General features: G+C 41.0%; 3 protein-coding genes across 3 annotated transcripts; 1 reads left to right on the top strand and 2 right to left on the bottom strand.

The window, feature by feature from the left end:
* Positions 1-23187: 23187 nt before the first annotated feature.
* On the bottom strand, positions 23188-31516 carry KIAA0408 (KIAA0408 ortholog). Its single transcript, XM_039568591.1, has 5 exons — positions 31382-31516; positions 28310-28651; positions 27884-27963; positions 25306-26680; positions 23188-23223 (listed from the first exon to the last, which is right to left on the bottom strand). The coding sequence occupies exons 1-5, from the start codon at positions 31514-31516 to the stop codon at positions 23188-23190; spliced, it is 1968 nt and encodes a 655-aa protein (XP_039424525.1).
* A 4078-nt stretch (positions 31517-35594) lies between these two features.
* On the bottom strand, positions 35595-79604 carry SOGA3 (SOGA family member 3). Its single transcript, XM_039568590.1, is given in 12 exon segments — positions 35595-35672; positions 42415-42750; positions 43131-43145; positions 44052-45227; positions 45836-45907; positions 66617-66775; positions 70145-70369; positions 70704-70913; positions 70915-71654; positions 73831-73959; positions 74662-74825; positions 79600-79604. Coding segments are annotated over 11 exon segments (3006 nt in total). The 3' UTR covers positions 35595-35672; positions 42415-42639.
* An 11494-nt stretch (positions 79605-91098) lies between these two features.
* Positions 91099-105040, top strand: C3H6orf58 (chromosome 3 C6orf58 homolog). The gene is made up of 6 exons (XM_010402017.2): positions 91099-91495; positions 95737-95823; positions 99787-99971; positions 101043-101176; positions 102060-102298; positions 104601-105040. The coding sequence occupies exons 1-6, from the start codon at positions 91174-91176 to the stop codon at positions 104726-104728; spliced, it is 1095 nt and encodes a 364-aa protein (XP_010400319.1). The 5' UTR covers positions 91099-91173; the 3' UTR covers positions 104729-105040.
* The last annotated feature ends 408 nt before the right edge of the window (positions 105041-105448 follow it).

The raw sequence follows: 105448 nt of genomic DNA, 5'->3' as shown, positions 1-105448 counted from the left end.
TATGGGGTGGAAGCACACGTGGCACGGACTGATGCCAGTGGCAGAGCTCCTACAGTCCATCAGGCTGACTTGCCTCTGCGCTGCAACCATGGCTGCACCCTCCTGCCACCCTCCTTCTCCCCTCTGGGCTTCAGCTGAGAGCCTGCAGGGACAGCAGCTGCAGGAATGAGCCAAAAAAACCCACCAGCATTGCCACGTGCATCTCTTTTTGTGTGCAGCCTTTCCTTCCCTGTGTGAGGAATGGGGCAAGCTGTGAACTGAATAGATGGAATTCAAACACTCAGTTTAAGGAGCATATGAGAGATTAAAAGCAGCATCACACTGTCAGGTAACACACGACAGCAACACAGCTGATGGAAAAACTTCCCCCCGCCCCGGTCTCAGCCTTGCTGTCACAGCACTGCTTGCATGCAATAAAGCCTCTGCTCCGTGAATTTGGCAGTATTGGTGGACGCAGAATTGGATGCTTTAGGGGCTGAATTCCCTTTCCTTGGTTCAGCCTGTGAGGCAGGAGAAGCCAAGCCAGTTGGAAGTGGCTGGAAACCAGCTCCTTTCCAGCTGGCCCGTGCCTGGCAGGGGCCTCTGGTCACCCAGGCAGGGTGGGGAGACATTGCCCCCGTTCCAGGAGAGTCTCCTCCTCCCCTTAGCTCTCACTCTGGGAGTGCAGCCCATCCAGCAGCACTGCAATACCAGGCTGGCTAAATCCACTGGAGAAACTGCATCTTGGCTCCCTACCTGCTACCCAGTGATGCACAGCACAGGCGTGCATGTACAGCATCCAAGCACTACTCCATCCATCAGCAGGCAGTACTACAAACACAGCTTGCTTAATTCCATATTACACTTACTACACTTATCCTCCCCAGAGACAGTTAATAAACAAAAAATATTAGAATGATCTTTTAAAAATAGTTCTCCTTTAAGAGCATGTGGTTGTAATTACTGCCTTTATGGACAAGACTACTCTTTTTCTTTCCTTCCATCTCTGTGAAATAGGAAATGTGCCAGTTTTCAAGCATTCTGCTTCATTACTATTGGAAGGAAGTTTCCAAAAATCAGAGTTTGTTTAACACAGGTTCCTGAGTCTGTCCTGAGAGTCACCCTCAAAAGCTGGGCTGGAACAGCTCTACATAAACCGAAGTTTCTAGAAGTCCTGGGCAGTTCCTTGCTTCTTCACTTTCCTTCTTTATTTATCCTATTACTCTAATGTCCTGCATGTATCCTTTCCCTTTTTCTTCTTCTGATTGTTCTTACGCAAAGTCCAGCCTCCCTCCACCTTCTCCCCATTACCTTTTCTCTTTTGCCCACAACTTTCCTGCCAGTCCTCATGCTGTCCCTCCTGCTGGTCTTCTCCCCAGGTACCTCTGTCACCTCGGACAATTCCTTACCTTTCCCAGCACCTGATTTCCCTTCTGGGTGTCTGAAATAGTCCCCTTTCTTTATTTCCCCTCTTCTGTCCCCCTTTCCATGGTTTCCCATGTAACCATCTTTTCCCCTTCCTACCCTCTTCCTTACCGTGTCCCCCAGCTCTCCATCCCTCTGCTCAGCTGCCCTCCAACATCCCACTCTATGGCCTTTTATCTTCCTGGGTCCTTTCCTTGTGGAGCTCCCCCTCTCACTCCCCATTGCCTCCATCCACCACCTTCAGCCCTCTCTTGTCCCTTCTTTGGTTGCTGCCAGAGCTGGGGTCCCCACCCAGCAGTGCTCCATCACTCTCCCCCTGCATTAGCTCAGGCTTTGATGGGGCTGGCACCAATGTGGCACAGGATGTGAGATCTGTGAGATCTGAGTGGCTTCCAGGGGGGCTGTCGCTGTGCTGGAGTGTTGACACTCACTTTCCACCCCCACCCTGACATGGGGAATTTGCTGTCAGAGCCAACAGGCACAAGGCAGCACAGGCTCCAGATCTACCACGAGAGGTTTGTTTGTAATGGAAATAATCCTGATGGATTAAGGGAAGCTGCCTCTTCCAAAAAACACACAAGATTTCGATATTATATGGGGAGAAGTGGCCAAAGTAACATGACCCACAAAATACCTTTGAACTTTTGAGGTTTTGGCCCAATGGCAGTGGGCACAGTGTTGCATTCAGCCACCAAAGCAGTCGCTCTTGCATGGCTAAAACCACTCCTGCTACTACTGCTAGGGGTAACCACAGAGCCCTGCCTGCTACCACAGAATTTTGGAGTGCAATGCAAATAACTGATGAGTTATCAGAACACTGAGGACAGATGTATGCTTTCATTATTCTGTCACACACAAGGATTCCAATCAGGCATAGTATGTATTTCCAGTGCCACTCACCACCTTCATTCCCATATCACTTTTTTACAAGAAAGATAGTCTAGCAGGTTGGCGTGAGGCTTGATAGTGTAGGAGAGGGGAACACTGGGAAGGCACTGGAAAACACAGAAAATAAAAATGCATTTTTTGTAGCAGTATTTTTGGTTCAGCGATTTGGGGATTACTTTTTTAATTATTATTTTTGGATGCATGAAGACTGAAAAATCCTGAAAATGCAAATGTCTGCATTTAGGATATTTCTGTGTTCAAGAACTCAACCATTTTTTAGGGGAAATCTGATCTGATAAAATGCAAGGCTTGTATCTATCACCTTTGGTGAAACCACACTGTCACATGGCTGTCACATGAGTAGCCACGTGTACACACACTGTCAGAGTGCTCTGCTCAGATAATGCACTCCATGAAGTTAATTTCTAGTATTTGGAGGGCCAGAGCTGATCATTAATTCATACATTTATGTCTTTCTAGAAGAGAGTAGGAAAAATTGAAAGTAAATGGAAAATATTGGAAGAGTAAACATACATGCTTCTAAATTTCCGATATTATTTTCTTTATTGACATAGTTTATTATCAAAAACTATTGGCTCTAGCTGGTTTGAATTTCTGGGAAGTTCTCTGGCCTCTGACTGACCATTACTGGCAATCTCAAGTCTGTGCACGTACTGACATTCCAAGTGTGCACACAGTTTTGCTCCAGTTCAAAACAGCTTCAAGAGACTGGGCAACCAGTCAGGGCCAAGGCAGTAGCAAATGAATGGGCATGCAGGGAGAGGGGTATGCAGGGCTGCACATGTAAATAGTGAGGGGAGCAACATGAAATGACACATCCCTGGTAGACAAAAGCAGAATGGAAAGAAAGAAAGCATAGCATAAAGAGAAAATTATTTGACCAGGCATGTACAAATGAAAAAGAAAACCAGGATATAAAAACTTGAAGAGCAGAAAAATACACAAATACAAATACAAGTATTAACCACAGGGATGCCCAGAGCAGACTTGCAGGACTGAGCCTCGTGTAGATCATGAACATGCTTGTTGTGTCGGAACGAATTGCGGCCTTTTAGATGAGAGGGAGAGAGGTCTGCTCCCCCTCCCACCACAAGGTTCTGATGCAGGGGTTAAACATCAGGAAATCAACCTCTGGAAGATCTATCTTCAAGAGTGCACAAGTCCTGACAGTTTTGACTGTCTCTACAAGACTGCTTGAGAGACACGACTGCAAAACAGAGATGTGGTGGGCACTTCTCCTGACTCAACGGGAGCAGACACCAGCTGCCATTAGCAAAACCTCATGAAAACAAGAGGAGCAACCAGTGAAGGCTGCACAGCATGTTGTGGTGCTGAAGTCTGCTGAGTCACAAGCTTTGGATGAGCATATGAGCTAAAGACAAATGTATGTTGATAGCAAAAACAAAAGAGAAAGGATCATGGGTCTTCCTGGGAGGCACAGAAACTGGGCAAAGAGCTCGCTGGCGTGGCAGGCCACAAGACTAATGCTTCTTTCTATTTCAGTCTAAAAGAACAGTCCAGAAAAACAGTCTCCTTGAAACAAACCTTTGAATGCTGGTCTAAGTCTGACCTGTATGAACCAGTCTGGGATTTCATGTGCACAGATCTGATTTCACACTGTCACCAAAAGGGACAAGACTGGCCCTGCTGCACTTGTCCAAAGCGTCCCTTGCACTGTCACCAGCAGAAGTAGAGACCATGGCAAACTGAGTCAGGCTGAACATGAGTCATTTTTTTTCCTCTGGGTCAGTTTTCAGCTGCACCTTTTCCTGGATCCTGCCTGCCAGGAGGGAACACAAGCACTAGCCCTAGGAATGCACGGCTGGGAGTAAAGTCCCCTTTGGCAGCAGCACAGGCTGCACTCTGAGTCAGCAGCACCATCTGATACTGGTGGTATCGCAGGGCAATGTGAGTCCGAGGCACCTTGGGATGTGTGTGCCTGAGCTGAGCATGTGCCTGTGTATGTGTGCCCATGCCCATGGGTAGGTCCTTTCTCGCAGGCGCAGCAGAGCTGTCCTCACAAGCATGGAAACTGGCACACACGTGACTTTTGTCCTGACTTGGCAACATTCCCCCATCTTGCTGCCTTTAGTGCATTTTTTTCCTTTCAATGGTCCAGCCCTGGAGACCACCCTGAGCTCTTCATGGGATATGTTTGGCAGCTACCAGGTTTTGCATGCCAGCTGGATTATATTTTATATATCAGCAGCCATGCCTGGAGCAGCGCCTGATCTTTTGGCTTCCTTTTGTGGTGATCTCCTCTTTCGTTCAATGCCTGCGTGCTCTGATGCCCAGCAGCAGGACAGAAATCCCTCAGGGATTTTTGTTCTCCCTTTCCACACGAATTCAGGCACAAGAAGGAGGTTCTTGGGGAGCACCTTATGAACAATTCAGCTTTTGTTGGACAATGTCCTCTGTGTCAAGCACTGGGGCAGCAGATTCTACTGGGTTTGACAGCTTTGGTTGGTCTGAGGTAACAGCCATGAAGACAACCCAGCCCTGGCCCATAAAAACTCAATGGCATCTCTCATCATGCCTTGGAGATAATGTATATCCTTTGGCCAGTGGCCCTGTCAAAGCTTGTGGGTTTGCACTGATCCTGCCCTTGCTGTACAGCAATTTGGGTGTGCTATCCATCATGACCTTGTGCTGCTATAGACCCCCTATGGATACAATATAGTGTTTAAGATCAAACTCATATCGCACACCACATGGTCCAAAGGACAGTGCCTACATTTTCACAAGATACTTCTAGCATCAAACCATTCCCTGCAGACACAGATTACGCTAATCTTTCAGATGGGTCTTCTGGCTGCTCAACTTAACTTCAAGGACCACATGTAGTGGTGAGGAGTGGGATCCACATATTCTCCTGAGGCCCACAGGAATCTGATATGAGATAATCCATCATTCTTTGCCCATTCCTTCACCCCCTCCTGCACTTTACCCTGTACATTGGGAACAATATGCATTCTTTCCTCTAGATATTTAATTTGCTTACTTACACTCTGGAGATACGTGAGACAACAACTAGAAGCTTATGGGGGACCACTGCCACTGAAAGTGTGGGATGAAAGTTTTGCAGGGAAGAGGCAGGAGCACTGCTGCACTGCTCCATGGTCTGCTCCCAGACACCATTGAGGCTGCAGGGGACTCAGGCAGACAAACATGTCACTGAGAAATGCATCTGCCTTTGGCACCTTTTACCCACAGCAGCAAATGTGAAACACCTTGAAGTAGACATAAATTCTGTTTCAACTTGATTGGTGCTTTTACTGTCTGTTTTGCTCAAAATGACAGCCAGGACTAAAATATCCAAGTTAATATATCATAGCAATAGAATTTCCTGTTGTGTCATACCATGAAGGACAAATGAAAGATCTAGTCTTGAAAAAAACATTTAGTACCTTCAGAAGACTCTCAAAACAGCCTTCAGTGTCTATTCATAGCAGGTCCTCATTGCTTTGTGGTGCCCAGAGGTCTGGGGTCTGCTCTAGCTGAAGGATGCACAGTCTGGAGCAAACTGTATTTGTTCATAGCTAGTAAACAGCAGCATTTATTGTAGGTCTTCCACTGCTGTTTGCTACCCACTTTTAAGTACTACTCACTTTCTCTGCCAGAAAACTACACAATTACTACCAGCAATCACTACTAGCAATCAGAATAAGTGACACTCCTAAAATAATTTCCACTGAAATAGAGACCCCTCCAGGGTGAATTGCTCCAACACACTATGGATGTGCTAGGCTGCAACCAGGGACAAAAGAAGGACTCCATTGGAGTATAGGAATTCCTAAGGATTGTCGTGTTTCCAGTAACTTGCTTCTTTTTTTTGTTTTCCGCATTTTCTGTGGAACGTTGCCTTTGCTATCACCTTTTCCATCCTTTGGCTCCAGTTCAGTGAACTAGTTGGGCAGGAATTTAACTTCACGCAGTTAATCATATGCTCATGTGCTTTGCCCAGGTGGGACCTTGGTTGTTAACTACCTGCTTCCTGTCAGGAAGGAGGGCTTTGTATGACAGTAACCTCACCCTTGGGGCTGTGGGAAGTTACGCCAAACTTTAGACCAAAGGGACTTGTTCAAGAGCACTACAATTGCTATTTTTCCAGGGAATGCATCATGCTGCCACAGTATCAGTCTTGGCCTGTATAAACCTCATTCTTCAGATGGCCACTTTCTGCACCCCTGCAGAAAGCAGACTTTAAATCAGAGGCTTCCTGTGGTCCTGCACTATTACCACCCTGCAGAAACAGCTCTGAAGGCAGCAGTCTCAAAGTTGAACCCTCCATGGCACTCAAAGCAAGGGGTAGGAAGAGTATTTTGCTAGCACAGTAGTTTCTCTCTAGCTGTGCGTGCAGCTGCATTGCGTTAGCCTAAAGGTACTTTCCTGCTTATGTGCCTGTTAGCTTGCACCTCATTCAGTTGGCTACAATTTAAAGTGAATTGGGTCTGGCAGAGCACAAGCCTTGTTTTCCACTGCAAGCCTCCTTAAGAAAGGCTCTCCTGGGACTGCAGATTCCTGGAGGGAGTGGAAGAAAAGCTGCAGAGCTGGGCACAGAGCCACTTTTGCAGGGATAAAATACTGACATAGTGCCATCTGCCCTGTAAAGTTTTTGGCAGTGTAAACATACATACCACGTCTTCAACGTGTAGCACACCCCATAGAGAGAAAGCTAACCTCCCTTGCTAAATCACACCCATTTCCCCCCGGATTTCACTCTATCTGTGTAGATTCTTACAGGAATACTAAATATTATATTGTCTGGCTGACTTTACCCCCTGTCACTTTTGACAGGCTCAAGTTAGGGGGCTAACTGGAATGCATGTTTAATGCTTTGTTCACGATTATGCAGTGAGGATGGAAAAGCTGTAACGACTGTTCCATGATGCAGGGCCTATAAATAGAGTGCAAGCAAAAGGATGCTCTCTAACGCATTATGTTCTAATCAATAACAACAAGCTGACTCCAATTATATTTTATTGTCTCTGAGAAAAGTATTTACATGGCATAACAGCTGTGAGTCACAGCAGTGGTTTTGTTAGGAGTCAGATTCACTTAGAAATATTTGAGGCTAATGGCTATTGTTTTCTGCCCTCAGGCACTGCACCATTGACTGCTCTTGCTTCAGTTAATATTTAATCCCTTCACTGAACTTGCACCACTTACCTGTAAGTGTCCTTCACAAGAGTGCTCTCTAAGGCGGTAGGAACAAAAAGGTTCATATCCTAGCTGGATGCAAACCCCAACAAGCTTATGAATTCTTTGTATGGAGAAAGTGTAAAGATCCCAAGTACATATGATCCTTCAAGTTCTTTTAACCTAAGTAAATGAGAGAGAGAATAAAAGTGAAGAAAGAAAGAAAGATGACAAAGTGACTTGTCCAAAGTTGCAGAGCAGATGAATGGTAGAGAGGGGAGAACAACCCAAAATCCCTAAGCCCTGTATTGTTAGGTCTGGCTGTAGGCCTTGGATTTCATTTTTTGTTTTCTCCATGGTCTGAGCTGTTTTGCATTACTTTGTGTCTATAGGATACTAGCAACTGCTACATAGAGAATTACTAGAGACACCCAGGTCATGTGTGACACATGGGAATTAACCAGCAATTCAGTAGTGTGGCAGAGATCTCATGTCCATGTGAGTTTGAGGAAAACCTTCACAAATCAATCAGCAGACTTCAGATACTCAGAACATGAAGAAATAAAATCCAAATACCGTGTACTTAATGAGAACTGGACCTGGGAGAAGCACATATTTTCAACTTTCAGCCATTTTTCCTCTTCAGGAATGAGAAACACTGAGAAAAGATGCTTTATCTCTGTTTCCTAATAGATATAAAAAACATAACAAAAGCTTTACAAAAAACCAAACCAAACCAAAAATATTCAATTTTGTGCTGCAATATGGTAAGTACAATGGTAATTATTATAATTTGATGCATCTATTTTTCATAGTGCATTTACATCCCTGGTTTCTCCAGAGCACTTAATGCTTTCTGACAGCCAGTGAGGATAACTTCTTGAAAGGTGAAAAGCCAGGAGGCAGAACACCTTTGGTGCTCCAGGAGAGCATTCACATCTATATGGAGGTTGCCTACAGCAACTAATAGTATCAAGTTCCTTTTGTCTCACAAAAGCAAAAATTTTAAGAAACTTGCTTGTGCTTGCTTGCTTTTTTTAAAAAAACTGCCAGAGAAACATGACAAGAGATAGACTGAGATTCAGTGAGAGAAAGAGGTAGCAGTCAATAGCAAAATATAAGGTAGCCCCATTTATCTCTTGGACACAGTTATTCTTTGGTGGGAGAAAACACACTGCACTTAGTGAGTTACAGACATCAGAAACCAGGATCTGGAAATACCCATCAGCCTGACCCAGTCAGGGTGGATCCCAAAATAGCTTTGCCTTTGAGAAAGGTGAGTTTGGCTTGCTCTTGTCTGTGCCTCTTGGCTGTTGAGATTATGGACTCTGACTGTGTCCTGGGAAGTTGCTAATGTCTGAAATCTGATTTCCACGGAAACTGTGCATTATGGGGATGTACATTTTGCCAAAAGTTGGGGTTTTTTCCCTTTTGTAATGGCTTTGTATTACTCAAGTAGTCCAAGCAAGCATGAGGTACCAAGTTACACTTGTGTGTGGATTGCCCAGTGGCTATTCTGACACAAAATGTGAATTCACATTACCAAATCACTGCTTGCCCAAAGCTTTGCAGATGTAACATTTTACATAGCATCAGGTGTACTTGATTCTCATGCTCAGTTGGTCACATCTTCCTCCTCCATTTCTGACAAAGCTATCCAGTTTCACAGGCCATACTGAGACCCACAGAGACAGAATGAGCACTGCTGTGGAAATAGAATCACCAGGGTAAATATGTAAACATGCAATGTTAGGAGGTGGTCAGACCTGATACTTCCAATACCAGACCATACTTAGTACCTCTGCTATGACCTAGGCATGCAGAAATGAGTCATTGTTGACCTTGAACTTGGTGAACCTATGAGCTCACAGGTAGCAGTAAAAAGTTTCTTAATATTTGCACAGTCACAAGAAATGTAAGGTGCAGGATGCCTCTTGGTGTGATAAATTGCACTAGAGCATTTGAATCTTCAGTAGTTACACTTATTTTGATTATAACAATCCCAATGATAGTTTCTATCTGACTCGGACTGCAATAGAAACTTTCAGCACAAGGATAAACCCTTTCTCACCCATTCTTATGGATAGGCTCTATCTCATTGCTTTAATGCTGCATACTTTTCATGACCACAAGTTCTGATTAATGTATGTTTATATGTGTCTGACACAATGCAGTCCAAATCTCCCCTGATGCCTCCAAAAAGTACTCAACTACATTTATTTCTCACATTAAAATGCACGTCTCTTAATATTTTGATGTTTTTAAACAATTACCCAGCATATGATTACACTCCTACTTTATTTCATCTACCCTATTTTAGAGGGCATCTTTTTTGGAACCCTACCTTGGCAGAATATGAAATACACTCTGGTAATCTAAGAGAACAGTTCACTTCCCGAAACAATTTTATCCACTTAAACACTTCTTAAATAAATCCAGGGATCAGGAGCACTAAACAGGATAAAGGTCTAAGCAATCAGATTCCGTGTACTGCATTTGCATTCTTTAATTATCATTGTCTTTAAAGGGAGAGAGGGTCATATTTTACTAGAAAAGCTGGAAACCTTGATGGAACTGTATCATACTAATTTCCTCACAGTTTGGAGACTGCTCCTGAGCAGCTCTGCAAGTCCAGCCAGTGAAGTTCTTACAAGCAGGACTTTTACATATATGTTTCAAGTGCAGCTTTCAGCTATTTTTTTCCTGATAGTGTTGTGCTCTTTGTTTGACCCTAAGGAACTGCTAGTATTTCCACTAGTCATTGGCAAAACTCCCATAGACTTCAATGCAAGTTAAATTTGTCTGCAGAAAGAAACATGTCATTTAGTCTGTGGTTTGGTCTCATATTAGCATGTGCTGGCCACTGCTATGCAAAACAAAATAACAAGTTTCTAAAAGGAAAGTTTATTCTTTTGCATGTGTGTTTTCTAACCACATAAGTAACAAGCAAACATGGTAATTTCACTGCCTACAAATGAATGTCTGGAGCTTCTTGAAAATCATCTTTCAGAGGGACCACGTTAACCTGCAGGGCTCACTGAGACCCAGGTGTTAATTCCATGACTAAGCTGTGTCAAAGTGACGCAAAGACAACTGCAAAGTGACATTGGATGTCTTACCATCTCTCAGGTCAGCGAGTGCCCCAGTTCCACTTTGTTGTGTGGATGTGCCCCAGGGCATCTGTAATCCATGTTAGGAATTAACTTGGTGTTGGCATAGGGTACCACAAAAAAACCCTCTGCCCAATCTGCAGCAGTGATGACAACAGCTGATTTATGTCAGATTACAAAAAGAAGGTGATGGAGAACAGTATGAAATATGCTCTGTGTCATTTTGATAATTCAGGGAGAATTTCTTATGCAAAACACATTTTTAATCAGATTTTGAGAGAACAGAATTAGAGACAAATCCAAAGCATAGTTAGAGGCAAAGCAAAATTCCCCTTAATGGATACTTGAAAAGTCTGGGATATAAAATATTTGGGAATAAAAAATTTTGAATAAAAAGAAACAAGACTAAAAACATATAAAATTATGCAGACAGAAGTCAATCAGGAAGACAATGAAGGCAGCTTCCTGAAAGGAAGTTTTTAACCTGTTTTTTTTTCCCAAATGAAAGAAAAGCAAGTAAAAAAAATGTATATTTTCACCACATACACGGCTAACCTATTTTGCCATTAAAGCAGACTCCCCTTAATGCAGAAAGGCAAGTTAAATGTATTTACAGCTTAAAGCAGAGTCCTGTCCAGAGTTGTAACAGAACAAGTATGCAGGGCTCAAACCCCAGTCTTGGGGATGTAGCTATAATGGAGGGTGTGAGAGGTGTAGGTTCAATTTCCTTCTCTACCATGTAATCTGAGTTTGGCCAGGGAGGGATGAAAGACAATAGCTGGGCATAGTTTCAGATGCTGAAACTTGGTTTGGAGACCAGAATCCCACACAAATTCTCTGGAATTACACAGTTCAATGCCTTTAAAACGTCAGTCTCTCTGTGCCTCTGCTCTCCAGCTACAAAGTAGGAACAGTGTCACTGCACTCCAAACAGAGCACGTGAAAGAGACAACCCATCAATGTGCACAGATACATACTCGTGTGACTGAGAATCAGGGAAATGTTATCTCCAGAATGAATTATCTCATGTTCCTACTTCCAGGGGTTATTTTTGTTACTTAGTTGTGTTGTTTTCCTTTGGTTTTTTCCCCTCCCTCCCACAAAGTACATGAAGCTGCTGAGTGCTGCCAAGGTCTAGCTGGGCTTGTACTGCAGCTGCAGCCCTACTCCTGGAGGAGTTTAGTCAGATGCCAGAGTGTCAGGAGGGCAGAAGCAGTGCTTGATGACTTTTGCCTGCAGCTCAGCTTTCTTCTCTTTTGCCTGTATTCTTTAAACTTCAGTAATCGAACCTGTTCTTTTTCTCCAACACGGGCCTTCACTGGCAAAGCATCAGACGGAGTAGCAAAAGTGACCTCAGAGTGAATATAAGAACCAACTATTGTCAACAATGTGTGATTCTTTTACTTCCATACACTGATACAGTGCTGAAATGACAAGTCCCAGTGTGCAATAGCACAACTTTATCAAAATGCAATATTGGTTGCCTAGCAATTAAAAACATTAGCAACAAAATATCTATACTTATGGCTATAGAAGCAAACATTATCTGATCTGGTATTGCTGCCCACTCTAAATAGTGTTTGATATAACCAGTACAGAAAAATTCAGAAGTCAGGAGGTTCAGAGCACAAAAAACTACTAGATTCACAACAGAGGAGACACAAAAGGGATGCAGCACTTTTTGACTGTGTCCTGCAGTATGTACTGATATATAAATCACACAACAAATATCAGAAGATGCAGTTTGGCACTATGTCCGACCATGCTCGAATAATCAGGTCAGTCTTATTTGTTACTGTTCCAATCTCTTCTACAAATACTAGCTTCCTTGTTTTATTCTGATTCATGCAGGCCCCACAACCATCTGCAATTTGGCAGCTTCTACTGAGTCAGAAAATGTCAGCAGGAGAGGGGGGGTTGATTAAAGAGAAGAGACAGAAAATTTTCCAGCCCTCTGCTTGCCTGCCTTTCTAACTGTTCTCTGTGTGAGCTCTGTTGGCAACACCTACAATTCCTTTCTTTCATTAGAACATCTGATTGTGCTAACAGGGGCTGCCCAGCACTTGATTAAAGATGTGTTCTTAACCAAGAACAGTGCAATTAAATGTGAGAGTTGTATGGATCCAAGACCTTAATCAGGGGCAGGAGAATAAAGTATTGCAGATTTGGAACCTGATGCATGGAATCTGTTAAATCATACTGACAGTCACAGACTGGTCCAGCTTGGAATCCAATAGGCCTTATATGGTAAATTCAGCAATATTTTAATAACTATGCACTAGCTTGATAGTAAGTTCCTTTCATGACAGTGCAAGTGCAGTTCTTTTCATGTGCTGTTACAGCCGGCCTTTGGGACACTCTCCTTTTTCCCAGAACTAGGACTAACACTCAGGAAATTTTGCCAAAATGTAATTGGGTGATATTTGTTAATCAAAGAAAAGAATTCTCTTTGCATTTGTTCAGGTCCTTCTTTCATGGCTCAACTCTCACAAATTTAGTGATGCTAGCTAAAAAATTGATCTTAAACACACAGGGCATGATCCAAGAGAGAAAAGGCTTCTAATGATCTCAGCGGATTTTGGGTTTGTTACTATTCCTTCTGGGACGAAAAGAAGTTGCTGTTGTCTCTCTGCTGTGTCTGCAGAGTGACTAACATAACCTAAAAAGAACAGTCAGCTAAAGAAGGCATTCTTATAACCATTATTTTGCACAAGAGGAACACAAGCTGAGGGCTGCAGAACCATGCAAGCGCCTCACTCACTCCAGCAGAAATAAGCAAGGACTAGGTCCCTATTTGAGAATCTCACCCAGTGGTTTGAGGAAGATCAGCTAAGGCAGGTCCTGGTAGATCAAGAAACTGACCACAGGTCCCCAGAGTCACAGTCCCATGATCCATCTTGATACTGTTTCTGTTCTCTGGATTAAGCCAGAAAACTTACTGTAACATGCAGTGGTTAGACCAGACATATATGTACAAGGATGTACCTCAGGAGGGAATACATCCATTTTGAAAAAAACCTCTTAAGATTGAAAATACAGATTTATAGAACTATTTGCCCAATTGCTACACAGTTTGAAATGTAGAATAAGCTTGACAGAGTTATCAAAGTACTTGAGATAATGACCAAATCTCAAAAAAATTCTTTCCTCGCTAATCTATGAAAGCAAATACTGACTGTTCCCAACCAATAAGTTACTCCCTGTGAAATGAGCCTAGGCAGAACGAAAGGTACCTCCTCAGTCTTCAATGACATCTGTGGTTAATACAATGTAGTCCTAACATTTCATGTTGGGGAGGGAGAAGAGAGAGGCCTAAGAATCTGAGGTCCCACATGGAGAAGCAGGATGCAAAGCTCAGGTCTCGTCTTCTCAGCACCTGAGCCAAACACCTGCCACTGGCCCTTCGGTAGCCTGGTACAGATCACTGGGGACTGGTTTCTGACCTCACTTGGCTGTTACAAACCAACCTGTTGCAGTGGGCACCCAGGAACACCGCATATGTTGTGTCAGGCCAGACATGCATTATCAGTTTTGACCAACTTTGCTTGGGCAATGGCGACAGAAAGTCTTCTACACCACAACAAGGGCACATTAATGGCACAGTAACATCTTTGGACTAGAGCACTGTGGTGGGTTGACATCAGTCTGATTGTTTGGCTTGTAAGGTTAGTGCAAGTTTCACCCTTTCCTTCTTCAAAGGGCAGTAGAAAAGAGCATGGCACATCTTACATTGCTACAGCTGTGTCTGCTCCAATCTTGTGCTTCACTTCCTTCCTCCCACTTACCCCCAGAAAGTCAAGAGTTCCCTGCTATTTCTTTTTCTGCTTCATTTTCCTGCACTTCAAAACCGGGATTGTTAATGCTTGCTCCACAGGACTGCAGAAAACACTAGAAGATAAACAAGTACCAGTGCAATGCTTAAACACCTCCTATCTAGCATGCTCTCACACTGTAAGCTGCTTGTGGAGAGAAGAGTGGTCTTCCCAGCCCCCAGATTTATTACTGAGCTGGATCACAACTGCTTATTCTACCTCCCAACAAAGTGTAGTGATCAGTACTAATGTGATAGCATTAAAGAATGCTGCAGATCAAAGCCTGTCTGAAGTGATGGAGATGGTGAATAGCCCCTCCTCTAGATCCAACTCAAAAATAAAAGCTGTGTGTGTAATGAAAACCAAATTGTCTGTGTCTCTGCCAAAGAAATAAGAAAACCAAGAGTGGCATTTCCTTACTCCAGGCCTGCGGCAGCTGGCCTTTCCTGTAATATGGAAAGTCAGTGGTGGGTAATATCATTGTCATAAAAAACAGTTTTAGTCAGCAGTGAGTGGGTGTGTACACAAAGGATTTCAGAAAGAGAAGTGTGGCTGTTGGGCTTTTCACAGTGTTTAGGACAAGAAACGTTGTGAACTTCCCCCTTCAACGACCCTAAACTTGCTGTGGGTGCCAAGAAGACCTTTCTTCCTCCTACCTTTCTTGGTTAGTAGCAGCAGCAAGCAGTTCTGGAGCAAAGATGATAGCTAATGACATCAGTATCCACTTATGGCACAAGAGCTTATTTCAATTCAACTCTGACACTTGTTGCTCTTACAGGAAAGTCAGTGCAAACCTGGGAATCCAGCTATGAACACAGGGAAGTTCATCTGTACGGGAAGAAGAGACCACTCCTTTTTTATATCCATCTAGGGCAATAAGTCATCAGCGTTGAAGCCTATGCAGCAAAGCTGGTATCTGATTCCTTGTTTTAGTAGAGGTCTCCCACATGTGGCTGGAGCTTGGACTTTTTTCTGTGGGTTTTGTTTTTTGTGTTTTTGTTGTAGTTTCCCCTGTGGGTTCATAGCTTTTACACAGTTGGTCTTACAGGCTAATGATCACCAGTGTGAAATATTAGCAGGAAATTTTGAGTTGCATGAAGTGCTGTGAGAATCATTACAGTCTCTGTACACTGATAATACTTATACATGCATGTAAAATTTGAAGTTCCTCTTTTCAGGCATTTCAATGTCATACTCTGGGGGAGGCATTGGGACTGGCAGATTAATCTGAGATTTGATTTTGGATTTTAGAGAGGTCCAAATAGCAACTAAACTAAACCAAAAGTCTGAATTTAAAGACTCAGTTCCTCTCTGACTTTCAACATATTCCTGTCAGACACAGTTTATATTTGACCCCTGTGTGTCAAGTGAATGAACTGAATCCAGTCTTCCTGAACTGGGGGGAATCTTCACTGTTAATCAAAGTCCTTTTTTCTACAGCCTCTCTCCAAATCACAGGACAATGTAGGTAGGGAAAAATTTGAATATACTCACACTGGTCCTGTAAAGACAGATGCAAACCTACAATGTTTGACCAAAATAGCATGAGAAAGGATTAGGACTGCTTTAGCTGAAAGGAATGATAAATTACTTGGTTCAAGTTCCTACCCTAAAATGTCTCAACACCTCCTTTCATTCGGATTTTGGTTGGGATCCCAAGCCCAGCATAACACCCCTGCTTGTTCCATTTTAGATAAGACTGACTGTAACCATGTATAGGCCTGATCTTGTTTCCATACAGAGCAAAAACAAAAAGGAAGCATAAAAAAAAAAATTGATCAGTGCATATATCCATGTGATGTGTACATATCTGTGTGTATAGAGACATAAAAGGAAAGCAGGCACTCTCAGTTAGTGAGCTTTGATTTTCTCTAATGTTTCATGCATGATGACAGAGATGATGATTCCAGCATTACATGAGCCTGGTTCTCCTAGACATATCTAAATGTATACATCCTATGAGACAGCAGTCTACACCAAAATACATGCAGTCTGGCACTAAATGGCATTCTAGGAAAAACAGAGGATCTAACTCATAACTCATATGCGGCTGTGCAAGCAGCGTAATGCTACTTAAATCACCAGACCACTGCTATCTTCATTTCTGAATGTTGCAAATTACTTTCATCATCCACTTTCCACTCACTACAGGAGAAAGAAGTTGGAGCCAAGCTTAAGGTGACAGTTCACTTCTAAAAACCTTGGTGGGCTGACTGCAGATCACTTTGGCAGGAGATTTTTAAACAGTTTTAAATTTGTCTTGGCCCTCTGTACATCTAGTTCAGCTTTTGGCCAACTTCCAATAGTAAATGAGGAATTCTTCACTTTCTGTCCCAACTGCTGTGAAATTTTGCTGTAAAATGAATTAAAATTGCAGAATCCATCCAAGAGGTGGTTAAAAGGAATACAGACTCCTGCGCAGAAAAGGAAAAAGCTTTTTCCACACTACAGTAGGAAAAAAGACCCACAAAATTATTCAGCCCCAAAGTGGCTGATGCAGTTCCTGTTGCAGAAAGATGACAAAAGGCATCTTTCTCTGTTTCCTCACATCTGATCTGTAGAAACATCATGTGTTTTGCAGGTCTGGAGGGCTGCAGAAGAGAAGCTGGAAAGTGAAAAGAAGCCTCCACACAGCTATTTTTACCAGGCCTATTTCTCTTCTCTTTAGGTGGTTGAATGGTCACCTTCTGATGGAAGGAGAGGGAAGGAAAGAGTAAAACTACAGAGAGGAGAAATGGAAGATCTTTGTATGGAAAATACTGTTTAATCTTAAGGTGTCAAAGTCTCACCCATGTACAGGGAGACCAGTACAGCTATTTTTCAGTGCCTAAGCTTGAGAATTTTTCTTATTATGGCTATTTTCACTTCTTTTCTTTCTTTTTTTCCCCCTCAGTACAAGAGGCAAAATCAGGATCAGAGCTGTAAGGTAGGCTTGTAATAGTTTGAAGGAAAAGATGACATGCATAAGCACATTTCTTTCATTAAAAGATTTGATTGCATTTACTTACATGAAATTGGGCTTTCAGAAACTGCTGGATCCCATTAAGTCCCATGCTATTTTTATGTGAAAATTTCAGTACCATTCTTTGGAAGGAGTCTGTTTATATACAATATTAGACATCATTTTTCTATATGTACCATGTGTCTGACTGTGGTGTTCATATATGCAGTAAATAGTGTCTTACAGCAAAAACCAGCTGCACTGGACACTGTGAGACTTCCTGGAGGAAAAGTTCCTAAGAGGTGTGTGTGCGTGTGTGTGTACACAAAGACGTAAGAGTGTATGAACCAGTTTGTGAACTGGCTTGTTCACATCTCACCATCTTACCTCCTTTGGTAGCCAGCTACTTCTCTACGTAGATATTTTGACTTCAGAGGAACTCCTATGAGACTTCTTACCAGCAACAGCATGGGTAGGTCAACAGTCCTCAGCTGAATTTGGAAGAAAAAAAATCCCAAACTCCCAAAACAATCAGAATATCTTTGTGGAAACTAGAAAGATCCTGCAAAGAAACAAGCAGGACATAGGTACGCACATATCTGGCTGTGGTGGCCTTCCAACAACATCTTAAGCAGCTCTACATCATATATGGTACAGAACAGCTGACCTGCTGCAGATATCTTGTGATACAGAAGTAAAATTCAGTATGATTTTCTGTGTCACCATGCCAACTGGCAGTGTCATGTTTGCAGAGTTCACATATGAGTGCAATTTTCTTCAATGACAGTCCTTTCCTACTGTGAATATGATTTAGAAATTATTCTAGCTGCAGTAAACTCATTTAGGGAAATTTCAGGGCACTGGCAAAAGATTATGCAGGCACATCTGCCGCAGGCAGTGGCCCCCCTCCAGGTGGAGGAGCAACCAAAATCAGACTCCTCAGCATTACAATCCCTGTGACACATTAGCAGGTTAGTAGAAGTCTATGCATCCACTGAGACCTAATAGTAAAGAACCTCTGGCTTTAATGAGTTGACTAGTCAAGGGATTTAATTCACCCAGTAATATCAGCCAGCATAGCTTGCTTACTCATATTACATACATTAGACACACTTGTGCAGGGCCTGCTCTCTTCCCACCATTCATTTTGAGATTGCATCTACTCTGTAGTAAAGGGAAAAATTATCTCATGCAATACAGCAGTATATTTTGGGCTCACAGATAATCTGATTTTAAAATATAACATATATGGACTCCCCTACAGTGTCATTTTTCAGTGAATCTTGGCCATACACACATACAAACATGCACCACTAGGAGGAATCAAACTCCAGACCCTTTAACAGAAACAGAGCTGACAGCAGGTACTAGAGAAAAGGCATTAACAACATGTTCACTTTGATCATGTTGACGGTTCAATCTCTCTTATCCCATGGAAATTCTGGTACAATTCTTTGTACAGTAACAGTTAGCAAGGCACCCTTAGGTTTGAGCTGCCATGGCCACACAGCAACTGGATCAACTGGACACATCAGAAACTCATCTCTGCTGATGCAAGAACTTTGCCAACAGAAAAGGTCTGAAGGAGAGGGGTAGAACCAAACTGCAAAAGCAGATGAATTGTCATTTCAAAAAAACAAAAGCACAAGTTTTGTGTAATGTATGCCATTAACAATGGATGAAGAAAGTGCATTTTCAGTGATGCAAAACAATAGGTCAAGATCTAATATATTTGTGAATGGCAATAGTAATACCAGTACATTTTAGAACAGCCTGTCCAAAAAATATTTTGGCTGCAGTACAGAGAGAAAGTCCTATGGTATGACATATACATACAGACCAACAGCAGTAAACTGCATAAAAGTACACACTGCAAATCAAAGAGGGGTGGAAAGGCCAGAGGCAACAAGGGGCTTTTAGTGCATTTAGAGCACATCCCAGTTTAAAGAGCAGGTACACAACTAAAGACATCATTACAAATGAGTACAGTAGAGAATATCAGCAGTATAATGGCTAGAGTTGTATATTACAGATTTCAAAGCCAATTAAATTCTTTGCATAGCAGCACTGTGAGAATTGCATAAGTTCTTGGGCCTGCCTTCTGGATTGCTGTAGATCTTTGCTAAAATGCTGTTGAAGACATTTGGATACAAAATCCCTATTTAAAAAACCAATTTTTTAAATAGACGTCTGGAGAAATAAGTTGGTATTCTGAATGCTCTGGAGAATCCTATTATGCTGATTGCCAATCCTTTCCTATATATAACAGCCAACTCTCTTACAGTGTGTGTAATAGTGAAAGGCAATTGTGTTGTTGCTAGAGAACAAAAAATTCATTCCTTCAGCAACATTTTAAAGATTCCTAAGTCTGTCACTTACACTGTAAAGGCAAAAGACCTAACGGAAATGTACTCTCAGTCTGAGGAATGATACGCAGAGGTTTTAAAGGGAATTTTTTTCCTCTACTCCTGCCTCCAGCAGAGGGTCTGAGTCAGGCCAGTTTTCTAGTCTCCAGGTGGCCAGCTCTGTTGCATATGCAGGTAAGATCTAAGTGATTCTTTTCTATATGTGTCTACCCTGCCCCACTCCTCCTTAAAAGGGTGTGGTAAGATTATGGCTCCATCTCCCAGCATAAGGGAGAATGATGCTTTCTGTCAACTACCAGCCAGCTGATTCCTAGTGGCATCCCCATGTCAATGGGCAGCTGGCTCTGTCTCTCCAGGGAATTACTAAGACCCATAAACATGCAATAGAGACTAATTCAGAGTGCAAGTAAGAACAACGTGTATGTGCATTAAGACTTGAGACAGACTATGGAGGAGCAAAATTATTAAAACCTATTTTAGAAACAGGTTTACAAAATTCACTGCTTCCATAAGTGACATTAGGATTAATAGGAAGGTCAAATTATGCTTAGATCATTTGTGCTTCTTGCACAGGTGTGTGTATATGTACAGATTTCCTTGTCAGAAACAACACAGGGGAACCTGAAAGCCCAACAGAGATTTTTTTCTGTACAGCTGATAAGTGAATAAAGCCATTATTTATGGTTCAATAACCACAGTTATGGGAACTAGAAAAATCACCACAGTCCACTGGCCCTGTTACAAGTGCAGTTGAAGAGAATATGTAAACAGTGACAGTGGCAATTTTCTAAAGTTAGTATTTCCAACTAGCCACCTGCAGACCAAAGTCACCAGTTTTGATACTTTTTGATACTGACATCAGAACCAATGTCTGTAATTAGACGGACACAGAAAATCTTGACAAAATGGACTCATCCTTGACCTATTAGTTTATTTCAAAAACCTTCTGTTCATTTGACTTACATACATCAGGGAATGTTGTTGGTATTTGATCCTTTCTCTGTGATTCAACAATGTGGTCTATGTTAAAGGCAACCAAAGAAACTGAAGGGAACTAAAGAAACACCTTCACTGACTAATCAAGGGAAATGCTTTTGTAGTTACATACTTCAAACAAAAGTGCACCACAATTTTTCAGAACAAAACTGCTTAACTTCACCATAAAGGTAATTTAAAGAAGTGTTTTTGCAGTCAACAGTGACTGAAGTTAAGAACCATATTTTTTACAATTCTCACCTATTACCCTTCCCTCAGCATTAGGCATTCAAAGCTGGTCAGCTACTTAGGCATTTAAAAGGTCAATTTGCAAGGTATTTTGGTTTGCTAATTTCTACAGTTAGATAGAATATTAAGCCATGTTCCAAATTTACCATGAATCATGTCTAATTTTCTAGTTCTGAGGAAGCTAATGGAGTACAATCTCTAAATTAGGGCAAGCAGTCAAATTTATAGAACTCTGGATTTTTCACTTGAGCACACAGATTTTTGTCTCTATCTGAAATGTATAAATTTTCTTCAAGATTTTCTGTCCTTGTATCTTTTCCAGCAATAATTTTGCAATAATATCTGAGTAAGTTTTGATGAATTGTTGATTTGCTTGAAGTCTTCATGTGTTGTGGGATAGACCTAGAAAGGACCAGAAATCTAGATAGAGCAAATTACTCTGAGTGTGTTTTTTGCCAAGCAGACAGCCATAATTGCATGATAAATTGGGATTTATGGCTCTAATGCCTGCCTACTCCAATATTGGCAAGCCTGAACTGTTACCAATACTACCATACAGGCTATTGCTCAGAACACATGTCCTCCTGTTTTCTTTCTCTTCAAAATCAAAGAAGAAATGCAGAAGAAAGAAGAATAAGGTCCTAAAAGGTAGGAAAAAGGTGTGAATTCTCAACATGACTGGAGTAGAACAACAGATCACTACCAAATTAAGCACATTAAATTTTCCCTATATTGCCACATATACAATTCACTAGGACGAAAGCCTACACTCTCTCTGAAATCCTTTTTACATTCACAAAAGAAGATGTGCACATTAATGGATCCCAGGATGATTTTTGAAATTCCTTTCAACACACTATGTTTCTCCAGAAGAAGAAGAAGAAAAGTTGCCAGACAAGATCAGGCTGATGTTGAAGAAGTGCCTCTTTACTCCTTTTGACCTAGACATGCTGTTTAAAGGTAACATTTATCATCATTACTGCACTGTGCATCCAGCAACAGCCTAACAAAAGGTGCAAAAATTCCAGGATGAAGGACACTGTCTTTCTGAAAGTTCAGAGCCTGGATAGCATCCATACTTCTTTCACGCTGTGGGAAGAAACAAGCCAGGCTCTGTGCATGTCATTCAGATGGCAAATAATACCAAGTCAAGTGATTGCAACACCAGAGTTGCAACGCCATGTGTCAGAATTTCAGGCACCACTGTGATCATACCTCAATGCAATATTTCCGTACTAGATGCAGCTTTTTGCCAGAGTGCAAGTAAACTTCATAACTGACTGCCACAAGTCAGTCCAGGAGCAGGGAATTTTCAAGTGGCTCAGGCACTCTAGTCTAGGAGAAGAGTAAAAAAGGAGTGTGGATGCAGCACTGGGAACAACGGCGCTTGTTCTCCTGCCTTGAGTGAAAGTAAACAAGTCCACTGTTACCTGACTTTGCCAAACCTCAAAGTATAATGCTAGAAGGAAAAATAAGTTTTACAGAATTGAGCATATACAACCCTTTTCTTCCCTTCATAAATTGTATGTTACAGTAGTTGAATTTACCCAAGTGTTTACAGTATGCTATATATATAATGGCACATTTAAGCTTTGTAAAGGGTTTGGAACATTTCAGAAATGTCTCTGGTGCTGAAAAAGGCTAATGTATTACAAATAATATAATATTTTAATTCAGAAAAAATATGTTTGGGAATTTTGACCTAGCATAAGGGTTGGGAAACTGAACAAGGATGCTATGAAGCATGACTGACAAATCAGTCAAGCTAGTCTGCTTCAGATACATATTGTGCAAGGCATTATCACTGCGATCAGTCACAAAAAATGCATATTTAGTTTTTTTACATTAAATACTACACCTGTGAACCTATGTAAAAGATATACAAAATATAAATGTCATCAGGACTGTATATTTCAAACTTCTTAAAATAAACACAAAGTATATATATATATGTGGGCATATAGGTTGTAATTTCAATGTCAACACTAGCACAGTTTGTCTCTTCTAAATACAGGCCTGTATACTTCCTAGTCCAACACATGCACCTACAAACACATGATCATGCATACAGCTTTACGTTCTGCGGTTTGCAGAAGAGTCAGAATATACAGCACTATACATTGTTTCAACTCAAAATTGATTGGCAAATTAAGAAAGATGCTGTTCAAAAGAAATTCCTTGTGAACTATTTGAAAAAACCAAAAAGACCCAGAGAAAACCAGGGATATAGCTATTTCGTTTCAATAAAAACACTGAAGACCATGGTGATGATGACCTAAGATTCAGAACGTTTTGTCCGGCATGTGGTGGGGGTCACTCTTGGACAAAACACAACAGTGTGGAACTGGTTGCTATGACACATACCAAACACAGTTATAGTGAGGCATAGAGCTTTCACACCGCCATCCAACCCAGCTCTGGGTTCAGACTACTGAGGTCTCTGACCGAAAGGAGACAGAGTTGTATACCGTTCTTCTCACAGCGGGAGGTGCTGACGGGGATCTGGATGCCCATCTGGAAGGTAGGCGTCGATTTGCTGGCCGAGCGGGACGGGAGAAGCCCTTCTCACTTGAACATTTAGCTGGCACACATATCTAGAACACAAAGGCAATTCCTTGCTTTAACAAGTCACAGCTTTTGTGGAATGCAGCGGGAATGCAGGAAGACATTTGCGGTGACCTCAGAACAGGTGGTTGGAAGCTATTAAAAGGAGTGCAGCAATGCACAGAATGCAAAAGAACAGCTATTTCTATGTACAGGGATTCTCACATCAGTTGTGGTTTAAAATACGTGAAGACAAGTGTCAGACACAAGTAAAGGTATGAAATGATAGTGCAAGACAAAACTGACATTTGCCTCTTATCTCTTAGTTTCTGGAAGTTTTTCTGTCAGTGAATGCTGTGAACTATTCCAAGTGTAGAACTCAGAATACCATCTGATATTACTGGAGTATGATTTACATACTTTTCAGGCATTTTTTGGTAGATCCTATTTCAGGAAACTCTGTTTCCATTAGTTCAGTGTGAAGCTGTTTAACTTGGTAACTAATTCAAAATGGTTATGTCTAATACAGTGTCATGTCTACCTGCAGAGACATAAATGCAGAGAAAACCCAACTGATTTTGACCATAGCTATATTGATGTAAATTGGAAATAATGAAAATAAACCCAGTACCTCATGCCACATGTACTTCTTTACATCTCTGTGACATTAATTCTGCTGGACTTAAATGGTAGATCCTGATCAGGCAGTATTCTACACCTAGTTTCTACAGATAGAAATGACAATATAAAATGTGAGCCTGTGGAAAAAGTCATTATTCCTTTCCTCCATATTCATTGATGAAAATTTGTTTGCCTGTCGAAAGTTTATTGGATGAAAAAGAAATCAGAAGCTTCATGGCGTTTTTCTTTCTGTGCTGAAGTAAAGATGTGCCTGTTAAGCAAGACATTGCATCACTGCAAGGCTGTCAGAAAGACATGCAGAAGAAAATCTGCATGGTCAGATTCTCAGCTGCTTCAATCCATATAGCTCCACTGAAGTCTGTGAATTTGTGACAGTTTAAGGCATACCAGCTGACAGCCTGAACCCATTTAAGTTTCTCAGCTCAAAACACACCTGCCTTATCTTTTTTGAGATTCCCAGAGGCATGTCTCTTTGTGCTTTTTGTGGACTTTTACAGAACCTGCAACTTACAGTGTGTTTTTCAAACCATCTGTTCGCTTTTTTATTAAGAAAGAATGTTGGCAAAGGCAGTATTTCTAAACTTCTGAAAATAAACTTCAGCCAAATATAAATTAATTAGTCATGCCAAGCTCTTCTGTTTCTGTGAGCCTATGCTTGAATATATAGGAGAATCTGGAACTGAGACATGAGTAAGAGAAGGTTACTTTATTAATGGAAACTTTATGGAGTCACAATACCCCTTGTCATAGGCAGTTCCAAGGAAATCCTGAACCAAAGAGCACCGTGGATACTGAAGAATGCTACCTAAGACGTCTAGGGTTTGGGGCATGGCCAAGTTTGCTTAAGTCCTATGGGAAGTCTTATGACATAACACATCGGCTAAAGGAAGGAGAGAGGGTGTTAAAACCTGATTGAAGTTCTCACTAGTTCAATCCTAGCATAACTGCTCTGCAGTAAAAAACTAGCTTTACAGAACAGCAGCAGGGATCAGAATCTGGCACATGCCTTCACTGCTCATTCTTACTTACATGCTCCTGCCTTCCCACACCTCTATAATCTTCAGAGGCAATGCTCCCGATTCATCCAAATCCTGGCCTAACATATCTATTTTTACATAACTATTTACAATGTAATGTTAGTCTGCCCCATGTTAGAGTCTGAGGCTTGTTATGAAACAGAATTGTTTTGTTTTTGCCATTCTCATGAACCTTACCTCTGGTAACTTCTGTCTCTCTTTTCCTTGCTTGAGTTGCTGCCCAATATGCCTGGCTGAATTCCTCGGAAAGTCTTGCTTTTCTTGCTCAATCTGGAGCATTTCTAAATACTGACTCAGTGTCTCACAACCCCCATTGGTGATTTCAGAATTTGCCTGTGCCCACTTATCTTTGCAGCATTTTGCACTACACGGAGAAGTCGCTGTTGATTTTTCATAGGTTTTCAAAAGCTTTTCAACAACACCATAGTTCGACCTTGAGTCAGCTGAACGCGGGCGACCGGATAAATTACTTGGTCTCCAGTCATGCTCCTGAAGCATGTGCCTATAACCACTAGTATTTGGAAGTCCATTCAAGTGTTTTTGCTGCCCTGCTGTCCTGACAGCTTTGCTGGAGTTGCTAGTTTCTTGCTCCTTTGCTGGAGAGAGTTTGGGATTTGAAACACAAGATGTATTTACAGCTTCTGCCCTGCTAGTAGCAGAGTCACACAGTGGACCACAGGGCTTGTGATCTTCTGATGCTGCTTGAGGCACCTGATTTTGTTGCAGAGCACTGTTACCTTTATCTGTGTGAAAGACAGTCCGATTAAACTCATCAATCTTTGCTGCTAGCATTTCATTTCTTTGGTTCTTTCCCAAAGTATACCTGGTGTCTTCCAAAAGATCATTGTGCAAGGTAGCAGGGCCATAAAAGTCATTGCTGTAAAAAGGGCTGCTGTGAGACTTGGTGTTTTGTTTCTGGTGCATCTTGTTGCTTTGGACCATATTTCCATCTGAACAACTCTTTTGGGCTGACAGTGGGGAAGACTCATTTTTATTGTCTTTTCCAAGCTTGCCCATATCAAATGCCCACGTGTTGTGGCAGAAACTTGTTGGAACATTGCAGTCATTTTCGGTTACAGGTATTGCAGCAGTTACCATCACAGGGACTTTCACAGACTGCCCTTCATTTGCACAGGCTGCTGCAGCTTTTTTCTTGTTTACAGGTGAAGGATTCCTCAGTTTCCCTCCATTCCAACAATCCGGAGCCTTGCAATTGCTTTTGATGCCTGGATCTCTTATTGGTGCTTCTGAAAGCTGTACAACTGCAGAAAGTGAGTTTGTTAGGTGCCGAGAAGTGCTCCGTGGAGGAACTGGTGGAGCTTCTTTCTTTTGCCAAGGTCTGAAATCTTTTCCTATGTCACCAGTAAGACCACTGTAAGAAATGTCTTTCAAAGCCTTGGTGGACCTCATCAGATTCTTCCTATTATTATGTTCCTCTGTTTCAAAAGCAGCTGAAGTCTGTGATTCATTGCTGGACACATGGTTCATCTCAGGCAGAATAACTGTGTTTTGGGTTTCCTCAAATTCCCCCAGGAAAGGAAGTGACTTCATTCTGGAAATAACAGAAGAGGTGTTTTAGGGATGAGCAATAAGGAACCATCCAGAGAACCTCAGCATGGATTAATTCTCCCCAGGAGCAGGTGTTTTAACACTGGCTACTTAAAAAGGTTTGGGAGCAGTTTTGTTGCAGCTGTTACACCCAGAATAATCGAAACACACGTGAAAAATTTGAGGAAAGGTCAACAAAGGAATTTGTATTCCTTTGCCACTAAAATTCTTCTTCTGAGTTTTTTAGATGGCTGTTTTCTTATCTATGCTACAGTAAGGACAGCAGGATCTTGTTCTAATGACTCTTGAGTCTGCCTGACTATGAGCTGAATGAAGAAAGCTGTAGGACACAGTGTATCCCTTGTTTAGGTTTCATAACCCTACACATGAGATCTGTCTTTTGAGATCTCTTAAAAAAGCACCTTTAGAAGTTATGCATCAGCTATCAATCTATTTGCTTTAAAGATACAAACAGCAGCCCAGCTAAAATAATAAATTAGTGACAGACGTTCAACTGATCACATGGTAGAGTGTGAGAAATCCCTCTGATCTTTGGGAGCATCTGAGAAGATCTGAGAATTTCTGCACAACTCAAGAGACAGTCTGTTTTTTGCTAGAGAAGACCCTGAACATTGAATTTTTAACACGATGGAATGTTCACTGGACATACTTTTCAGGGTCTGTCTTGCCATCTTTCTATTAGTACAGATGTATGGCTGTTCTTCCCTCTCTTGCCTTCTTTGTATTCTTGGATCATCAGTTCCTGACACATCCCCCATGCTTAAGGCTAGATTTGGGCTTTAAGTAAGAAACTTCCCAGCATGACAAACCCATACAGTGGTTGTATAAACCCATACATATGTTGTATAAAACTACATGGAAATGGGGCCAGAGCAGACAGAAATATCTGTTCACTTTCCCAATCCTCTGTACAGCACTTAGAAAAAATACAATTTCATCTCATACAAATAATAATCTGGATTTGTAGGTTCTGTAGATAAAATCCATTTTACTAGTAAAACATGCCTTTGTATCCTATTTCAGCATATTTCATTTGAATGTTTTATGTTGAGCACTGAAACCCTAGGAGGGTAGGAACTGCCCAACTACTAATAAATCCATCAGCAAACATGCCTTCAAAGGGAAAAACATAAGAAGCATTATTCATTTTCTTCCTCTAAAATGAGAAGTCCAAACATGTTTTTACCTTCTGTGATTGGACTTCTTTCGAATTTCCTCTTGATAGCTGCATAATTCTTCACTGACTCTGGCAAGTTCTTTAAGAGCCTTTATAAATATAAAAAACAGTCCTTTAATATATACATTTTAAATGGTATCTCCAGAATTAGTTTGAAACTTGTGGTCATTTGCATTTATGATTCAGAGCAGAGGGAAGTAGTACAAGAAAAGATACAAAAATGCCCCCACCTTGTGAACAGAGGTAAAGAGCATACTGTTAACACATTTAAACAGTGAGAAGACACTCACTGATAGCAAACCTAGGAGGAAGTAGAGACAGTGACTTGTGGAAAGACAAAATCAGGGAGATCAGTTCTTTAGCTTAACCTGGCAGGCCAAAGTCCTCAGTGTTTTACTCCCCCTTGTAACTGAAACATGATCATACTTCACTTACTACATTGAGATCACCAATATAATTCTTGGTATTTTTCTCGGAAGTTTTAATGCTGAGGCTGTTTTCAGGTTCCTTGTGGTTCTCAAAGGCCAGATTGTCCATTAACAGGGTATTGTTTCTGCTCTTGTCTCTGGGTTCTTTCCATTCGTGTCCTGTTATACCAAGCAAACTCCCTTTCCCCATTCTGTCATTTGCCACATTGTGTTGATGGTTCAGCTCCACTGTGTCATTCTCTTGCAAAGTAGGGGAATGCATGGACAGCTGCAGCATCTTGCTCTGAATGGCCTTGCTATCATGGACGGTCATATTGCTCTCCCTTCTAAGTTTCACCTCCTGGTAAAGCTGAAAAGACAATAGAAATTCTATTAAATCATGGTATTGTAACGAACTGTATGGCAAAGCCCCCATATTTATCTTCTGTTTTAAATGATGCTTCTCTCAGTAGCACTGATTAGAAAGATTCTATACACATGTTAGTAGAAAAATGCTGAGTCACCTAGTGTGATAGTTCACACCATGATTTCCACAGGATAAGGAAAGGGCTGCTACCATTCTCAAACTCTCTGCCATAGTTTTAATGTATGGCTTCCACCCATGGCTGGGACTGGAAGCGATCTCATGAGATAACTGGCCCTGCCTTGAGCCAAAAGCTGGATGGTTGTTTTACAAGTAATATCAACACACTGTGGTGGACACAACTGTGATGTGATGGATAGGGAATGTGGGGGAATGTGAGGGAGAAAGAGTGTTCTGGCTATGTTACAGCCTATCAAAGTATGTTATTTGAAGGAGGGGAAGTGAATTCTCATCAAATACAGTACCATCTGCAGTAGAGCAGACTCTTTCAGTTCTCAGATAAGTGGAATTCTTCCCTATGACTGGAGTGATAGGTCAGTACTGCAGAATGGTATTATTTGGCAATGTCCTGCGACCCTCTTTTTCATGCTATCTGCTGAGGTCCAGTGGCTTCATTAGTAAATGAAGAGGTGTTAATTCTGGTCACCCAGCACATTCCAACCAGGAACTGTGGTAAATTATAAATTAGAAACAATAGCAACATCATAAAAATCTCTTCTGCTTACAGTGTAATTTCCAGTGCCAAGAATCCCACTGCTCTTTATAAACATTCATTCTTAACTTGCTCTCACGAAGAAAGCACACAGGCACCTCTGAACAGCCATCTGCCTGCCCTCTCAGAGTGCACAAGGCCATCACAACAGCTTTTGGAAGGACAGTGGAAAAGAATAACAACATGAAGGACATATGGCCATTTCATGGGTAGTGCTGTGGCTTAGAAGTATTCTCACGTTCAGAGACTTAACACTTGACCTCATCCTGGGTTTTCAAATTTCACTCCCAAAGACCAGCTGCTCATGGAAACTGAGGGCTGAACTTTGCCATTTCCAAGAAATAAGAGCCTCATACAGATTCAGCTTACCAGTAAGAAGGAAAGATACCACTCCATAACTCTAATATCAACTCCTAAACCCCACAATTCTTCCTGAAGGAATTAAGTTACGTTTGGTGGGCTAGAGAAAACTACCAAAGTAAAATTCAAGCTAAGGGAACACAAGTATTATTGAGGAAATCCTTCTACAGATAATGGCATTTGAAAGGTATCTATCTCTCCTTTTCTCCAGCCATGTGGCTTTTGGAGAAGAAATGTCAGGCATCTGAAATCAGCAGCATCTATAGACACAGCTTAAGAGGGGACCTTAGGATTCCAGTGATCTTGGGGTATCATCTGCAGTTTTGTTTGGCCCTGCAGTAGCCAGCAAATTGCTTCATTCACTTCCCCTCAGCCCCATTCCATTCTTTATCTCTTTTTCTGCCTCTGTCATGCTTTCCTAATCTCTGTGCTAATAAAGAATATGATGAAAACAGTCCTTGCTGACATTGTCAGATCTACTAATAGCCAGAATACCTTTTCATTAGCATCATTCCAAACCAGTTCTTATACCTAAGAGAATGAAGTTCAACTACGTACACAGATCGCATTACTAACTTTTGGAGCATTCTCAGCCTGGCAGTGAAATTAGGGAAGATGCACAGAAAAGTCCTAACACTAAAGACAAAATGTGGCAAAGACAATCATACCAAAGTCTGCAAGAACTGTGGGTAAAATATAAGAGACTTGACATTATGGAGTTCACCTGCAGGCTGGTTTAATGGGCAGTGTATGGCTGCAATTCCTTTAGCTCTGACTATTTTCCTTCTCACTTTCATGTGAGCCATCTCTGCCATACATTCCTGTGTTGCTCAGCCACAGGACAGTGCTGGCAGAGAGCAAGCGAAACCATGTGTATATTAGATGAAAAACGTGGAAAGCTCACTAATGAAAAACTTGCCTCTGTAGGCTGCCCAGCAGACTCAGCTAATGCATTAGAGAGTGTCAGAGGGTTTGGCTGAAGGGACAATTTGAGGATAAAAGAATAATAAATAATTGCTCTGACTATTTCTGGAAGGAAATGCATTGCAAATGGCAGGGACTGTTTGCTAGTATGTGTAAACACAAGTGGTTTCAGAACTTTCATGCTATTTACTGGACCTGTTTTCTGTCCGAAAAGTCATCCATAAAAGGAACAGGTTCTAGCCAGAATAATTCTGTATCACACAGTATTTCATATATATATTATTTTTAATATTACCATTTGCCCCAGCAGGCCTGTGCCATCTAAATCCTTTTGGCTAGACAATTATGATACCTAAATTTTTGTTTCTAAATATGCACTTCTCTAATCCCCATATTGTTCAGTATGTACTTGAAAAAAGCATGTATAATGTAGGCAGCATGGCTCATGCCCAGTACGTGCACCACAGTATGTGCACCGATAATCTCATAGCACACAAAGCCACATTTCACCTCCTACTTTGTATTCATGACTACTAAATGAGCAGTTGCAAATACTGCTTAATCCCAGGATTTTCATCCTACCATCAGCTATTAGAAACTTCCAGTGACACATAAGAAATAGGATACAATACAGAAAAAAAACCCCAAAAAAACTGAAGTGACTCCATGTCACTTCACACCAAGTGAAAATGAGTGCTCAGATTTTTGTTTAAAAGTACCTCTTCTATTTTCTTCTGCATGACCTTCCATTGACATTCCCATTCTTTTCTTTCATTGTCAAATCTCTCCAGCAATTCCATTTTTTCTTTATTCCAGTTCCTCTCGGTATTCTCCAGTTGTTCACGCAGGTCCATGGCTATGGTCTGTGCAACAGCAAAGACAGCTCTGCTTTTTTTCTTTCTTCTCTGAATGTTTCCTGGAAGTTTATGAGAGCAAGTCTTACTTATGTTTTATTCTAGCTTTCAGGGAACAAAGACAACCAAGAAAATTCCCAAAATTCGTAACTCAAATGTACTCGCAGGAGACAGAATTAACACGATTGCTTGACATTTATCTGGAGCGTGACTGAAATATGGATGAACTAAGCAGTATAGGACATAAACCCAAAGGCAAAGATGCCCAGTCTGGAAAGGAGAGCTGGAACACCCCACATTCAGCATCACAGAAATCAGTAACATCTGCCATAGCAGGATCTGTACCATGATCACTTTGCATCTTTGCCATTACTCTTCACTGTAAATGTGTTTTCAATGAATTCGAGTCCGTATAATACTGAATGGCACTTCAGGACCTTGGGATCCTGCAAGATCTGCCCTTGAGGGTGAAAGCTATTTTTGTATTAGTTCAAAAGACAACTGCCAATGTAAAGGTATCATGTTTGCTCACACACTCCTTGCACACATGCAAGAAGCATGACAGAGACTGTTACATTCTTTTGGCAATTGAAGACTGTAAACTTGATATATGCAGGGAATTCTCATGGCTACATGAATGCTTTGGAATTCATGAAGGAAGGCAGGACAGGAAAGCTAACAACAAGTACAGACATATACAGTAGAAATCATTTATATATAAAGGACAGTGGGTCACTAAAAAGGGTTCAAGAATTTTGGTTTTAAAAATCTAAATCTATAAATGTTAGTTTCAGGACAAGCACAGGGAAAACTAGAAAATATTCTCTAATAGCACTAGCTCCAGTCTTGTTCAAAACCTTTCTCAGAATATTTGAATAATTTGTGCTTCAGTTTCTTCCCTTCAGAAGTCTTTAGCATCTTAGTGTCTGCAAATGAAAAAACTATTAATTGAACGACTAAATAGGCATGTTTTAAGGGAAATATTTAAGATCTGCTTTTCTGACTTTGGAGCACAGCAGTTACAGGTTTTATAGGCCTGGTGTTCCTCTTGCTTTCTTAGGCTTTACACTAGAAAATCCACTACCATCAGAGCATTTACTATGCCAGCAAGGCTGAAATAACACTCATTAATTCAGTTATGATGGCTCCTGTGATATAATGCCTGGTGCACAGGCATTGATACTTGAGTTTGTTAACTTCAGCTCTCAAAGCCAGTTGTTGGGTTACCTAGGTGGACATGGAATCTAGTTCTAGTAGTAAAATACCTTTGCACTGCTTTCTTCTCCTGGCAGAAACCAAATAGGTAGGCACATGAATTATCAGAGAGTTAACTAGGGATAATCCCAGTTTACCTTCCTGCAATTTGTTCATTTTCCTGACTGATAATCAGTGATTGTCAACTCACAGGAACTGCTGATTTTACTTCCCACATTTTCTATGATATAATAAAAACTCACTCCTGAGGAAAGTTCTTCCCCATCCTGTACATTACTGGCAAGTGTTGCTGATTCAGCTGTGGCTACCATGTAATCACCATGTACCAGTGTCTGCATTATTTCAGCTGACTGGGAAGATGATGCCAAACTTGGAGTCAGCTTCTTTCATGTACAAGTAAGCAGAAGAGCTCAGATGAAACCCAACAGGTTGCTCAGGACTTTGGGTCATAGGAAGCCCTCCCACAGGATCTCCCAAGCCATCATGGGCCCAGCCTTAACTCAGGGCTTGCAGAACAGTTTACCCAAGCACCTGTCTTGGAGTAAAAAACTTGTCTCTGAAATGACAATCTGTCCCTCAACTACCAACAAACAGATTTCAAACCCTTCTTCTTTGCCCTGCCTAAAAACATACAGAGCAACTTCATAAAACCATAAAATTCCTTGAAACTAGGAGCTGCTGAAAGACAGCACAGAATTCTTGTCAAAAAAGAAGCCAAGTACTGGTTTGCTCACGGCCTCTTGGGGAATGCAGCAAGGCTAGAGAGACTGCACTTCTCCAGGCCAGCATTTTGGCTTTGTTCCAGACTCCAGTAAGCGTTGACCAAAAAACACTTGCAAAAAAATTCTATTACAGTTAAGATCTATTGCAATTGAAGCATCTATTGCTAATGAACTTTAAGAATATTGCTGTACTTTCTCACTTTGATAATTGAAAGGTTGCAGTTTTTAGCACCGTCGTTTTATTTTGGTTTTGGCTACATTTATGTCTTTATAACCTTTCAGGATACCTCTGAGAAATAAACAAAAGTCAACTCCCTGCTCCGCTGTAATACTTATACAAATATATGCCAGAAAAAAAAATTTAAAGACCCCCATATGTAAATGCCATAAAGTCATGAACAAGACAGGCAGACATAATCTGTCAACAACTTGCACAAATGGCGATTTTGCTAGTGCACTTAGTAATAATGACCATGCTTTAATCAGCCACACATTACTAGAAAGGTCAATACTGTATAGCATATTTGTTTTTACACATGCAAGAATAGATATAATATGTACTCCTTTCAAGCATGAATATAGCATTGAAAAGGCCTCTGGTGTTTCCTTAGTGCTGGAAACTACTATTGCCATGTTGGCATTCATCTTAACAATTTTCAAATTGTTTCATATGGAACTCTGATTATAAAAAGAGACTGAAGACAGTCAGAAGGAAATCAAGTCTTGAAAAAGGATAGTTACAGAAGTTACAGATGGTCACTTGTAGCTCTAAGATCCACAAAAAGCTTGTATTGTTTCTTAGGCTTCTCAGATTTCCTCTTGACATAAATTCTGAGAAGAAAACTCATGTTTATTGATGTTAGCAGCTGGATGACTATACAGCTTCGCTGCTGTCATACAGTAGATCAGTTCCTCAGAGACTTTGACTCCTATTTCTACTTCTCTTCCCCCCACCCCTTTCTTCTTTCTTGGTGTTTCTTTTGGGTCTGTTTGGGATTATTTTGGTGGAGTACATAGTGCAGTCTTGGTAATACACCCTCTGTGTGTACAGTGCACCGAGATTTCCCCATGAGTATTTCACGTGGCTTAAGCAACCCAAAGGCATGTAAAATGCCACATTATCATTTGCTCTGTGGATCAGAACAATATCTGTGCTCTTGCAGTATTGGCAATTTCTGCATGTCCTAGACAAGGTCAGAAGCTTATTACAGCAATCAAATTAAGCAAATAATCAATTTTGTCTGCATCAGCTGTATTTTCCCTTAACTTTTCTTTTAGCCCTTCCTCCTCTAAAGCAAAAAATGTTTTAAGCAACTATTTGATGTTAGTCATTATTCCTCCATATCTTACTCTTTCTAGCCACATATTAAAAATGCAAGATAGTTTGCAAACAACCTCTAGCAACTTCTGAAAATAATCTGCTTGACATCAGCTGAGATGTTATTTTTCAACATAGTTTAATCAGACTGGATGTGCATAATCATTCAGATACACAAATCTTCCCTTGTTTTTACAGAAAAAAAATGCAATCAAATTATATTTCCAAATAAGTGCTGTATTTTGGATGACTAGGAAAATTGTAAACATATGTATTTGTTCAATTATAAATGTGTGCCATGTGTCACGATAACACGCACTTGATACATAAAAAGAAAGTACATTTGAGTGAGAGAAGGGAAAGAAAAGAGAGAGGGAGAAATGAGAGACAGTGAAAGAAGAAAGAAAGAAGAAAGAGAAAGAGAGAAAGAAAAGAAAAGAAAAGAAAAGAAAAGAAAAGAAAAGAAAAGAAAAGAAAAGAAAAGAAAAGAGAAAAAAGAAAAGAAAAGAAAAGAAAAAAGAAAGAGAGAAAGAAAGAAAGAAAAAGAAAGGAGAGAGAAGAGAGGACTCAAGTGTACACAATGCTATCTGTCATCCCTGTTCTGTTAATATATCTCTGCCTGCACTGAAAAAAACTAACTGAACTTTAAGAATAAAGAACATATATGAACTTGACATTGCATATAAATAACATTGGAGGGATGTCTAAATAACTGTTTCCCACATCAGAAATTTGCCTTCTTTTTTAATCTTAACTGTTCAAAAACACTGACTTAAAATAAACTGCAACCATACCTTTCATGGAATAAGAAATCCTTTCGGAGTTTTTCAGTCCATTTCTAGGCAGCAGCAAAAGCAATGAAACACACAGCTAGCAGGGATCCTGTTCTGTGAATCTTGATCTTTAAAAGAAACAAGAGAGCTAAGCAAGACACAACCTTTCAACTGGGGCAGCATTTGCAACTCTCTTTGAATAACTCCTCAACTTTTGCAAACTGGAAAACAGTTCCGTTCAGCATCATCCCCGCAGCTGGCTTCCACGTGACGTCAGTGCACGGAGGATGGTTTTAAAGCCATCTCTTCCAACCCCCAGCTTTGTAACTTTATATCTCCTCATATTTTGTGTAAACAACTCCAACTCCAGGACATTTTTAGGTTTTATAGTGCAGTCCAGTCTTTAAAGCTTGCCAAAGCAGCTAGTGTTAATATTAAAGCTATGACAATAGGCAATTTTAGGTTTTTTTTACTGTTGTCCATGTCCAGGAAGATTTTTTGCTGTCTTCCAGACCCAGTTTTCAGGGTTACATTTTTTAGTACAATCATTTTGAGCTTTGCAACTTGATCCTCCTTAACTGCTTTGTAAAGGGAGTTTTGTTTAAAGCAGTGGTTTTGTTGGTTAACGGCTATCTTAAAGAGCTAAAAGCAAAGCACTCCTCCCTAAAATCTTTTTTTGTAGTCTAAATATGCTCTCACTTATGAAATGCAGAATTATTGAGTACTGTGTAATCCTACTGTCTTGCATTCTGGGAATGGCAGTAACGGTTTCTTTGGGATATACCCAAATATTCCTGATACTTTATAATATTTCTGGATCAGATTCTACAGTCTGCTAAGACACTTTGTGTCTCAGCAAAGCAAAGCACTTGAAACTGAATGAAGAATCTCCCTTGAGCAGGGAAACTCATCTCTGGCACAAGGCTGGTGAAGAAGGTCCAGAAACACCTTGGGCTGGATATAAATCCCTGGGAGTGTCCATAGCAAGTGTTGGCATGGGACAAGGGAAGGGAGTGTGACTAAAGCGATCCAGCAAGTGAAAGTCCACAGGAGAACCTGAAGCCAGAGCAGCAAAATTTAGCTGCTCCCCCTGCTGAGCCGCCGGGAGGAGGAGCCCAGCTCCCTCCTCAGGTCCCTGCCCACCACGGTAACTCTCCTGTTACCTGGGTTAAACTGCTCTCATTTGGCCCCCGGAGAGAGACCCCCGGGGAGGAGCTTCACACACACTGCCCTGCTGGGTACTGGTGCTTGGGTGTGTCTGCAGACAGCTACTGAGACTGGCAGCAAATGCATCTCTCAGGGAATATTTTGCCCCACATGAGCCTGGAGGAGGGCCACAAAATACTTGATATGGGCAGCATAAAACTGACCAAATCCTGCTGTCAGACAGATGTCTTGGAATGCCCTAAGCAGGAATATATTTTTGTGGACAGTGCAGCTGATGACAAGAGGATCAGTGAGACAAAGGGCACAGTATGAAGATTCACACATCCTTTGCTTAGTCAGCACTCTCCTCTTTGGAAGTGTAAGTTTTTATCTGGTAAAATCCATTATAAATCCATGCACAGTATAAAGATTTTAACTCTGGGCGCATTTTATAGTAAATACCAAACCAGGTTTCAGGAAAAACACATTTTTTCTCCTTATATGGTCTAGCTGTAAGTCTCAGCGAATACATTAATTGGGTGCTATTCTGCTCCCATGTAACCTAAATAATGGGGCTATTTGTGAAAATTGTAAAGATTATCAAAAAATTGAACAAATAAGCCCCAAGTACACGACTGAATGTTCCTGAAGAAAATACCCAGACTCTAAAGTCTGAGGATTTAAATCTAAAGAGACAGTATGACTTTCTTTTGTGAGGTTAGGTCTCAAGTGCCAGCTGACATGGCTGGGAGTGAAGCTGGAGTGCCTGGGAGCAGAACTGAGCCCACAGCTGGGGGCCAGCCATCACAGCACTGCCTCCTCCCTGAAGCCAGCACAGCTGCACTACTGCCCATGAAGGCAGATTCTTAAGACATGTTTTTTTACTCTTATGCATCAACATAGGCTATTATTCTTGTGTCTTTAATATTGCTAACTCCATGCCCCTCATCTTGCTACATGGGCTCTTTGAAGTAAAATCAGTAAAAATAAATAAAACAATGGACTAAATCCCAGGCTTAAGTTCTCAGTCAGGCAAAAGTGTACATTTCTGTCACTGTGAGGAATTAGAAATGTGTGAGACTGAGGGGCTCATTAGGAGACAAGCACTGGACCCACCTCATAGGTCAAAGTGACATGTTAAATTCATCCTAATATGGAAAAGGTGAGACAAAGAAAACATGAAGTGAGTTGTAAAAACATGGGATTATTGTCCTATATACCCTTAAGGGTAGCAGTAGAGACTTCTGCTTTTGAGGATAAGAAATTATTCAACAGAGACTGTCCCTACTGTCTGTCCTCCAGCATCAGCAGATGAAGCAGAAAATGTGGCTTTCTGGCCTCTGGCACAGGTAAAATAAGCAGGAAGACTACTGCAGGCTTATTACATCCAACATATTCCTTCCACAGGAAAAGCAAAATTTGTCCATATCTGGTGCCAGCTCTGCTTTATCAAAAAAAGGTGCAAGGGCATTTTAAACAAGACCTCTGCTAAATTTCTCTTCATTATGCAAGACTGGAGACAATGCAGCATGAGCTGATCATAATCTGATCATATACTCAGGGCAGTGGCTAATAAAATGTACTCAGGACCACTTCAGGACATCTTCAGATCTGCTGCACCAGCTTGGTTATGGCACCCCCATTTTGCTATGGCCACAAAAGCTAGTGACAAGAAGGAAGAAGAGCACTGTTGCCACTTCAGTCAACCCAACCTCAACATTAGATTCCTGAATGATGTACACCTTGACAATCCTGGTATACACATCTTGGGAGTGGATATATACAACGGGGAAAGGGAAGAAGGGAATACAAACTCTGTCTCGTCTTACTGTTGTGTGCTTCTGCAATAGGCTATAACTCAGTGGAGAAACAGAGCCAACAAATTGTTATGTCATGTCGCTGCTCCAAGGTTACATTGGAAATCGGTGGCAGATACTTCAGATGTTTACTTTAAATAGAGCCACCGTAATTTTCCCCATAGGCAACTGCATGTGTAATGGCAAAAGTTGGGTTTGAATATCACTTCCCCTGGCATTAAATCAGAGACAGAAATGTAAGCCAATGGGAACTACGTCCCTGATACTGATGCCTTTAGAAGTCTCCTACTCACCTATCAGATTCTGGGGTGATTAAGGAGAAGGGCATGTAATACCCTGAAGCTCTGCTTGTTTTCATAAACAACTCCCGAAGTTCATGTGCAGTTCATCTCTTTTTATAACACATATCTAGACAGCCATGTTTTTGGCAATTTTCTATTTTCCAACTGCCAGGCATATTTCTGCACCATAGCACCTGCTCTCTTCTAGTTTTGATTCTGAAGCACTGGTGACATGTGTCAGCAGACACTTATTCTATCTCTAAACTGGAGCTTCAGGCATGGATATTTTTAGTTGAAAGAAATATCTCTGAGCCTGGAGAAAATGGTCATTTTAACATAATGGGAATTTTTCAGTAGCAGTAAAAGAAAATATTTGTAAAGGGATTTTTTCAGGGCACTCGGAGCCAGCTCTAAATAGGAAACAAATTTAATTGAATTTTTCTGGTTGTATTAAAAGAAAAAAATTGCACCTATTCCCTAAATTACATAAAAATTCATTGGAGATAGTGCCAATTTCCACAAGTATAAAGGTATTATAGTTAGATCTACTGAAGCAAGATCTTTTCCTTTTGAAAGAATACGGAATAAGTCCCCTGGGAACACAGGAAACAAAATTTAACACTTCAGGGAAGTGCTAAATTAAGGCAATCTCATGTTTCAAAGTCAATGATTTTTTTTCCCTGGAACATTAATATTTCACCAGAATATTCCAAAATGGGAACTGTGAACCTGCTAAGTGAGATTTGAACTGATAGGCAACCTGGCATATCCAGCTCCTTGCCAAATGCAAGCAAAATCTATATTCCTCTCACCTATTTTTCTTCAGAACCCCAAGCCATGCAGCAGGCAGAATCAGTGAATCAGCAGTGTTCTGTCTGCCTGCGCCCTGCCTGACTCCAATGCAGTCCTGCTAGAGGATGCTGATATATTCAGCTGCATTTGCTCACTCACCTGTGAGATGGTCTTTGCCTACCAGGCCAGTAACCGAGTGGGGAGAATCTGCTGCCTTTCTTGGCAAGTATAATTACTGCATTTCATAACACCAAGTCATTTCAATTTAGCAAGACATAGAACACTTATTTCTTTGGCTAGATCTTATCTTCTGGCTATGGATAAATGTCCATACTCACTCTATTAGCTTTCTCAGCATCTTTTCAACTTGCGCAATATCTGGGGTGAAACACATCAGCAACTCCAATCACTCTCTTCAAGCTGAATGCAAAAGGATGAGAAAAATACTTCTCATTTCTCACTGAGATTTCTCTGTTTGTGGGGCTCCTCACCATTCTCCTTGCCCATGAGAGATTCAAAGATTGTGGAGAGCTTCTAAAATGACTTTGTACGTTTTGGTGTGCTTTAATTTCAGATTGCAGCCTGTGCAATAGCTTCCTAAATGTCCCAAAACGTCTCAGCTTTGATTTTGCTTTGTTGATGCTTGATGGAAAGCTCCAGCTTTTGTGCAAGAAAAAACACTGTGAGAAATCAATGGGGTTGTAATTGCCAGTGCTGTGCAGAGATTATCTCCACCTCTCATCTCAGTAGTTCATTCTTACCTTTTCTGATTTCTGAGAAAGAAACAAATCTTTCCCAACTACTTTCCAAGATTTATTCAATGTATGAATTCAGTGTATTACTACTTTAGAGTATTACTGTTACTGATACACTCTCTGTAAATACACTCTCTGTACTCATTTTTATTACACACAATACCAAGAAAGGTATAAACAAGTGTGGGTTAAAATCTAGAAGCCCAGAACTTTAGATCTTAGATTTAAGTATGACTTTTTCTCTCTTACGGGAACTGACTCAGTAACATTTAAGAAAATCCAAATGCTTGTTTTTTCCTCCACAGGAGATACTAAAGCAGAAAGAAACTGAAGTCAGTCTTGTGCTAAGATCTGGTATGACAAGTTTAAGCCTCAAATTATTGTATTTTTAATGTCCAAATTGCAAATCCACAGGGGAAAAAAACCCAGTATTTCCAGCAGTTGCTGAAAAACAAAAGGCCTTTTCCAGTTACGGAAATTCACTGTGAATTATGGCTTGATCATATCTTGCCATAATAGTTTCTAATTTGTGGAACTTAGCTTTTAGGAAACTGCATAAATTAAAGCATCTTAGAAATGCTTCAGAGTTACTTTGGGCCTGACTTTATCCTTAACTGAGAAACCAGTCAAAGCTATCTATTAATCTCACATATATTTGTTATAATTTCCTTTAGACATCTCAGTAACTATAAAATAGATAATGATGACAACATCCCCTGGTAGGAATAAGTATTTGGATTAAATCAAGGAGTTTGGTGATTTAGCTGATCAAGGTTACTGCACTTGCAGAGCATGTTCAGGGAAAGCTAGACAAATGAGAAAAATACAGCATTTTAAAATAATGAATATTTTTACTATTTTTTCATTCTCATTAAAAAAATCTTGTTGCCCCATCTCTTGCTGCTCTCTGAGGATTTTCCCTCAAAATGGTGTCTCAACTATTGCAGATAGCAGAGCACAACACAGGCATGGAAATGAACTGTTCTCACTGGGGAATGAATTAAGTGAACAGAGAGCTAGCATGATAAACCAAAGGGAATCCTTACTGCCAGCTAGAGAAACAGCTGCTTTATTTATTACCACTCTTATTATTCAACATGGCAACTGCAGAAAAAAAGTGTCATTAGTACACATACTTGTTCACCTTTGGAGAATTCATATTTGTGGGACTCAGTGGTTTCAACACGGGTTGAATAAAAGAGAAAAGTGAGCTCCATCGGGCGTTTCAGATGAGATTTTCATAGTGGGAGATCTACTGCTTGTAGGAACTGCCTATGTCAGTGTGAAAGAAAGAAATGAGTCTCCTGTACTCTTACTTCTGCCTCTCATAGGCAAGAAAGAAGCATACAGTGACTATTGGTGCACACCTATGTATACAAGCTTCCCTCACTATGGTCACTGGCTAGTGATGGCATGGTTAGACAGGGGTCACTCAGCAAACCAAGAGTTACCATGTCCATTTAAAACTCGTGCTGAAACCTGGGGAGAGAATGGAGAGCCATGGTGGCTGGGAAATGTCACCTGACAAACTCCATGTCAGCCAAGGTGACTTACACCACTCCCATCAGTTCAAGTCAGACTGTAGCATGGCCACTTTTCTAGAGCACAGAGAATGCAGCCAGCCTATATCTCTCAGCAGACTCCTCAACTACTCTGGTAGCTTCTCCTCAGGCATCTCATTCTCAGAGGCTCCAGCTCCTAGCCACAGTTCCAGATATAGTGCTCTATATACCAACCAGTTTGATTTTGCCCCCTTTGTGGTGCCTAATCCACATAATACAGTGCTGAAAAACATTAACATCACAATTACGCAAAATATATGTACAAGCTCTGACACCAAACTGCAGAATACACACAGAACGTGGCTTTACTATTCATATATGGCTGGAATACAAATTCTTTTTCTAGGAGTGGGAAGAGGAAAGTAACAGAGTCCTCACACCCACTCTGCATATTTCTGGTTTTTTTCTGATTTGGTGCAAATTAATGCATATTAAATTGGTTCCAGTCCTCAGGAAATTTTTAGTCAAAAATTATAAAACCAGACAAAGTGAAAAATTCCATTTTCTGTTTGCTTACCTGGAATACCGTGGTGAGCAGGTTTCCTATTTAACTGGCTGACTTTTTGGTATGTTTTTTGCAGGTTTTTTGGTTTGGCTTTGGTTTCAGCAAACAAGTAGTCTTCAGTGTTTTTATAGCAGTGGCTATTACAGAAACTATGTCTCTTGCACTTCTTATCTTGGAGGGTGGACAAAATAAACAAACTGAAAATAACACTACAATGAACAGTAAATGATGAATGACTTACAATACAAAAAACAGTGTAAAAAGGAAGACAAGTTTAAATATTGTTGTGTATGAAAGGGATGAAAATAATACAAGGATGAGAATAAGTAAAATGATAGGCTGGAACATCTGGGAAAGTAAATACAAAGACAAAGAGAACAGTCAATTAATGGAATAGCAAGTCCAAAGTTTCAACAAAATAAATAGTGAATCAGACTATGCTTGTGGAGGGACCAAGTGTCCATCTCCCATTTACTTCAGTAGGAGTTCTGCATGGTCAAGCCCTGAAAAGTCCAATTGTTAAATGTTCAGTTGTTGTTATTTGTTTAGAGAAAATACTAATTAGTTTGTTTTACATTTGCGTAAGTCCATGCAGTACTCTGCCTTTAAGCTAATGGGAGCTCTACAAGCTCAGAACTACTGCTAGATCAGAAAGTGTGCATGCTAAATGCCGTCTCTGTTTGATTTCATGCAATACATATATAGTAATTGATTAGCTTTAAACTCACTGCGTCTGTGACTTTCTGATACAAGGAAACAAAAGACTAATTAGTCAGCATAGGAATAAGAATAGCTTTCAGCTTCACCTGGCAACTACTTCGACTGTAAACTAGCAAGATAGCACACAGTAAATTAACACAGCAAGAGACTTACAAAACATTGGATAACTTCATTAGCAATAACAAGATACGCCAACTATAGGATTGCATGATAAGATAAGGGTAGGTAATTTTCATTTTTCATGGCAAAAGATCTTGAGTCAGCAAGGAGTTTGCTCCCCAAAACCTCTCTGAAATAATTCTGCACGGAAACAAACCACAACAAAGATGCTTGTTACTGCTGCATGCAAGCAGTGACTAACAGGCCTTCAACAAGATGCAATCTGTTATAGCAATTACAATATTCACATTACTGTGTGGCTCTGGGACTCCATAAAGTAGATTTGCATGGTTTCTTTTTATGTGGTTTGCCACATTCTCTACGATTTTTGAAATTTAATATTTCCTCCTATTTAAAATTAATAGAATTTTCCTTTTATTCATTTAATAGGAACCCAACCACTAAGAAAACAATCATGTCCATTTATGAATCATATTCATATGTGCCAGAAATACTGTCTGCACTGCCTTTTGTGGCAATGAAGGCCCAACTCTGTCAAATGCAATTGCAAAGCCAGAAAGGAGTGTTCTACCTCCTAGAGCATAATTTTAATTTCCAGGACACCAGACTTATTCACTGTTCACAAACAACCCTATTGGTAGAATATGTTTTCATATGGCCAAATGAGGATTTTAAATAATGTAAGAAACAGTGACTTTTGTGCACTGCCTAGAATAAAGAATTTTCTTTTTGTGCCATATATCGAATTTGAGGTTTAATTTGCTTGGCAGAGCCTTTTTACCTGTAGGCCGTAATAAGTAAAAGTCTACCTGACTCACTGACAAAGGTTCATCTGCACTTCGATCGTCCGAAGACTTTGGAACTTCGAGTCTGTCGATGAAAGCCTGGAGCTCTTTCCTGAAGGCCTTCATCTGCGCATTGATCCGGTACAGAAGCTCGTGCTCGCGTATTCTGCTGCCATCGTCTTCCTCGTCCATCAGTCCAAAGAGGTCCCCATTAGCTACATAAATCCTCGCCTCTGTGATGATGGTGCTCGTGTCAGAAATTAAGCGATCTATTGTCTTGCCCAGCCGCTCCGCTTCAGAGCGAATGTCCTTCATCTGCTGCCTGTCAGTGAAGCTTTTCTGCCACCCCGATGGCGTTGGATAAAAAGACCTTGTGGGCGTCAGGCACCGAATGTTGCGCACCTCTTCGGAGTCACTTTCCCCACCAATGGGACCTTCCCTTTTGCGGTGAGGGGGGCGGGAATCGTCGTCGCTCTCCTTTTTTCCTGCATCGCTTTCTGCATCACTGTCCCTAGGGCTGCCACGGATACCAAGATGAGAGGCCAAGTCGTAGCGCTGCATGTTGGACATCAAGACTCTGTTCTCATACTGGAGCTGCATGACTTTGCCACTCAGCTCATTGATCTGCATTCGTGCAGCTTTTAGCTCCTCCTGTAACGCTTCTGTCTTGGCATTGTCATGGTGCCTAGAGCTCTCATGAGCCCCAGACTTGTACTTGTATTTGTTGAGCTCAGCTGTTATGCGCTTGTTTTGTTCTTCTAAATCAGCTACATTTCTCCTCAGCAATTCTGTTTCATCTTCTACTAGCTGCAAATGCTGTCGTAATTCTGACAGGGATTCACTCTGCTCTCCCAGGAGTGGGTTAGTGGTCCCTGAGAAATCATCTCCTCTTAAATCATCAAGCTCTGCTTTCAGTCCTCTATTTTCTACTTCTAGTTCCACTATTTTCCTCCCTAGAATGTTAGCTTCCTCCTCCACAAGCCTCAATCGAAGCTTGAGTTCAGCTTCTCTTGTGGTAGGTGGCCCACCCGCTTCACCTTTTGGCAAGGGACTGTCCAAATCCCCATAAAATGATCTGTATTTCTGCAGCTCATGTTCAAATCTGTCTTTCTCTTTATCAATTTTAGCCATTTTTTTCCTCATCAAGGCTGCTTCTTCTTTGACAAACTGTAGCTGGCATTTCAGGTCTTCATTGTCATCCTTAGGAAAAAAAAGCAGCATTGGAAGAAACTTAAAGTCAAACAGGAGACCTCCAGTGGATTGCCTTAACTTACAAGATTAACAACCACAGGTACATGGCTTTAGATACTAAGATATTTTCCTGCAATACTTTTTCACTGATCAATAAATTAAAAAGAGGGGAAAATACTATTTTACTTGTGACTAAAATTTGCACAGTCCCCAGAAATACCTGGGGGAGTCAGGTACAAGGGGGGACTTGTGAAAACCCTTATATTTTCTACGCTTGCAGCATTATCAGACTTTACAGTGTTCAAAAATCCTGAAGTCAGCACACATAGAGCCTATAAATCTTGTTTCACTGGTGCTGCCATTTACTTTGCCTAAAAGACAGAGTAGATGAAAGCTGCTGTGTTCTGTTGCAGCACCAAGTGTGTTTAGGTGGTCCTTGAGATTAGTGGTGTCTGACTGCAGATCTGGGGTAAGAGCTCTTCCATTTCACAGCATACAGGAAAACAAAGGGTAAAGCAAAAAGCAAGCCAAGTGCAAATATGTAAACAATGTACCCCATTTCCATAGTTCCCTGAAGTCTCCACATAAGAATCGAAGCTACAGTTACTGCAACATACCTCTGTTGGTGTCTGCTGTGACTTTTTTTCTGATTTTGGTAGGTCTTTGCTTCCTCTCCTTTTCAGTGATTGCTGCAATTACAACAACAGGACATGCACTGAATTTTTCTAAATGTATACTAAAGAGATACATAATTTGTATATCATTAATTTTAAAATATAGCAAATCAAATGCAACTATAAAGGAATTTTTGAGAAACCAAATACAGAGGGAAGATGCCATCGCCCAAAAATAAAACGGCAGTGGCACACAAACAAGGTTTTAGTTTAATCAGTCTGTTACCTTTTTTACTCAACACATTTTATGACTAGTGCATTATGAATGTTTAACACATGATGAGAGCGGTAGGAAAGCAGGCATCCTAAGCGGTAATTTACAGATAGGAAAACTGAGACAAGCAGTGAAATCCAGCTTGCCCATTTGTTATTAACCCTGGTGGGGCCAAGGCACTTTAGAAAAGCCTTAGTCTTAGACTTTGTGGTAGGACAGCTACACAAAACAGTGCCACTGAGATCTGTCAGCTGAGTCCAGTGTACACGTACAAGCACACCTTTCTCTGTGTCCCACCCTCAGGCTTCAAGCTTGCAGTGTACTGCGGTCACACCTCCCTAAGAGTACACTGTAGACAAACACACATAGTCCCTAGGTTTGTTCTGTTTTCAGAACATAATTCTAGTAAATGCCATTTAAAACTGCTTGGACTACAAAGTTCTAGTGAGAAACAAATCATATCAGCTCAAGAACAGAAACACACAAAACACAAACACAGGTCTGCACCGCCATATGAGCAGGATTCTTTGGTGTCCTCTCATCTGCTCTGTCACCCAAGAGTAGGAAAGAAACTCCTGCTTTCAGAGCAGGATGCACTGGGAATGAAGCCTGCTAGTGTATCCAGCAACGATCTTGTAGCTGCTGACTGCAGAAACTTCATTAGTGGAAAAGCAGCAGCAGTGGAAAACAACCGCCGCCATCCCACCGGCAACACTCAATACTGATCATCAAGAAAACAGCCAGAGAGAAGTAAGTGAATGAGAGAATATGTTAATACATAACAGCCCACTTGCAACTGTTCCCAGTTTTTATGTTCCCCAGGTAAACTGTAGGCCCCAAGGCAGGACAGTGATATAACCAACACCATCTCCCTCTGACACTGTGCTCTAGTAGAAAGATCCTTCGAGAAACACACATTTCCCTGCACCAGCTGGGGGAGAATCCAGTTCTATCTCAAAGCCATCCAGTTCCACAGACTGGGAACTAAAATAAGCTCATAATCCTCAAGAAACAGAGTACAGAGGGTGGGTATGCTGTACATAACAATCCTGTGCACCATTCTCCTGCTGGTATGAATAATTCTCTTTCTCCTGCAGATCAACTCCATTAAAAATTCCTACACTCATGGACTGCTCATTTAAAAGAAAAAGTTAATGCCATAGAAAGACTCACATGTAAATGTGAGCAACCACAAGAGATGACTTTTCATGAGGTTTTCTGCTTAAATTTACCACTGAATTAAGCAAGAATTAAAAAATATTATGTCAGATTCAGAATCAGAACTAAAATTCAATGAAGTGTACATCAAGAATTCAAATTTTTATGTTTCTTTTGGATATATTGAATGCTCTCAGTACACCAAACAATAAAACAAATCAAAGATCATAGCTGGATAGCTGTAAAACACAGGCTTCTAATGGAATCCAGAAAAGACATGAAAATAATTAACTCAGTTTTCCCTTTAAGTATAAACCCAAAAACTTTGGGATCCAGTCTACAAACAAAATGGTTCTTTTCCAGAGTCACCCACCAGTTACCCTGTTGTAGAAATGGTACATTTATTTTTGGAAGGGTTGTTTGTTTGTTTTTATTTTAGAATTGGCAAGTTTATAAAGCCTTAAACTTTCAAAGGAGTAGGTTCCTCCTCTGTATTACCATTAATTATACCAGTATGCATCACCATTTTGAAAAAACTCTTTTCAAATCAGTTTGCACTACAAACTTTTCCTTGCCCCATATTCATGCAAATATCACCCACTGATAATAATAATATTAAATAAATAAATAAACTTATTTATTTAATAATAGCTATAGTTAAACTATATTTCTTCTTATCACCTAAATGCCTTTTGTTCACCCTGCTGAGCTCAGCATCCTCCAGAAATAATGAAGTTCTGGAATACTGAGCTGAAACCTCTTGTACTTTTCAGAAGATAAGAGATATAAGAAAAAGTACTTTTCTACGTTTGATGTGAAACAAAAAACCCTGTTTTTCTCCTTTCTTACTCGATTTTTTTGGGGTGTTCCTTTTAGTAGTCAGGATAGCAACATTCTAATTACAACAGTAGTTGTGGCTATGTAATGATTAGGCACTACTTTCTATTCTACTCTACTTGAATTACAACCAACCCTCCAGAGCTTGTATTATTCACCAACAAAATCTCAGCATTTAGCAAAAAATTTATAGCAGAAAGCAATGAAGAACACACACAATTCAATTAGCAGGATGATTTGGGTAAGTAGATTAGGCCCAGCTGGAATTAGTATGATCTCTTTTCATATGAAAACACCATGAGACAATTTCTGATCACTAGAGGTTAAGACCTCACACCTCTCAGCTGACAGACAGTATCTTCACAGTCACAGTGTCCCACAACATCATGTCAGGATGCTGAGGCAATATCACCAAAGAATGACACATATCAAGAAGTATATTCTGCTATAAATATTAAATTTTTGCTATAAATACTTAATTTTTGAGCATTTCTTCCAGGTGTGCATTTCACAATTTACAGTGGCTACGCTTTTTATCCTTTCTGTCAAGCCTTGTACCACTGCACTCTTCCAGTTCAATTTTCAACATGAAAAAATTTATTGCTGCTAATGAAATAAGTGACGAAATTCATCACAGCAAAATGGAAAAAGGAAAAAAATGTTCAAACTAACATATGGCAGAACCAAAAAATAGCAACTCAAATTCTCACATGCAAATCTTCATTCTAACCCTGAGACTGGACACTACTAAAATTGTCAGCACATTGCTTGTCACTAAAAGCCATCTCTGCTGTTTTCTCAACTGTAGCAAAAAATCTTCCCCTCATATGCTAGAATTGGTTTTGAGAGTTTGTTGTGAAGGACAGTTTGTGGGCTCAGATAATTTTTTTTCCATATAATTTAAAAAATCCTATTCAGAAGTGTCCACAGCCTAGATAAGCCTGCAAATAATGTTTGTATTAGATGCAAACCAGATCACATGCAAAGGGCAATTCTGTTGTGGTGCTCAGCACCATCAGTTCTCCAGTGACCTTCACTGGAGTTTATCCAATATCTTGCTGGAGATGCTAAGCACTTCTCAAGATGGCATAATCATTCTCTTGCCAGCCCTAAATTGCAAGCCAAATGTGCACTCCTAACATCACCTGTCATGCTCAGTGCTTCTCAGGTGGAAAGAGACCTGAAATCTAGTCTGAGAATAACACAATAGAGAGATAATTGCATCACACTCCACTGAGGAGGAAAGCTATAAAATGAACTCAAGTTCTTCCTGCCTTATTCTAAGCTACAATAAATATCTCAGCAATTAATAAAGAATCCTTAAGCAAAACCTACCAAGATTTTTCAAGATTCTTAGGTTTGATTATTGCAAGTCTGATCTGGGAGTGTTACCTAAACATCACTGTAGGCAGCCATGGGAGGAATTCCTGACATATCAAGGGATTTATGCATGCACAGAGGCCCTGTAACAGCCTTTATGCCTCCTCACAGAACAGGGCAAAGGGTGTGCAGCTCCTTGAAGCTCCACAGCTACCAGGAACCTTCTCATCTGCACAAAATTGTGCTGTAATTGGCTATAGTTAGCTGACTCCCAACTGCTGTGACACATCTGCAGAGCTTTCAAAAATCAGAGTAAATCTAACACCGTCTTTACAGTCTCGAAAAGTCAATGAATATTGAACAATTTTTGGGCTGCAAAAACTTGACTCTGTGTGGCACAGAGGGACTATAAGCAGGCAAATGAAAATTTGCCATAAGCTTCTCTCTGCATTTTCCCTTTAATCAATATGGCTGGGTAAACCATGGAGCTGGATCAATTCAGACACAAGACAGTTTTTTTAGTTTCTTGCCGCTGGGTCTAATGTAGTAAAAACTAAATTGACACTATCCATGTTGGGAAATTGAAAATGTATATTCTCCCACAAAAAAAAAATCAGTTTTTAAAAAATATTTTCCTTATTCTGCAACTCTTATAAGCGCAATTTGCCAGCAAGTAGCTCAAGACTGTGGCTTTGTCTCTCATTGGCACACATACATAGAATGGTACAATACTTTACTCCTTCCACCACCACTCAAGAGCAGGAGGAGTCTTGAGTATTTCTGTATTCTACTTGCTTGCAAAATTAAGTCAGGAATAAAAAATCAGAGGATAACTGAGATGCAAAAATCAGAACCTACCTGTACACAAAGCAAACACTAAGCATGTCCCTATTAGCTGTACCAATACTCTCTTTCTATTAAAACTGGTATATTTCAAAACACTGCTGAGGAGCAATACAAAATGAAAACAATCTTTACTACTCCACTAGAGAGAGAAAAATTGTTCTCATGTAGTTTAATGACTTCATATTGTAGAATAGAAAAGAGGAGCTGCCCTCCAGTATTTGTATTATTTCATTTGCACTTATTTAGGAGTTATTTCAGTTATTACTTTCAGATCTTTTGCAATTATTCATTTGCCAATTAAATGAGGAAAAAGAATATAAAAGAAGGGAAAAATATATGCAACATTTGCACTTTACAACCTTTTGCAATTTGAATCAAAATCACATTGCTAGAGCATATTATAGTAACTCCATGGTGTAACTAGGCAAAAGCATTCTTTGCAGTGCCTAAATGAAACAGCATATTTATGCTTCTACTACATTTCCTTCCTTCTTTTCCTTATTCAAAACAGTGACAGAAGATGAAAGCTGCCTTTCCAAAGCTCTCATTATGTCCTGGTCAAATAGCTGGCCAAACTGAAAGCTTGCTTTCTGTGATTACACACTCCTTCATCCACCAGGATACCATGAAATAGTGAAAGCAATTTCCCCAATGAGGAAGATGTCTTCTACCATTTGAACCTTTCAAAACATGGAAGACCTAGACACATTTAGTTCCCTAATGCTATCCAACTAGGCTTTGTTACAGAAGCAGAAATCACAGTCACACTTGGCTCCCTACTCCTGAAATGCAAAAGAAAATCTCAGAAGACCATGAATATTTTGAAGTGCAAGTGCAGGAATAAGGTATTTTACTGCATAGTGATGATAGTTAAACTTCTCCTAGGGCTTCCTAAGTTGGTGTTTATTTGCCAGCTCAGCTACTTGTCTGTTCTGAGAGAAGAGATTCAGTCTTTCTGTCAAGGTTTGCACAATGCCTAGTACAATGTACTGCTCCAACCTTTATCTGGGACTGACAGCATGACAGACAGCACGTCAACATAGCTAAAACCACTACCACATAACAGTAGCAATAATCACAGGCACGGACATGCATACGGCAATTATGAATTAAATACATATGAGATTTCATCAAATGTAAAGCGCTTTTTCTCACACCTAGTACCACATGTAGAGTTTTTCAGTCTTATTAGAAGGATATCTCAGAAGACATTCCAAATAGATTTTCACGAGAACGGGAAAGTGCCAACAACCAGATTAGGTTCATTGCCTTGGTTACACAAATGCACATATATTAACCAAAGTGTAGTTACAATATCCCAACAAAAAAGGTTTGTGTCAAAATGAAAAGTAATGAGAAGGAAGGTAAGAATGATTCTGCACATAGTGCGCACCTCTACACTGCTCATTGGAAATGTATAGAGAAGCCAGTTCTGCAAAGCTGTGGGCTGATCACACGTGTCTATTTGTGTTCATGCTCATTTGATACTAAAGAGTTGCATTAGATGCACAGACAACACTTAGAGTCCCTCACCTGGATTCACAGGGTGGGACAGCATCAAACACAGGCACATCCACGTGCATCTGTAGAGACACAGCAGAGAAAGGAGCTTTGAAGCTCACCCTCTGAGACTGTGCACTTCTGACAACTTCCAATTATGGGAACATCTCACCAAAACATCAGATATTTTGGTTCATTTGAAAAGGTGCAAAAATTGGAGATGAACTCAGATAGGAAAAATTCTGAAATCCGCATCTGGTCTTGAAGCCTGAGCAGTGAGCAGAAGATTTTCTGTTAACAGGGGAAAGAAATTCAGCTATCACATGTCAGCAATCACTACTGTGTCCTCTGACTATAAGAAAGGATCTTCTGTTACTCTTGATCTCTTCTTTTGCCTGTGTTTACTTGGGGAAGTTCTTCTGTAAAGCTTGCTCTTTGTAAACTGGCTGAAAAATATTTTCTGTAATACAACATATGGGGAAGTTTCAAAGGTACTTGGAAAGTTTGGTTAATGAAAACGAAGCAGTTTCAATGGAGTGCTCTGAAGTTATACCAGTGTGATCCCGCCACTATTTAGATACTTTTTGATGAGCAGCTCAAGTAAAGAAGGTGCCGTAGAAAAACAGACCATGGAGGCTAGAAGCTGAAATGGAGGGAAGATGTTTTAGCAGTTTGGACATCCCCACACCTACTCTTCTCACTCTGGTACCAGTCTGATCTGACATTAGCTAAGCCTGCATCCAATACTTTTCCTGGTATTTTAACAGTGCAAAGATGAAGATGAGGGGAGGGAGGATATTGCAGCCCTGGCTAGAGCAGAGTGTCCAGCTGCTTCACTAACTTCAAGAAGCTTGTGAGACCAGTGACTTGAGCCCCATGTCCTGTCCTCCTAAATAATGACTCTTCCCCCTAACTGAAACTTGCTCATGTTCTCATGGGAAATGCTTATTCCCAGCAAGGGGAGGGGCTGTAGTTCTTAGGCTGACTTAAAACCTTAACTTAGAGGTTGACTTAAAATTATTATTTAAATGTTCCCTTTGCTAGAAATGTGAAAATCTCATTCTGAAAAGAAGCTTAACAGTCTTCAGCTCATTATAAATATTTGATCACTGGAATGTATTTTTAATTAGCTATCATGAACAAATATTTGACTCTTCAGCATTTATTATAAATGCCACTGAACCAGCAAATCACCTGCAAATTAATACCACAGCAACCGTAATGGGGTTATGCAAGAATCAATTCTAGGTCCTACTCTAATTAACATTTTTTCTTGCTAACTGGAAAGAAGACCCATAAAATAACATTGGATAAAGACTGCAGATAGGGTAAAGGTTGGAGAAACACCAAGTATTGAAAAGGATGGTCATTGATACAAACCTTTGTGCAATCAAATAATATATGTTGTAATATGACTAAATATGAAGATACAGATGTAAGAACAAGGGGTAAAAACCATGCTACGACAATAGGAGCACTGCCTAGAGGAAAGAGAAGATCTCTTGAAAAGCCACATCTCTGAAAAAAACCTGCAGGGTCATAGACAATAATCAGCTGAAATAATACCAAGGTGTAATTTTGTGACTAAAGGGTTTATTAACATAGGCTGTAGGTATTAAAACTGAGGTTCACTGTGCAATAACTAGAAAGGATGTGCCTCTCCACAGAATCAAACCAGCCTCAGGCAAGTGGGAAGATTCAGTTCCAAGTAGTGACTACCTTTCTCCTTTGAGGGAGGTCAAATTCCTTATGTAGGTTAAATGCTTAATTTTTACATGGCTAAATGAGAGCAATCCTAAGCATAAAGATTTTAAAAAAGGAAAAAAAACAAACACCAAAGCATCGAGGCTGGACTCTTGAATTTAGCAAGGCAGAAAGAAAGTATGTTTCTTGCCTGGTAACTAACTTTCAGATGAGAAGGGAGGTGCAAATTTTTACTGTTTACTGGGACAGTTTAGGAAGAGCTGTGGGAGGCTGTTCTAAGCTGTCAATTTTTAGCATGGACCAGTACCCTTTTCTGAAAAGTAGGCACCAGTTTGAATAAAATAGCTGGGGTATTTTATGACCTGCATTATTCAGAAGATCAGACTGGTTTATTATATAAGATAGCTCTGTCCTCATAATTTTTGAACACATGAAACGTCACCAAAATTGGGGAGCTGAGCAACAATACTTCTAGAAGCACATCACAAGAAAAAGAAACCTTTGATTGTATCCATATGTATCAGCAAGGCAATATTCCAGTTCAAAAGTCTTTCTGGAGGACTGTTACTGGTGCTTCTAATTAATCATTTAATCAAATATTTAAACTGCTAGCATTTGTAAACTTAAAATAATTGAGACCAGCCTGTAATACAGAAGACTGCTGGTGATCAGGGCAGTTGGATGTCATGATCAGTCATGCTTTGCAGGGATGTAGAATCCTCTCATTACGGACAGCACTGATGGAAACAGATGCATGGCAAATACCTTCTAAGTGCAAGTACTCATCTGTTACCTAAGCAAAGGGCTTTGCTGTTATCCTAACCTGGATTCCTTGCTAAGCTAGCCAAAGCCAATTAAAACAATCATGCAACCAGGATCAGGCAAAGCAAAACAGAGTTGATATCTGCAGGTTTTATTCTACACATCTTGATATACTCAGCTGTTAATACTAGCAATGGGGGGAAAGAGGGGAAATCATATCAAAAAGTCTCAGCAAAAACAAACACTTCAGAAAAGCACACCTGCACATTTAAGAGGTCAATCCATTGCCCTTTACTTCAAAATAAGAAATGTAGTGCTTGGAACTCTTAGCTATGGAACATTATCAAAATCTGAACTTCCCAAATGCCAGGAGCTTGCATTTCTTGATGTTACGAACACTGAAGTAAGTGAAAAAAAACCCAAAACATCAAAAGCCTGATGCTCTTATTCCTGGTTACCATGGATTCCATATGATTCAGAAGAGCTGCTGAGGTGATCCCAGAACCCAGCACACCCTATAACTGGGTATTCTCCCTGTCAAGTGACATACAATACAGCAAATAGCTAAAAATGTGTGCAAATGAGAGAGTCTAAGAGAGGATGGGGTCTAAAAGAAGAGGGTCAAACACATCATTCTGCTCTCTGGAATGTCATATTCTTCCAGGGCAGCTCAGAGGTAAAGCACAACCAGCACACTGCCAGTTGATGTAGAATCAGCTGGCTGCCTTGAACAATGACACACAGAAGCCATTTGTTGGGCAGTGCTCCCCACCACTGTACTGTGTACAACACTTCCCTTGTTGCACTTAGCTCACCATGCATCGCTCCCGTAGTGCATGTGAGGTGTGTGTCTGATGCAGAGTTGAGTACTTTGCACACAGACACACACAGGTACAGCAGTATGGCACAGAACACAAGTAGAGGCACAAACCACTGCGCAATATCAGTGCCGCAGGGAAAATGCCCTGCTTGGTAGCATGTAGCTGCCTCAGATCTCCTCTTCACTCACTGTGTTTTGCCTCAGAAAAAGGCTGCTTGGACAAACCCTGAGCTCCCCTGTTCAGCAGAAGTAACCTGGAAACCATTTCCTTTCTCCCTATCCAGAACTGACCTTTTCTAACCCTTGTATGCTCCACTGTATAATGGGAAAATAGATTCTGCTTGTTATTAACAAGAACAGATCAAAACACTTGAGGCTGAAAGAGACCTCTGTTATGACCGGCCCCCACAACCGGCCTCAGCAAAGTGCCCTGGTGCCTCCACAAATGGGCAAATGTTTTGAGTCATTAGTCATCAATAGTCTGGTCTCTCACAACCTCTGAAGACCTAGTCCAGTTCCCCCTGCTCAGAGCAGAGACAATGGAAGCAGGCTTCTGAGGGCCACGTCCTGTGCAGTCTTCAATTTCTCCAGAGATGGCAGTGAGTTCAGTGTTTGAGCACCTTCACAAAAAAGTTAGTTCTTGTCCTGTCACTGAATGCCACTGAAAAGAGTCTTCATTCCTTCTTCTTTACATCCTATCAGATATTTCACAGAAACATAGATTTGGGGCCTCCCCAGACACCCTACCCACAGGCCCAGGAACCCCATTTTAGGTCAGCCTAAGCTTCAGGTCCTCTGTGACATGCAGTGAGTCTGTCTTTAGCTCACCACAGTTGCTCCTGTCACCAGTCATGGACTTCGGTGATACACATGTGGATTGGTGTTCCAGCTGAACCTTAGATCTGATTCATCACCTTGAACCCAGCTGATAATCTGGACTGCATAATCTTTCATTTTTAAGTGCACTGCAATCAAACACAAGTGACATTATAAAGCACTGGCAACAAAACATTAAGTTGGGTTGATTTTTGGGGGGGTTGAGTGAGGGCGAGGGCAGGGAGGAGGACGTGGGAAGATGGCTTTGAAGGAGAAGGACTAAGCCCTACCAAAAAGCCAGAGTAAAATACTACATCTTTTGTATCCTACCGTGTGCCATGAGGATACTAGTTAACAAACAGTATCACCTCTCCTTAGGAGCGACATACTACAGAAGCTATGCTTGCTTCACTCGGCTTTTCTGATTCTGGAAGTACTGGGTGATTTATGCCAGCCACCTAAAGTCTCAGAACCATCATTCTGAAAAAAATTATGAGCAATTACTATTGAATAGTAAATTTGGAAACTCCTGTGATAACTTTATTGTGTATTTCTCTGCTGTCCATGTTCCATTTGAGGTCTTGTCAATTTGTTTCACCTGTTTTTACACCGGAAACCACACTGAGGTTACTCCCTGAGGGCCCGTGACATGTTTCAGAACAGCCATCTGTACTCTGACACGACAAGGTTCCCCTTCCTTACACTGACAGCTGAGTTCAGGCAAAATGCAGCATAGCACGTACCTCCCTGGTGCTACTTCCTATTTACTCTCCTAAAGCTAGGACAAACTACCTACAGCTGTGAGGCTCTGACAAATTCCTGTCAGGAACACAGGTACCTGAAGGACGAATTGGGAAATTCCATGTGCAGAATAACTGAAAAATCTACCAGGCTACAGAGTTCTCTGCTGGTTTTTTAAACTGTAGGTTCGCTAGAACATCCAGAGAATGTAAAGATAGAAAACTGTTTCATGTGGGATTTCTGAAAAGCTCAGTTTAATACTATGAGAAAGATAACCCTGAAACCAGCAATGACCACATACACTGAACAATAACAGAACTATGGCAATTTTCCTTTCAATTTATAACCTGCTCATCTTTGACCTGTATCAGCACATTGCAAATACTCTGTTATTTCAGGTGTTTCTTTGAAGGGACAGGTGCACTTAAGCAGGACCAAATACAGTGGTATAAGGGACAGAAAGCATGTATAACTATCATTCATCAAAGCCTTGCTGGGACTTCCAGTAATATGATGACATTTGGTATACATTGATTCCATACAAAAATATGTATCTAGACCTCTTGTTCAGCACTTAGAAAATGTCTCTGTTCTGCCTCTATAAAGCCTTCCAAGTGATAGAAGGCAATTTTGCAAAGTCATATGGATTTCCTCTAAATCTAGAGAATCCTGGCCTACATCTATTTTTCCATTCATGTTTTTGTACCAGTAGAAAGATATCGAATTTGTCCTCTCTATCATGCAATCTCTTTCTTTTAGGCCTAAAGAAGTCATACATAAAGTCTTAAAAAAAAAAAAGAAAAAATTCCAGAGACCTGCCAAAAATGACAAAATGAGCAAAAATAAAATGTGAGCTGGAATTTGAAAAGCACAGTGTATTATTAAAAACAAACAAACAAAACAAAACCAAACAAAAAAAAACCAAATCAAACAAAAAACCAAACCAAACCAAAACCCTTAGTCAAAACAACAACAAAAGAACCAGAGTGGATTATATACCGTCTATGGATACTGCGAAAAGTAACATAATAGAACTATTTAAGAATCACCTAAACCAGGGAGCTCATTTTTACACTTTTAAGTGACCTTGCAACTTTTTCTTTCAATAGAGCAGTCAGGTTGGTACCCCTATGTCTAAATTACATATATAGATATTTGAATGTCCACTTGAGTAAAGCAACACTGAAATTGGGAAGTACAAAAATAAAAACTTTTTTCTGTGACTGGGGACCATTAAAGAGCCCTCTAATGCTGTATTTCCCAGACTTTCCCCCATTTGTTAATGTGGTATAATGTTTTGGCAGCCTTAGTGAAGTCAAAAGTGAGATTGCCTACTTCAGCAAAGAGATCTAAAATGCTTTCTTGCTCCTTTTTATCTCAAGGAAGTCATACCCTAAAGTCTCTAGCAAGAGAAATACATCTTTTACAGCCTGCCTTATGGTGAGTTCATGCTCACAAACCATTTTCTCTGATAACCAGTTACCATCTACCACCTGATCCACAGTTCCCACCCTGTCCATTACCTCCACAGACAACTGGGCATGCCAGCTGCATTGGCTTTGTCACTGCTGGTGATTGTCCCTTGCCAAGTAATTCCCAGCCGTGGGAAATCACATGGCAGCAACAGACTGGACTTGCTGTTCTGCACCTTGTTTGCCATCTCATCTGGCTCCATACCAAGTCAGAGAACCTTTGCCTAGCTTTTACACTAGTAAATAAAATGGTCAGAGACTGTTCTCAGGACCTGATGCCAACTGGCACTTCACAATTCAGTCTCCTTTCAGCTACGATGACAATACAGCTAAACTTCCCTACAGCTTCCTTTCAAACAAGCAGGATCACATCCAATTGTCAATCAGTAACAAGCTCTGACCCAGGTGAGCCCCCAAATCATGCCCAAGCACTGAAGCAGTGGTAGCTGACCCAGGTCAAAACCATCTAAGGCACATGCTAGCAACTGCTCATCAGTGTGTGGGCCCTTCCTTAGCCTGATTTACTTTACATATATCTTTTTTGACTGCTGGAAGCGATTCTGTAGCAAAGAATAACCTTGAAAAGAATGATCCAAGGAAAAAAAGCAGAAGGGTTTCAGGTGCCTGAGACCAGAATGCTGGGACTCATGTCCTTTCACTAAAACATAATTTCTAGGTGTTTTGAAGCCCAGGTTTCATCTATGCTTCTGTTCTAGTTAGGTTTTTCTTAAGATGGTCATTAATTTTTTTTTCTTTAAAATACACCTTACTGCAAAGAGACTCTAGTTTTACCTGAAGACTATATGGATTATCAATTACTCCTTGGACAAGAGAACTTTCCAATCTAAAGCTGCTGCTATCTATCACAGAGATGAAAAAAATAAAAGAAGATTCTGACACAAGGAAGGAACTCCCATGTCCCCATGAAATCAGAGCAGCAGCATTATTTTTACAGATTTGAAAGAATTGATCATGACTTATTTTGTGATGGCTAAATTAATTTCTGTTTTAAACCTATTCCAGATATACTCTTTCCACTACAGCTGCCACTCTTTCATTATTACTTCCCAATTAGCCACTCCTTTTACACATCCTTGGGAATTTTCAGACCATTCAATAGGAATTCACAAAGCAGCACACCAACTTCATGACTGAAAAATATCCCTTCCAGGCATCTTTACTCACAAAATCTCTTCACAGTAAGATATTTATGGAGCTTTATTCTTTTGAAATCATTCCCTATTTTTTACATATGTTTTGGAATATATTATTATTGACCATCAGGCTGTTTATACTCAATTTTGAGTAACTCTCTTGAAGCAAATGGCTCATGTGAATTGTTGATGGTGATACATAATTAAAATCCAGTTTTACGAAGTTTAAGCTGCTTCTCAAGTGCTTTTCCCTGTTTATGGTGTGATATTTTCAGAGATTTACTATGACAGATTCTGCAACAGAGATTAATTTCTTTCTCCATTATGATTCTTTTCTCATATTCAAAGAACCAAACCAAAGCAAACTCTGTATATCCCACTCCCTGTGAAATCACAGTGTGCTCTGAGCAAGTATGTCAGAATCACACCCTCACAGGTTATGAATAGCATCCCTGCTGAGTACTGTTTTTAAAGGAACAAAATATTTGGGCAGGATACCAAGGGTAACAGAATACAACACAAGCAAGTCTGACTGGGGGTTATGCATCTGCTGGGATGTGGTGCTTAGAAATCACTGAGCTGTGCTTGGAGGTAGAGGACTTTTTTTCTTTTTCCTGTACAAACTCAGGCAGACACTTGTTTCTCATCTCTTTTTTGAAAGTCTACTAATTATCCTGTTGCTCTCTTCGTCAGAGCAAATGGAATTTTTGTGAGGCAACAAACTGAAATTCCAGATCACAGAAACCCTCTGCTTAAAGGGAGTGTTGGTAAAAGAGTTGCTGATCGACTTAGCATTGGGTACTTCAAAAAACATAGGAAGAAACCGGTCTTGTAAGAGCCCTATTAAATCCTCCCCTGCTGCCATCTGGTGCCAGGAGCAAGTAAATTACTGTAACTGTCCAAAGAGTTCCTCTTACTGCACTGAGCCTGTGAGGATGAGCAGCTACAGCAGCCTCTCACCTCGCTCTGCTTAACCTTGCTCCCTCCATTACCAGCTGTTTGAAATGAGGCTCTAACTCTGAGGAAAACTGAAAATATGAGGTGCAATTATGGTGTGCTTGGGAGACAGTATCATGGAGGGACTTAAACTTTCCCTTTCAAACCAGAACAACCAAGTATCCATCTCCAGTGATTCATATGCATGGGCAACAAACAGAAGCTAGAAATCCATGAACATCTGCACAGTTATGACCCCACTGGAATCACAGAGACCCGTCAGGATAGCTCACATGCCTGTAGTGCAGCAATGGATTGATGAAAACTCTAAAGGTGAGGAAGAAGGGTTGTGCCCTACACAAAAGAGCAGTTCAATTGCGTTTGGTGCTGTCCTGTGACAGGTGATGGGCCAGCTGTGAGCTATGGACAAGAATCAGAACAGCATCCTCTGGAGTGTCTTCTACTGCTCATCTGATGCACAAGGGGAAATAGATGAAGCATTTTTTAGACAACTAGCAGTCACATGATTTCTGCAATGGATTGAAGACAATTTTTGCCACAGGTGATTAATTAGTCAGCTGTGGCTATTACTTTGATGGACCTCTTGCAAACGGAATCACTGTTCAGAGGTTTGATGGTCAATGGTAGCCCTGGCAGCACTGACAGTGAGATGGTGACGTTTAAGGTCCTGAGAGAAGGGACCGAGAGAAGTACCAGGTGAGAAAGTTCTGAAAGCAACCAAAAATGTAGTACTACTGTTGGATACAGCTGTCTTGCCTGTTGGAAATGCTGCAAACCGCCACTCTTTATGAGTCTCGTTTCCAGTTTCTTGCAACCTCATTACATTTTAAACATTGCAGATTTTCCACGCCAATCATCTGTCCTGGGATAAGTTACCAACACTGTTGATATTTTGGGAAATTTCAGCAAATTATTCAGCTCTTTTTAAGATGACAATATTCTTGTTTGCTCATAGTAAGTTTTTCTAGCAACTGTTCTCTTGAGAAGTTCCAGTGTGTCTGTGTTCCAGAACATTTTTGTGTTTATATACAATGTATACTTCATACTTTCCTAATTCATCAAAAGGATGACACAACCTTTTAGAAATTTCCCATTCCTATACATTACCAGGTAATTATTTATTGGAGTTTACCAGTTTGAATTGCTGAATATTCAGTATTTATAAATTACCTCACCATCTCCCACCACCAGCTATCAATCTGCACATTTTCTTCAGCTGACAGATTATGTTCCAACTCCAGGGCCAGGAGGCAAAGCCTAACTAGTCTTGCAACTGCTGTTCCATGAGGGTCTGGATAAAGCTGAAGCCAGGCATTAGAACCAGAAATGTTCCTTCAGGTGCTCAGAGTGATACAGTTGCTGTTTCCTAGCACAGGGAGTGATCCTCCACTGCTCTCAGTCCAATGCAAAAATGAAGAGCTACGGCTTAGAAACAAGGAAGGGAACAAACCAAGGAAGCTGACAGATTTGCATAAGGGGGTGAAGGAACCAGGGGAAAAGTAAAAATTTCACAGCAGATAGGAGCTGTAGCGTCAAATGGGGATAATATATTTGAAGCAGGATAAGAGCAAAATGAACTAGAAAATTCTTGGAATCCAGAGAGGAGATTGGACACTCCTTAAGAGTTGGAAGGATGCAAGGAAGGAAGGAATTGTGGGAAAGAACAAGATTGGGACTTAAAAACTAGAAGACAGCAAAACAACCACTACTATCAGACATAAAGAAGAAGAAGACAAAGAAGAAGATGAAGAAGACGATAGAGAAAAAGAAGAAGACAAAGAAGAAGGGAAAAGAAGAAGGGAAAAGAAGAAGGGAAAAGGAAAAAGGAAAAAGGAAAAAGGAAAAAGGAAAAAGGAAAAAGGAAGAAGGAAAAAGGAAAAAGGAAAAAGGAAAAAGGAAAAAGGAAAAAGGAAAAAGGAAAAAGGAAAAAGGAAAAAGGAAAGGAGAGGGAAAGGGAAAGGGAAAGGGAAAGGGAAAGGGAAAAACCAGACACAGGATCAAGACTGAGTGAAAGAATCTGGAGAATGTGAGACTTTGTGAGTTATAGAAGAAAGACTTGAAATAAGTGGTTGGGGTTAAATGGCAGGAGAAGGGGCTTAAAGAGAGAAAGGGTTACGAGAAAGAAGAGATACTGGATTTTTATTCAAGAAAAGCTAGGCAAGCTGGTATTGGTGATCAAGGGGACTGGGACAGGATCTTACCAGATCTTCTGCAGTGTGAGTTTGTTGGTTTGAGGTGTTTTTGGGTTGTGGTTTTTTTTGGTTTTTTTTTTTTTTTTGGAGGGGGAGGAATTTGGAGTTGCTTGGGGTTCTTTTACAGCAGCTTTTGTAGTGAAATTTCCAGCTATGTTTTTGATGTCTGTGCAGCCTGAACTCAGAGATGTATAGAGAGCTAATCTGTGCTTAAGCGGGGCAGGCAAAGGTTGCAACAGTAAGCAGAAAATTGTAATTACTTTCGTGTGGCCCCACAGCAGTTTAGTGTCAAAATAAGAAACAGAATTCAGATTCTTCCTCCCAGCTCCAGTGCCCAGTTCTCCAGATCCTGTTGCCTTCTTCCATTTCCATGCAGTGTACAGACCAGACTGACAAGACAGGCACCACTAGAGCAAAACACAGACCCATGTAGGGAGGCATAGACTCCTCTGCCTGCAGTCTGACCCGAATGGGCAGAAGACACCTCTGGTTCATGTGCCATGGTTATCAAGTCCGGGATCTGAACTAAAAATCTGTGCTTAGAAGAAGAAAATGGTGGCTTGACAACGTCACCCTAAAGTGGCTGAAAGAACTGAGCTGCCTTGCATCTGCCCAGCTTGGAGCATTAGCAGAGCAATCTATATCCATCCAGAAAGACACATGTCCCCAAAAAACACTGTGCTTCTTGCAACTGCATGTCTGCATTGCAATGAGGGTTTGTAAAGCCCAGGGTCCAGTACATCTGTCATATTTTCCCCCTACTTCATTTGTCTCACAACAGACCACTAAAGCACAGCTAACTGGGTGTTTGCTACGTAGCTACAGCAAACAAATGAATATTTAGTTCATGATAACAAAAAGGTCTACAAGTGTTAGCTAGGCTTTACCAGTTAACAACAAATTAATGAAAGTTAATTAATTAATTAATCAATGAACAACATGTTCATTATTATTAACATGTTAATTTTTTTAATATCTGAAAAATTACATCTAGCTACTGCTATGAAACAATTCCTCTACTTTGTTGTCAGCTTCCCAAAAAGCTTTACAATTGATAGCAACCAATATTAAAGAAGAAATCAGCAGCAGTTGCTACAAATAAAACCAACACAGATTAAAAATCTTGTGTGTCTGTGTGGACATATGCAGGAATAACTTTAAATCAAATAGATGCAGTTTGGGGGACTGAAAGTAAAAGCAACTGATAGAAAATGTATGCATTGCTGGAACACCTTCCAAACCCTGGATGCTTGCAAGCTTCTGTTGCCATGAACAACAATTTCTAACTTGTTGTGGAATTTATCATAATTATTTTTTTCCAAAAGCTCCAAATCAAGAAGGCAAACAGCAATTACCTCTTTATATTAATGACAAATACATTCGCATGTCTATATTCACCCAAATGTTCACTGGAGAACTCCAGATTTGACTCTAAACCAACACATCTGCTAGCATTTATCTTTTCTACATGTTTTCAGTTGAGTTTCTGCTTTTTTTGAAACACCAGAGAATCCACACAGAGAGAACTTTGGCTTTGGCCCTGCCCTAGAGACTACCTACCAAAAAACTATGCTTTCTTTCTGGCATTTTCTATTAAGTCTTATTTTAATTCTCTGCTATCTCACACTGTTCATTATAAAAGGATAAGAAATTTCACATGGCAGTTGTACATAAATAGATTTTAAGAATGGAAAGGCTTGGATTTCTGCAGTACGTTTGATGACAAAAGTACAGAAATCAGTCATTACATCTCTGAGCATTTTTACTATGCTGTGAAACAAAAATGTTTCTTTGTCTTTAGAGAGGCACTTTCCCATTAATTCTAAGCTCAATAAAGCAAAGACCACAATCCAGACAAAAGGTCTTCCCTGTATTTCAATTTAAGTTGAGTAGAACTCCCTTAAGCAGGAGGTTCCATTGGTTATAATGGCTGTCTTGAAATGAGAAAGGATTGTAAATCCATGAAATTAGAGGAAATAATTCACAAGCAAATAGAAAATTAACATTATGACTATCTGACAATGACATTTAAAATGCATGAAACCTTCAATTGCCAGAGAAGAAGAAATATTATTTGTCATGGAAAAATTCTAATGCAGACTGCTTTGGGTTGTTTTCATGGTTTTTCCATATAAATATTTTCATAGCTTCTTCATATATTCTAAATTTCAATTCTGTAAGATTTAGTATTCTTTACCAGCACGTTTCCATGGGTCCCCCAAATCATGGCATATTTGCGAAGTGCATAATAATTTGGCTTTGTTTTAAACCTTTTCAGCTTTTCTCTGACTTGCACCTCCTCAACTACCCTCCTGTGCTGAAAGTCCTAGTATAAAAAAGCAGCATTCACCTGCTGAAAGGGACACAGCAGCCTATTTGAAATACATAAATCCTGCCTAATTATGATTAGACATAAAATGACTGTGCATGGCAGTTCTCCCTAGTTCAGTATAAGGATGTATTTCTGACTCCTTGTCCACTCCACCCCTACTATGGTATCAAGTCTTACTTCATGTTTTCCTTCTGGCTCAGTGCCCCCATTCTGTGCCACTGGGAATCATCCATCTGCTTCAGCTCCATGAAAACCATTCTTGTGTAACAGAGACCCTAAACATGACACCATTTCTTCTGGAGTCCCCAGTACCCTTTCATTGACACCAACAGCAAAAACAGAAAGGGCTGAACACTTAAGCCAAAGAAAGAAGTGGAGAGCAGTGTGGGAGCAACAGAACCGTAATTCCGCATAGTGGGCCAGAGGGAAGAAGCGCGATAAGGAGAAAGTGACTAGTGATGAAACGGACGGAGAAGCCCGTTTACTGGCTTAATATCAAAGAACATTAACTATTAAACTGCCACTAAATATCACTGTAATCTGAAGGTGCTTCAGAAAAAACAAGGCAAAAGAATTTTATAGCGGTATAACGTATTGGAGAGAAGGAGGAACCAGAGATGAGAACCTAAAAGAAAACAAGGTCTGAATGGACAAGAATAACAAAAAAATTGGGGTAAAGCCAATCTTAAACACAAGTTATAACGATAATTACAGAAAGATCATGCTCTCATCAAGAGGCTAGTCCAGAAAATCAAGCTGTATTTAATGGCAGTAACCAGAGAGAAAACAGAAGATGAAAATCTCAGGGAGATGAGGGGAAAGCTGAATAAGGCTCATATTTTTTTTCATGCTCTTTTGAAATCTGCAGTTATCTGGGAAAGCAGCAGAAGGTGGAACATACCACCTGTTTAACCTCTACTAACATGCTTGAAATTCAGTTCCTCTAAAGAAAACATTTGAATATTTTTAATACTACATCACTTAAAGGACTCATTTGCAGTTCCTAAAAATGCCCTAACATCATATAACTGAAAATTTCTTGCCTTTCTTGACAACTGAAATACATCTCTTCTGCTTCATACAAGATCAAAGAAGACACGGGCATTCCTACTAGGATATATTCCTAAAAGTGAAAATTGGGTGCATTCATTGAATTTTAAACATTGAACAGGAGAGCTGTTTCTAAAATCTCTTCTGAGAAGTCATTCTTAGTCAACAGTTTCTCCTTTTACTGCCTGCTTTGTTATCTCTGTCAGCCTGGCTATTACTGCTGTAATGCAATTTTCTGCTTACTTAATGGCACGGTATCTTGCATCTATATAACGGCAGATGGAGTAATTTTGAAGATTAATTAGATACAATATAAAATTATGCTTAGATTGAAAGGCCAGGTAGAGTCTCTCACTTCCTAGTACTCCAAAGAGCATGACTGAACAAGATGGGGAGGTAGCTAGATCCCCAGTATCAGTGTGCCTGCTAGTCTCTAGCAGTAGTTAGCAAGGGAAAAACTACTGGTCTTTGTAAAAACATGTGGGGAACATCATCTGTAGTTAGATGCCTCTGCCACACTTGAGCACACTTCCTGTAAGAATATTTATGTAGGTACAGTGTAACAAAGCCTCTGAACTCTTGTTACCGTTAGTTTCACATTTCCCTCCTAGCAGAGAAAAAAAGAAAAAAACCCCACAATTTGGTTCCTGTTTTGCCTAGAAAACATCAAATATTTCAGTTTCTCCTCAGCTTCGCAATCATCAAGTTGTACTTCAGCACTCCTTGCAACTTTCAACTTTTGGCTGCCGTATTGCTTGCCCCCAAAACAAGTTATAGAAGAAAAACAGTTCAGCAGTAAGAATTTGAGATCTGAAAATAATTGGTGTAGAAGTAAATAGCAACACTAACCTCTTTCATTTTTTCCAGTTCATTCTGTAGTGCTTGTTTGGCAATTTCAACTTCTATAAGCTGCTGTCTTAATTTTTCGTTTTCATCTTCTGTTATAGTACGTTTTTCTTCCACATTTTCTAACTCGTGATGAAGTCTCACTGATACATCTTTTGCAACCTAAATGAAACGGTATATCAAAATTAAGGTTAAAAAAAATTACTGTTGCAGTGCTTACTGCCTAAGCAACCATTTAGAAGTTAATTCTGGATGTTTTGATGGAACAGGTATTTAAGGAAACAGGTAGACAAGGACATCCACAGACAGAATTCTAAATTATTCCAAATTCAAGCAAATTCCTTCCAAAAAATGGTACATTATTCCTATGGACTTCACTGGAAACCACATAAGACATTAAACCCCAACTCCTTCTTAGGTTCTGTCATATCAACAGTTAAACAGGACCTTCACTACTCCTGGAGACAGTGCGTCATCTATTTTCTCCCAACCACAGCTAGCTTACGCTTTTCAATGCACTAAAGCACATTCCCTTCAAATACTTGACATGCAACAGCATCTAAAAGCAGGGTCCATCTTCTCCAGGCCTGCCCTACCTGTGTCTACCTGTGACTACAAATGGACACACATTTATTTTGACTGTGCCAGTTTCTCTCTCCTTGGTGGACAAATAATGAAAATATTTACTACTATTGTCTCATTTTAAGATTAAAATACAAACAAACAACATTTTTACTGACGTTGTGTTCACCCAAATTAATTTTCAATGAAAATGAACACTAAGGTTTTTGGTTATTTGAGGTTTTTTTAATGCATTTTCACAGGAATAGAGTTAAAAGGCATATGACAAGATCTAATTCCTCCTCCACAGGAAAAGTAATGAGAATCTTGCCCTGCAAGCCATTTGCACTATATTTTGTGAAACCACCAGAAACTATAATCACACACAAAAAATATTTAAATATACACTAATCACTGTGTTGATGGTGATTTAGACACATAGACACACAGTTTGAAAAGCCTCATTTCCTGCTTTTTTTAGAACTCTGAAAGCATAATTAATCCTACTTAGCATTAGCTGGGGGAGTTCAGTGAGCTGTCCTTCATGGCTTTTACTCAAACCATCTTATGTTAGTATGTCAGAGAGTTCTTTGACATACTAAAACACTAGAGAAAAAATAATAACTGTAAGCAAGCATCTAGAAAGATCCAATCTATCAGAAATCAGCAGCAGCTAGTGACTCAGCCTCCCTTGACAAGAAACCCAGTGTGTGTGTGAATTACAGATACAACACTGCAGTGTAGCACAAGATCATTCAATAACCTCCCCCACTGCACACGCACTCAAGGCACATAATGCCCAACAGAAAGAGCGAGTGGAGGGGAATTTCAATTATAACCATACTCCAAAGAGACTGCAGAATGAGCCGAGAAACACATCACAGGGCTTTAGCTTGATGTCTTTTCCTACACTTAGTTATAAACTGCTCATCTGGTTGTCCAACCAAAGTAAATGGAAAATCATGGGGGATATATAAAACAGCACCCTTACAGAACCTGTCTTCAGTCTATAGGTACAGTCTGGATCAGTAAATAAAACCAAATTGTAATATCATTACTGGTAGCTAATTTTTCGACACAAAATCTGGTGGAATAGCTACTAATGCAGGAAAAAATACAGAGCATTCTAAGAGCACATAGGAAATGGGACTCACTTATGAAATATACATTTTAATACAGCTATCTGCAAGACTGTATCTCTGAGGGATCAAGTTCCCTAATACATTGCAAAATGAACAATGCAAAGTGAACAGTGTCTTTTTGGATAGTCATTCTTCAGGAGAGGACATGGAAGCACTACAGAAAACCGCACGAGTTAGAATTATGGTTAGCCAGCACCCAGAATTCTATTAGGCAGAAATTTGGCATTAGGCATTCATCCCTACTCCAAAGCAGAACATATTCATGAGCAGTGAGAACACTCTGCAAGAACACTCTTCCTTTCCAAAGAGTCAGTCATATTGGGAAACACATGGGAGAAATGCTAATTAATGCGAGCTCTTTGTCCAGCCCAATCCAAGGCCTTAACTTCTATCTCCTATATTGGCAGACAAGTACCTCAGCAGAGGTGCCCTCAACAATTCCCTCCCCAGCCTGCATATGTATTACTTGCTAATAAAAGTTACATTGAGCCAACAAAGAACACAACTCTACAAACTGGAATCACAATATTCACTTGGGACATGAAGGCCCATGCTCAAAGTCTGCCTGCAAATGTGTGTATCTCAACTGATCATCTAAGTAGCATTCTAAGTATGCAAAATATCCCTTGTTTTGAACAGAAATCCCCATGAAAAGGGAGTGATTTTTCTTCTGACCAGGAAGACTCTATTTTGCCAAGAACCACATGGGGGCAGATGGATTTATAGAACTGTCACAGCCACAACAGAAAACATGGGTTTTGAATATGCACAGAAAAGGATTATCAAATAGAAATTTTAATAATAATGATGACAAGCTGGAAAATTTTCAGAAAAAATGATCCAAACCAGGCCTGGGAATAACATACTCTCAATCTATCGTGCTTATCAGAAAGAAGTTAAAAAATTACCTTGTTCAAAACCATGTATTAAATTCACAATTTAAACTGCAGCCCGCAGAGTCCATGTGCCATGAGTAACTAGAGCCCTAGGCAGAAGTGTGGCAAATAAACTCGCATTTGCTATACAGAGGTCTGCACTTCCATGAGAAAAGGTCAGTTGACTGGGAGACCAGTCAACTGAAAAATGTTTAGGTGTCCTGGTTCAGCAGGAGTCTTTCAATGTCTAGCAAATGGAAGCAGAAATTAAACTTCCAGCTATGTAAAGAAAGGCATTTTTTCTCTGTAATTGGACCAACCCAGAATGGAGATGATGGGTTGCCACCAATGACAATCTTTAAACAAGGACTGAAACTTTTCCTCAGCGATGGCCTGTGTCTCATTCAGATCCCGTGGATGACATGCAGTTGATGACACACTGAAATTTGATGGGTTTTGTCTAAGGTTTCAGATGGATGTGAAAACCCCTGGATTAATTGAACATAACAGAAGGTTTTTTACTGACAGCAACAGAGTAAGGATTTAGTGTTGTGACTGCAAGTATTCAATCTGCCTGCCCACTAAAATCTTTCACTAAGGAGTGACATAATCAATCCCCTCAAAGTCAATGGGGCTGTTTGGTGAGGTTGGTTTAATTTTGCAGTGGAAGGATATGTTTTGCATTCATCATAAAGGGTCCAAATCCTTTAGCTCTTAATTTCCGTTTGAGTCACTCCTTGCATATTACCTGTATGAAAAATGATAGGACTGAAGCTGAAAATAGCCTATTGACATACAAGAAGGGCTCCTATTAACTTGGCCATTGCTATTCTATGAGCTGTACTGGGTGCACAGTGGAATGGATGGAAACGCCTGAGTCATGAGGACCAAGAGCATGGTTGTGTCTCCCTATGAGATGCTCCCTTCCCCTTGACACCTGCTCACATCTGTACCTTGAGGTCCTGCTCCATGCTGCGTATGAGCTCGTTGTCAATCTCACCGGTCTGGGCGTAGCGGAGCCTCTTGCGCTCAGCCTTGCGCAGCCGGTACTGAAGGATCCGGCAGTTCTTGTTGGCTCGCTCCAGCTCATGGCGCATTTCTTGAAGCTGACAAGCATCCTCCTCAAAGAAGCTGTCCCTCATCTCATCCATCTCTGTCCTCAGCTCATCTATCTCGTTCTGTCACCAGGGCGAGAAGGGGACAGGGATGCAACAGGTGGGTCAAAAGCACAAATGTCAGCACGTATAGGGGAAGGCAGCCAAAATGGAGCTCCGCCCCACAGGGACGGCAGGTAAATACAAGCCAGCTCATTATAAGCACCGCAACGAAGCAGGAAAGCAAGCGGCACTGCCCGCACGCCCCACGACAGAGCCATCTTAACGCTGCCTCCAGCGCTCCTGCCGCGAGAGAGGGAGGCTGGGAAGATCCCTCCCGGCGCGGGCGTGGGAAGGCAGCCCGCCCCCGCCCGGCCCCGGTTCTCCCCCAACACCCGCTGCCGCCCCGGCCCCTCACCTTGAGGCTCTCGTTCTCCTCCCGCAGCTTCTCCATCTCTTCCTGCATCTCCTCCTGCAGGTGCGGGCTCAGGGCGCCTTCGGGGCCGCAGCTCCTGCCGTCGCCTCCCGCCTCGCCCTGCCGCAGCCCCTCCGCCCCGGCCGCCTCCATGGCAGCGGGCGAGGAGGCGGAGGCGGCCGGGGGAGGCTCGGCCGGGGCGGCGGCCCGCGGAGGCGGTGGAGGCAGCGGAGGAAGCGCTGCCGCTGCTGCTGCTGTGGTTGCTGCCCTTCGTTTGCATCTGGGCGGCCGCCGCCAGCCCTTTCCTGAGGTGGAACTGGATGAGCTCACTTTGCAGGCATCCCTCCTTCCAGTACCCGCCGCCGCCCGCCGCCGCACAGCGGCCCTTCCCCGCGCCCGAGGAAGATGGAGGCGCCGGGGCCGCCTCCCCCGCGCCCTTCAGCGGGGACCGCCCCGCTTTCCCCCGCCACTGCTTGGGCGGCGGCGCCACCGCCCCCTCCCGCTCGCCCCCGCCGCCCCCTGCAGGGGGAGCCTCCTCGGCGGCGCCCGGTGGCGGCAGCGGCTCCTCGGCTGCGGCGGCTGCTCCTCTCCCGGCGGCGGCGGCCGGCGGAGCTTCAGCACCGGCGCCGGGCTGGACAGCTCCCCGCGGCGGCTTCTCGGCGGCGCGGCCGCGGGCGGCTCGCGGGGCCTGGCCCGGCGGCGGCCGCGCCGAGGCGGCTTTGGCGGCGGCGGGCGCGGCTTTGGCGGCGGCGGGCGGCGGGCGCGGGGCGGTGTCGCGGGCCCGGGCCGGCGAGGATGCTCGCGGCTGCTTCCTGCCGCTGCTGCCCTCGGGATGCAGGCGCGGCTCGGCGGCGGCGCCCCCTGCAGGCGGCTGGCTCATGGCGGCGGCTATCTCGGGGACGCGTCCATCACCGGCGGTGTCCTCCGCCTCCTCCGCCGCCGCCGCCCCGAGAGCTGGGGGAGGAGAACCGGAGAAGCCGGTCGGGGTGGGCACGGGGAGGACGGGGAGACGGGCTTTCCGGCCACGGCGGCGGCCAGCCTGCCCCCTCCCCGTCGCCGCGGCGCCCGGCCGGCCCCCAGTCCTGACCCGCGCCCACCTGCGGGCGGAGCGGTCCCCGGGAGCGACCGGGGAGAATCCGGCCAAGGCTGCAGCCCAGAGCCGACCGGAGAGGCTCATGGAAGGGCCCGACGGGCTCGGCTGAGACTGAGACCCGTTCCCACTCCGCCTGCACCTAGGGGCGTTTCCCCAGCCCTGATACCGAACCTTCCCCCGCCGGGCCGCCACCCCAGGGATGAATTTCCTTCCACACACAAACTTCCCTCTCCCTTGTGCTCACCACGAAGCCTGGGTTGCTAATGTTTGCCCACTAAAAGGCCTCTTCCCAGCGTCTGTCACAGCCGAGTGGAGGAAAGCTGCTGTACAAAGGACTGCACACGTTGAAACAACTACAAATTTCCCTTCAGCTTTGACAGCAACTCTTCCGGGGCAAGGTGACTTGGGAATCGAGGATCATAAAGGAAAGGGGTTCTGCAATCAGCTTCTAAACATACATTTGCCCTAGTTCGTTATCCAGAGGTGCTGTCAGGATTTAAGACCGATTCATGTTTGTTACCAGTTATGCAGATCAAAAGGTTATATAGGACTCAGACATAATCACTCCAGCAGATTTTCAAAACAGAGGAAGCAAAGAATACACCCTCACCCAGAACAAAATGTTATGTGGCATTCTCTGAAGGATGCTCACTTGGCAATTTGCCCCTATAATGATACAATCAGAGTTTTCATGACCACAACAGATTATGAAAAAGGGCTGTTAAAAGCCACATCATGCTGCTAATGCTCCTCAAAATATTCTGAAAATAATGTCTATGACCCACCGTTTCCACACTACCTTTATTCAACTATCCTTAGAGGGAAAACATGGGCAACGACAGAAATGACAGCATTCCTAACACGGCCTGCCCATTCCCTCCTAGAATGCAGCTTAACCGTTCTCTGCTAGAACAGGGAATAAAGAAAGAAGCACGATTGGGCAAAGTCAATGCAGAAACTATATCGTGCCCTGACAATTGGTTTACTCCCTGGAACATACTAGACAATGAGGCTGTGTTTGCTCTGCTCTCACTGGCAGGAGCACAACATTTCCTCTCAAATGCACTGTCATTAATAACCTGCTTTAAACCAATATTCTGGAAATTAATGCTCAACATGACACAATTTGGCAGACACTTTCCAAACATTAATTAGTAAAAAGAAAGCATGGGAGTGTAGAGCTATAAAACTTGTATGACAACACTTTATAAAAATTCTCTTTGCATTTCTATCAGCCACCACAAACAGAATTCCCACCCTACTATTGTTTAGAGCTATACAGGTATGAAATATAAGAAGTATAATTCAAATTAATAATCGGGAACCCTATGCTGTACCTGAATCTTTTCGGGAACTTTCACTGCAAGTAAGTCACCAGACTCAACCGCGACCTGCCAGAGCCCAACCCGTACCCTGCACGCCCCAAAATCCAGGATCGGCTACCACCTACAGTTAAGTTGGCTGATTTTAGATATATATATATATATATATACACACATGAATTTATATACATTTTTAACTGGCACAACGAAAGCCCCGTTTGAGACCAAGTCCGAAATCTCTGTCCTCACAAAACTCCGCGGCTCGACCTTCTCCCCAGAGGCAAACCCACGTGGCGCCGGGACGCGGCGTCTCCGCAGGTTTTCCTGTCGGGAACTGCTGTCCAGGCGGAAAAACGGGTAAATAAATGGAAGCAACAAAAGGGAGGAGTCCGGTGGCTCCACGCGCCGGCGCGGGGCTCTCCCATGCCCGGGACTTCGGGCCGGGCATCCCCCCGGCCCTGGCCCTTTCTCCCCACCGGGCGCCCGCCTCTGCCCCTGCAAGAATTCGCAAACGCGGCTTAAGATTTGGGAGCGTTTCTGCCTTTTGTCCTGGTTTAAAGGAAAGGAGGGGATTTTCGAAGCCCCCCTCCCCCCCCATACCTGGTTGCTCTGTTGCATCTAGATCCGGAGTAACATTTCCTTTTTGGGAAAAAAAAAGAAAGAAAGAAAGAAAAGAAGAAAAAAGGCTAGGATCTAAAGCATCTGCATTACTCACCACCACTTTGTCCGCTGCCCGGCTGGCGAAATGCATGCACGGAGAGCCGGGCACCGCACACGAGGTACCCGCCGCTGCCAGAGCCTCTCAGGAAAATGAAGCAATATTCATGAGCTGACCTCACTGGGCCTGGGAGACGGAAAGGGGGGGGAGGCAAGAAAGCAGAGAAGGGAAAAGAAAGGAAAAGATTAAACGGCGAGAACCCCGCCCAGGCCTGAAGGCTGAATTACGTCCCTTCATCTATCTGCACATGGTGGAATAGGATTACAGCGCAAATGGGGGAAGGAGCAGGCTGCAAACAAGGGATGCGCCCACTTTCTCTTCCCAATGCATCCAGGCAATCGATTCTGATCAATTATTTAGCGTCCCCGTCAGGGGAGCCTGCTCGGGCCGGGCAGGGCTGCCGGGCACCTTCTGTACGGGCAGGGCTGCGGTGACAGGGCTTGCTTTCCTTTGTTCGCCGCCCTGCCCGCGCCCTTCGGCAAGAGCCCGCTGCCGCCGGGAGGGGTAGAGACAAAGGCAGCCCCGGCTCTGGGCTGCTGGAGATCATTCCCTAGGGTTATTTACCAGCCTCAACACAGCCACTAACGGGCCACTGACCCTTTCTTTACTCGTGTGGAGGGCAAATCTGTTTTACCTCTCTGCTCAATAGTGAGGTGAATTTACCTTTGCTCTGAAGCACCTCAGAAGGCTCTTAAGACTTTGCGCTTGAAGTCTTTCCCAATTACAAACAAAGGAAAACGGGGGAAAGGCTTGCTTTCTTTCCCCTCCCTTCCCTCCGAGGAGGCACTTGCCGTGTGACGGCTGGGTGTGGGAGTGTCCCGGACCCACCTGTGTCTCTGTGAACATCCAGCAGGAACAGTCTCGGGAGAGCAGTGCTCCATTTGGGGTCCGTCTCTCTCCTCCTGCAGCAGCTGACGGGTCCAGGGGAGCTCCTGGGCTCTGCCTCAGCCCCGGCAGCGCCTTTCGCAGCGCCAGGGGCGGGGGGCACTTCCCTCCCGAAGGATAATTAAGTGATGCTTTCGTGCCCGTAGGTATACCAGCATATACATGCATGCATGCATCTATGTACAAACTGTATGTACACATATGCACTGTGCATACACGTATACATAAATGTGTGTGCATACAAGGTGCGAGCACACCTATAAAATATACATACGTATGCATGGGTTTGTACATTGTATGTACATATATACTTATCTCTGGGGTTCTTGTGCAGTCCTTGGGGGAGGGCAAGCTCAGGGGAGACCAGCTGTCCCCTTTCCAGCTACCCCTCCCCCCACGGTCCTCTCCACCTCTCCTGATATGCCGAGCAGGACTCAACACATCTAAACCAGCGTGTCCTGGCATGCAGAAAGGTACTCCCCCCATGCAGGTGCATGTCCTCCAGACTGGAGCCCAGGGACTGCATGAACGGGATATATATAGATGGGATGAGTTGAGGACAATCAGAAAATAGGAAATGGAACATTAATGCTGAATAAGAAAATCACTGGGACGATAAAAAGCTACTTTTTAAATTATTAATATTTAATTATTTTTTTAGGCCTTTGAAACTCAAAAAAACTACAATCATACCAAGTAAGCAGGATAATTGGTTGAAAACATGAGGAACAAAAATATGAAATATTTCTGGAGTTGGAATTGAGAAAATTTCCTATGAAAGCACTAGATAGATTCTGCTAGAACATCTAGGTCCTAATCTCAGTGAATATACAGAATAGAAGTATTATGGTCATCACAACAACATAGCATTTTGTTTACACAATATCATTCAGAGGGGCAAGCACAACAGTCCCTACTTTTAAGCACTGGACATTATTTACCATCCTTTCTGCTCCCTTGCTGGCCGAGTTGCCTGGATGAACTTTCCACAGAAAACAATTATGGGATGTGATGGCATCTTATTCCACCTACAACAAGTTTTATCATGTTTTTGGTAAGATACAGATTCTTATTTTCTCATAGTAGTGTCCAAATGAAAACCAGGTGATCAGATTATCTTCACCTACATTGTCAGGCCATATGTCTGATAGTAAAGATCAATTTTATGGCAGTAAAAATTTCCACTCTCTCAGTGTGGTTTGAGATGGTTGACTTGGTTCTCAAAATTTCCACTCTGGCTAAATTTACGTGCTGACAGAGTTATAAAAATTGACATGGGTACAAAAGTATTCTACTCATATCATTTACCTTTCTGGGGGTAATGGGTATAATCTACACAAAAAGTACTCTTTTTCTAATATAAGCTATATTTCCATTACAAAATTTTCTGCCAGATCTCTGTGGGCATTTTCTTTTACTAACAGATCACGGTATAAAATATACAATAATTATATCTATCCTTGAATAAGTGCAGTATGAAGAGACCCATATATTAATACAGTAAAAATTCAACTTATGAGCAGGTTTTATTATAGAGTCTCTAAAAACCTGTGGATTGAAATAATACACAGAAAGAAATGTCTTAACGTCACACAGAAAACAAGGAGCTCTCAGCTGACTATTGCCATTCAGAAATGACACTGACGTGCAGAACACTTGTATAAGTACACTGGCTCAAATGTCAGGGAAAACAATGGAAATAAAATGCTAGAAATTACTTAGTAAGAAGTAAAGAGCAAACCAGAAAATATAATTACTGGTTTCATATAATTTCATGGTGCAGAGGGATTTTGATTATCGAGAGCGGTTCTGGTTCCCCATCTCAAACCAGGCATGGGGGAAAGGGGTAAGGTTCAGAGAAGGGTGGCCAGGGCCTGAAGTGTCTCTGCTTAAGGAATGATGAGGTATGGTAGGAGTCTTCAGACAGGAAACAGGGTGACTGAGGAGAATGTAATGCAAGTCCCTACAGTTGTTAGTAAGGAAGGTAAACAAGTGTAAAAGGTTCACTGTTTCTCACAACCTCTTCCCACTCAAGTAGTGCAGAGATGCAAACATGAAGGAAAGAAACAAGCAGGTGATGGATTCCAAAAACCCAGAAAACTGTCCTTGTGGTTAAGCTATTCAACTCCCTGACACAGAGTAAGTATAAGGGTCTATGTGAGTTTAAGTGATTGAAGAAAGTAATGGAAAAAAAAATTAATTTGAGACAGAGGAAAAATATGCTCAAAACCCACCTCTCCTCTGACTATTTTTTTGATCTGGGAGATGGTCTGGGAGAGGTATTAGTATGTGTTTTTGCATTCTCTTCCATCATCTACTATTGACCACAGTCAGACACCTATCAGTAAGCTAAAATATCTTTGATCTGGCTCTGTATGACAATTCTTATCCTGTTCGTATCACCCTCTAGCTTTGTCTCTCTCTCTTTTCCATCTTCTTTTGTTTTCTTAATTTCTATTTCACTCTTCAGCCTTAGATTTATTTTTGTGCAGAGCATTGGCAACCTGCTGCACCCTGGTAGAGCATACCTATGACTTTTTCATGACTTTTTTGCCTTCAATAGCTAAAAGTGTTTTGACTCAAATTAGAGCTGTGAATACCTTGTTTTCTAGTCCCCATTATTCCTTGCTCATGTGGAGACACTTTTTGTGTTGAGCCTACAACTGCATTAAGTTGTATGAAGTTATGCAAGAGATGAAAGTAGAGGAAGAGAAAGGAGAGGAAGAATTTCTCCTCCAAGCAGAGTTTCAGTTTAAGTCATGTAAGTTTCTTTTCCTAAGTTAAGAAGAGAATCCCTTTACATAGCACTTTAAAAGTGTGACCGAAGCATGACCTCCTAGCTTTCAGCAGAGAATACTTTAATAACAGATTTCAGAAGTGGCTTGGAGAGGATGCTTTTCCAGGAGAATGCCTGGGTGGCTCGCAATTGCTGTACTTTCACCACCTGCTTACTCACCTCCTCTGCCCTCTTGGGAATATGCTGGGTTATGCTGGCGCAGAAAGAGAAGTTTCTGGAGCATGCTGTGCTAATTCATGGTGCTGGCACTGCCCCAGCTGGCAGAGGCTGCAGTTTATCTCCCCGCCCAGGAGGATGTGCTGGACACAACTAATTATATCCCAGTCCAGGGCCCATTTTCTCTGTCCATAAAAAAACCAGGTAAGTTTGAGACTTTCATTTACGAATTTCTAATATGTTGAGTAAGCACCCCATGAGGTAATTTGAGAACAAACAATGAAGACATTACAACAGTTCTCTTTTCTTATTTACTTGGAAATGGAAAAGCTTTCCAGATGTACTGCATAGCAGAATTGTACAGCTCCAAATCATCATATTTCAAAAAGAAGAAACCTTGATGTTAGGTAGGAATAAAACTTGGCTGAAAGAACAAAAATAAACCCCAAATATTTGAAGTTCATACAATTCAATAGAACAGAAATAACAGCACCAAATAATTTGTTAAAAGAGGCATAGTTTGGCATACACGTTTAGCCAGATCATTATATAAAAACTTGGTGGTCTGATTGCCATTTTTTGCCTCCTTTTTCTTCCTCCTTAACAGCTGCTTCTCAGCCAGAGACAGCTATAGCACAGCACATTGAGGCTGCACCTTCTGTTCATCAACAGACCCTAACTACCAAGGGGACAGGATGCCCCACCAAAGGTACAGCAATGCCATCTGCACCCTCCCTGGCAGTTCATCTCAGTGGGAGAAGTAGGTCATGTTGCTTTTGCTCCTATGTAAAGGAAGCAGCTTCAGCTTTCTTATCCAAGGGATCACCTAGATCCCTGTTCAGGAAGCCAGGATCTCATGCACTGTGTCATACCTCTCTTGGTTTAACCCTTAGCTTCCAACACCTCACTGGATTCTCAGACTCACAAGATTGTAAGAAGGCACAAAAAATTGAATTTGTAATGAAAATTAGAGGGATCTTTGGTTCCTCCAGTGGAAAATAAAACTAGATTAAATTAGGTCTGTTGCTTTTAATAACTAAATTCTTTTAAAATAAAGGCTTAGTTCTAATTTTGCTATCACAAATTTCATTCAGCCTTTACAAAGGCTTCAGGAAGTTTCATAATCCTGGTTTTTATTCCTACAGCAATGAATTGTACTTATTGTTCAGAGATAATGACAGAACTGAACATGCCTTGAAACAGGCCAGTGCTGCTCAACCATTTCTAATGATAAAAAAATTTCTGTCTCTGTCTCTCCTGTAATTGCTATGCCTTATATTGCTAGAAGGAGTAAAAAAAAATTATATCAATTTTGAACTTAAGACACTGAAAAAGGTCTCTGTATTGCCGTGTTTGCTGCCACTCTACTTTCTCATACTCTCTTCAGAGGATACGATTACACCAAACTTGCATGCATATATCTGCATAGTCTATATATTGCATTAGTACCTAAACCTCATTGATTACTTAATGAGGCTAATGGTAGAGGAACAGTAGAGAAAATTTTATTGCTAAGACTGTGTGAATGAAAGCCAAAATATGGAATTCCTCTAGATTAATCAATCTTGTACCCTGTCTCATAGCAGTTTATATAGTATACTCACTGGCTGCTGAAGGTAAACAATATTTCTTTGGACACTATAATACAGTACCAGTACATTCAAACAGCCTTTTCCAGGAAGAGATTCCAAATATAAAATATTTTTATTGCAGGTGATCTCAGAATTGAAATGGATGGTCTTAAAAGAAGTTTGTCATGAGCAGGCTGTACTCTGGGGTCTGCCTGCTTCCGCCTGACAGGGAGGTTGTGCCACAACCTGTGCATCACACCAAGAGGTGGCCCACAAGCAAGGTGAAGGTCTTATTGTCTATCCTAATCTTTAAAGTCCTCATTGTGACTTTCTTGAGCAGACTTCAGAGCTGCTTACCCCATCGTGCTCCACGACAGCTTAAAGCAAGTGGAGACAGTGGTTCTAGCATCCTAGGGAGCTTGCAGATACCTTCCTCTGTGCCTAAAGAGAGTCTGGGAGAAGCAGGCTCATCCCAGTCTCATACATCTGGTGACTAACAAAATGCAGTACTTTTTAGGTGTCTCCACAGTAGGTGATTTTTCTTCATTTATCTGTGGCACTAGAATGCCCAATTCCTTTTGAATGCTAGGGGACTTAGGTCCTTATTGTGGAAAGGCAGGGAGGAAACAGGTGAATAAACAGTCTGCATTTTGTTAGCTGAGAGGCTTGAGAGTGTTTTATGTTTTTATTCATTCCTCATTTAATGTTAATTAAATTTTTATTTCCTCCCTGTTAATTTGGGATGCTTGTTTTGATAACTTATGGATGTGTATAATTGTTTAGGCTGGGACTGTATCTTTCTTCTCTGACTTCCAGGTGGCCTCACATTACCATACACAAAATCTTCCAGATGCAAAATTCAACCTAGATTTTCCAAGATCTGATGTTAGATAACTAGTTGCTTCTCCACATGTGATACCTCCTGAATCGCTCTCTGCCTTTTTGTCCTCTTCTTATGGATAATCTCTCTTTTTATTTTGCCTTTAGTTTCTCTGTTAATTTTTCACTCTAACTTGCATTTCAGGATCAGTGGATTTTTGTACATATCATTTGTGAGCTTAATGCAATTTTCAGAGATACTCTTGGACTAGGAACTTTTGAAAATGTTGCCAAATTTATCTTGTTCCTTTTTTCTCTTAAACACCTGTGAGACAACATAAGTAATTCTGAAAATAAGTTTTTTCATTTCTGTGTCTTAATGGATTTTGTGTATGATGACCGGACATTCTATTTGTTGATTTACACTTACAAATCCTACAGAGAAATCACTGTATTTAGGCAAGTCGCAAATTAAAAAATCAACAGTGAATCAGATCCTTTCTTCAACAATTTGCTGGGCTTCTTATCAGGCCTGTTATGCTGTTATCTGCACCCTGGATCATATCCAATCTTCTTACATAATGCCCTGGTACTTTGGGAGAAATTAGAGGACTCTGGCACACATCAAAACAATAAAATTGGGATATCATGTTTTCCAGCTGGTGCATGTGCACAGAAAAAGCTCTGTAGGTGTATTGAGAAGTACACATGACAGGTTTGTTGCAAGGCTTTCGACTCAGGGACCGAATTTTGATTCAGATTTAAAGAGCAAGCGAGAAAATTATTTTCTCCAAATCTCCTCCCCTGTGTATGCTGACATTGCTTTACATGGTTTTAAATGCCAGACAGCGTCGATCAGCTGTGACTGAACCTGCAGCAGCTTCTGTGCTCTCTCCGGGCTGCGGGAAAGCCGCTCGCTGTGCGAATGAGGCCAGAGTCCCTGTTTCTATGGTGACTTTACCTGCAGTTACCCCATCAAGCAGCCCCTCTTCAATTCCATGGAGCTGGTGCAGGGGAGGGAGAGGGTGTGGAGGCAAGGAAGGAGTATTTCCAAGGAGGAGCCTGGGAAATCGGTATTGGTGTGTTGTAGTGTCAGACTGTTGGGGGATGGACAGAGGAGAGACCTCAATCCTGGAGGGCAAGCTCCAGGGAGATGCTGGGCTCCTCCACCCTTACCCCTTTCTGCACTCCTTGCATCTCACAGAAAGCATGGCAGAGACAAAGTGATGGTAGCCTGATCTTGTTTGGAGTCCCCACAGAGTACTGTTTTTCAGCACAGCACATCTACCCTGGTGTAATTCTATTATGAGAAAAACAACAATCAAGCTTTGTGGAGAAAGGACAGGGCCAGTGACACTGGAGTCCTGCAACAAGGCTTTGGGTCACATTGCCATAGCAATACGTAAACCCTGGACAGCTGATGCTGCTGCCCACAGAGAATCAGGACGTTTCAGGACAGATCTGAGATAATCCTTCATTGATCTGAGGTGCAAGAGACCATAATTGAAGCATAATTGACCCTTAAGCTTAAGGTAATGGCTTTGTGTTGAAAAGGGTGCTGCAGAGTGAGTCTTTCTTCTCCCTCTGTTCTGAGTCTGTATGTGAGGTTAACTTGGTATCTATCCCAGCAAAGTCAGCAATAAATCCAAATGTTTCTGTTTGGCCTAGTTAATCAGTTATTAACGAGACATATATACAGGACAGGAAGCCCCACAGGTTTCATTCATTATTGAGGGAGGAAGTCCAAGGAAGGCACATAAACTTACCCTGTCATATAGCCATACTTGCTCAAAAGAGCTGTGATCCATTCTTTCCAAACTCAGCCTCTTTTCCCACAATCTAAGTTGTCTTCTAGTTGTAGAAGAGGCATGTGTAGGAAGCAACAAATCCTCATTATACAGAGATATTCCTTTAAATCTTCTGGGACTAAATCTTGGCTCCAGTAAGGTCAATAGCTAATTTCACATTGTCATCAAAATGACCATCCCCAAATGTTAGGATTCCTTGGACATTTTGCTCATTGTCTCCTCTAAGCTGGAACAGGATTCTTCACACTGATTTGAGAACTGACAGATTTAATATAGAAGCTTTACTAAACCAACTGCTGTATGTAAACATATATTTTCAAATCACTGATTATTTCTGCCATGACTAGAAAAAAACAGTGTTCTGTTCACTTAAAATACTTCATATAACCTGAGAACTTCTGTGAATCATAATAATGAATTGTAGTAATGGACTATATTAAAACAACAATTGTCTTTGCATTTACAAAATTTTTCTATTACTTAAAAAATATAAGGAAAATAAAAATCATTTAATGCAGCAAAGCAGATGTTCCCAGTTTTACAATGAAGCCTTTCTTTCAAGAGGAAATTCGTAGTTACTGGAAAGGCTTTCTCTGCTGAGGTGGAGCTGCTGATGCTCGGGCACAGAGCCAAGCAGTGCATACCATCTCCTGTTTGATGCTGGCCATGTACCTTATGACTTCCAGTTACAGTCTTCTAAAGTCATGACAATATTTGCTGCCATGTCTTCCTCTCCTACCCTTCAGATCTAGTTCTGGAATGAGATATGAGTAACAGACTGACTCAGGGAGGTTAAGTCCTTTCTCTCAAAGATGACTGGGTTAATTTTTTTAAGGAAAAATCCTAAAACATTTTTACTCACTTTTCATTTCCATTTACTTTCCACTAATCCATCATAATTTTAAAGATGCTTAACTGAGCTGAAGCAAAATTTCAGCTTTCATTTTGTTTACCATACTTTTAATAGCTTGAATACCAAAAACTCCAGTTCCAAAGGCTTCACTACCATTAAAGCCCACAAAAAGACTCATGTGAAAGCTGTTCTTGCCCCCTCTTTTAAGAATAAGTGTCTTCTTCAAGGACTGCTGTGGTGACACTCTCATTGCAGGATGTGAGCCATTGGGAATCTGAGTGCATCTTTTAATTACTATCAAAGCTTTGGCAAAGGATCAAACTATTTCTTGAAGCAGGTTTAAAGTGTAACTCAAGCCCATGTGCTCTCATCAGCTACCCTTTCAAACAGTCTGATTCAAGGCACTGAGATAATGGTGACCTGCACCACTGATGTGAAATGACCACAGCACAGTTATTTCCAAGGCTGCCCGGTGAGCATGGGCACTGTGCCCTGATCAAGGAGTTCTGGAACCTGCATAGATCAATACCTTCCTGGGCCAAGAGCAGCTGCTAGTCCACTTCCCAGACAGCAACACTTGAGATTCTTCCCTTCAATATTTCTGCAAATTATGAAAGACTCACCATATCTGAACAGGGACTTGTTTGTATCTGTAGCTATATCCACCCTGAGATATGGATTCACCACTTGGTTAGTGTTTGAACGGTGTCGTAAGGACATCATACACACAAGGGTCATCGAGATCAGAGGAGATATTTCTTACAGGAAAACCAGAAGTCAGAATGACTCCAAAGCTTTTCCTCTGAGCCAAAGGCTTTTTTTGTACACTACCACATTACCTGGTAGCACAAGTTTCATCTGGACCAAAACCAAGCTAACTTAGTCCGAGTACAGCATGTGATGTTTATGCCAGTTTAAGGAATGATCCTGACTGCAGCAAAAGAGGTCCAGAGTAAAAACTGCTGGGCAAAGCTTTTCTTTTGCCATTTTTCTGGCAAAGCATTTGGAAAGAGTCATTGCTATTAAGCATTTGTTTAAAACCATTCTGTAGCACATTGCCACAATGTCTGGCACAAGGAGCCCTAAAATCAAATGTACCCTCTCTTTGCATCTGTCAGTTGAGCTGGAGACAGCTGACTGGGAGAGAAATGTAGATTTATTACTTCAGTGATATGATTTGGCATATGTGCATACTTGCCAGTGTATTGAAAACATGGTCTAGTCCAGTCTTTTGATTTTATTTAATTTCTATTTCAGTTATATGTGAAAGTAACAGGGAGATTGAAAAGTTATATAGCATCATCTAGTGTTCATCTACAAATCTACAGGAGCCTGCAGTTTCACCACCCTCACTTATTCAGATTAGCCAGCACCAGCATTGACTCCAGAGGAAAATGTGAGGTAAATTCCTTATTTCCAGCTGTTGGCCTCTGGACTCTAAGGAAGAAAAAAAAGGGAAAGAGCTGTGTTATACCCATGCTGTTAGCATTTGCAGGAGTGGAACAAGAATATTAAGTATTTTCTTGCAAGTATTTTTGCAGATAAGGCTAAGCCAAAGAATTTTGGTGTGTGATTTAAGTATAAGCATGGTAAAAGCCCAGGATCAGAGCCTGCTGTATGCTGATTTGACAAAATAAATTATAGTGCTATAGTACTATAGTATATATAGTGCTACAGTACTATAGTACTTTTAAGTACTTGTTCAAAGAAAGAGAATCAGAACAGGAATCCAAATTTTCCGTGTCCAAGGCTAAGCATTTTAAATTAAATTCCATGGAAGGAAATGCAATAGAAATTCAGGAGGACATCACAGAGTTCAGAAACCTGCCTTCTATAAACCGTGTCTGCTTATATTCACTGTTCTAGAGGGGGTTTGTCTTCTCCTTCTTAAAAGCTTAAGATTTCAAGATTTTAAGATTGGTTTTGCTTAACTGTGGACTGTGTTTGTGTGTGTAGAATAGCCGGCAGAGAGGTTTGTGCTACTGCAGAAAAAGAGGAGAAAAAAACTACCCCTGGTCTTTCATTTAAATCTAAGCTACAGTGTAAGACTTTCTGGTATCTATGTTGATGACACTCCTAAGCATCTCCAACAAGTCTCACCACTCTGGAAAGGGCAACCTCTGTTCCTAGGGAGCACAGCAGCTCCCTTCACCACCCAAACAGCAGAAAAAAGGTGGATCACATTTCCCCAGGCTCTTCTGCTGGATGGTATGCCATCCCCCATAAGTAAGGATCATATTGTGGCTCCCTGCAAAGACCACAGAGCATGACCCAAGTGACAGTGCAGGCAGGGAGGAGACAAAGACAGGTTATACTGGAAAACAGCGTGAGAGCAGGACAGACAACCAGATGGGAGGCTGAGGGAGGCATACCTTTTTATCGATAAAAACTATTCTTGTCCTCTTGATGAGAGTCAAATGGGACAATTACATAAGACTCAAGATGAGTAAGGTCATGTGACACTCACTTGAGGAAACAGCACTTCAGAGCAGGCCAGGAATATTTGGGAAGCTGGACTTTTTTTCTAGTGAAATCAATGAGTCCTCAGAGGTTCTTGTTTGATAGGAATACCTAGGAGTTAAATGAATTCCTTTCAAACCTATTTAAAACTAAACATGTATTTCTCTTGCACCCTTTTGATAATCCAAGGCACAATTTTTTGATGACTTGGGACAATGGACTAGAAATCCCTGTCTTGAAATTGCTGCCCAGTTGTGTGCCTCAGGGATTTTTTTATGGTCCCAAATTTGGTGACCTTTACGACACTTAGTCATATTTATGTTTGCTGTATATCAGCAGGTGGCTGTCAGATACAGGAAATGTATTTCACATGAATCTATGCATTGGACACTTGCATTATGGAATTGATATGTATGAAATCATGTCATGTGCAAAATCTTAGAAGCAGAGTCCTCAGGAGCACCCAGGTATTGGAGTTTGGGGTGTGGTCTGAAAAGAAATAAAAGTTAAGAGAAAGAAAAGCATGAGAAACTGAGCAATGAAATATTTATCATGTTTCCCAGAAAAAATGTTCTGCTAGAAAAAATGTTTGTTTTCTGTCAGGTCTCAACTTGGTGATGTGACAACTCTCCATATACTATCATTACGTCTCATTTCAATGTTAGCATTGTTGTGCAAACATCTGTGAATACCCAGTCATTTTCATCTTTTAATACCTATCCATGCACATGTTTGCTCCTTACACACCTTTTCTAGGTTTATAGTACCATAATTATGTTTCAGAAATGACTGATTTGGTTTAGGAATTATATGTTGAATATACATCTTAGTTTAATCAAATAGGTTTGGAATTTGTTTTTCATGAGTTATTCAGACTTCTCTAAATGAGACTGAAATCTGTTTTTCTTGAAAAATCACTCTTATTTTCTCTCTCATTGCAAATGAAACAGCAGAACCAAAATACGGTGTTGTATACCAACACAGAATATCAATTAGGAACAACAAGAGTGTTATTCTTTTCCATGACAGAAGCAAAATTAGGCAAGAAATGTGAGGCTAATACCTCATGTTTTATTTTATAACATTTCTTTCCAGTTGTCTTGTACTAAAATTTATTTTTCCTGCTGAACACTGATTTTTTTCTTTGAGAAATATTTTTGTTAGCTCTCCTTTCCTTTCTTGCAAGAAAGCTTCTCCCCTCCCCCTCCCTTTTATTTTTCAGCCTAAGGAAAATGGCTGCAGCTGGAAGATGGTTCACAGTCTTCTGAAAATTTTCTCTGCAGTCTCTAAGTTTCAAGAGCTTATTTTAATTCCTGAATTAATTGTTTACTCCTTCCAAATGGCAAAAAAAAATCTGTTTTGGTCCAAGTTTCTAATTGATGCAGTCATTTTGCATACTTCAGTAAATCTGGGCACTAACATCTAGCTACAGATTTACTGTTTTGGATATTTGTGCCTTTTTTTTAATGACTCTTTTCCATTATGCTGATTTTTTCTAATTAGTTATCCCCACTTATTCTCATTTTCATCTAATTAAAATGTCATGCTAAAAATATAAGTGAAGATTCAATTTATTTTTCTTATAAATGAATGCATAATTAATGACAGATTGAAAAATAAACCCAACTCACAATGTGATATTACTAATTTTTGCTGCAGCTTACTCTTTCCCTGGTGATGTATAAACAAGCAGCCAAAAGACTTCCTTGGCTTCATAAGCAATCTCTGGCTGTATTTGATTATCAATTTCTGAGAAAAAATAGAGATATTATATTAAAAATTTACTATCATCTTTCTCCATTTGACAGGTGTTTACAACTTAGATGTTCTCAGGAATATATCTCTCTATTTTGATTATATCAACTTTTCAAATACGTGTTTCAGTGAGTGGAGGATTTTTGTGTTCTGACTCAAGGGAATGAATTCCATCACATTATGAAAATAAGGCTGAAGTCTTTTGTGGTAGATGTTGAAGAGGCGATGCTGAAGACCATAGATCTGTAGGTGCTAAATTCTACAGGTACCTGGCTCCGTGATCAGCCTCACCTTCACCTTCAAAGCTTAAGATAACAAAAAGATGTGAAGGTTATGGTATCATCTGAACAAACCTCTAAAGTAAATATATTTCCATAATACCATTATAAAAATGAAAATTAAAGGTTAATTCAAATTTTCCTGGTTTGGGTCTGATAAGTGGTTTTTTTATTGGCTGGTTGGTTGCTTTCATATGTGTGTGTATATATATATATATATGTATATATATATAAGTGCACATCTTAACATTGGTCTTGCATGCAGGCCTGTTCAGGAAATTTGAGTATGGTCTCGACTCCTCTGAAGCACTGTGATCTGGAAAGTACACCTAGGACACCACCACAGGTACTCATTACACATCTTGTGTGTAGCTTGCTCCTCAATCCATATTTTTATCTTGCTGGTAATTAATCTTCTTTTACTATTATGAACTGGAACTCTGGAAATGTTGGATTTACACTTGCCTTTGTGGCCACTTGTCCAGCCAGACTTCCACCCAGCCAGCCTCATGGAAAGAATGCTGCTTCATCTCGGAAACAAAAACTGTATATGGTAAAATCCCACCACATACATGAATCTGGTATTTCCTACCATTCGTTTTTGTTTGTTTCTTTGTTTGGTTGGGGGGTTGGTTCTACTGTGTGTGCCCTGTTCAGTAGATTGCTTCAACTAAAAAAAAAGAAGAGAGAAGCAAAGTGAATATATTATTATAAGCATCCTTCACCAACAGGATTAATCAGCACAATTTAGTCTGAATTGTCAGGATCTGCAGCACAGGTTACTCTTTTTGGTGAGGCAAGATCAGAAGGGAACACAGGAAGGCTTTTGCAGAGGGGAGAAAGGGATTAATAGACAACACGAGAATGATGTCTTCCAAAGAAGGAGAAATGTTAGGTCCAAGGATGTATGAAGGAGCCAGGATAGGATGATGCAGCACCTCCTGCTAGATCCACTACACGTACAGTATAATTTCCTCTCAGATGTCTGATGCTCTTACCACAACCTGTCTTGCTGCATTAGTGGTTGGGTCCACTCATGTGACCACAGGGTTTGTCTGATGACCTTTACTCACAGCAACACCAGTAGCAATTTATAAACCTTTTTATAGCCCTGTTAAGGGGTTTTACTGGAGGATACTGAAGCTGGAGAGATCATCTCTGCCAAATATTAAAGGCCTGTGATAAATAAAAAGTCTGTTCAAGACAATACCTGTGGACAGTAACAACAGAGATTAGTAAGAAACCTAAATATATCCACTGCTTTAAGTTTATTCAGTGAAATACATGAAGAATAATTTTAGCTATACTGTAGTCTTTTTTCCCTGAAATAGATCACCATCAAGGGGCACCCACAATTACTGGTGGAAGCATCAGGGCACGAAAAAAATGCCATGTGATAGGGAGGCTTGTACCAATATCCCATCTAAATGAAAACTCATTGTTCTTCCTCTTAGGACTGCTACCTTAAAATGAAGTGGGTGAACCCTTCCTCTCAGTGCTATTTTATGTGACTGAAAGACGGTGACATCCCCAGTTTACCTAAAGGTTTCTCACCTGCAAAACTCTATGTCAGTTCTGAATTAATTCCACTGGGAGTACTGCTGCTTTTTCCTCACTGGCTTTCCAGTTCCTCCCTCAGTGTATCCCATCAGGACTAATGAACTTCATGTTTTGATAGTTTGGGGGCTTAGGCCTGCCATTTCTTCTTGTAGTCACCTCAGCTAATCTAATTGATGCTTATCAGCTTTCCTGCATTTACCTTGAAGTAAAATCTGTAGCCCACGTGAAAACTACAGTATTCTCCCTTGATACTTGACAACAATTACATATCAGACCTGAAATTACCACCTATGTTATTCTACAGTCTTTTCCAGCACGTGATTCTGCTGCAATGTCTGTATGAGCACATCCTTACTGAGTACCTGGTAGGGTACTTGCTAACAGAGGGGTGAATAGTAGTGTTGATGTTACTAACAGTTCCTTAATCTTCCCCTTGCTTAAAATGCCGGCATCCATGGAGCAGTGCTATGACTCAACACCCAGCATAAACATCACTCAAGTCCAATTGCCATCGCATGTATCCTCCCCTCTCCCCCCCTCAGGACAGCACAACCAACTGGACTGGATTCCAAACTGGAAATACCAGCTCAGATATTTCTCAAAGGAGAACTCGTGTCCATAAAGTCTTACAGAAACTTCAGCAACTTGTTTGCACACACAGATAAGTGCAAAAATGCAGTAAGATCTACAAATTCTATTATAATATTTTTCAGTATGAATTTTTTATTATTAATAAAAAAGTATTGTTGACTCTTTAAAGATTAATTGGGTTATTGAAGTCCTTTTATTACCATAATGAGACAAGAGGCTGAAACTTCTAAAACTGAAGGAACTAAGTGGTCTAAGTAGATGTACTCTTGTTTTGTAATTTGCCATTTAGTATATAACACAAATTTCTTTCTATAAAATAGCTCAAAATTTGATATGTCAAGAATTATGTCATTAATTTATCTCAATTCTGTATTGTAAGTCTTTTGAAAAAGTGTGGTTTTGCATTTACACTAGTAATTAATATTTTCACGCCTGCCCAGATCAGTGTTAGTAGGATTTGCCTTTCTAGATGGCAGAGCAGGAGAACAGTTTTTCATGCACAAAAAAGTTCCACACAAACATAGAACCAGTAGTTCACTACCAAATAATCTGCCATGAGGATGTAAATATAAGGTAATTCTTAAAAAAAAAAAAGTTTAAACCTCTCTTTACCTTAGGTACTTTAAGAGAAATCACTCATAATACCAAAAAATTATGTGATCATTGAAAAATTCTGCTATTTACCAGAAAGTCTTATTAATAAATAGAGTAAATGGGAAAATTTTGAATCAAAGTGATACATTTCTTTTGAATTTACTATCAGAAGTTTGCAGCCAGTTTTGACTTGCTCCCATCCACGGTTTAAGGTACTTTAGGCACACAAAGCCCAACCGAAACTCACAGAATTACTTCAAAGAAAAGCAGCATTTGCAATTTTTCTCATGCAAACAAAACACTACAGAGATAACAAACCACGTGTTTGTTTGCTGAGTGTTCTTTTGCAACCATTGGTTATCTGAGAAAAAGCAGCTGAAGATTATAAAGTCCTAGAATTCCTAGAAGTAAGTGAGATGAAGGCAGCTGGACAGTTTCACTTTTGTTGGAGTGTAACTTGGACACCAATTTTATCACTGGAGGCATGGCCTCTGTGTTCCCTTTGGAGTTTACAGGATTGTGGAGGCTTAATAGGAGACCTTAGGACTTTATAATGCTGACCATCTCCATGCAAGACAAACCAGTACTAAAAGTACAGGTATCCAGGTGCTACATGGCCTGAAGACAGGCTGATCTGGCTGCTTCCAACACGCATGACCTGAAGGCTGCAGGCAGTTGTCCCAAGGCCAAAAGACAAAGGTGACAATGGCAGCATCAGCAGTATGTCACTGCTGCTTTTTGGTCAGCGCCTGGAGCCCTCCTCAGAAAACCTCAGCCAGAGCCTAACCCTGACTGTGCATGTGCTGAGATGAGATCTATAGCGCTGCTGTCCCTTCTTTACCAGAAGGAACTGGGCTGGGAAAGGGAAGCTGACAGCAAGTGAAAAACAGAAAATTTGATAGCGCAACTATACAGTCCGGATTTTAGCACCTCAACTATTTGGAAATGTGTGTATGTGTCATGGGCAGCATGGATTTGGACATTTTCTGATTAGATTGATTCATCTTAAAGGTCTGCTGGTGCTCTCTAGATCCCACAAAGAGGACAGACCATTGCTCACAGTTGTTAATCTGGCAACTCCACATCAGGGTCACTACTGGGAAGACGGAAGGGAGACAAAGACTTCTCCATCTGAGTCACCCTTTTTGCCCAGCCCTCACCTTTCCCGATAAAAGCCCTGCAGCCACAATCACCTGGGTCACAAACCTTCACAATGTGGTCCTTCTTTGGCATACTCGCTCTTCTTGTAGTGACTGTCACCCTGAGTCCTGTGACTGCCGCGGCACCGAGTGAAAACCACGTCACTGAAGAAGATGCCTATCCCCCTCTGTGGGACCTGGCCCCTGAAAACCTCCTGGATTTCCCAGTAAAAGACAACAAAATTGTCATCAATGCTTGGAACTATCAAGAGCGCCTGGGAGTGTATAAGAGCTTGCTAAATGCTTCAGCCAAATATTTTGGTGCCTTTGGACCCCAAAACAGTGGAAATATTCTCTGGGGATTACCACTGCAGCATGGGTGGCAATTTCGTACAGGTATGGATTATTTCCTTATGGATTAGCGAAGTGTTTACCAGACCTGCTTAGAGGCCTCCTTTCCACAGTTTCTGCCTCACAAGCCCAGTATAGCCTCAGACTCCGTACAGCCTTTTAGCCTGTAAACTTTGACAGAGATATCAATTTGAAAAAGAAATGCTGAGTGAAGGAAACACCCTTACCTTGCTGTGCAATAGCTATTAAAATTCCTAATAGGAAGAGGTCAGAATCAAGATTTGTGGTGTAGATAGGCAATATTTCAGCTAACTGAAAATCTTCGAAAAGGCATTCCCAGTTGCTTCAGTTTATACAGACAGATTTCAGGGCATGCATTCTACAGTGCTGTTCTTAAATTGTTAACTAATAGGCTTTTATTTTTGTTAATGTTACAATCTTCTATAGGTGGTTTGAGTTTAATTTCTAAGACAGATATTTGAAAGTCCACGTTTCCCTCTGAGAACTTATTTCCATTTATTCTTCATGATCAGTTTAGAAGTAGCCTCCTTATTTTCTAAATATTTTTTTACAAAAAGTTTCTTCTGTTTGTTGGGGTTTTTGGGTCTTTTTTGTGCTTGTTTGTGGGTTTTGTTTGGTTACTTGATTTTGTTTTGTTTTAAATTATGTCCAGATTCTAAGGGTTTATCCCCTAAAAGCTGGTTGTTGTCTAGGGTAGTCATTCTCGTTTGCTTGTTGTCCCTGCCAGGGGAGCAGACGCAGAAACATATGTGGAAGGTTCTTTAAGGCTAAAGCTGCAATATCTTACCAGGGGCTTTATCAGAGAACGCATTCACTCACAGACTACTTCACATACAGCAGTCTGTAAAGTTTTCCATTCAAAGCCAGAGTTGACTTGCTTTGTTCTAACAACCAGAAAAGGGGGGAAGAAGGAAATAAGAGACAATGATGTTTTCAGGAACTTGTGCCTGGTCATAACGAGGTGTAAACAAATGCATCTGTCTGCCTGTTATTTTGGATGTAACCTGTAGTTACATGTGGTGGTGGTTTGGGTGACACTGTAGGTTTGAGAGAAGACAGAGGTCCTGCAGCTGGTGGTGAAGGAAGGCTGCCAGCATTTAGTCACACCGAATGGAAAACTTATCCCTAAGTCAAAATGAGGAAAACAAGATAGTAAGCAAAATACAAGAAGGAAACTAGCTGGAAAACAGATAACAAAAATAAGAATTTGGCTGGAGTTTAGGCAAGCTTTTTCCTCTTTCCCTTCTTTATGTATACAAAAAGAAGAGAAGATGAAGAGGATGGCTGGTACAGCAGGAGAACTGACCCTATGTGTGGCAGAGGCAAAGATGACTGTATACAGCAGCTACGGTTGGGTGAGGACCTGCTGGAAAGGAGGAGTTATGAAGTATGGCCTCATCCACAAAGTGAGGATGTGCCTTGTTGCAGTGACAATTTCCAAGCAAAGATGAGGAACACAGATTGTGAGGGGAAGATTTCCCCCTGGTTGCATAGACAGGTAAAGATGTAGTGTCACTGCTGAAGAGTCATAGGACTGGCACTTAGACAAAAGAGATATATTTTTGCATTTACATGACCAGAAGGTTAAAAAAATACTAAAAGGAGAAATATCACACAGCTGAAAAGAGTTTTACAGAAAAAAAATATGAGAAGTTGAAGAATAAATGGATAAGGGGCAAAGAACGACATGATTCTGCTACATACACTAGTGAGGTTAGCAAAGGGCTAAACCTAACCCAGATAGGCGGTGGGATGGATTAGTGAGGAATGACTGAAGCACTTGTATATCGACATAAGAAGCTTGGGCAAGCAAAAGCAGGATTTGCGTTCATGGTGCAAGACAACAGAACTTTGAAAATATTACAAAAATTATTGAATTAACAGTTCTGTCTGGTCTTGAAATTGTGTTACTGAGAGAATACTTTTATGGGTATGGTTCTGTATAAACCATAAAGAGCAAGTGAAGCTGTTAATAAGAGTGGTACAAAGATTTGCGATAATCCATTCAAGGATATAAAATGAAATCAGTTATTCGCCTAAATTTACAGCAGAGACAAGGATCTTGAGACAGCATGGCTGTTAGGAAAGAGATTGTGGAGGCAGAAACTGTCCTTTGGAAGGTGAAGCTAAACTGAGAGTTCTACCTACAGAAACTGAGGAAACAGGATAGTGTCTACCCCCACTTCACATACAGAAGTACAAATCCAGGAGCAAGAACTTTAAGAAAGATTCATGTGGTATTGTATATCTGAAAAGTAGGAAAGTTTATGCCTATATTTAAGAAGAAGTAAAAATGAGATGAGAACACAAATATATTTATTTGTCTTATACCCGCAGTAGACAAGATATTAGAATAACTACAGAGGGAAGAATATTTAATTACATGGAACAAGAGAGAAAAGGGATAAAGCACAGCTTATGTGAATCAAAGGTAGATTGTGTCAGGCTAACTTGATATCTTTCTTCATGATGTAACTGTTGTTTTATCAAAGTCCAGAAATGCATTTACTCCCTTTGTAAAAGCAAAGCTTAGAATGAAAATTTTTAATGTTACATTACAAGATAAGGGAACTGCAAATCTGGTGAAGGAACACTTGAAGGAGAATTTAGTGATAACTGTTGCTAAAAGAAGTCTAAAGCTAAGTGGAGAATGTGCTCAGAGTTCTTCATCAACAACATGAGAATAACTACATTTAGCATTCTCAGTAACAACCTTTCCACAAAAAATGGTGGAGAAATCTTGCTGATGAGGTTGCACATAATTGCTGAAAACACAGCTGGGAGGCACTGTCAATACAGATTAGCTTGGGTAGACCTGAAGACTGAAATAAAAATCATGTTAAGCACAGGAAATAGGAGAGAGCAGAACCAACAAAAATGTTGTGGAGACCTGTAAGTGCAGTTAAGGCTTCCAGCTCTAACTTCTACGTATCTTATAATTATCACTGATACTGCCTGGGAACCCTTCATTTTCCCAAAACACCCAGGCTAACAATACTTGATAAACCTCATGTACAATTTTTTGCAACATTTTGTCTTCTTTTACTTCTTAGCCTTTATCCTTCCCATTCATCCCCTTTGCGCACCAGTGATCTATTGCTGACTATTTTTTTGCAGTCTCTTTTGAAGTAAAATCTTGAAAAATGGAATCTTTCTTTAAATATTAAAAAAAGATGCTCATCATTTAAAAAAAAAAAAAAGGGGTCGAACTGCAATCCTTATCACTGCAAGTTCATGGTCTCAGTGCTTGGCTACTGAAAGATACAGGTTTGAGTAGCTAGCATGCCCCAAAGCACAAGCTCTGCCCAGTCAGCTAGGGAGAATAATTAGGATAATTTGTATGCACATTGTTCATGATCGTCTCTTTTTCTTCAGTAAAAGGATCAGAAAATTTGGTTTGGTAATGAGGTTTAGGGCTAATCTGACAGAAATGACACTGTCATTATTCAGCTGACTTGTCGGAGAGCAAGTGCACTGCAGGGCAGAGTTTGAGCAATTTTTTTCTCAACTCATTGCACAAGGCCATGGTAATTGCATGTCATGCACTTAAAGCAGACTTCCTGACACTCTGCATGACAACACTTAATGTACATGCATGGTATTCTCTTAGGACTTAGGCTATTTCTTCATGCCACATGCTTAAAGTACAATATTTAAAGTAGAATATTCTGTCACGAATAATTGTGAAATGTCTTGCATGTTTTCTACATACAGCACAGATGCTTGCAAACCTTCCTAATTAGTTACAACAACGTTTGCATGCTTAGCTTCACAGTAAGGCCACATTTGTCTGCATGATTAAACTGGAAGTGATTCTGTATCACACGACCCAATTAGGTGAGACAATTGGTAGCACATTTAGTTTGTGCTGTTCTGCTCATTAGGCAGCTCTCCTGAACCAGCAGCCCTACATCTATTAGAAATGATGCCTCACCTATGCACATGCTTATGTCTGTATGTGAATGTATATTTACATTTCTGTAAAAATACGCTGATGTCCCAGTTTCAAACAGTTCCATAAATTCACAGAATGCATTTACTGTGAGGGATAATGCAAACTGTAAAACACAATCAAATTACTATGCACTGAGAAACTCAACTACTCTAGGAACAGTAGTTTATGAAGCAAAACAACAGTAATTGTTTTGCTTCTTTGACCAAAAGTCACGCATGCTTTACTCCTATATATTTTTTAAATCTCATTTGGATTTCTTGTGTGAAAGTTTGAAAAGTATTTGTCTTATTATTTCATTTGATTCATTCAGGTAGGTTAGCAGATCCTTCTGGTGTGACTTCCTGCGTCTATGAAAATGGAGAACACCTGTGTCAATCTGTAAGAAGCTGGTGGTCCTGTAAGTATATGCTATTACACTGTTCTTCTCCAAAATAAATTAGTGTCCTAGAAGGTCATTTCAAAATACTTCTTTCCCTTACACTTCTCTATTACAATATAATTTCAATAATTCTCCATCACAAACTTGCATCAAGACACCTAAGTGTGAGTAAATGAAAGTTAATTGATTTTGAATACTTATTTGAGGAAGGAGGGAAAAAATTCAAATTTGCAGCCCTAAAAATGTTTACATTATAAAAATTTATGAAAAAATATGTGGTAAAGACCATGACAGGTATCTGTATTTGTAGATATTTGCAGTTTTCGATTACTCCAGAGCAGATTTGTTCAGTTTTGATGCTCACATTAAAACTCAAACTTTGTGAGAGAATGTCAAGCAGGAATCGTTGTGGTTCTTGTAACACCCTTGGTTCTTTTTCCGATAGCATATTTTCCCTCCATCACTTCTGTCCCTTGCTCCCTCAGCTTCCCTGATGTCCTGTTGTAAGTTCCCCTTTCCCCAGACCTGTCGGCAGGTTTCAGCAAGCAGCTCTGTCCCTTCCCTGCCACAGGAACTTTTTTCCTGCAGTGGCCCTTTGGATGAAACTTCAGGCTGTGAGTTAGTGGTTAAATGTGTATATCTTCAAGTGAACAAAGACATAAGCATAGATAAAGTTTAAAATGTAAATCTAGGGTAAAATCTGACTGTGATACTCATTCCAGCTTTGGTTTTCCATCTCTGTGTTTGGATAGCACTAGGTGCTCTGTGGGACGCTGTCCCTTGCAGTGACAAGTAACAAGGGTCACTGCACAGCCCTGTGCAAGCAGGGGACTTTCCTGGAATAGAAACCACCACCTTTACTTTCTCAGTGTTTAAATTCCTGCTCTTTATTTACTTCTAAATATTGCATGTTTGCTTGATATCCATTTTGTTGCCTCCAGAAAATGTATAAACTCATCCTTGATTTACCCTATTGCAGCAAAGTTTTTGAGATTTCATGGGAATGTCTTTTAGTGTTCTGAGGGTATGAATGCTTTTAGCTGGCCTTCAGAGCAGCCCTCTCTGGCTCAAGTAGTCACATGAAACCAGGAATGAGTTTAAACCAAAACTCACATTTAATATATCCCGGGTGTTTGAAGTACTAACTGCTTAAGAACATCAGTCTTTTTTGACTAGAGTAATATTCAATATAGTCCTCTCCTGCATTGTTTTCTGCCCTCTAAGACACTCAAGCAGGTGCAAATATATAATATAGGCAAGCACACTTAAAAGATTATAAGCACTTTGTGAGATCAAGGTTTCAACACCTCTCATGAAAACTGTGAACAAGAAGAATGACCCAGTTTAGCAATGAGTCTCAGTGAGACACTCTTCTCATCACTTGAGAGCCTTTCTTTTCTCTTCTGACTGGCCATACATTTCCATCTGAATTCCCAACCAGGTCCACACTCAGGACATGTGTCACATGAGAAGAGGGGTTTCCTTGAACCCTTTATTTGTATTCATTCAGCACCCCAAGGGAAGTTGAGACTCTTGTGCCTAACCAGCCCATCAGTGCCCCATTACAGGGACCCCACTGAACAACTCACTCTGTCAGAGTGTGTGTGGGATATGCCCAGCCACTGCCCTGGAGGGATGTCTGCTGAGATAAAAGATTTTGCAATCGCCCAGCAAGACTCCCTGGAAAGGTGACTACTTTTGGGTCATGGCAAGGAAAGGTAGATCCACAATCCTTTGGGAGACCCTATGCAGATCGTTCTGTAACCCATTGGTCTATCCCAGACCCTCTGTAATCCATTGGTCCCCTTGCTGATCCCCTGTATCCCTATAAAGGCAAGCTCCCTCGAGCCCCTCGAGAGAGAGCTCATCCCTGGCTTCCCTTCGCCGGAGGGGACCCACAATAAAGCTCCCTTCATGCGGAACCAGCCACACGGGCCTTCTCGTCTCTCTCTCTGGTCTGGTTTGGCCTAGAGGCAGCCCTGCAGAGCTGAGCTGGAATCACGAGCTGATAATCACTAAAGAGCTGACAGCTTCTGCAAGGGCTCCTCTGCCAGCAGCTGAGAGGAAGACACCGGGCCTCGGGCAGGCGATTCCTTTCGGGACCATCTCCCCGGACCGGTCATCTCTTCCTGGGTCACAGCCTCAGACCCCACCACCAGCTGTAATAAGTGTGGTTTGACCAACCTGTTTAGGGTCACACACCAACAGTGTTCCCACTTGGAGTTGGTAGATATTTCCAGTTTTGTCAAGTATGTTATCCACTGCTGGCCACTCCTCTCCCAATGCCCTTGAAGGACTCACACTAAACTCTCTACAGAATAACACACTTTATTAGCAAACATGCTGATAGTCAAACACTGTGAGGGGTTAAATTTCAGAGATTGCTGTTGATAGTAACTGATTGCAAAAATGAATTTGAAGCAATATACTGATTAATTCTAATCAGTATATTGCTTCAAATCTCTAGCTAGGGATAACAATTTAGCTTACATAGAATGAGGTTCTTACCCAATAATCATCCCTCTGGGGGAGAAGACAGGTTCAGCCTGTTGACAGATCCCAGAAGTTATGGCGGAGTCTTCTCTGACCTCCCTCCCCACTTAAGCTATGTTTATATTACTTCCTTTGAGGGAAAAGGTAAAGTTACAGCTGGCGACATATCATGTTGATGTGCTGCTTGAGTCATTAGCATATGTAGAGTGTGAAAAGCAAGATATATTTTCTAGCTAATGAAGCTTTTTGTTACCATCTGGTTCATTCCTTTGGCTTAGTTCCTGCTAGCTGCATGTTTTCAGTGGAGCACAATCACAACACCACTGTGTTGCTCCATCCTTTGCTTCATATCTGCATCGATTTTGACAGAGCATGACCACAGCACCTCCATTCTGCTCCATCCTTTTTTCATCTCACCCTTAGAGCAATACACCGAGCTCCTTCAGTAGTCCTGCTCCTAAGGTGTGCAGACACAGTCCCTGCTGAGCTATAGACAACACACACACTCCTTCTTGCTGAACTTTGTTCTTTGGTCTTCTCCCCACGAGATGAAGCAAAGGCTTCCTGTTAGGAGGACAGGGATACATGGTAGATGTTCCGGTTTGGATGATTTTGGTCCTCACTGCTGGGATTTCATACAAAATATCAGTGCAGTCTGTGGCCTGAGACCAAGTAGGAGCAAATGAATTCACAGCATAACAGCTCAGAGGCACCTGCCCAAGAGGGAGAACAACTGGTCCTCAGGCTTTCTTCACTGAAAGCTATTAAACTTCATATCTACAAAGGAGACACAATGAAGAGGGACAACTTAAAATCCTCCTTTCAAGAGAGGAATATCAAATAGCCTTATGGGCACTCTCACTGGGGACAAGATTTGGCGCAGGTGAGAACTGAGTTTCCTACAGCCTGGATCTGACTGCTCCAACTTACGGATCAGACAAAAGCAAGCCATCATGATAAAATAGATCTGAACAGATAAACTGTAATTTTGGAGCAATTTTCAGTAAGTGAAATATTTTTAGAAGCAAAAATATTATTTTCCAATCAAATATCACCTTTTCTTTTCTCATAGGTCTAGGATACATAGAAGAGGGGTTTTAAATGAAAACAACACCTGTGGAATACCCCTCAGTCTTTCTATACTTAGTTTGCAAGTGATATATGAGAGACTTTTAATGTCCTGTCCATGACATTGTAAAGATCCAACTTTTTTCCATTAGTTTTTTCCTTTCCTGCAAAGTAATGCACAGTGTAAGGTTGCAAGGTTCTGAAAGGATGATACATAAATGAACATTACGAATCATATCTAAATCAATACAAGTGTCATCATTACTACATTTCAGTACATATATTCCACTGCTGAACACAGTTGTATTACTTTGCGATTTGAAACCATTTCATTTGGTGTGGGAGAGAGTTCATTTTCTTATGTGGGAATTTTTCATTCACTTGTGATTAACACCTCCTGCCTTTTAATTATTGTTACAGGTATGAATTACTACCTGGCTATCATACCTTTTCTGGGGGCGGTGGAGGCTGGCCTCTTTGGGCAGCTGCCGTACGAGATAGAAATATTGCCACCAGAGGAGCAAAAAGATGATTTCTGTTACAGTGTTAAAGACTGCTGGTCTCACATGCCCAAGCTCATGGATGACTGGAAGGCCTTTTTTGAAGTAAATAAGTTTTTTCAATATTTTTAGAAATTATGCCAAAATATTAGCTTTAAAAACTATCACTACTGTAATTTTTAAGATTCAGAGAGCTTAGTTTGCTTTCAATAACAACTTCATATGAAAAAAACAAGGAGAAAAAATGAAAAGCATACTATATAGTGAGTCAGAGATAAGTAGGACAGGATTTTTTACAAGTTAAAGCATTTTTTTTCTTCCTTTGAGATAGTTCTGTATTTTGGCCTCTGTCCCAAGACATTGCTTTGTATATAATTATATTTGTATTCTTCCAATACTGCTTATGTTCGTAATGAAAAATAAGCCTGTGAGATGGAACACTGCCCTTAAGAAGTGGCCTTGGGTTGGTTTTATAGGGTTCATTTATTCCTTTAAACATCTGAAAACTTGAAAACGCTGAAACATTATTCAGAAGGACACCTATTTATGCAAGTAGATATTCTATTTCCTCTTCACTCAGCTGTTCTCTAATCCCAAAGATGACAATATTTATTACTGCATGGATTTAATAACTATTTTTTACAGCTAGACTATTGCAGTCAACATTTTTTATTGGTAGTCAATTGATAATGATCAGAAAGCTTAAACTGTAAGTCCCTCTTGTGAGTGAAGGTAGATAGTTTAAGAGCAAGACTGGATTTGTCTTCATAAGATCATTTTTCCTCTGCAGCAAGTTTCAGAAATTATTGTAAAATATCTACTCCTCAAATAACCATAATGATAATAATTAAGGATAATTTTCTTATTTTTCTGAAAATCTTCAGAAAGTTGTGGCCAAAAGAATATAGACAAGTTTTCAAGGAATCCAGTATTTCAGTGCTGAATCTTCCATAGCACTCAGATACAAGAGTCCATTGAACAAAATCCCAAAATTATGTAGATAAAACCCTGTTTATGTTGAAGTCAAAGAATAGCAACTACCATTAACTGTTCAAATGCAATTTCCTTTAGCTATCAAACCTATTATTTTGTGAAGTATGTGCATAAATTTAAAAAAAAGAAGAAGGTTTAAACCTCCCCTCTTATTCTCTGCCCTTTTTGCTCCTGTTGCTGCAGTATCTGTTATCTACAGAAGAAAAAGCTATGAGCTCTGCAACCTTCTCCTCCTTCAAACTGGATGATGCCCTTGGTCTCATGTGGAAGGCACACACAACCTCCATTGCTTATGGACTCCCCAAATTCCAGGACAGGTAAGAGGATGAGAGAGGTGGCTAAGGAGGATCTTTCCATCTCCACGCCTCTTTGGAAGGATAGTTGTTGCTGTGGGGGTGGTCACACACGGACAGTGCCTCAGACAAAGGGCCAAAAAGCCATTTATTAAACAAAGCAGCCTCTTTTATACACCTTTTGTATGTTATCATACGTGTTACAGACTCACTGGCTGCTAAACTACTACAGGAGACTCATCGGCTGTTATTAACTTCAATATACTACCATTGGCTACCTATAGCATAAGCACTCAAGCACTCAGAAAAATAACAAGTGCAGCTATGTTGCTGTTCTCTCCTTCTGTTGTTTAACTTTCATGCTTCTGTTGATACTACATTCCACAGGTAAAAACTAATTGCGTTTCTTCTCACGGACTTCTCTCACAGTCGTCCTCTAGCTGAAGTAACGTGCCTGAACCATAATTTTACAAAGGCAACAAGGCCTTCATTTTACAAGGTTTTACTTAAATGCCACAGATAGTAACCCAACAAAGTCTGCATGAGGTTTTGTACTTCAGGTGTCTACTCTTTAGGCTCTGCTCTTCCTTCTTCTCTCTCAGAGTGTGGGATGACCAGGGAGAGATGGCTGCCCAAACTACAATGACCAGTCTGACTGGGCTTAAAATGAGATGCTGGTTCCCCTCTGGGAGCCAGGGCCTGATTCAGGAGCTGTGTTTAGTCTGGGCAGAGGCAGTGTTGCCAGGAGAAATTAGGTGCAAAGTACTGAAGGAGGTTTTAAGCCACTGTGGCACTGAGACCCCTCAGGGTTTTATACTGAACAAAAACTTTTGGATAAATGATTGAGTAGTGTGTTCTACACGAGAGTTCAATTATCTGCCACATTTTTAATTCTTTTCTCTTTCAGCTTGAAATATCTCTCTGATCCAGAAGCAAAATTTGGCAGAGACTGGGCTAATGCTGTAGATTTCATTGCTGCCACACACTTCTGTACAGATTTACCGACCACAAACAACTTCCAGGCTTTCCTGCCCCAGAGGATGCTTGTTGAAAGCGATGTCCTGCCCTCCATTAGTGACTTCAGTCCACAGCAAAATAAGGTCCTGGTATCACTGAGAGCTCTTTACAAAGCAAATAAATTAACAGGTATGAGCCCAACCTAACAATGTCTGTAGTCCATAGATATTTTATATCTTGTTCTCTCTACATACCTTTCTCCATACCAATACAGTGGATTTGTGATATAAAGTAGTATAAACACATCTTAGGGACTAACGGTAAATCAGTTAAAAATACAACCATAAGCAGACAACACACCAGACAGCAAATGCTGGTGTGATAACACCGACAATATGAGGAATTTCAGTGAGAAAAAAGCATTTTTGGAGCAGATGATCTTACTCTTTTTTCCCAGTTTTCACAGGAACTTTAAAAACACAGGCATTTTGTATTTCACCAGTTGAATCTGAAACCATTAAAGCTGTAAATGAAATTATTAGACCAGTTGAACAAAAAAAAAGAGGTAAATTTTCATGAGCAACAATTTCTGTGTCCACAAGTGTTCTGGATTCAGTTTTTCGTTTTGCCTCAGTCTTTGTTTTAACAGAGATCTGTCCCAGTAAAACTGCATCCTCCAACAATGGTGCCTTCATTGTACTCACCAAAATTAGTCGTGCATCACCATCCAGTGGTGCAACACAGAATTACATGCTCCTGAGGATTCGGTTCTTTCATAGATACTGCTGGGTTGGCTATTTTTGTTTGACCTTTATGAAGCAAAGTTATTTTGAATCTTTAAATGAAAATAGAATGCAAAAACACACTGAAAAACTAACATGCCTAGCTGTGGCATTTGTGATCCTCTTCTTCCATCTGTACCTTTCACTGAAAATTCTCTCTCTCACCAGTTGTATTTAAAGCTGAAAGAGATGTGAAATAAAGTTATTCAGTGCTACAAAAGAGCATCCTCCTATCACAGAGCGCTTCCCTCACATTTTTCACATGGCATTATCCTTTGGAATCTGAATAAGGGTCTTAACAGATCTGTCTCCTGTGCCTGGCAGTCTATGGCACAATTCAGGGTTTCTTGACATACCTCCAGGAAGGGAGAGAGGCACAGCAAGGAAAAGCATAGCCAGAAGGACAGCAAGGAGGGAGGAGAGCACCAGGGTAGCACATCAGGTGAGGACAGCACTGCAGGGAGAGAGGAAAGGATGGATGCTGAACACCATAGATGGAAGGAAAGGGAGAGATTAAATTTCATGCAGGTGCAGCCATAATGAATTCCATAGCTGAAATCCCTTGCTTTGCAGGGGAGAGATTTCTCTGACTTTGCTGTAAGGGATGAGCTTTGAATTCAACTGAGAATTAAATGCCAGTTAATTCAGCCTGGTAACTGATTTGCAGATCAGAAAAAGGAGCTTTAAAATAAATTTGACTGCATCTGGATCCACAGCCTCAGCAGGGATCTGGAAGACCCTACCTTAGTGCTACAAAACACAGGTGACAAAATGTACTGTTTCTGCAGAGTCAGCTTCCTCAAACTTTTAAATACATCCTGTGAGATACAGGGTTCTCTACTGGTACTGCAGACTTCAACAGCAGATGTAGGGTCTTAGTACCTCCCAGTACGGGACCCTGTCCAACCCAGAGTGAGGCTTGATTTCCTGATTCAGTGTTTGATCACTCTTTATTTTTGTGTAGTTGCCCCTGCTATTCCAGCAGGAGCTGTATCGAGAGAGTGCTGTGCTGCTTCTAAAGTTTCTCTGCTCATGGACTGTCAGATCCACTTTTTATGCTCTGCCGCTCACTGATACCCAAAGGCAAGAGGAGAATAAACTCTTCTTGGTTTTCCACTAGACTTTTTTATCCTCAGATTTCCCCTCTACCCACTATGAAGATGAGCACTGAGTGGAGTGAGGAGCAAGCAATGATTATCCCGCGAACTGGCGCTAATGCTAGGCTGGGTTGGCCAGGCACACTTCCTAGAGAGCCACTGCTTACCGCCTGGACAAAAGTGTTAGGGTAATTTCCTTCTTTAGCTTGAGGTCTTAGCTGGCAGAAAGTTCTTTATTTCAGAGTGAAAATGGAGACAGTGCTGATTATAACTCCCAGGCTACTGCTCCATAAACCACGAAGCTATGTGCCAGGGCAGACCAAGACCTTTCCCTAAGTCTTCAATCATTTCGACCTGCAACACTGGTGACAAGGGAACAAACCCCGTTGTCTGTCAGTACAAAGGACTCTGAGCTGAATGAATGGTCTCTGTCTCCCTACACATTTGTAGGAAATTATCACCCCATCGGCAAGCTCCAGCTTTGTCTCCATTTCACTGTCCCCAGGAGAGTGGCGAGTGCTTGCTGCCAGACGTGCACTTCATCCCTGGTATGCCGCGAGCTGCATGCGCTCCATGCTAATTTGACACTGTCATGTTGTGTTTCTTTCCAAGGAGGATTGTTGCTGAAGCTCTGGCAAAAGGCAATGTCTACCGAAGCAGGAAGAGAAATGGGCCGAAAACTGATTGAAGGCTTGACTTCGAGCCAGAAGCTCGAACTACTTGACCTAGCTGGAATTTAGAATTATTTGGAAGGAGGTGGTTTGAAAGCTCCCAGTTTCTTGAGAAAGAGCAGTTCCAACTTGGATTCATTTAATCTTTTAGCAGACATGTGTCTGGTAATCTGGCTTTGGTAATTTCTTACAGCAGGATTTCCTGAGTAGCCATGTGTGTCTCCATCTCATATGGAATCAATATTTTTATCCTTAATTTTCCTAATTATCTCATTTGTTTAACTCAATTCCTTATAAATAAAAAGACACACAGAAAAATCTTACTTTACTACTTTTTGTGACTTTATAAATAATGTATCGTTATTTGAGACAAAATTAAATACAGGCAAAATATATTCTGTTTCAGACTGGGTTTTTTTCCCCTGTAGGTGGGGATTCCACTAGATATGTAATTACTCAGGTCCTTGATGTTCTAACAAATGATCATGAGAAACTTTTCTTTGAAGTTCTGATCCAAAAGTAATGCCTCGAGTGTTTCCCACTGAAGCTGTTGTTTTGCAGAGCAGCTGCAATCAAATTGGAACCTTTTAGGCTTTTCAGGTGAAATACTTGAGCACAGATAGATTCCCTTGCTATGCTGCTTTGCCACAAGTAAATGCCTCACGTGTAGAGCGGAGCCAGTCCAGAGCAGTCCTGAAGTAAATTAACTTACTCTGTACCAGCTTTTACATGACAACAGAGATTTCTCGTATTTCATTCACTTCACTACCTTCAAAAAAATTTGGTCTA

The sequence above is a fragment of the Corvus cornix genome, chromosome 3 (assembly GCF_000738735.6).
Source record: "Corvus cornix cornix isolate S_Up_H32 chromosome 3, ASM73873v5, whole genome shotgun sequence".
Taxonomy (NCBI): Eukaryota; Metazoa; Chordata; class Aves; order Passeriformes; family Corvidae; genus Corvus; species Corvus cornix.
This window is presented reverse-complemented; position numbering and strand designations above follow the sequence as displayed.

Coding starts and splice junctions, on each gene's coding strand:
- KIAA0408 (XM_039568591.1), bottom strand. CDS start 31,516: ATGGACCTGCGTGAACAACTGGAGAATACCGAGAGGAACTGGAATAAA. Junction 28,652..31,381: donor TGCAGAAGAAAATAGAAGAG/GTACTTTTAAAC, acceptor TTGTCTTTTCAG/CTTTACCAGGAGGTGAAACT. Junction 27,964..28,309: donor ATATTGGTGATCTCAATGTA/GTAAGTGAAGTA, acceptor ATATTTATAAAG/GCTCTTAAAGAACTTGCCAG.
- C3H6orf58 (XM_010402017.2), top strand. CDS start 91,174: ATGTGGTCCTTCTTTGGCATACTCGCTCTTCTTGTAGTGACTGTCACC. Junction 101,177..102,059: donor CTCCCCAAATTCCAGGACAG/GTAAGAGGATGA, acceptor TTTCTCTTTCAG/CTTGAAATATCTCTCTGATC. Junction 102,299..104,600: donor CAAAGCAAATAAATTAACAG/GTATGAGCCCAA, acceptor TTTCTTTCCAAG/GAGGATTGTTGCTGAAGCTC.